Raw genomic sequence first — 121,896 nt, forward strand, 5'->3', positions numbered from 1 at the left:
ATGAACATTTAGGAGCTAAATCAGAAAGCAAAACCACAAAGGTAATAATCTCCGGATTACTATCTGAACCTTGAGCAAATTGTATACTGTAAATAAGATCAGAGTTGAGTGTGTGATTTATCATTTTTGTCATCCTTTGCTTGTTTCTAATTTTTTCCCAATCTCCTGGGAAAATCTTCACAACATTGTAAGTCTTTTCCTTCCATCCAATACCATTCTTAATTTCCTTAAGTTAGCCAAGAGTTGAGTGTGTAATTTAACGTTAATGTAGGAGAAATGGGTTTCGATTTATGGGGCACTGGCACAAGAACTGGGGAAGAGTGAGCTGATTCACTGTTTTTGGGTTTCACTTGAACCCTGTTGAAGCCAGTTTCCTGGTGAATTGAACAATTAAGGCTGTAGAGAGGTCTTCAAAGTAAAGAAAATGATGCAGCGGGTTCATGTTAATGAGAACAGAGAAGCTAATAGTGCAGATTAACAACTCAGATAGTAATAGCCAGAGTGTAAGAGGAGGGGACTGAGCAAACAAACATAAGCGTGCATCAGCAAAAAATTGTCATTTTTGTTAAACTATACATCGTAAAAAGGTTGAATTCTTTATTTGAATGCTTGGCTCATTCATAACGAGGAAGATAAATTGATGGCACAAATAAAAATAAATGGGTATGATATAATAGCCATAGTAGAGACATGGTTATAAGGTGACCAAATCTGGGAACTGAATATTCAAAGGTATTTGACATTTAGAAAAGATAGGAAGCAAGGAAAAGTAGGTAGGGTATCTCTGTTAATAAAGGATGAGATCAGTATAATAGTGAAAAATGAGCTTGACTCAGAAGATTAAGGTACAGAATTCATTTGGGTGGGGATAAGAGATAGTAAGGGAAAGAAATGTGAGTAGTTTATAGGCTCCCTATTAATAGCCACACAGTAGTACAGAGTATAAATCAGGAAATTATGGGAGCTTGTAAAGAAGGCTACTGAAATAATTGTGGGTGATTTTAACCTTCAGAGATTGGACAAATCGAATTGGCAAAGATAGCCTTGAGGATGAGTTCACAAAGTGTATCTGGGACTGTTTCTTATAAGAATACATTGAATCAGGAAGCTGGCTTTTTTTCTTTGTTCTTTCATGGGGTGTGGGCCTCACTGACAAGATTAGCATTTGTTGCCCACCCTGCATTGCTCTTGAACTGAATGGTTTGCCAGGCTATTTCAGAAGGCAGTTAAGAGTCAGCCACATTAGAGTCACATGTCACAGGTAAGGACAGCAGATTTCCTTCCCTAAAGGGCATTAGTGATCCAGATGGGTTTTTATTTCAGCTTTATATTCCAGATTTATTAATTGAATTTAAATTCCACCAGCTGCAATTTGAACCCTTGCCCCCATTAGCCAGGGCCTCTGGAATACTATTCCAGTAACATTAAGCCACCATTTCCCATAAAAAAATCATTGCCCAGTGTAGTACTTGAAAAAATGACATTGAGCTATTCAGGCTATTTTCAACATAGTTATGTGTAGTGAGACAGGATAAATAAATTATCTCATAGAAAATGGTCCATTAGACGAAAGTGATTATAACATGATAGAATTTCACATTCAGTTTGAGGGTGAGAAAATTGGATCTGAAACTAATGTCTTAAACTTAAATAAAGGCAATTACAAAAGTATGACGACTGAGTTGGCTGGGGCAGACTGGGAAAATAAGTTAAAAGGTGTAACAGTAGAAAAGAATTCTGGGCAGACATTAAGGAGACATTTCATAATTCCCAATAATGATATATTCCATTGAGAAAGAAAACTTCTATGAAAAGGATAACTCATCTGTGGCTAACTTAAGGAAATTAAGAATTGTATCAAATTGAAGGAAAAGGCATACAATTTTGTGAAGATTTTCCCAGGAAATTGGGAAAAAAATAGAAACAAACAAAGGATGATAAAAATAATAAAGAAGGAGAAATTAGGATTTGAGAGTAAACAAGCAAGAAATATGACAAGAGACGGCAAGAACTTCGACAAGTATATAGCTAAAGTAAATATTGGTCCCTTAAAGGATGTGACTGGAGAATTACTATAAGGAAAAAAGGAAAAAGCAGACTTTGAACAAATATTTTATAACTGTCTTCATGGGAAAAGACACTAAAAGCACCCCAAGAATAGTAGAAAATCAAGGGGCAAAAGGTAGGAAGGAACTTAAAGCAACCATTACCACTGGAGAAAAAGAGAAACTGAATGGGATTAAAGGCTAACCAGTTCTGTGTGCTGCGTAGCCTGTTGACTAGTTTGTTAAAAGAAGAGGATGCATTGTTTGTAATCTTCTAAAATTCTCTCAACTCTGGAAAAATTCCAATGACTTGGATAACCAGAAATGTAACTAGTAATCCAGAGGCACCTCCCTCCCCCCCTCCCCTCACTCCTGTTAATGCTCCAGGGACCCGGGTTCAAATACCACCATGGCAGATGGTGAAATTTGAATTCAATGAAAGTCTAATAATGACCATGTCATTTAAAAAAACAACCCTTCTGGTCCTTTGAGGGAAGTGGAAATCTGCCATCCTTACCTGGTCAACAGGTGACTCCAGATCCACAGAAATTAAATGCCCCCTGAAATAAGCACTCTGTTCAAGGGCAATTAGAGATGGGCAATAAATGCTGGCCCAGCCAGCAATGCCTACATCCAATGAATAAAAAAATTGTCACCAATTAAATACTTCTTTGAAGTGTATTTGCTGTTGCAATATAGAAGACAAAGCAGACATAGGGCCCCCCACACAATGCAAAAATGTCCAGAATCATTATTTTAATGTTAATTGAGCATCATATATTGGTTGGAACAGGAGGAGAACTCACTTGCCCAACTGAAAGTGAAGAGGGCATTTAACTTGAATGATTACAATGGATAGTCAGCACAGATGCTCATATTTGAAACTCTGGAGTAAACCATGATCAAGTACATGGTTGGCCCAGACTAGGGTCGAGTAAAGGATCAGGGTAGCTAATGGGGTTAAATCGAGGCTTCTCCTGATGCAATTTTTCAAAGCCATCTCAGCCTTTTGGATAAGATGAAGCATTAGATCAAGCCTGGGAGCGGGTGCAATGCCTCATTTTGTCGGCTTGGATCTTGTTTGTCCTTCTCATGGGGACCATGAATTGGATTCAATTTGAATTTGTTTTTTTTGGATAAAGAGTGGAGTTTCAATTCATAATCTTCTGATCTAGAGACAAAACGAATACCCATTGAGCCACGAGCATTAGTTTAAGGCTTGGCCTTCTGCATTTTGTACGATGGGATATCTTTGGGGATGCTACATTCAATAAAGAAGCATTCACACCAATAAACTAGTAGTGTAATGCTTAGGGGAGGGGGGTGAAATAATGTGTAAGTATGTTTCATTCCTTACGAGTGAAAGACTGAATGAAGTTAATCAAACAGAATAAATTCTAGTTTCAATGCATTTATTAGCTTCCAAAAGCAATACATTCAATTTGTGATATTACATTTGACATTGCACTAGCGTTCCTCAGTGTTTGATGTTTTGAACCTCTCTGACAGACAACCCTTCTTATCAAAGCTTGGTGGCTTGGGCTACCTGGCTGGAGATATCCAAGAGGCGCAGGTGGCAGATTTTTTTAACCTCCTGGATACTGATATGGAGCTCCTGTTCCGGGATGTTGCGGATCCTGCTGCTGAGCTGTTGGATTATGGTTTCCCTGTCATTCATCCTGACACAGATCACGAACGGGAAATTAAATCTGCTCTTGTAAGAAACATTTAATTCACTAAGCTGGGATCTCTGGCCTGGAGTGAGGCTGGTTAAGCCGGCACGGTTCTGCTCTCCCTGGGATTCTGGTGACAGGGTTCCTCGGAGTAGGTCTCTCCCTGCCAGGTCGGGGTGGCATCGCAGGATTCCCTCTTTCCCTTTACAAAGACAATGCAAATTTTAAATATGCCATATTTATGGAATTTGTCATAAACATTTTCATCTTACAACTCTTTTTGTTAACAAAATCAACACACATGTCACTGGACACTGATGATTGTTTTCCCTGCTATTTCTGAATTCTACGCAGTCACATTGAACCTTAACAATCAATCAAGGAACAAGACCTTACTGCAATCCATTTATGTGCTTTAGTGAAATGTAAAATGCAACCTTTTTTTAAATCTTCATTTTAAATAATCAATTTTTCATGGGATGTTGGCAAGGCCACCAATTACTGCCCATCCCTAATTGCCCTTGGATTGAGTAATTTGCTCGGCCATTTCAGAGCGCAGTTAAGGATGAATCATATTGCTGTGAGTCTGGAGTCATATGTAGGCCAGACCAGGTAAGAACAGCAGATTTCCTTCCCTGAAGGACATTCATGAACCAAATGGGGTTTTGATAACAATGATGGTCGTTACAGCTTTATAATCCCAGTTTTATGTATTTATTGAACACACATTTTGTATCCATGACCTCAGAACATTAGCCTGGCCCTCTGGATTACTAATCCAATGCTATTACTACAATGCCATTATTGCCTCTACATATATGCGTTCCCAATAGGTAACAACTTGCATTGACATAGCGCCTTTAATTTTTTAAATATTCCATGACATTTAACAGGATCAGTTATCAATAAAATTTTATCGCAAGCCATATAAAAGAGTCAGGATAATTGAACAGGAGCTTGTTCAAAGAAGTAGGATTTAGGAAGTGTCTTAATGGAGACCAGAGAGATAGAGAGGAGGTTCAGGAAGGATATTACCACCAGGTTGTGTGAGCACATGTCTGTGCACCCAAATTAAAGGGATCACACACTGAAAAATCTTGAGGCAAACAACTACATTTTAATGTGAACATTGGCTGTAGGTTTGAGAGCAGGGGGTGGGGTTACAGAGATAGGGAGTGAAAAGACCATAGAGGGATTTGAAAACAAGGAGAGCATTGGACTAGTCCAGGCTAGAGGTAATAAAGGAATGAGTGAGGATTTCAATGTAGATGAACTGAAGCAGAGGTGAAGACCTATGATGTTACACGAGTGAAAGTAAAAGGTTTTGGTGATGGAGATTAAGGGATCGGGTGCTCACATCAGAGTGAAATAGAATGCCAATGTTGTGAACAGTCTAGTTCAGCCTCAGCCAGTGGCCAGGGAGAGGAATGGAGTCAGTAACTCCTGAACGATGTTTGTGATGGGAACCAATTGGTTTCCCAATATTTAACTGGAGAAAATTTCTACTCATTCAACACTGATTGTCTAACAAGCAGCCTGGCAAATCAGAGGCAGTAGCAGGATTAAGAGATTAAACTACTAGGTACATGGGTTCTATGGAGTTATCTACCGAGTTCTCAAATATATTATACTTGCATGAGAAATTTGATAAAATGCACAATATCTAACAGTGCACACATCATATAGGTGAATGCTAAAAAAATCAGTAAATAGCAAGAGTAATTAGAATAACAAAGAGGTTTGCCTGTAAAGGGAGGCACGGTGGCACAGTGGTTATCACTACTGTCTCACAGCGCAAGGGACCCAAGTTTGATTCTGACCTTGAGTGACCATCTGTGTGGAGTTTGCACATTCTCCCTGTGTCTGCGTGGGGTTTCCTCTGGGAGCTCTGGTTTCCTCCCACCCTCCAAAGATATGCAGATTAGGCAGATTGGCCATGATAAATCACTCCTTAGTGTTCCAAAATGTGTAGATTAGAATAATTAGCCATGATAAATGTGTCGGTTCACAGGGATAGGGTGGGGGAGAGGGATAGGGCCTGGGTAAGATACTCTGTCAGAGAGATGGTGAAACTTCGATGGGCCGAGTGGTCTCCTTCCGTAAGGGTTCTATGTAAGGAAATATAACATTGAACAGCCTTAAATGTTTTCCCAACTCCAGGCTGCAATAATGGAAATTACTCAATAAGTGAAATTTTTATTGACACTCTATATGATCCAATAACACTCTTGCTATCCCAACTGCATGGCCCGCATTTGAAAACAATCTGATATACTGCTACAAGTTTAAATAAATGCACAGCCATAATGCGTGGCATAGTGGCACAGTGGTTAGCACTGCTGCCTCACAGCTCCGGGGACTTGGGTTTGATTCCCAGCTTGGGTCACTGTCTGTGCGGAGTTTGCACATTCTCCCTGTGTCTGCGTGGATTTCCTCCGGGTGCTCCAGTTTCCTCCCACGGTCCAAAGATATGCAGATGATTGGCAATGCTCAATTGTTCCTCAGTGCCTCTAATCTTAGAGGGGTTAGTGGGGTAAATATGTGGGGTGATGGGGATAGGCCCTGGGTGGGACTGTTGTTGGTGCAGACTCGATGGGCTGAATAGCCTCTTTCTGCACTGTTGGTTTCTACTTATTGGATCATTAGTTTGGTTTGTGAAATCAAAATAGGATGCATTCCCCATTGACTGACTAAAAATAAGTGACATTTCTGAGTGGAGCAGGACTGTGCATTAAGTTGATTCACAGGCGTTTAGTTTTCTTTTATTATGGAGCAGATATTTTGGTCTCCTGTGTGAACAAGGAACACAAGACAGCTTCCGACTGCAGCTGAGACATGAAATATAATCCTGCACTGCCACCTGGCGCTCGATCAGGGCTATAGCCTCACCTCGAGGGAAGGAGGGGCTTTCTCGATCTCAAGATCGCAGTGTCAGTTTGAATGGTGAATCAACAGAGGTTCCAGCTCGATAGCAGCAGTCACAGCAGGCAACAGCTTGAACTTCTGTCCCCAGACTGTCATTTAAAGGTCCAAGGGCTTGGCGAGGAGTTCCTGCATTCTCGGAAGACACAGCCTCAACTTGTATTTATATAGCGCCTTTAAGGAATTAAACTTCCTAAGACTTCACAGATGCATTGAAAATAAAATATGATACCAAGTCACACAAGGAGATATTAGAGCAGATGACCAAATGGTTAGTCAAAGAGGTAGGTGTTCAGAAGAGTCTTAAAGGAAGACAATGATATACAGAGTTGGAGAGGTTTAGTGAGGGTATACCAGAGTTTAGGGTCTTGGCAACTGAAGGCCACCATGGAGAAGCAATTAAAATTGGAATACCCAAAGTCCAGAAGTAGAGGTTCACAGATATCTCAGAGGGTCACAGGGCTGGAGCAGAGAGCTAGAGAAGGGCCCGTCCACAGAATGATTTGAGAGCAAGGATGAAATCAAGGCATCTCTGAATTGGGAGCTGGTGTAGGTCAGTGAGGAGAGGAGCAATGTGTGAATGGAATTTGCTGCAAGTTAGGACATGGGAAGCAGAGTTTTGTATCACCTCATGTTTACAGAGAGTAAAATAAGGGAGACTGGCTTGGAGTGCCTTAGAATAGTCAAGCCTGGACGTAACAAAGGCACGGATGAAGGAGTCTGCAGCCAAAGGGCTAAAACGGAGTCGGGCAATATTACAGAGATGAAAATAAACAGTAAGTGGTTGAAAGCTCATCTCAGATATGACATCAAGGTTGTGAACAGCCTAGTTCAGCCTCAGGCAGTTGCTATGGAGAGGAAGGGAGCCAGTAGTGAAGGAGTAGAGTTTGTGGTGGGGACCAAAGACAATGGCTTCAATCTCAATCTTAATTGGAAGAAATTTCCGTTCATCCAATATTGGATGTGGGACAAGCAGTCTGACAATTTAGAGGCAGTGAAGTGACCAGGAAGGTTGATAAGGGCAGGGCAGCAGTTTATATGGACTTCAGTAAGGCCTTTGGTAAAGTTTCATATGGTAGGCTGCTTTGGAAGTTTAGATCACATGGAATCCTGGGAGAGCTGGCAAATTGGATATACAATTGGTTTGATGGTAGGAAGCAGAGGGAAATGGTGGAAGGATGCTTGTCGGACTGGAGGCCTGTGACTAATGGTGTGCCTCAGGCGTCAGTGTTGGGCCCATTGCTGTTTGTTATCTATATCAATGATTTGGGTGGGAATGTACAAGGCATGATCAGTAAGTTTGCAGATGACACTAAAACAAGTGGTATTGTAGACAGTGAGGAAGGTTATCACAAATTGCAGCAGGGTGATGATCCGCTACGGAAGTGGGCCGGGAAATGGCAAATGGAGTTCAATGCAGATAAGTGTGAGGTGTTGCATTTTGGAAAGTCAAATCAAGTCGGACTTTCACGGTGAATGGTAGGACCTTAGGGAGTATCGTGGAACAGAGGGACCTTGGAGTTCGGATACACAGTTCTCTAAAGGTGGAGTCATAGGTAGATAGGGCAGTGAAGAAGGCTTTTGACATACTGGCCTTCATCAGTCAGGACACTGAGTATAGAAGTTGGGAAGTTATGTTGCAGTTGTACAGGACGTTGGTGAGGCCACACTTGGAGTATTGTGTTCAGTTTTGGTTGCCTTGTTATAGGAAAGATGTTATTAAATTGGAGAGAGTGCAGAAGAGATTTACAAGGATGTTGCCAGGACTCAAGGGACTGAGTTATAGGAAGAGATTGAATAGGCTGGGACTTTTTTCCTTGGAGTGCAGAAGACCGAGGGGTGATTTTATAGAGGTGTATAAGATCATGAGAGGCATGGTTAGGGTGAATGCAGTCTTCTTCCAGGGTTGGGGAATCGAGAACTAGAGGGCATAGGTTTAAGATAAGAGGCAAAGAATTAATGGGAACCTGAGGAGCAACCTTTTTACACAGAGGGTGGTACGTACTGCCAGAGGAAGTGGTTGAGGCAAAGACATTGACAACATTTAAAAGGCATTTGGACAGATACATGGATAGGAAAGGTTTAGTGGGATATGGGCCAAATGCAGGCAAATGAGTTTAGCTCAGATGGGCAGTTTGGTCGGCATGGACCAGTTTGGGCCGAAGGGCCTGTCTCCGTGCCGTAGATTCTATGATTCTATGAATAAGTCAAGACAGGTGCTAGATGCCGTTAATGTTCATGTGGACTGAAGTATTTACTGATGATGTTGCAAGGGGCAGCATGTAGATAGAAACAGGAGGGACCAAGATTAAATCCTTGGGGAACACCAGATGTAACTGTGCAGAAACAGGAACAGAAGCATTGATGGCAATTCTGTGGTTACAATGAGATAGATAAGAGTGGAACAGGTGAGTGCAGACCTGTCCAATTGGACAATGGGGGAGAGGCAATAAAGGAGCTTAATGCGGTCAACTAGGTCAAGGCTGCAGACAGGTCTTGAAGGATGAGGCAGACATTGTTCATCTTTGTCACAGTCACATAGGATGTTGTTTGTAACTTTGATTAGAGCTGTTCAGTACTGTGACAGGACAGGTACTCGATTGGAGGGATCTAAACATGGAGTTCTGGAAAAGATGGCCATGAATTTGAGTGATGAAGACATGTTCAAGCACTTTAGAGGTGAATGGGAGATTGGGGTTGGGCGGTAGTTTGCAACGATGGAAGGGGTCAAGGGTTGTTTATTGAGGAGGCATAATGGAAAGTTTGAAGGAGAAAGAGAGCCTTTAACAATATCGGCTAACAGGGAAACTAGAGAAGGAAGTTGACTGGTCAGTAGTTTATCGGTTATAGGGTCAAGAGTGCAGCTGGTTGGTCTCATGGACAAAATAAACTTGGAGATGGGATGAGAGGAGAAAAAAGAGGAACTTGTGAACAAGTTCAGGGCAAGGTCAGGAGGCTGACTTAGAGGAAAATTGACCCAGTGGTTTAAATAGAGTTATGTTATTTTATAAAATATACCAAAGGCATAACAAGCTCCCTGAAATTTTTGTGATTCCAGTTTGACAGTGCACTGTCAGTAGAGTACATTTACAATATAACTTCAGCACTGGGGCCTACGTAACAGTTTACATCTGAAATATGACTCATGAGAAATGTGCTGTGAGCTCCTGCAAGGGAGAAAACTCAGCAGTTCAGTTAGACATTATATAGAGTAGAACTGGAGTAGTCTGCATGATAATGTGCCTTTAGGGTTGCCTATTCACTTTTAAAACTTACTTGGAGTTGATGTATGTGTTTAAAATGTGTGGAATTTCCTGCAAGGGCTCTCAATGTTTTAAGTTTTCATTTAAAATGTTCACAGAGCTCTGTGCATGTAAATGAGCAGGTCTCTCCTGGGTAGGTACAACAGCTTACTTGTACATCATCATACTCCATGTTGCATCAAACTTAAGCAAGGAGAAATTGTTATCCTCATATTGTTCTCTGAAGTCTGATCTGGGTTAGCTTTGGAATAGCATTGATATCTGGAATGATAGTGGTAACTGCATGGGTGGTAACTGATAGGCCTGAAAATATAGAATTGTTAGCCTCTGATTGTTCAAAAATTTGATCTTGCAACCCTACATGAAGTAAAACTTTAACATTTTATTTTTGACTGTCATCTGAGCCCTATGATGCTTTCAAAGCCAATATTAGCTACGAGATGTAGCTTTATTGTTGAGTTGGATTGCAGTAAAGGAGTTGTTTATGTGCAGAAGATGTATAGAGATAAGTATGTATGATGTTGATCTTGGTCCCATTGCTCTCTTCAGTTTAGGTAACACAGGCATAATTGCAATGCAGATCAGAATGTAAACATAGAAAATAGAAGCAGGAGTAGCTATTTGGCCCATGAAGCCTACTCCACCATTCAGTATGGCCATGGCTGATCATCCAACTGAATACTCTGATCCCACCTTGGTCTCATATCCTTTGATACTTTTTGCTCCAAGAGCTATATCTAACTCCTTCTTGAAAACATGCAATGTTTTGGCCTCAATTGCTTTCTATGGTAGTGAATTCCACAGGCTTACCACTGTGAAGAAATTTCTCCTCATCTCAGTCCTAAAAGGTTTAAACCTTATCCTTAGACTATGACCCCAGATTCTGGGCTCCTCCACCGTTGGGAACATCCTACCTGTACCTCCCCTTTCAATCCTGTTAGAATTTTATAGGTTTCCATGAGATCCCACTTCACTCTTCTGAACTCCAGTGAATATGTTCCTAACCAACTCAATCTCTCCTTATACATCAGTCCCGTCATCCCAAGAATCAATCTGGTAAATCTTTGTTGCACTCTATCTATTGCAAGAACATCCTTCCTCAGATAAGGCGACCAAAACTGCACACAATGTTCCAGGTGTGGTCTCACCAAGGTCCTGTACAATTGGAACAGCCATCCCTGTTCCTATCCTCAAATCCTCTCGCTATGAAGGCCAACATACCGTTTGCCTTTTTTTACCACCTGCTGCATCTGCATGTTACCTTCAGCGACTGGGTGTAAGAGGAAACCCAGGACATGTTGCACATTCCCTTCTCTCAATTTATAGCCATCCAGATAATAATCTACCTTTCTGTTTTTGCTAGCAAAGTGGATAACCTCACATTTATTCACATTTTACTGCACCTGCCATGCATTTTCCCACTCACTGAACTTGTCCAAATCACACTGAAGCATCTCTGCATCCGCCCCACATCTCACCCTCCCACCCAAGCACATTGCAAGAGGGAGATATAAGTGGCAGGCACAGTTAACACACTATTAACTGACTTTACAATATTGTTTCCATGTGTCTGGAATATTCGAGATAACATTGACTGGTCTGTTCATGATCCTGTGTGCTTCATTTAAAAAAGAGCTGTTCTATTCAGAGTATTCTTTACTGGCAAGTCTGCTCAAGTTCCTTCTCCATTTTTCCAGCGTGCATAATTAGCATTCCTACTTGTTTAGATTCATTTGTGAATGACTGTGCTTCTCATCAGAAGTGATTTTCCCATCAGGAGTTTGCCTATTTTCTGATAATGAAGACAATTTCAGAAGTCCACTGAAAGTCTTGCGGGTATGCTTCTGTCCAATCAGAAAATCTAAGTGCCGGTGTCACCTTCTCCCGTGAACGAAACCGGTGCACCTCAGTTGTTCCTTCGCTGTTTCAGTGACCATCGCTGGTTTATCTCTTCTTAAATCAGTATAATCTGAATATAGTATTGACTAATAATAAGCAAGCACTACAATCCAAAAGGTATATAGTGCCACCTGGTGACTAACTACTGTATTTCAGATCAGGCATGCGTTTTTGCCGAAGAAACATTTTTAACAAAATTTATAAAATAGTTATCAATATGTCTATGTTTATTCATGATATTAAAATTCTGAACCCCTCTAATGATCACATTCTGTGGTCTGATTTGTCCAATAGATGTGGTCAGAAATAAAGCCTTGTTTTCTGCATTATTCTTAAAATGCAATTAAAATTAGGTTGATTGTTTCAAGAACAGTTGCAGCTATTTTCTCTGCAAGGTATTGCAATTTTAAATTATTTTGTATATTTTTAATGTCTTGGGAAGTGCTGAAGTATCGAGTGAGAGGAACCTGAGCAGAAATAATTCCCATTAGTTACCGTAGTTTTCCCGGAGCCGCTCCACACTTGGAGCCACTATAGGTGTTAAATATGCCTCAGGCCACTTCAGGCTCTGCTGCTGAACCGCAGTCTAGTGGCACTCAAGGTTTCATGCACAACCTTAGACCATTCTAGATCCTGCTCCTAGGCTTCCAGGCTTTTCTGCCTGGCTTCAGAATGTCCCACGCTCAGTTTCCTGGTCATAGTGAATTCGACATTCACTCCCTGGCCTTCGCCGCTCTATAAGGCAAAGATTAATCAGACTGATTTCAAAGTGATCATGTAATGCTGCTACTATCGATAGATCTTCACATTTTGGTGTTGGCTTTTAGCCTTTGTTAGATATTACAGCACAGAAACAGGCCATTGGGCCCATCAAGACCATGACAGCATCCATGCTGCACATGAGTCTCCTCTCATGAATCCTATCAATATATCCTTCCCTTCCTCACTCCCTCATGGATTTATCTAGCTTTCCCTTGAATTCATTTACACTACTCACCTCAACTGCATTTCCTGCTTCACATTTTAACCACTCTCAGACTACAGAAGTTCTCTTGAATTCACTGATAGACTTATTAGCGATGCTGTTATATTTCTGGGGCAGGATTTTGGATTTTCCAGCCACACTCGCCCCAAAACCGAAAATCTCACCCAAGGTCAACAGACCTTTACATGGACTGCCACCCCCCCCCCCCCCCCCGCCCCCCTCCGCTAAGATTCCCATGGTGGGTGGGACAGGAAAACTCTCCCCCCCTCCCTGGTCTCTGGTTCTAGTCTCTCCCATAAGTGGGAACATCTTGACTCTATGAAGAGGTGGTAGTTTAGTGATAATGTCACTAGACTAGCAGTTCATAGGCCCAGACAGCAGCCAGTGGAATTTAAAAATGTAATTAATAAATCTGGAATGAATAACTGGTATCACCAGTGGTGACAATAGAAACCAATGCTGTAAATTAGTGCCCTTTAGAGAAAGAAATCTGTTTGTCTACACACAACTCCAGGTCAAAGGCAATGTGGTTATAGAATCCCTACAGTGTAGGAAGCCATTCAGCCCATCAAGTCTGCACCAAGTCTCTGACAGAGCATCTTTTCCTATCCCTATAACTCTAGCTATTTTCCCCTCCAATCCCCCTAACCTACACACCTTGGGACACTAAGGGGCAATTTAGCATGGTCAATCCACCTAACCTACACAACTTTAGACTGTGGGAGGAAACTGGAGCACCCAGAGGAAACCCATGCAGACACAGGAAGAACATGCAGACTCCACACAAAGAGTGACCCAAGGCCGGAATTGAACCCAGCTCCCTGGTGCCTTGAGGCAGCAGTGCTAACCACTGTGCCGCCATGCTGCATAGCTGGGTACTGGTCTCCTTATTTAAGGAAGGATGTAAATGCATTGGAAGAGTTCAGAGAAGGTTTACTAGATTAATACCTGGAATGTCCACTTTTATTCTTTTGAAAGTTTTAGCCTAATGATTTGGTACAGCTGGGATACTTGTTAGGCCTTTTCTTTGGGCAATCACATGTGTCTGGAGTCACATTTAGTGCAGAATGTGTAAGAATAGTAGATTTTTTTCCCTAAGAGGACATTAATGAAGTAGTTGGGTTTTGACAGCAGTTCCAGATCTATAGGGTCGCCATGACTGCTACTAGCTTTTAAATTCATTTACCTAACTGAATTTAAATGTTCCAGCTGCCCTGATGGGATGGGAGCCGACAATGCATTGTAAAACTGGATCCCTGATTTCTGAATCGTTAGACTTCAATTCACTGGATTAAGTTCCAGTAATACGGCTTGTAGGAAGGGACTAAAGAAGGAAATTAGGAGAGCCAGAAGGGGTCATGAGAAGGCCATGACAGGTAGGATTAAGGAAAACCCTAAGGCGTTCTATAAATATGTGAAGAGTAAAAGGATGAGACGTGAAGGAATAGGGCCCATAAAAGGTGAAGGCAGGAAAATCAGTACGGAACCAGTAGAAATGGCAGAGGTGCTTAATGAGTATTTTGCCTCGGTTTTCACAGAGGAGAAGGACATGGGTGGATGTACTGTGGGCTTGCAGTGGACTGAAAAGATTGAGTATGTGGACTTTAACAAAGAGGTTGTGCTGGAATCTTTGAATGGCATCAAGATAGATAAGTCGCCGGGTCCGGATGGGATGTACCCCAGGTTACTGTGGGAGACGAGGGAAGAGATTGCAGAGCCTCTGGCGATGATCTTTGCGTCGTCGATGGAGACAAGAGAGGAGCCAGAGGATTGGAGGATTGCGGATGTGGTTCCTATTTTCAAGAAGGGGAATAGGGATAGCCCAGGAAATTACCGACCGGTGAGTCTAACCTCAGTGGTTGATAAGCTGATGGAGCAGATCCTGAGGGACAAGATTTATGAGCATTTGGAGAGGTTTAGTATGCTCAAGAATACTCAGCATGGCTTTGTCAAAGGCAGATCGTGCCTTACGAGCCTGGTGGAGTTCTTCTAAAATGTGACTAAACACATTGACGAAGGGAAAGCGGTAGATGTGGTTTATATGGATTTTAGCAAGGCGTTCGATAAGGTCCCCCATGCAAGGCTTCTAGAAAAAGTGAGAGGGCATGGGATCCAAGAGGCTGCTGCCCTGTGGATCCAGAACTGGCTTGCCCAAAGGAGGCAGAGAGTGTGTATAGATGGGTCTTTTTCTAAATGGAGGTCGGTCACCAGTGGTGTGCCCCAGGGATCTGTTCTGGGACCCTTGCTGTTTGTCTTTTTCATAACTGACCTGGATGAGGAAGTGACGGGATGGGTTGGTAAGTTTGCCGACGACACGAAGGTTGGTGGGGTTGTGGATAGTCTGGAGGGATGTCAGAAGTTACAGAGGGACATAGATAGGATGCAAGACTGGGCGGAGAAGTGGCAGATGGACTTCAACTCAGATAAATGCGTAGTGGTCCATTTTGGCAGGTCAAATGGGATGAAGGAGTACAATATTAAGGGAAAGACTCTTAGTACTGTGGAGGATCAGAAGGACCTTGGGGTCCGAGTCCATAGGACTCTAAAAACGGCCCCGCAGGTGGAGGAGGTGGTTAAGAAGGCATATGGTGTGCTGGCCTTTATCAATCGAGGGATTGAGTTTAGGAGTCCGGGGATAATGATGCAGCTATATAAGACCCTCGTCAGACCCCACTTGGAGTACTGTGCTCAGTTCTGGTCGCCTCATTACAGGAAGGATGTGGAAAAGATTGAAAGTGTGCAGAGGCGATTTACAGGGATGTTGCCTGGATTGAGTGGCATGCCTTATGAGGATAGGCTGAGGGAGCTCGGTCTTTTCTCCTTGGAGAGACGTAGGGTGAGAGGAGACCTAATAGAGGCATATAAGATGTTGAGAGGCATAGATCGGGTGGACTCTCAGAGGCTTTTTCCCAGGGTGGAAATGGCTGCTACGAGAGGACACAGGTTTAAGGTGCTGGGGGGTAGGTACAGGGGAAATGTTAGGGGGAAGTTTTTCACACAGAGGGTGGTGGGCGAGTGGAATCGGCTGCCGTCAGTGCTGGTGGAGGCAAACTCAATAGGGTCTTTTAAGAAACTCCTGGATGAGTACATGGGACTTAATAGGATAGAGGGTTATAGATAGGCCTAAAAGGTAGGGATAAGTTCGGCACAACTTGTGGGGCCGAAGGGCCTGTTTTGTGCTGTAGTTTTCTATGTTTTTATGTAATATTCAGAAGGAAAAAAGCAGTTTAGCACACTGGTGTTCAGCTGAAGATTTTGCACATTTCAACTAAGTCTAAGTTGACAATTACTTGTTGAAATTGAGTTTTCAAATGTATGTGAGTTTCCTTACCTGACCGAGGCAGGGAATCTATAAAATCCCCAATGCTTTTTTCCAAGGCGCTCAAATTTGAGAAGGGGTGATCTGTCCAGACTGCAGCTGCAATGAGGGGACATTTTTCAATCACATTCCCAAACACATCGACAAACTGTTCATAACTCATGGAGTTAACAGCTCGCATTTCCATGTCTGTTTTCCGGCTGTTGCAGAAAGCAGAATGTAAAGGTCGAGAGGCGAGTTCTTGGTGTTTATGCTTAGTGGCACTGAACGCAGGGTCAGTGCACCTGTCCGATAGCAACATACCAGGCTCACCCAGAGCCTGCAAACGTCAGACACAATGGACATAGAAACATAGAAACTAGAAGCAAGAATAGACCATTCGGCCCTTCAAGCTGCTCCGCCATTCATTTTGATCATGTCCGATCATCACATTCAATATCCTGATCCCCCCTTCCTCCCATATCCCTTGATCTCTTTAGCCCTTAGAACTATATCTAATTTCTTCTTGAAATCAGTCAATGTTTCGGCCTCAACTACATTCTGTGGTAATGAATTCAACACCATGAGAGGCAGGGTCCAAGCGATGGCCAAGTCACAGCAAGCCACAGTAGAGTCCCAGAGGGCCGTGGCTCAGTCACAGCAGGCCAGAGCTGAGGCCCCAACAGGCTTCTAGAGATTCTGCAGCCCATGGCTGAGAGACTCAAGAGCTTGCAGGAAACCCAGCGGAACAGTGCTGAGATGCAACAGGCTATGACAGCAGCCCTTGAGAACGTGGCCCAGTCACAGAGGGTCATGACTGCGGGGTTGCAGAGCATGGCCCAGTCTCAGAGGGCACTTGCTGCGGCCATTGACAGGTGGCCCCCAACTCAGGTGGCCATTGCAGAGGGCTGGACCACCATGGTTAGAACACAGGTTGTCTTCCAGGACTGGCAGGGCCAGGTGACGCCGGAGCTTCTGGAGCTCACTGCAGAAGCACCGCTGTCCCATGGAGTGACCCGGGGCCCATAGGAACTCCGAGAGAGGAGGAAGGGCTTGAGCCCATGCCGGGGCCTTCCAGCCAATGACTGCGGCTGTGGCTACACCTTCTGACTCCCCCCTTCCTGACACCGGGCATCTCAGGGGCAGCGAGATGAAAAGGGTGTCATGGATACATCTCTGATACCTGGAAACTGGCCAGGGCCCTCAAGGTTCAGGCCCTCCAGAGGACAATTGCCAAGGGCATCACAGGCCATGGTGTGCGATAGGCAGATGACCATCTCCACCTCCGATGTACATCCTGGGAGATACCAAGATGTAGTGGCAGGCCATGTAATGTTAAGAAGTTGTAGCTGCTCTAAGATGGCATGGGTGAAGGGCAACACAAGGTAGATTGAATGTTTAGGCACTTTAAAGTCTCACGTTCACATTTTTTTATATTATCACTTACGTTCGAAGTGCTATTATTGGCAACAATAAATATTATTTTACCCCACGCCTGTGCTAACATGTCTCTAATTAGCCCCTAACAAGAATGTACTTACCCCAAATGTTACTGGAGGGACCCGGCATGTTGATGTCAGTGGGGGAGGCCCCTCAACGCATTGCGACTGAGAAAATCAAGGTGCTCAAATAATTCACTGGCTACAGTGGGTGGTATGCATTGTCAGTGACTTACAGCATCTGCCATGGCATATCCAAAGCCCACAAGAGATTCTCTCCCCTCCCCACCCTACCTGCCCTGGAGTCCTGCATGGGGGTTTAGTGCTCCCTTACCCACCATCCAGATGTGGGCCCAGGTGCTAGCGTGCACGTGGAGCTCAGGTAGGAGTCAGACTAGTTTGCATCAGGGCATCATTATGATGGTGCTTAGTGAGTCGTCATCACCTTCCTGCCTGCCACAGAAACTCGCTAACACAGCATACCCAGGCCCAACACTCTGGTGTTACAATGTTGCAGGAGATTGTAGGACTCCAAGGGGTGGGAGAAAATGGAACCCATGTGTGGCACACAGGCCTTTAGTGACCAAAGCACGTGGTGATCAGGACCTCCCTCATTGCCCTTGCATGCCTCATTCTTGATTTGATTTACTATTGTCACATGTATTAGCATACAGTGGAAATCATTGTTGCGCTATACAGACAAAGCATACCGTTCATAGAGAAGGAAATGAGAGAGTGCAGAATGTAGTGTTACAGTCATAGCGAGGGTGTAGAGAAAGGTCAACTTAATGCAAGGTAAGTCCATTCAAAAGTCTGACAGCAGCAGAGAAGAAGCAGTTCTTGAGTCGGTTGGTACGTGACCTCAGACTTTTGTACCTTTTTCCTGACAGAAGAAGGTGGAAGAGAGAATGTCCGGGGTGCATGGGATCCTGAATTATGCTGGCTGCTTTTCCGAGGCAGCGGGAAGTGTAGACAGAGTCAATGGATGGGAGGCTGGTTTACGTGATGGATTGGGCTACATTCACGGCCTTTTGTAGTTTCTTGCGGTCTTGGGCCAAGCAGAAGCCATACCAAGATGTGATACAACCAGAAAGGATGCTTTCTATGGTGCATCTGTAAAAGTTGGTGAGAGTCGTAGCTGATATGCCAAATTTCCTTAGTCTTCTGAGAAAGTAGAGGCATTGGTGGCCTTTCTTAACTATAGTGTCGGCATGGGGGGACCAGGACAATTTGTTGGTGATCTGGATACCTAAAAACATGAAGCTCTTGACCCTTTCTACTTCATCCCCGTTGATGTAGACAGGGGCAGTTCCCCTCTACGCTTCCTGAAGTCGATGACAATCTCCTTCATTTTGTTGACATTGAGGGAGAGATTATTATCGCCGCACCAGTTCACCAGATTCTCCATCTCATTCCTGTACTCTGTCTCGTCATTCTTTGAGATCTGTCCCACTATGGTACTGTCATCAGCAAATTTGAAAATCAAATTGGAGGGGAATTTGGCCTCACGGTCATAGGTGTATAAGCAGTATAGTAGGGGCTGAGGACACAGCCTTGTGGGGCACTGGTGTTGAGGGTGATTGTGGAGAAGGTGTTGTTGCCTATCCTTACTGATTGTGGTCGGTGAGTTAGGAAGTTCAGGATCCAGTCGCAGAGGGAGGTGCCGAGGCCCAGGCCACGGAGTTTGGAGATGAGTTTCATGGGAATAATGGTGTTGAAGGGCTGAGCTGTAGTCAATAAATAGGAGTCTGACATAGGTGTCCTTGTTGTCTAGGTATTCCAGGGTTGAGTGCAGGGCCAGGGAGAAAGCGTCTGCTGCGGACCTGTTGCGGCGATAGGCAAACTGTAGTAGATCCAGGTAGTCCAGGAGGCTGGAATTGATTCATGCCACGACTAGCCTTTCAAAGCACTTCATAACGATGGATGTCAGAGCCACTGGACGATTGTCATTGAGGCACGCTGCTTGGTTTTTTTTAAGTACCGGGATGATGGTCGTCTTCTTAAATCAGATAGAGACCTCAGATTGTTGTAATCTGACCTTCGAGGAAGCTGCTCTAACATCTGCAATGGTGACCCCAGATATAGGTTCACCTGAGGCTTCCAGGGTGGAGGGCATGCTCTCGCTGACCACTTGCTCAAAATAGGCATAGAATGCATTGAGTTCATCAGGGAGGGGTGCGTTGGAGCCGACGATTTTACATGCCTTCATCTTGTAGCCTGTTATGTCTTGCAGACCTTGCCATAGTCAGCGGGGGTCTGTGTGGCTAGCCTGGGACTCTAGTTTGGTCCGGTACTGTCTTTTGGCATCTTTGATGGATCTCCTTAGCTCGTATCTAGCTTTCTTGTATAGATCAGGGTCACGTGACTTGAACGCCTCAAACTTGGACTTCAGCAAGCAGTGGATATCCCAGTTCAGCCATGGTTTCCGGTTGGGGAACATGCGGATTTGCTTCTTTGACACACAGTCTTCTGCACACTTACTAATGAAGTCAGTTACTGTAGTGGCGTACTCGCTCAGGCTGGTCGCAGAGTTTTTAAATACTGATCAGTCCACTGATTCCAAGCAGCCCCGTAGGAGAGCATCCGATTCCTCAGACCAACATTGCACAACTTGCTTTGATGGATTCTCTTACTTCAGTTTTTGCTTGTAAGCCAGGAGCAGGAGCACAGCCTTGTGGTCTGATTTGCCAAAGTGTGGGCGGGTGTTAGAGCTGTAGGCATGGTTGATATGTTTGAGGGCTGCCAGCCCTCCAGCACCTGGGTGGTGTTTCTCGTCATCCTCATCCTCATCCTCATTCTCCTCCTCCTCTTCCTCTTTCTCTTCCTCTTCCTCCTCCTCCTGCTGGGCGGCCTCTTCCCCAGCAACTGCTGGTCAGCCTCCACGTCCTTGTCCTTGAAAAGGTCTCCTCGCTGTTGCGCCAGGTTGTGTAGGGCACAGCACACCACCACAATGCAGGACAATATCAGGGGTTATATTAGAGGGCCCCGCCAGAGCGATCCAGGCACCTGAACCACATTTTGAGGAGCCCTATACACCTCTCCACTACTGAACGGGTGGCAACATGGGCCTCATCACATCGGGTCTCCGCATCAGTCTCAGGCCTCCGCACAGCCATCATCAGCCAAGTTCGAAGCAGGTACCTCATGTCCCCCATGAGCCATCCCTGCACCCTGGGTTCCTCCTCAAAGACCTCCGGGACATCAGAATCCCTTAATATGAAACTGTCATACACACTGCTGGGTATCTGGCGCAAACGTGCATGATATTCAGCTGATGATCACACAGCAATTGCCCATTTATTGAATGGAAGCCCTTTCTGTTCATGAATCTTCCTGGATTCTGGGGCAGCACGGTAGCACAGTGGTCAGCACTGCTGCTCCACAGCTCCAGGGACCTGGGTTCGATTCCCGGCTTGGGTCACTGTCTGTGTGGCGTTTGTACCTTCTCCCCGTGTCCGCGTGGGTTTCCTCTGGGTGCCCAGGTTTCCTCCCACAGTTTGAAAAACATGCTGGTTAGTTGCATTGACCCGAACAGGAGCCAGACTGTGGTGACTAGGGGAATTTCACAGTAATTTCATTGCAGTGTTAAAGTAAACCTTACTTGTGACTAATTAATAAACTTTATTCTTCACGAGGTCTTTGAGGGTGACATGGGTGCAGTCTATAGCCCCCTGCACATTTGGCATCTCAGCACTGGCTGCGAATCCTGCAGCCCGGGCTTCCTGCTGGGCCTGGTCCAGGTCAAGTTTAATATACTGGCCAGCCCTGACACACAGGGCATCCGTGAACTCCTTGACACAGTTGTGGATGGATAGTTGGGAAATACCCAAAAGTCTCCACTGGTGGTCTGGAAGGACACATTACCTACTCCCCACAGATCCTAGAATGGCAGCACAGCCCCTCTAATTCCCCCCCACCCCCACTCACAAACACACCCCCAGAATCCATGCAGCAGTGGCCAAAGACAGTGCTACTTGACAAGTCCTAAGGCTGCAGCGCTGCCACTTCCGAGAGTTTCCAGTCCATCCCCCATCAGCAACAGTGCTTGCTGCTGCCTGCACTAGGACCCAGAGTCAACGCTAAGACCCGAGGCCAACGCTCTGAGCGGGTTACTTGCTGAGAGTCTGAAGTCGGACGCCATGAACAGCAGCAACCCCCACCCCCACCCCTCCCCACACACTCACAGGCCCCCCTGACCCGAGACGCAACATGGTCACCACGAAACAACCCCCTCTGAGTAGCATGGAGCAGTTTGAACGCAGAGACTTACCTCCTCGCTCTCCCTCTCTGCTCCAGTGCCTGAATGCGACTTTTATACATGAGGTGTTTTCCTGTCCGATCTGGTTGCAGTGAATGAGGTGGTTGATGCAGGTGAGCTGGGACGATTGGGAGTGAAGCTCATTAATTATACTGTGATAAATGCAAAAAAATGCAAATTGATGTTTTGTGCATTTTGGGCGGGCTCCCGATCGGTCCGATTTTGTTTTATTGGTAAAATGGGAATGGGCTGGAAAATGGGCGCCATTCCCACTAGTCGCATCATGCCCAATTTTACGATGTCCTGCCGCAAAACTGGCGCGGTGAGGCCATAAAATTCCACCTGTTGTTTCAGATGAGAAGCTTTTGTTCTTTAAAACATTCTGTTACAGTCAGAAAAATGTGAGCTCCATGTATTAGAGAGTATTAGTGTGTTTGGGAATTATGCCTGAAAAATGCCCACCAATTGCTGCTGATAAATGGACAAATCATCCTTTCACAGACGTGTGTGCCTGGACATTTTAATGATCCCTTGCCTCTGACAGAGAAGAAAGTAAGTGTATTACTTTACAAACTCAATTTAAACCATTAATTCAAAACATTCATAAGATGGCATGAGGAGCTAGAGGACCCCCCCCCCCCCCCCCACCCTCCTTACAGGAGATGAGGCAGAGGGGACACGGTGGATGTTCAAAAGCTCAAACACTGAAATGCTCCTTCCAAGGCTGGAGCACTGGGGGAGAGGTTGTCAAAATCAGTGACGTGTGGCCAGTCAAGATAAGTGGCGTTCAGGACAGACTTTCTATTGTTGCACACATAGTGGAACTGCCCAAAAATCCGAAGTCCCATCCCCAAACATAACACTTCCCATTTTTGCAGGGACCGGAGTGGGGGAGGGGTACATGTCATACATGCGTGTTTTGAGGAAGCAGCTGGCCATTTAAACCAGCATCAGCCTCCACTCCAGTCAGATTTCGGTAGCCTGGGAGTGTTGATCCCAAAGTATGCAAAATAGCCAAATTGTCCATAATCAAACTGTACCCATAACACAGAGTGACACAATATGAGACTTAAATGCTAATAAACGCCGGGAGAAGTATGTGTTGTAACATATGTATAAATAAGGCATGATGAGCCCATATCTTTGGAGCAACAGTTCTACTTGTAGCTATTCCGACCAGTGGCCCTGTTTCTAACATGAGCACCACAGGCAACGTTCCAGACTTCCACATAGTTCTGCTCCCTATTCAAAGCACGTCCTGCGACACCTGGAATGCAAATGTGCCAAGGTAGTAGGCACAGGGGATGGTCAATATTACCTGGACAATACATATCCTCTCAAGTTGCAATATGTAACACTGCAGTGCGAATGAATGCCTTGCATCTAACACTCATTGTAATTTTGTAATTGTAACTTGTAACTTTTGTAACTTGTAATTTTGTTAATTATTGGAACAGCACGGTGGCACAGTGGTTAGCACTGCTGCCTCACGGCATTAGGGACCTGGGTTCAATTCCCGGCTTGAGTCACTGTCTGTGCGGAGTCTGCATGTTCTCCCCATGTCTGCGTGGATTTCCTCCGGGTGCTCTGGTTTCCTCCCACAGTCAAAAGATTTGCAGGTTAGGTGAATTGGCCATGTTAAGTTCTCCCTCAGTGTACCCGAGCAGGCGCTGGAGAGTGGCGACTAGGGGATTTTCATAGTAACTTCATTAAATGTTAATGTAAGCCTACTTGTGACTAATAAATAAACTTTAAACTTTTCATGCTGGACATGCACCTGCTGTCCATCATCTCCTTGTGGATTCCAGTCATTGATCCTCCCTTAAAGTCCAGCTTGGAGGGCAATGAAAGGTATAAGGAGCATCTCAGAGCTTGAACCTTTGAACTCTGGATTCTTAAGTGATAGAGCAGAGACAGAAGAAGACTTCTAAAGCATCACAAATCAGCCAACAACCTTGCTCCTGTTGATACCAGGTCAAGATGGACCTCAGCATGTCACCCTCATTATTGCAGGTGAGAACCACCTTCATAATGTTTCCATTCTTTTTGAGCTCTTTAGTGTACAAACACACAACCAGTTACATACATCATCATAGAAATCATAGAAACCCTACAGTACAGAAAGAGGCCATTCGGCCCATCGAGTCTGCACCGACCACAATCCCACCCAGGCCCTACCCCCATATCCCTACATATTTTACCCAATAATCCCTCTAATCTACGCATCCCAGGACACTAAGGGGCAATTTTAGCATGGCCAATCAACCTAACCCGCACATCTTTGGACTGTGGGAGGAAACGTTTAAGACTTATCTAGACAGCTATATGAACGGAGTGGGAATGGAGGGATACAAAAGAGTGGTCTAGTTTGGACCAGGGAGCGGCGCGGGCTAATTGTTCTTTGTTTCTCGTTTCAAGGCTTCATTCTATGATCATCTTGCTGGTGCCAGTACAGAGCGAGACTGCGGATAGTTGGGAACCTGTCTCGGGGGCAGGGAATTCAGATGGTGTTCGTAAAGCAGAAGTGGAAATGAATAGGGTTGGGAAGCATTTTCTGATCAGGGCCAGTGTGATCTCCTGGACTCGTTTCGATCGCCACAGGGGGTCGGAGAGGCATTTCCCAGATTTTTTTCCCCCATATTGGCCCTGGGTTTTCACTCTGGGTTTTCGCCTCTCCCTGGAGATCACATGGTCTGGAATGGGGGGGTGGGGGTGAGTTAATAGGTTGTGATGAACAAAGCATCGTAGCTGTGAGGGACAGCTCGGTGGATAGGATATTAGGATGTAGATAGGCTGGAAAATTGGGCGGGGATCCTGGATTCAGGATTCAATCCTGGACCGGGGAGCGGTGCGGGCTTGGAGGGCCGAAGGGCCTATTCCTGTGCTGTATTGTTCTTTGTTCTTTGAAACCGGAGCACCCAGAGGAAACCCACGCAGACACGAGGAGAATGTGCAAAGTCCACACAGACAGTGACCCAAGCCGGGAATCGAACCCAGGTCCCTGGAGCTGTGAAGCAGCAGTGCTAACCACTGTGCTACCGTGCCGTACATGTGCAAGTAAATGCAGTAACCATTTTCACAACATCAGCAATGATTACTGGTAATGCTTGGTGGAAAGAATGGTTTTGCACAAATGCTTGGTGCTATGTATGCTGTAGCTGTGACTCTGAGGTCGCATGCTGAGCTCTGCCACCACTGACAGCCACACGGGTTTCCTCGCACTTAATCACACTATTATGCCATGACAGCGTGCAGCTGTGAGGGACCTGCTCAAGGGTCAACAATGTGGGCACATTCTGATAGATGGGTGGCAAGAGGGCAAGTGGATGGGATAATGAGCATGGCGCTGTTCATCATTCATCAACCCACTGAGTCTTGGCAATTAACAACATGACTGCATAATATCTGCACTAGTTTGTGGTGGCTGTGTTTTGAGAATCCACTCCATGCTTTCAGTCGCTCAGTAAAGTACGCTTTGAATAGTCAGCAACAATGACAATTCTTCCGTGGGAAAGCCCATGATGGGCCATCCATTCCAGGATCTGCTCAGAAATGGACAACACTCAGGGCATTGGCACTCTCCTGATAAGGCAATGGTTTCTTCTCTGGGGTTTCGCCATTGGCGATGAACCTCTAAAATGGGCCTTTCTAAAGGTCTGCTTTTTATCTATACCTGAGTCACCCACTCTTAATCTAGTCTGCACCCTCAGGACCAGAAATCAGAAGTTTGGGCAGCCAGTTTTAAAAGTTGGTTCAGGGAGCCAGGAATTCTCGTGTCTCTGCACACTCAACCTGAGAGTGAAAATCTAAGCCTCGGTCCTTGCCATAGCACTAAAACTTCACTACACGCTGTTATTCTGGAGCAAAGGCTTCTTTTCCTATCCTCCCGCTCTCCATGTAGAAAGCACACAGGGCTAGGCAACACACAGAGTGGTATTTGGATGGAAGTTACTTGAGAGTGCAAGTTGTAGGCCTTTTTTGACAATATTTTGACTTCTCTGGTTGCTAGTTGTGAATTAAAACATGCAATTTAAGAGAGTTTGGGGAACATACAAAAAATGCCAAAGTTGTGTAAAATTGGTTTCCTTGTCCCTGCTACACTGCTGCCCTGTCCTTTGGGGAAGGAAATCTGCCATCTCTACCTGGTGTGGTTTACATGTGACTTCAGACCCACAGCAATATGGTTGAATTTTAATTGCCCTCTGAAATGGCCCAGCAAGCCACTAGGTTCAGGGGCCATTAGGGATGGGCAACAAATGCTGGCTATGCCAGTGACGCTCAAAATAATATTTTTTAAAAAGGGGGCACAAAAGACACTGAAACCAGAGGAAAACTGTCTTCAGGCCATTGTCTGTTTACTCCTGGTGGCTACCTCAGAGTGACATGTAATTCATCCATAGTCAGTCCATACCCCAGGGAAAGAAGGGAGAGAATTATGCGGATTCAGAACTTCAAAAAAATAGCAAGTTATTAGTTCAGTCTAATTGTTAATATGCACTGAAATTTGTTTCAGCAAAAGTGCAGAATGTACTTCTCTATATTCCTTCCTAACATACCTCTGTCCATCACACACAGGTGCTTCCTCAGAATAATAGCTTCTCGATTTAGCTGGTTACCAGAAACCTTAGTGAGTTCCTTCTTCGTGTTCTCACTTTCCTCCTCAGATTTCCTCATATGCTCATACAACCTTTTATGAGTCACTATGCAGCCACCACATCCTATTGCTGTAGTTCCTGACTGTCCTCTGCTATTTTAGTTGTCTGCTTCCAACCTGGTTGTATTTAGCAAATCATTCATCCAGGTCTGGTATCTCTAAATAACACTGCTTTCCCATTCTACAGGGCTATTCCTTCCCAGTGCCACAATCTACAAATACATCAAGGGCAAAAGAGTAACTGGGGAGAAAGTAGGGCCTCTTAAGGATCAACAAGGCCATCTGTGTGCAGATCCACAACAGATAGGTGAGATCCTAAATGAATATTTCTCATCAGTATTTACTGTTGAATAAGGCATGGATGTTAGGGAACTTGGGCAAATAAATTCAGCGCTGGAAGTCTTGAAGTACATTAAGGTAGATAAATCCCCGGGAGCTGATGAAGTGTATCCCAGGATGTTGTGAGAGGCTAGGGAGGAAATTGTGGGTCCCCTAGCAGAGATATTTGAATCATTGACAGTCACAGGCGAGGTGCCTGAAGATTGGAGGGTGGCAAATATTGTGTCTTTGTTTAAGAGAGGCTGCAGGGAAAAGCCTGGGAACCACAGGCTAGTGAGCCTAACGTCTGTAGTGGGTAAGTTGTTAGAAGGTATTGTGAGAGACAGGATCTACAGGCATTTAGAGAGGCAAGGACTGAATAGGGACACTCAGTATGGCTTTGTGAGTGGAAAATCGTGTCTCATGAATTTGATTGAGTTTTTTGAATGTTGAATGATTTGCAGTGCAGTCGACATTGTCTACATGGACTTCAGCAAGACCTTTGACAAGGTACTGCATGGTAGGTTGTTGCATAAGGTTAAATCTGATGGGATCCAGGGTGAAGTAGCCAATTGGATACAAAATTGGTTTAATGACAGAAGATCTGTCCTAAACGGACTGCAGTGGTTCAAGAAGGCAGTTCACCACCACCTTCTCAAGGGCAATTAAGAATGGGCAATAAATGTTGGCTTGGCCAGTGAAGATAATATCCCAGAATAAAAAATATATATATTAATTGGAATGATTTCCTGCTGGACACTGCCCAGAAATGGGAAAGCATTAGGACATATTTCTTCTGATACATTGCAATTCTTTGCTACATAGACTATTTTAGAATGCATTCAACGGCTGTATAGAGGGCTGGTTAGCTCAGTTAGCTAACATGTGGATCAGATTAATGCCAACAGCATAGGGTTTGATCCTATTTCCACTGAGGTAGATTTGGGACCTGCCTCCGTGGTCATTACCAAAAGGGTCCCTCCATGTACCTCAGAGAGGTCATAAACATAGGACTTCCTCCCTCACCCTCCCCTTGCATACCTGCTGGGATGCTACCAGGTTTTACCTGATAATCTTCCTCAAATCGCAGCAGCTCTTCCTGATGTCAGTAAAATGCCAGTGTGGGTGGAAGATGACCTTTAATAGCCCATGTAACAGCCACAATTGGCTGCCTGTTGGGTTACTGTGCACTGATGTGCCTATCACTGGTAATATGCTGTGGAGACAGGAAGACATCGGGCTCCCATCCCATCACTTTGCTGCCATTTTAATAGTCCTCTCACCATCCAGCCCATCTCCAATCAACTGGTAAAATACAGTCCATTGTATTTTAGTCTTCATTGATTTATACACAATCCCTCTCTCCGATGTATTATTTTAAACACGTGAATTGTGCATTCAATAATGCCAGGAAATATTCAATATCTTCCAATAAGCTTAAAACTCAAAGCATGTGATTTCTACATCTTGCAAGATCAAGATGTTGAATGCATAAGTAATGCAGAGAAATATTAGTCTTCCTGTTCCTTAACCTTCACTGTAATCTTCATTCAATCATGAAGGGTAAATGCATGGGGCTATGGGGATAGGGCCTGAGTGGGATTGTGGTCGGTGCAGACTTGATGGGCCGAATGGCCTCCTCCTGCACTGTAGGATTTCTATGATTCTATGATAATTACTGATGATGAAGATAATACAGCCCATCTTAATGCATCAATTCAGAAAGAACCCCAGCTTCCCCATATTAATATCTAATAGCTTTTCAGATGATTGCAGGATTTTTGCTTCCATTGCTCCCTCTTGTAAATTTGCTCCACAGTTTGGACATTCTTTGTGTGAAGAATTTTCTGATCAGACGTAGAATAACATTTTATTAATTTGAACCTACTTTCCACATGTTCAATTCCCTAATATAAAGTAATACTCCATGTATACTTTTTTCCCATACCTTTTACTTTCTTGTTCTATTATTTCTAAGGCATTTTCTTTCTAGATTAAAAAGCTCATATTTCTCCAGGCTTTGCTCATCACTCAAGCTTTCCCCATTGCCTTGTAAATCTTGTACTTCCTCCAGTATGCAAGTGTCATTCATTTTGATTGGAAGTGAGTGGGAATATTCCAGTTGTTGAGCTAGATTTTATGTGCCTCCATCAGGTATGTTTTCATCGGGGAGGGAGACTGCTCAACCCACCACCTTCCCATCCAGCCCCAAGCTTGTTTACCAGCCAATTGACCCTGATAATATGTTCCCCACACTTAACCATTGATAACGCCAGCAAGCCAGGGCCGGTAAGATTGAGAGAGCTGAGAAACCAGGCGCGAACACAGTTTTTCGCCTCTTTCACGAACTTAATGGCTCGCCACGCCGATCAACCAACGTGACGAGTCAGTTACATCACCCCGTATATGTGAAGGGCAAGATGAAAGGAAATAACCCTCAACTTATATTCAGTATCTTGATGGCAGGATTATCATATGAGGAGAGATTGTGTCAATTAGGCTTGTATTCACTAGAATGTCGAAGAATGAGAATCTCATTGAAACATAACAAATTCTGAAGGGGACTGACAGACTGGATGCATGGGTAATGTTTCCTCTGACTAGAGGGGTCTAGAACAAAGGGTTACAGTGTCAGGATATGGGGTATGCCATTTTAAAACTGAGATGAGGAGAAACATGTTCACTCAGAGGGTAGTGAACCTGTGGAATTCTCTCCCACTGAAGGCTGTGGAGGCCAAGTCACTGAATATATTTAAGAGGGAAATAGATAGATTTCTATGCACAAAAGTTGGTGCCGTTTACGCTGGCGGGATCTTACATTTCCAACGATGGCGCACCTCCGCCACGGGGTTCCCAGTGGTGAGGGATGCGTTCAACGGGAAACCCCATTGACAAAGGTGGGACCATAAGATCCTACCAGCAGCGAGTAGCACGCCGCCGGGAAATGTTCCATGGAGGGGGAAGGAAAATCCTGCCTGTTAACTTAAAGGTGTCAAGGGGTATGTGGAATCTGCGGGATTATTGTGTTAATATCAGTGTTATGATCATATTGAATCTTGAAGAGCCAAATGGCCTACTCCTGCTCCTATTTTCTATGCTTCTATGCCTTGGTACTTTGCTTACAATGGTAGATTTGCTGCCTGCTAGCATCAGTTTGATTTATTAGTGTGCAACTTACATAGCACACTTAGAATGCTTAACATGGAGACACTCAGACATAAAATCGCATCAGAGGCTGTAAATGCACTGACATAAATAAGCATAAAATGATGCATTTATATATGTGCTCATTAATGGTTCCTTAAAAGGTGTTTACTTTCTCCAAAGATTCTAAATAAAACAAATGCATTTTACAACAGTGGCAAGAGATTTGACATTTAACTTCAAATTTTATTCAATTGCAATAAAAAAGTAAGTACACTAGCAAAAATTGCAGCTTTCAGTATCATTTCATTAGTATAAATATTATCCACAACCGTGTAGGAAGATGAAAATACAAAGTCATAAAAAGTTATTTCTATGATATAACAGCAGTACACACATCATACTATAGCAGTCTAATAATTCTTGTAGCTATAATTTGTAAATAAGTATGCTTTGTACCTATCAACTAAGGAACAATTGATTAATTATTGCCCCACTGCACACTCAGTGACAACAGCATTAAATACTCCCATATAAGTGTGGCACAGATCAACTGCAATGTTAATCTCCCTCCATATAATTCCAACAATGCATTCCTTCTATCTCAGTGTCCATCCTATACCATGCATCATTCACAGCTAGAAGAGCAGGTAAGCCTCCTCTTCACAGCCACACAATAGCCTGCTGCTAGGATGTGCACGGAAGCAACATAGGTTTGGTCTCCCTCTTTCCTTCCCCTTTCTAAAGAAGAATATGTGTTTTACACATGGCATTATTCCCCCGTGAACTTGTTATGTAGTTCACTCAGTTAAAAATGAGGAAGTTAGCAGTAATGGAAACCAGGTAGAATGTTTTCCTAATCTGGATAAAGGACTGGTGGAACTAGGGTATCAGGGACATTAATTGAAATAAATTGTGCGCATGGAGTGGCAACATAATTCTGAAAAGGGTTTGAAGTATATGGTAAGAGAGAAGGTAGAATTTAGATCTATCGAAAAGGGGGAAACATTTTGAACTTGATAGTCTTTTGCTCTTTGTAAAACTCTGATTTTTTTAAATGTAAGAATCAGATGTATAAATCTATGTCCATCCATGCACCACTACTATGTTGCTCAGCAACAAGCTTTAATCCCAACCAAAGGGTAAAGGCAAGGTAAAGTTGCCATAGTTCCAGATGACCATAGATTGCAGAAAGTTGATATGCAGGTACAGCATGTAATAAAGAAGGCAAATGGGATAGAACATAGAACATAGAACATAGAACAGTACAGCACAGAACAGGCCCTTCGGCCCACGATGTTGTGCCGAGCTTTATCTGAAACCAAGATCAAGCTATCCCACTCCCTATCATCCTGGTGTGCTCCATGTGCCTATCCAATAACCGCTTAAATGTTTCTAAAGTGTCTGACTCCACTATCACTGCAGGCAGTCCATTCCACACCCCAACCACTCTCTGCGTAAAGAACCTACCTCTGATATCCGTCCTGTATCTCCCACCACGAACCCTATAGTTATGCCCCCTTGTAATAGCTCCATCCACCCGAGGAAATAGTCTTTGAACGTTCACTCTATCTATCCCCTTCATCATTTTATACACCTCTATTAAGTCTCCCCTCAGCCTCCTCCGCTCCAGAGAGAACAGCCCTAGCTCCCTCAACCTTTCCTCATATGACCTACCCTCCAAACCAGGCAGCATCCTGGTAAATCTCCTCTGCACTCCTTCCAGCGCTTCCACATCCTTCCTATAGTGAGGTGACCAGAACTGCACACAATATTCCAAATGTGGTCTCACCAAGGTCCTGTACAGTTGCAGCATAACCCCACGGCTCTTAAACTCAAACCCCCTGTTAATAAAAGCTAACACACTATAGGCCTTCTTCACAGCTCTATCCACTTGACTGGCAACCTTTAGAGATCTGTGGATATGGACCCCAAGATCTCTCTGTTCCTCCACAGTCTTCAGAACCCTACCTTTGACCCTGTAATCCACATTTAAATTTGTCCTACCAAAATGAATCACCTCACATTTATCAGGGTTAAACTCCATTTGCCATTTTTCAGCCCAGCTTTGCATCCTATCTATGTCTCTTTGCAGCCTACAACAGCCCTCCACCTCATCCACTACTCCACCAATCTTGGTGTCATCAGCAAATTTACTGATCCACCCTTCAGCCCCCTCCTCTAAGTCATTAATAAAAATCACAAAGAGCAGAGGACCAAGCACCGATCCCTGCGGCACACCGCTAGCAACCTGCCTCCAATCCGAAAATTTTCCATCAACCACCACCCTCTGTCTTCGGTCAGACAGCCAGTTACCTATCCAATCGGCCAACTTTCCCTCTATCCCACACCTCCTCACTATCATCATAAGATGTTAGCATTTATTGCAAAAGGACTGGAATATAAAAGTAGAGAAGTGTTGTTGCAATTGTATACAGTGCTGGTGAGACCACATCTGGAGTAGTGTGTCCAGTTTTGGTCTCCTTATTTGAGGAAGGATGTGGTGACATTGGAGGCAGTTCAGATAAGGTTCGCCAGATTGATTCCAGGGATAAAAGGGTTGACAGGTGAGGAGAGATTAAACAGTTTGAGCTTATACTAGCTGGAGTTTAGAAGGATGAGAGGGGATCTGATCGAGGTATATAAAATATTAAAAGGGATTGACAAAGTAAACGTAGACCAAATGTTTCCCCTTGTGAGGCAATCTAGGACAAGAGGTCACAGGTACGGGTTGCGAGATGGTAGATTTAAAACCGAGATGAGGGGGAACTACTGCTTGTTGAGGGTGGTGAATTTGTGGAACTTACTGCCCCATTGCGCTGTGGAGTCTGAATCATTAATATAGATATATTTCTGATTTTAAAAATGGTTTAAAGGGATCTGGGGAACAGGTGGAGAGGTGGATTTGAGACCAGGGAGAGATCAGCCATGATCTGATTGAATGGCGGAGCAGGCTCGAAGGGCTGAATTGCCCACTTTTACTCCTAATTTCTATGTTCCTACAACCCTTGCCCTGTTATAGTTTACCATTTCCATGTTTCTAAGTGCTTCAGAATTAGTAAATTAATGACCAGCTTGGTAAAATATTGGGCTATACAGATGATTCAAATAACCCAAACTCATTTCTGGTTGGTCCACTTCACGTTCAACCAAAAATGTTTTAATTGTGTCTACACTTATTTCTGTGCCACACTTTCACCATGTAACTGCATGCTGAATGAACATGAGTGATACATGCTACATACATGACTGGACTGGCTAAGTCCTTACATTGAAGTCATTGTCAAACCAGTAATATAAATACAATCTTAACCGATACAAAAATGTGGAAGCATAAATCCAAAAATTAAGAATATTGATAAATATAGCAATATTTGTTGCAGCAATGAAATATTTGTAACCAAGCATGTAATAGGCGCACTTCTGAGAAATACTATATGCTGGAGTCGATGCACTGATACAATGCTCATTTGAAAATATGAATAGCTTTGCCCAAATCACACAACCAGACTGAAAGTAGTTTTTGGAAGAGCAGCATAGTGATTATGTGTATTGGTGCCATGGAATGACATATTGCTGTTTCACCCACTTGATTTTCTACACAGTGCAATTCTTAAAGTAGTTGCATCATTAGAAAAAGGTTCTAAAGGTTCTGACTGAAAACCAGGCATTTCCTTACGAGAGAAATGGGTAAATACCTCTACGTCTCAAACTCATCTGATAGCAGAGGCCTGGTCACCTGCCTGACCTGTTAGCTCATCAATGGTAAATAGTGCCAGAAGGTATAAAAAGGTGAAAAGAGTTTAAAATTATATTTTGAGTAAATACCATCAAACTTAATTGAGCAACATGTTTTATCTTGATTTATCAAAGGCTTGAAACATCAGAATTGCGCCTTTCCCATCACTGTAGTATAATCTCAGAAAACTTGCAAAACAAGCAGCATGCTTTCTCAGGATCACACATTAAAGAGAGTTGTGTTACAACAACTCTGAATGTCATAGAAACCCTACAGTGCAGAAGGAGGCCATTCGGTCCATCGAGTCTGCACCGACCTCAATCCCACCCAGGCCCTATTCCCGTGACCCCACATATTTGCCCTGCTAATCCCCTGACACTAGGGTCAATTTACCATGGCCAATCAACCTAACCCACACCTCTTTGCAGTGTGGGAGGAAACCGGAGCACCCGGAGGAAACCCATGCAGACACAGGAAAAATGCGCAAACTCCATGCAAACAGTGACCCAAGCCAAAAATCGAACCCAGGTCCGTGGAGCTGTGAGGCAGCAGTTCTAATCACTGTGCCACCATGCCATCCATGTAATCACCTGAATGAACCTGCTGTCCCCACAGCTCAGCAGTCAAACTGTTTTTGTCTGAATGTTGTTTTTGATTGGTGATGAATATTTCAGCATGCAGATATGTCAAGTGAACTTTTAAGCTTACAGAAATATAGGGACAAGGGTAGTTTATTTAGCCCCTTCAAGCCAGTTCCCCCATTTAATGAGATCATGGCTGATCTGCGACAACTTTTGCCCTATATCCATTAATACCATTGGTTAACAAAAATCTATCAACCTCTAATTAAAATTTTATCTAGCATCAATTGCTATTTGTGAAAGAAATTTTCCAACTTCTTCCACAAAATGTTTCCTAATTTCATTCCAGAAAGGTTTAATTTTATTTGTTCCCTGATCCTAGAATCTCTGACAAGCTTCTATCTAACCTATATGTTTTCCTTAAAATGTTTAAAAATTGGATCAAATCACCCCTTAGCCTGCTAAATTCCAGGGAACATTACTGCCGTGTGTGTCATTTGTTCTTGTAATTTAACTCTTCCAGGTATCATTCTGGTAAACCTACACCGCACTCTTACCAAGGTATATTCTTCCAAATCTGTGTTGCCCAGAATTTACAGATAATCTAGCCATGGCTTTCTATAACTGAAGCATGACTCTTACTCCTGTATTCAAGTCCACTAAATATAAAAGGTCAGCATGCCATTCGCCTTTTTGATTATTGTCTGTAGCTGTTCGTGGCATTTTGATGATCTACATATCTGGACCCTAATGGCTCTTTGAAGTTCCACTGTTTCTAGAATGTCTCCATCTAGACTGTTCTGTACTTTTTAGGTTCAAAGTGATGACCTCACATTTGCCTAGATTGAAATGCATTTGCCAGTTTTTTTTAACCCATTTTCAATCATGCCATCAAAAGGAAAAGGCAAGCAGGTGAAAGCATCCTTTTCACAATATAGGGAGGGGAAATTTGAAGAGCTGGGCTCCTGGAGCGACACATTGACATGCTCTAGTGATTGGGTCGGATGGCACTGTGAGTGACTGAAATTTGTTGCCTAACTATCATCTGAGCTGTTGGAGAAGATGACTCCTTAAATTGAGCAGGTACAAAAATATTTTAGCATTTATAAAAATAGACACTCTATATGGTAAAGTGAGAAATGTTTAAGTTACTTTTCTTATAACAAATGCGGCAATAACATAAGACCATGAGAGAACATTGTCTCTTTGCTTAAAAAGGGCTGCAGGGAAAAGCCTGGGAACTACAGGCCAGTGAGCTTCACATCTGTGGTGGGTAAGTTGTTGGAAGGCATTTTGAGAGACAGGATCTACAGGCATACAGGCAAGGACTGATTAGGGACAGGCAGCATGGCTTTGTGAGTGGAAAATCATGTCTCACAAATTTGATTGAGTTTTTTGCAGGGGTAACCAAAAACGTAGATGAGGGCAGTGCAGTTGATGTTGTCTACATGGACTTTAGCAAGGCCTTTGACAAGATACTGCATGGTAGGTTGTTGCATGAGGTTAAGTTTCACGGGATCCAGGGTGAGTAGCTAAATGGATACAAAATTGGCTTGATGACAGAAGCCAGAGGGTGGTTGTAGAGGGTTGGTTTTCAAACTGGAGACCTGTGACCAGTGGTGTGCCTCAGGGATCGGTGCTGGGTCCACTGTTATTTGTCATTTATATTAATGATTTGGATGAGAATATAGGAGGCATGGTTAGTAAGTTTGCAGATGACACCAAGATTGGTGGTATAGTGGACAGTGAAGAAAGCTATCTTGGATTGCAATGGGATTTTGATCAATTGGGCCAGTGGGCTGACAAATGGCAGATGGAGTTTAATTTAGATCAATGCGAGGTGATGCATTTTGGTAGATTGAACCAGGGCAGGACTTACTTAGTTAATGGCAGGGCGTTGGGGAGAGTTACAGAACAAAAGGATCTAGGGGTACAGGTTCATAGCTCTTTGAAAGTGGAGTTACAGGTGGACAGGGTGGTGAAGAAGGCATTCAGCATACTTGGTTTCATTGGACAGAACATTGAATACAGGAGTTAGGACGTCTTGTTGAAGTTGTACAAGACATTGGTAAGGCCATAGTTGGAATACTGTGTACAGTTCTGGTCACCCTATTATAGAAAGGATATTATTAAACTAGAAAGAGTGCAGAAGAGATTTACTAGGATGCTACCGGGACTTGATGTTTTGAGTTATAAGGACAGGCTGGATAGACTGGGACTTTTTTCTCTGGAGCATAGATGGCTGAGAGGTGATCTTATAAAGGTCTATAAAATAATGAGAGGCATAGATCAGCTAGATAGTCAATACCTTTTCCCAAAAGTAGGGGAGTCTAAAACTAGAGGGCATGGGTTTAAGGTGAGAGGGGAGAGAAACAAAAGGGTCCAGAGGGGCAATTTTTTCACACAGAGGGTGGTGAGTGTCTGGAACAAGTTGCCAGAGGTAGTAGTAGAGGCAGCTACAGTTTTGTCTTTTAAAAAGCGTTGAATCAGTTACATGGGTAAGATGGGTATAGAGGGATATGGGCCAAATGCAGGCAATTGGGACTAGCTTAGGGATTTTAAAAAAAGGGTGGCATGGACAAGTTGGGCCGAAGGACCTGTTTCCATGCTGTAAACCTCTATGACTCTATGGCTCTATGACTCTATGACATGGGTGGCATGGCGGCACAGTGGTTCGCACTGCTGCCTCACAGCACCAGGGACCTGGGTTCAATTCTGGCCCTGGGTCACTGTCCATGTGGAATTTGCATATTCTCTCCATGTCTGCGTGGATTTCCTCCGGGTGCTCCGGTTTCCTCCCACAGTCCAAAGACGTGCGGATTAGGTGCATTGGCCATGCTAAATTGCCCCTGAGTGTCCCGGAAGGTGTAGATTAGAGGGATTAATGGGGTAAATATGTGCGGTTGCGAGGATGGGACCTGTTGGGATTGGTGTCAGTGCAGACTCGATGGGCCAAATGACCTCCTTCTGCACTGTAGGGATTCTATGCTTCTATGACTCTAAAACATTTTACCAAATCCACTCCACAGAACATGCACTAACATCTCAATTTTGCACACTATCCAATCTATTTAATCAGAGGAAAGACAATGAATAATAGTTCAATGCTGCATAGTGATAGTCATCCTCATGTTTAAATCAATCCCCAGCCTTGTAAACTTCTCCGTCCATAAATTCTTTTTAGAATTCTGCATTCCTCTCATTCTCACCTCTTGAGTATCTCCCACTCCCCTTTCCCCACCATTGGCATCCACGCCTTCAGCCATCTGGGACATAAATTTTGAAATTTCTTTCTAAACCTCTTCATCTTTCTGCCTATCTTACCTCTTTCAAAACATTCCTTAAACCTATCTCTTTGAGCAGGCTTGTGGTTACCTTTCCTCACGCCTCCTTTGGCTTTCTGGAAACATTTTGTCAGACTATGGGCCAAATTCTCCGAGCTCACTCGCAGCCGGGATTCTCCCGTCCCGCTGCAGTGAACGGAGTATTGGCTGAGCACCAAATTCTCCATCCTCGCTGGCAGCAGCGGCAGGGCATGAATGGCCGGAGAATTCTAGGTAATGTCGCATGAAGCACCCTGGAACTTTTTACTGCACTGAAAGGGGTAGTAAATGAAAGTTGTTGCAACAGTAATTCAAGCAAAAGCTCCTAAAACTAATCTTAAATCCCACATTCTAAATCTTAAGAACAATGATAATATTTCTATGTAATGTGCAAATTTTTATAGTGATATTTGTCTGTGATTTAGGAACAATGATTCACATAGCATTTCATTATCTCTTTATCTGTATCTAAACATCCCTTAACCCCATCTTTAACCATGTATACATCCAGTTCTTCTTCTTCAGGTGTTATCCGCCTTAGATGAGACCAGTTTCACTTTTGTTTTATTCGTTCATGGGATCTGCACATCACTGGCAAAGCCAGAATTTATTACCCATTCCTGATTACCCTTGAGAAAGTGATGGTGAACCATCTTCCTGAAAACTGAATACTTTGCAAGGCCATTACAGAGGGCAGTTGAGAGTCAACCACATTACCGTGGATCCGGAGTCACATATAGACCAGACCAGGTAAGGATGACAGATTTCCTTCCCTAAAGGACATTAGTGAATCAGATGGGTTTTATGACAATCCAGTAGTCACATAACTATGTACTCAGATTGGGAAATTCCCCCTTTTTCTCAATTGTTGCTTGAGACTTGTCAATTCATACATTGCCCACTAACTCTATACTCACAATGCAAATTAAACATGCTGTTTGCGTCTGCATCCATTTTACAAAACAGGCTCATTATCTCTCCCTTTTTCATTATAATTTTCAACACCTTTGAGCTGTTAACTTTCATAGTGAAGCAAATAGCTTGGTTTCTATAGTTTTTAATCTACAATTTTTGAATACTCTGTATAATACAAAGGGGAAAATGTAAGTGGCAGCCCAGCTTTTCAGCAACAACTGAACTACAACAGAAGAAAAATCAAATTGTTTCAATTAATTGCAACCCTTTTTTTATGTTAGCAGCTTAGACACTCATTGATTAGCTTAGTGGTGAAAAGAAAACATTCAGGGTCTAATGAAACCACCTATGTCCTGATGGTCAATACAGCAGAAAGGTTACATTTGCACATCTTCATCTTTAGAATACTTTCCCCCATGATGAATTGGCAGAATGGATGCTGGCACGCTCCTAAGAACAGATACGTAGATTTTTATAGTTTGAATTGTATTTGCACACCTTTAAGTTATGATAAAGCTAAATAAAAACAAAAGAAACAATGAATTAGTGGAAAAGTGTATTTTCAAGGATCTGTCATCTGTAGGAATGAATCTCACAGTGAAGATTTTTATAAAACTACAAGATGATAATATTTCACAGCTTCTAATTATTTTTAATTGTTGCTCTTGCAGAACTGTAGAACAGAACAAATAATAGCAGGATGAGGTATCCGCCATGAAGTTGCAGCAGTGGCTTGGTTAGTAGCCCTCTTGCCTCTGAGGTAGAAATTTATAAGTTCAAGTCACACTCCAGCGACTTGAGACCAGAATCCAGGTGGACAGTCCCCATGCTGCACTGAGAAAGTGCTGCACTGTTTGCCTTCTTTCAAATGAGATGTTGAATCTGCTTCCTCAGGTGGACACAAAGAATCATATGGCACTAATTCAAAGAGCAGGAGAATTATGCCCAATGTCCTGGCCAATAATTACCCTTCAACCAACATTACAAAAAGCAGATTATCATAGAATCCTGCAGTGCAGAAGGAGGCTATTCGGCCCATCAAGTCTGCACTGACCACAATCCCACCCAGGCCTTATCCCCATAGCCCCATGCATTTACCTGAGCTAATCCACCCTACCCGCACATTCTTGGACTGTGGGAGGAAACCGGAGTGCCTGGAGAAAACCCACGCAGACACGGGTAGAATGTGCAAACTCCACACAGACAGTGACCCAAGCTGAGAATTGAACCCGGGTCCCTGGCACTGTGAGGCTGCAGTGCTAACCACTGTGCCACCGTGCCGCCGGACATTTTCGCAATATTGTTTGTGGGAGTTTGGTGTGCATAAAGTGGACGCTGTAGAAATGACCAGTTCAAACTGAATGAATCAAGTGAGGTAATGATAAATTCATTCGGAAGATAATGATGGCAATTTAATAAAAGTAAGTTCCTGAATCAGGAGCCAACATTGTCAGGTTTGACCTGAGTCAGTTATGGGCGGGATTTTATGGTCTCGCTCGTCCTGAAACCGTAAAATCCCATCCGAGGTCAACGGACCTTTCCACGGTCCACCCCTATTGTTTCGGGGGGAGGGTGGGGGGGGCTCCTCTTTCTGCCTGTGCTAATAGACATAGAAGATCCCATAGCATCACTTGAAAAATTGCAGGTGAGTTCTCCTGGTGTCCTTGTTAATATTTATCCCTTAACCAATATAACTAAAAAACAAATTACTGATGATTTATCTTATTTACTTCATGTGGGATATTGCACAAATTGGTTGCCATATTTGGTTATATAACAATAGGGACTATATACAGCAAGATACTTGTTGGCTGTGAAGTGCTTTTAGATGTCTCAAGAATGTAAAGAAAGTTGTATAGATAAGTTCTTCCATTTCTAGGCAAAAGCTTTCATATCAATTACTGTAATTATGCTACCAGTTCTTCCTATAAAACTATGTTGACTTACAGCTACTTCAGCATCTGAAAGCTGCTTTTCAAAAATAGAACCTAAGTCTGAAAATGCGAGTCTTTTTCCTGGATCAAGAGCCCAGCAGGATTGTATCACACTGTATCTATGGAAAGATAGAAACGCATGTTAGGAGGTAAGAACAGTTATGGGTTGCACAGAAATAACAGAATTGTAATGAATGTTTTTAAGAATATATTCAAAAGTTCCTGATGCTTGTTTGAAAATGATTGTATGCTGCTGCCTGAGTGATACCTAAGGAAGAGCAAATGGTAGAATCTAAAGTGTTAACAGCAGACATTACAATGCAATATTTCTTCACTTCAGAGTTTTTGTTTTACATTTCATAGATTATTTCTGCAACTTATACTAGACCCCGACCAAGGGGACGGGCTGATAGTCCAATCATAGGCTTCTGCCACAGCAGCCGGTAATCAGACACTACAGTCACTTGGATAGCTCAACCTTCTAAATGTCCTTCTCAAAGTAAGAACAAGCTTCCATTTTGCACCACCCTATGAGATTGACAACATGCCAGAATCATAATATGAATCCATTTCCGCCTACCAATCCATGGGACATCATACAGTGTGCCATAGAATAGTAGAATCATAGAATTCTACAGTGTAGAAGGAGGTCACTCAGACCATCGAGTCTGCACCGATCACAATCCCACCGAGGCCCTATATCTGTAACCCCATATATTTACCCTGTTAATCCCCTGACACTAAGGGGCAATTTAGCATGGCCAATCAACCTAACCCGCACATCTTTGGACTGTGAGAGGAAACTGGAGAATCTGGAGGAAACCCAAACAGGGAGAATGTGCAAACTCCACGCAGACAATGAACTAAGGCCAGATTCGAACCTGGGTCTCCGGCATTGTGAGGCAGCAGTGCTAACCACTGTGCCACCGTGCTGCCAGATGACTTTATTCAATTTTTTTTTCTTCAGAAGGTAACTCCAAAAGTATATCAACAGAATAAAACTGGCTCAAGGGTCAATCTCAGCTTTCTTTCCTTTCCCTTTTGTTTTAAATTCTTGTGTAAAATTGAAAATCAGGAAACTTACATTTCTTCAGTAGCATAAAATGGCTGATCCATCTTAAATCCATTCTGAATAAGCTTGTAGAAGTTTGTATCTACTTGAATTCCAGGATATGGATTGACACCTGAGTGGTATTGAAAATGTGATATTAGGCATTGCAATAGAGTAGAATTCATGGGACAATATTTGAATTATCATGAAAACTGAACCATTACCGAGTGAAAATATTTCCCATAATAAGATTCCATATGACCAGACATCACTACGAGTTGTGTAACTGCCTTCAAACAAGCTCTCAGGTGCCATCCACTTGACAGGCAGTCGCGCCTAAATTTTATTGGGAAACAAAAGTTAATAATTAAAATGTGTAACTTACAACTAGGCCACTCTAATTTGCTTCTTCTCAGTCTAATGAGAGAGGCACTATATTGATTGTTTTCTGTGGCTGCAAATGGGAAGCACGCCAAAGTCGATGGCCTGGATTTTCTCTGTCGAGTTGACTTGGAAGCATTTTAGAAATGATGGGGTGGGTCCCGATTCCAGGATTCCTGACCCCATTCCCAGGTTTTCTGATTTTCAGGAATGCCTTTAAAGGTTGCAGGCTAGTTCTTGCCAAAAGCCCATATCTGACACTCCCAACCTGGTCAGCTTCATTGCAGAGAAGAGGCACATGCTACATCTCCATAATTGTCATGAAATCAGGCAAGAGTTTTAAAGAGTCAATGTTCACATCTCCTGTGGGGCCGTGAGTCACAGCTGTTTGAAAATCTGGCCCAACTCCATGAAAATTACAGCCCCTCACAGGAGTCATGAACCCTAGTCTGCAGGAGAGGTCCCTTCAAAAGGCAAGTTAAAAAGGTCCTCCTCATACCCTCTATGCCAAGTTACAACCCCCAGCTACCCCCATGTCAAGCTCTGCCCTTCCATACATACCCCAATTCCCCTCATGCCACCTATGCCAAGCTAGGGCAACTCCATGCCCATTGATGCACAATACACTTTCTAGGACCAATGAACCCTATGGTGTATAGTGGTATGTGTTAAATGAAGTTGAAAAAACATAATTAATAGGTTATTTTCTCCTCTGTTGGAAAAGGAATCTGCAGTACGAGCTAACAAAAGTGACAATCATCAAGGCCCTTTAAAGTATCAAAAACCACAAACCCTTGCAACCACCTAATTGGTGTAACCAAACACTGTGAAATTGTCAGAAGAAATCACAGAGCCTCAGTTGTCAATCAAAAAATGTTTGCTCTGGGGAGCAGGTGTATTAGTATTCTAATAGCTGTCTGGCCTCTCAGCCAAGCGTGCATAATGAGCAAAGCTGCTACTCCATTGTACACGGGAAGACAATTGTGGCAATAGTGCGGGGTGGGGGTGTGGTGGAGGGGTAAGAATTCTATATTCAGGGTAATAGCAGTTACACTTGCAGCACAACTGGGAGTCCTTAATGCCTCCTTGGTGTTAAGATGAAGATGAACATGGAAATTATACAAAATCTTCTGTTTTCTTCGAGAAAGAGCAGCTCCAAGAAATGGACATAGAGGGCCCGATTTTACCATTTTCATTCTAAGTGCTGAATCTGGGCAATTCGGATCTGACTTGGAAAACTGTTCCCAGGTGCCCCCATACGCACTTAGCCTGAAAAAAAAATCGCGACTCTGAATCATGCTGTGAGCGGGGTTTATCATGCCCGAAACACTGCGCATGCGCAGTGAAAAAAAAATTGAAAATGCGCCCCTGTCACATCGCTCCCGGGCCGCAAAAAGTAGATAAAATGGCCCGTGAGCGAAAAGCGGGAGCGATGGCCCCAACAGATATTGCCCCACCCCCACAACATAACTGTCCCCCTTATCCACCCCCTGCTACCCAGACTGATCACAACCCCCTGCCCCCTTTCTCCCCGTCGCTGATCGCCCACAGAGTGGCAGCAGAACCCCCCTGTCCCTGCCCCCTCACCTCCCTACCAGAAATCCATCTGGCCTGCTTCCCTCCTCCCTCACCCTCCCCCTCCCAACCAGAGAGGGATCGAGCTTCCCCCCCTCCACCAGAGAATTCCTGGGCCTCCCCCCTCAACAGAGATACATCTGACCTGTCTCCCTCCACCCCCCCCCCCCGCACCACCCCCAGAGAACGATCGGGCCGCCCTCCTCCTCCCTCCTGCCAGAGAGCGATCAGGCCTCCCTCCACCCCTCCCCTCCCATCAGAGAATGATCAGGCCTCCCTCCTCCCTCCAACCCCCCCCTGCCCCCACCAGAGATACATCTGACCCGTCTCCCTCCCCCCCACCAGAGAATGATCGGGCCTCCCTCCCCCCGTGCCCCCCCCCCCCCCCCCCCAACCACAGATCTGAGTCAAAGAGCCATTGGAAGTTCTGAACTGACCTTTTCAGAAGCTGGAGCGCCCGAAACAGACCTTTGCCGAGTTTGTCTGTTTCGCGCCGAATCTGGACGGGCGAACGCGATGGTAAAGGGGGAAATGCTGGTAAAGTTGGGCGGGCAGCCCATTAATTCAATTTAAATGTATGCAAATGCATTTAAATCGCTGTTGCACCTGTGCGGATCGCGGCCATTTTCGGGTCTTGGTAAAGTGGGCATCTGTGCGGATGCAGGCACTAATCGTCTCATGCCCGACTTTACCAAGTTTTTGCGCCCGAAAACGGGCAATGGTAAAATCGGGCCCAGAGTATTTTCGAGGTAATATAGAAAGAATTGAAGGTGTTAGGCACTAAACTGCAAAACTAGACTTTCAGGAAGTAATAACAGTGGAGCTTCTTATAATCCTGGCCAAAATTTCTCCCGAAGTCAACACTGTCAAAAAATATAGTTGGTCACTCATCATAACACTGCTTATGCAGTCTTGTGTGCAATATAGTTGCTGTATTTTCCTGCGTAGTAACAAACAGTGCACTTCAATGTAATTAATAATTGTTTGAAGCATCTCTGAGTGATATACTATACTATATAATTGCAAGTCTTGTTTTCTTCCTAAACAAGCAAAGATAGTCTAGTTGTGTTTTGGATCACACAGCCATTCTGTTAAATTACATGGAGTTATTTTTCATGTCCCTAGGAACTCAGAATATAATGTAAAGAGCAGAAAAGGCTAAAGGACTATTTTAAAGGAAGTATGGACTGAATTAACAGCAAAGCTTGTGATCTGAAAGTACACACTTTCATTTTATGCGTTTATTCAGGAAGTGCTTCAGCATTTTACCAGAGAGAAACTCTAACAGAAAATCAAATAGCCCCCAGATCCAGGCATAAGATGCTTCAAATTATCTCTTACAAACAGGTGGTGTCTGGGAGAAGCAAGTTAAGATGTACCTCAGCTTGAACTTAAAAAGGTCAAAAAGGGCTCTATAAGCTCAATAATACTCAGAATTCTCAAGTGGGATCTTTCCACTTTGTTATAACTATTTTATAGATTGCTGTGTGCTATCTACCATTCCATGACTAAGAGGATGAGTGGCGATTTATTTTCAGGAGGCCATGGCCAAAGCAAATAGAATCTTGGGCTGAAGTTCCTGTTAAAACGAGGAGCACAATAACAGGGCTATATCAGACTCTGGTAAACCACCTCTAGAACACCCACCCACCTGACGAAGGAACAGCCAGTTCCGAAAGCTAGTGGCTTTTGCTACAAATAAACCTGTTGGACTTTAACCTGGTGTTGTGAGACTTCTTACTGTGTAACCACCCCTAGAGCAGAGAAGGACAGCAAAGCTTATTCCTGGACTGAGAATGTTAACCTATGAAAATAAACTTAACACCATGGCTTTGTACTTTCTGGAGAGATGGAGACTTAGAGGAGACTTGGTTCAAGTTTTCAGGATCATTAAAAAGTATCAGAATCCTCTGCCTTGGAAAAGCAGCCAGCATAATTAAGGACCCCATGCACCCCCGTCCAGATTCGGCGCATAACAGACATGCTCGGCAAAGGTCTGTTTCGGGCGCTTCCAGTTCTGAAGAGGTCAGTTCAGAGCTTCCAACTGACTCAAGAACAGCTTCTTCCCTGCTGCCTTCAGACCTTTGAATGGACCTACCATATATCAAATTGATCTTTCTCTGCACCCTAGCTATGACTGTAATACTACATTTTGCAGCCTCTCCTTTCCTTCTTCCCTATGTATTCTATGAATGGTATGCTTTATCTGTATAGCACGCAAGAAACAATACTTTTCACTCTGCTAATTTATGTGATGATAATAAATCAAGTCAAGCCAAGTCAAGTCAAAACATATCAAATCAAATCAAATCAAATCATGAAAAATGGTAGGGTGTAGAACATGGTGAAGTATGCTAAAAATAGAGGCCATGCATGAAATCTGGGGAAGGGGCAGCTAAAATCGGGATACCTGGAAGTTTTAGCTCATCTAGAGGATGCTGGACCAGTAAAGCACAATTCCAGAGGACTAAGTAATGACACAATCCTTACAGTCTTTCATAAAGATGTTAAGGGGATATAAAACAAGATCATCACATCATACCACCAAGAACTGTGAAAGATTTCTAGATAATACTTGTGGGTCTAAGGCCCCCTGAGACATTCCTGACAGAGAGAAATGCTTGTCAAAGATATTCCATTTTAGCTGTCTATGCTTTGGTCTTTCCTCAGGGATGGGATTAATTGTGCATGGAATAAAGTCTGCTGGTGGACAGGAGAGAGGATGCATGGGTCTCATGATTTTTCTTCATTCTGGATACCTGAACGTATAAACACAAACATCTTTCACTACTGCCCTGTCATTGGTCGTCAGATACTTGGGAGAACCAAGGAATGAAAGAACTGCCATTTTTGTTCCTATGGGGAAAAATTGTACCTCTGTTTAAACCTTCCTTCATATATCCTGGCAAAAATCTGGAATTCCCCATATGTTAAACTGTCAATACATGTTTGCATCACACTTCTGTATTGGTAAACCAAACTGAAAGTAATACGTTAACAGAATCAGAACTACTCACTATTTCTCTCAGTATTACATACATCAAACCAGTTACTGCAGGGAATGTATTGCACTTTCCTGAACATTGTTCATCAGTTTCATAACCCAGGGATTCCTAAGACTTTCTGGAAGTACAGGGTGTTTTCATGTCTGCAAGTTGATTTACCAAATTCATCTTTATAAACTCAAACTCTCTATTGATAAAATTGAATACCATGTGATTTAGAAAAAGGTTTGCGAAGTATATAAGAATAACTAAATTGGTATCTTTCTTATTACACCATAAATGACAGAATGTAGAATGTTAAAAATGGAAACTGAATTATATCCATCTAGGCCATTCTCTAACCCTACCTTTCAACTTGAGAAGTCTTCTCTTCCTGTGTCCACATCAGGTCAAGTAGTTATTTAAAATTTTTAAGGCTTTCTATTTTTCACCTATTACCAGTTGTTATGCTTTTGTGACATTTAATAAGATTGTGCCTAAAGTGCACAATTTTATCCAACACTCAGATAATACTTTCTCCTCACATTCGTAATAATTGCCACTATAATGCCTGTTATTCTGTCCTCCCACCACTAGTGGCAATCTCACAGTTTACTAAGGTTTATGTGCCATTTTGTTTTCTCACAAGATCTTTCAGGAAAATTGATTTAAAATTTTAATTTAATAGAATTTCTTTTAAGGTTCCAATTCTAAGCCACATATTAACTGTTTTTGCTACTTTGGGCAACATTCTCCCATCTAGAGACTAAGTCCTGTGGCAGGGCCGGGAACACGGAGTGTTTTCTGCTGCAGAGGCCGGAGAGAAAATACACCAAACCTCCCAGCCCCAAGCTCATTAATTATACAAATGGATGTTTTGCGCCATAGTCTGTGGCGCGGCAGGCCTGATGGTTCACAGTCCCCACCATCTTATCTGGGCACCATCTTAAAAATGTGCCCAACATCACTGACCCACGATTGAAGAAAAAAGGTGGACCTCCTGAAACTGAAGATAGATCTCCGGGAGCAATCTCAGATAGGAAGAAATTAGATGGATCTCCAGGAACATTTTGAGGCTGGGAGATGGACCCCCTCCAGGACACTGAATCTGGAAGGTCCATCTGCAGATGCTCCCTCACCCCACTGCTGTGGTGTTCCAGGATCCAGGGTTGATGTTGGCCGCCATCCTGAACTCTGGAGTCAGACCCAGGCATTCTTCAGGTGAGTCCCAACATCTGCCAGGTGTATTTTGTACCGGTGTGTTTTCTTGCTGATGCCATGGAGAATCGGATGATTGGTCCGACATTTATCTGTATTCCATTTGTGGGATGCAAATGAGTTTCAGGTGGGCCTCCAGCGGGTTGCCCGATCCGCCATGGTGGTTCCAGCAGAAGATCCCGTTGTAAATTCATGTCAGCATAAAACCAATTTTTGGGCCTCCCACCAAATTCTACAGTCCAAATCCCTCTTCCCCTCTCCCCCCCCACTCCCCCCCCCTCCCCCCCCCCCCCCCCACCAACCATTGAACCCGCTGATGGAGGCTTGCAGAATTTTACTATTTTTTGACTAAGTGTCAACTCAGGCGGGAACGGCGGGGTGTAGACCATTGGCTGTAGACCACTGTAGACCATGGGATCAAAGGTTAGTGCACCCTTTTTAAAGATAGAAATAGAATAAAGGAAACCCCTCACCGTGGAACACCCCACTGCCCGCCACCCACCGCCATGGAATCCCCCTTCCCCCAACAAGAATCCCACAATCCCATGGACATGGATCCCACCGCCCCCTCCACCTGGCATCCCCCCATGGAATCACCGCCCCACCACCAACCCCCCCCCCCCCGGCACATCCACAGTGCCAGGGCACTGCCTAGCCAGGACCCTCTCCTACCAGTGGGCTGTACTGGGTATGCGCCCCTGACAGGTTCTGTTGGCCAAGTGCATATCCTGGAGGATCTGTCATAATTCATATCGGCGTGCGCTCACACTGATGTGAATGGACAGTCCAACGCGGGGGGGATTATTTACATAGAAGATAGGAGCAGGAAGAGGCCATTCGGCCCTTCGAGCCTGCTCCGCCATTCATCACGATCATGGCTGATTGTCCAACGTAATAGCCTAATCCTGCTTTTCCCCATAACCTTTGATCCCATTTGCCCCAAGTGCTATATCTAGCCGCCTCTTGAACACATTCAATGTTTTGACATCAACAACTTCCTGTGGTAATGAATTCCACAGGTTCAACACTCTTTGGGTGAAGAAATGTCTCCTCATCTCCGTCCTAAATGGTCTACCTTGTGTCTCTAGCTGCGGGATTAGTTCATCCACTTTATTGCGTAATGTTCCACGCATTAAGGCACAGAGCCTTTAAGCTTGTCTTTTTAACATTGTTTGTCTCACTCCCAATATTTTTCTCGATAGCCCTGTTTGAATTTTGTCCTTGATTTGTCTATCACTTTTCTTATTACCTTTTCTACCTTTTATTTTTGTCCTTGCTCCCTCATTCTCTGAGTCCTTACATTGGTTCCCATCCCCCTGGCATATTAGTTTAACCCTCCAGGGGGGATGGGATCTGCATATTCAAACAGTTTGAAATTGAGATCCCAACTACAAGTTGGAATTTCCATTACATCATTGATGGAGGCAGGGAACAATCGAAGGGAAACCCCACTGACGTAAAAGCTGTTTTGGAAAGCCCACTCGATTCTCTGCCTCCTCTGCCTGCTGAGAGATCCCTGCCTGTCAAAACTGGGGGCAGAAAAATCCCCCCTTTGTCTTTTGGTTATTTAGGCACTGCTTCCCTTATGCCTTCTGTCATAATGGTCCAGCTAGGCCTCGCGTGTCTTGCTCCTGGATCCCGTGCTCACTTCTGCCCAATCAGCTGCCCAAACCTCATTACTGGACCAAGGTTATTGACATCATGAATTGTTCAAATAATAATTTTGTCACATGCTACCCTAGCGCCACTTCAACACCCTACTTCTTCACTCACACCAGGCACTTGCATTTGTTAGGGACAATTTAGGACCAGATAGAAGGCAACTTTGGGGAAGAAATAAGAAGTGATACCAAGGCTAGAGAGATTTAGTGGGAGATCTGGAGAGAGATAAAAAGGCAGGACATTTTCAAAGAGAGAGAAAGAGAAATATGGGACGGGGGGGGGGCAAGGTTGGGGTGTAGGAAGATGGGAGAGCAATATACAGAGGGGGAGATGAAGAAACAAACAGTAACATATGAGTGTTGAAACATTATGGGAGAGACCAATTAGTGAATCACAGAGACGAGGCATTCAGCCCATTGAGTCGACACAGCATCCCACCCAGGCCCTATCCCTGTAACCCTATGTATTTACCCTGCTAATCCCCCTATCCTACACATCTTGAGATACTAAGGGGCAATTTAACATGGCCAATCAGCCTAACCTGCATATCTTTGGACTGTGGGAGGATACCGGAGCACCCACGGAAACCCACACAGACACGGGGAGAACATGTAAACTCCACACAGACAGTCACCCAAGGCTGGATACGAACCCAAGTCCCTGGCCTGTGAGGTAGCAGTGCTAACCACCGTGCCACCCTCTGTCATGCATTTCCAGAAGCTTTAGCTTTTATTTCAGATTACCAACATTTATGCACAGTTTTAAGAAAATGTTAAACAAAAGACATTTATTTGTTGTGGATATATCCAGTCGTCTTACCGGTCAATTGCCGGGCAAATCAGAAAGGCCAAAAAATTCGAACTTCAGTTGTGCTGAGTTCGCTATTCTTAGCGGAGTCAGTGAGAGTGTTTAAATGTTACTATTGGGTCAGCGAGTGGATAATTAGAATTCCGACTTCTGATTACTATCCAGCAACTGCTAATAGAAGGGAATGTGGATCATTTTAACATTTGCCGATTGTTTAGAATGGTCAGTAACAGATTGGTCAATTTTCTCCCAATTTTCTTTTACACTGTCATAAAACAGGAAGGGAAATTGCAAGTTTTGATTCAATTTGGTTTGATTTATTATTGTCACATGTATTAGTGCACAGTGAAAAATATTGTTTCTTGTGTGCTATACAGACAAAGCATATTGTTCATAGAATACATAGGGGAACAGAAAAGGAGAGGGTACAAAATGTAGTGTTATAGTCATAGCTAGGGTGTAGAGAAAGCGCCAAATATGCAAGAGATTGAAATGGAGCATTGTTAGAGTGTTTAAGAGAGTACAGTTTTAAAAGCATAGAACGGGAGTAAAAAATAGAATTATGGGGTATGCTGGGGACAGCTCACAAGAAGTCACCATGCTCTGGCGCTGTCTTAAAAAAGATTCTGACTGTCAACCCTATCTATGCCTCTACCTATGCAAGTGTTGTATAGTGGATGGCTGATCTGCTATCATCCACACTGTCACTGAAGGTTAAAATTATACACAGTATATGTGGATAAATCCATAAGGAGATGACAGAAGGAACATGTACTGGGACTTACATTGCCTCTGACGACATAGTTAGAATCTTGCATGATGTCCCGGGCCAATCCAAAGTCACATATTTTTGCTACTTTCCCATGTGTCACTAGCACATTCCTTGCTGCCAGATCTCTGTGAATACACTAGCAAAGATCAATGATTAACTTACATCGGTGATCTAAAGATATAATTTTAAATATTTGACCCATAGATTTTTTTTAAGTAAGCTTACACTTCGTGAAGTGAGGAATTCCATCCCTTTGGCAACTTGATATGAAAAACTGAGAAGATCCTCAAATGTAAGAACGTGTAAATCTTCATCTTCATATCTCCTGGTATTCTGATAGTTAACTTCTATAGAAAGGTGCAAAAATGACTGAGTAATCACAGGTATCTGGCATTCACAGAATCTCTTATATGTTCTGCTGTAGATAATAACCTGTACTTTTATTGGAATCTTTATATTGTAAGTGTTAATTGCCACAGCTATTTGTATTGGAAAACAGGCAAAGTTGGAGTACTACTCAGTATTAGATTACTGGCTTTTTGCCATATATTTGAACTGGAGTTAGGTGATTAAGTTTGCAAATGTGTTTTAAAAAAATGAGTACCCACAAAAGAAATATTAATCTTTTGAAATGTTCTCAATGTTAGTGTAAATTTTCTGGGGCAAATTAAAAAATTCCACTTGTGTCTCTATACTCAGGAAGTAACCTGTCTATGTCACTGTTTTACACCAAGTATTCTTTAGGTATTCTCTGTACCATTTTTAGGAGCTTGCCTCACATATTAGTGCATCTTCCTACAGCACAGCCATGGAAGAAGAAGCCTGTTATACTCTCTGGTTGGTTGTAATTCGATATATACTGCATATAGTTATAACATCAGATATACACATCCAGCAATAGTGGTCTCTCCCTCCTGAACTGCATGATACGCCAGAATGAATTAGTTATATTTGCAGCACACTAACCTTGCCTGTGCTTTTTTCCCTTTGTACTTAAGTAACCAAAAGATCAGTTACTATAGAATTTGCAATCACATTTGCTCTATTTTTCAATATTTATTCTTACAGTAACAAAGAATCTGTGGCGACATGGTGGCACAGTGGTCAGCACTGCTGCCTCACAGCACCAGTGACTCGAGTTCAATTCCAGCTTTGGGTGACTGTCTGTGTGGAGTCTGCATGTTCTCCCCATGACTGTGTGGATTTCCGTCGGGTGCTCCGGTCTCCTCCCACACTCCAAAGATGTGCGGGGTAGATTGATTGGCCATGCTAAATCTGTTAGTGTCGGGGGATTAGCAGGGTAAATACATGGAGTTATGCGGATAGGGCCTAGGTGGGATTGTTGTTGGTGCAGACTCGATGGGCCGAATGATCTCTTTCTGTACTGTAATGATTCTATAATTGGTCTGTTTCCTGCATGTAAAACCTCTTACCTGTCTTCAATGGGCATTTTAGTTCATTCTCGCAGAATGGTAAATCACAATCACACCTTTGTGATAATGTTCCAGCATCAGATTCTCTATTCATTGGAACATAAGACTCATTCTGCAGAAAAGTTCTAGCTTTATAGCTGTGCAAAAGAGAGAACAAAGATACTAATATTCCTACTTTAAAAGCTTTTTCTTATAAAAATAAATATTTACATATTTATATCATGTAACAGACTAGACATTTATTGTTGCTTATAATTAATTTTCACAATTGAGCAGTAAATCTGAAAGTAAGGATGATCTTGTATGTCTCTGATTTAAATGTTCTGTTTCATTGACTGGCTAAGGCAAAACGTAGCTGAGTTGTACAGAAATGGCAATAAATGTGACACTATAATTGGCTTCTGGGCATAGAGGAGAAAATAAGTCAGGGTTCCCGGTCCTGATTGTCATTCAGAAAATCTTGCTGGAAATCTATGTGGATAGATATCATGAGAGAACATGATCAGCTGACTGTTACATCTCTGTGGTGTAATTGCCCGCTGATACCCACTGTGTGGGCTCATGTATGAATAATTGGCGTTGGTTAAGGCTCAACAGGGAGACTGGTATAATAACTTACTATAGAGTGAATGCACCCAGGAAAGAAAAGGAGAGGAGAGAAAATTGGTGGAAAATAAAAGGAGCAGACCGATAACACCAGGTTTCTGTCCGTTTTGTACTTTGTATGTATCTGCTAGGATAGATGACAAGTCAGCAACATCATGATGGCTTCCATGGCATTTTCCAGGGATTCCATCCAATGGATGTCTGTCCTGATGTCCATCAATGGAATACTGCAACCAGCAGACATCATGCCAAAAGATCACTGGGCGTTTCCACTGTTACAGGCCTGCAAAACCTACAGCAGTGCACAACTGACCTCTCCAATTTGCTGTGAGCATCAGAAAGCAGCTGGAACTCTTTGGTCCCGCACACTCCGCCACCTCTGCCAAGGAGAACAGAGGATTTGGCGCTCAGCCAAACCTCCATTCACAGCAGCGGGACCGGAGAATCCCAGCTGCAGGCAAGGTCGGAGAATATGGGTGGGTTCAATTAAGTTCAAGTTAGGTCTGTGCAAAATGCATACTATCCAGTTTATGCTGGAGCAAGGTGGATACGGAAAGCAGCTTCCATATGTCCAGAGTGAGGAGATATTTTGGAAAAAATAACTTTTTTGGCATGGATTATGCAATTTGTTTGTAATAACAAAGGTGAAATCATTCTTTCAGATTCACTAATTATAGAAGGATATTCTTTTCATGGCCATAATTATTCCTTTTCATCGTAATTGCTAAATATATTGCAAAACCTTTGTGAATCACAATTGAATGATTTTCAGCAAACACGAAGTATATCTGAAACATAAGCCCTGAATTTATATAATAGCCAGAATCCTCCAACCTTGTCTGCGGCTGGGATTCTCCCAATGCAGTTTCCGTGTATGAAGCTTTGGCTGAGCGTCAAATGCTCCATTCTTGCTGGCAGCGGGGTCAGGGCAAATGAGATTGTAGAATCTCGCCCAATATGTTTCATGTTCTGAGGGTATGTCAAAGTGCTTTTCAACAACATGCTGTAGGCAATTGCAACAGCCTATTTACACACAGCAAAATCCTACAAATAAAGATGAGATGAATAACCACTGAATCTGATAAAAGCAAATTACTGCGGTTGCTGGAATCTGAAATCAAAATAGAAAATGCTGGAAAATCTCAGCAAGTCTGACAGCATCTGTGGAGGGAGAATAGAGCTAACGTTTTGAGTCCACAGATGCTGTCAAACCTGCTGGGATTTTTCAGCATTTTCTGCTGTTGAACCAGTCAATCCATCCTTGAGGTATTAGCTGAGGGATAATTGTAGGCACAATGCTGTATTGCAAAAGGACTTTTTACATTCCTCTGAACAGACAGATGCCGGAAACCTCCGACCTCTTCCGCGGCTGGGATTCTTTAGTGCCGCTGCAGTGAATGGAGTTTTAGCTGAGCACCAAATTCTCCATTCTCGCTGGCAGCAGGGGCGGGGTGAACGAGATTGGAGATTCCCACCCGTAAAAATAACATCACTGATAATGCAGCACCTTCTCAGGCTGAAATGTCGTGCCAATGTGAAAATGAAAGTTGAACCTTTGATCTTCTGCCTTAAGAAAGGGTTAACACTGAACCATGTAACACTTAGAAAATATTAGTGAGTAAGAATCCAAGACAAATTTGAATCAATTAGATCTGGTTTGTATAATGGTGAATTTGGAAATTGTAATATGAAACATTTTGATTATTACATGCTTATATTTGTTGATAACAAACATAATAGAAATCATAAGGAGACTGGAAAATAATAATACTGACCAATAATAAAGTGGTAAAAGTATATTTTACCTGCATTGTTCATCATTGTAAAGATTATGATAGAAGCTAAAGTTGTTGTGTGCAAAGACATCAGTCAATGTCTTATGAAATTTCTCCCGATTATTTCTTAAGTAATTAAGAAGATCTCCATAGCAACAATATTCAAAGATTAAGTATACTGGACCTAAAATAGCACATAATTAAAACTTTGAATAAGCAAATGTCAATAGCATGATTTAGATATGCAGATATGTAAACAAAGGTTTAGGGCATAGTTCCTTACCAGAAATAGTACAAGCTCCTAAAAGGTTCACAATATTTTCATGGCGCCCCATGTGAATCATCATTTTCAGTTCAGACATTAAGGCATCTTTTTCGGAAGGTTCATATTTTTCTTTTAAGTGGATAATAAAAGATACTTATGAGTCCATGTTGATTTCATTTAAATTATAATTCAAGACATGGTTTGACATTGTTAACTTCTTGAAATATTTGAGCAGCCAGTTTAAGTTTTAGAATTCATTCTTGGGATATGGGTGTTGCTGGCAAGACCAGTTTGTATTTGCCATCCCTAGTTTCCAGAGAAAGCAATGAGAACTGGATAGTGCCCTGGACCAGTTAAGAGTCACTCATAGTGGCATGGCATTGAAGTTGCATATAGACCAGACCAGATAGGGATGGCAGTTTCCTTCCTCTGAAGGACATTAAAAGGCCATTTGGATTTTTAGAATAATCCTATAGCTTCCTGGTTACTTTTAGTGGAATAGCTTTTTATTTGCACATTTTTGAAACGGACTTCAAATTCTCAAACTGCAATGATGGCATTTGAATTTGATAATGTCCATCAGAATTTTAACTCACATCTGGATTTTTGTAAAAATTGTACTACTTAACAAACTTCCAAAATTAATAAACATTACATTCTACCTTTCTTACTATTAAACCTGTACATTTAACTCTTACTATACCTTTAAAGGGATAAAGAATAGGACACATTTGAAATTATTGTTTCTAGTTGTCTTTAATCTTACCCCCATATTTCCCTGAGCACCTCAGTAGTCTTTGCTTTCTCTCTTCAGTCCCCCCCAAAGTAATTTGAATAAAATACATAGAAATTACATTGCACAATGTCCATTCTATGACCACTACACAGATACCAGGTGCCAAAATAATGGACATCATGCATGCACAGTTCTGCTTAGTAGTGCAATCACAACATAGTGGGTAAAGCATACAAAAAGGTCTCCTTTACCCATACCTGAAGGTGTTAGGCATTAGCATACAATAGTTCAATAGCAGGGGCACCCTAGACCTCACTGAGATTGGACAGTCTAGGCAGTTAAGTTAAATTTCCAAGAGGATTATTTAGTTCTGGGAATAAAGCATGGAAATCTTTAAGAAAGAAGATTTGACATCAGACAGCAATTCTGTCAATGAATGTACTTTCTCAGGTAGTTTATAAGTGACACTAATGAATCAAAATGACTCCTTTAGAATATTTGTTATCATATTCTTCTGAAAGTCCTGTGAGTTCTTTACGAAAGTAATTAATCTGTTTATTTAAAGTGAGTTAAGATCCAGTGTGCTTGAGTAAATGTTGTAATTTTGTAGAATCCTACAGTGCAGAAGGCGGCCATTCGGCCCATTGAGTCTACACTGACCACAATCTCACCCAGGCCCTATCCCCATAACCCCATGCATTTACCCTGGCTAGTCCCCCTGACACTCAGGGGGTAATTTAGCATGGCCAATCCACCTAACCCGCACATCTTTGGACTGTGGGAGGAAGCCGGAGTACCCGGAGGAAATCCACGCAGACACCGGGAGAATGATATCCTCTTCCAAGCTACCAACTGGGACGTGCTCAGATGGCTGTGGTGTTGGCATGTTTCATATTGATCGAATTTGATCCTTGCTGCTTTGAGGGCATGCTGTTTGCTCCATGTATACCTTACCATTTTTGGTTCAAAAAATAATTTAAAAACTTGCAACCAGCAAAATTCTATAGGAATGGTCACTGTGAGTTGTAGTTAAGCTAATAAATAAGAACTAAAATACAGGGGGTGAATTTGCATGAAAACTGGAGTAAATCACACTGGTTTTTTCAGCGGGTGTTTCAAAATAAATCTTCCACACGCTCTGCACTGCTGAGTGCACTAGTGTGATTCACTCCAGAAATCAGTGAACAGGGCCCATTCGCACCCAAGAGGCCGGCAGCATAGCGCTGAACAGGCCACTGTGCATACGCCAATCTGTCAATGCTGAGATCGGCACATGCATAATGGCCCCTGCCTCCAGGCCTCCCGATTGCTGGCCAGCTCGATCGTTAGCCAGCCCTGCGATCCCCGCATCGCTGGCCCTCTCACACCTCCCCCCCCCGCCCCCCCCCCCCCCACCCCCCACCCCCCCACCCCCCCACCCCCCCCCCCCCCCCCCCTCCACGGCCTGATCGCTGGCCCCCCAAACATGTCTGGGCAAGCCTCAACATCCCCCTTCCGGCCCACCTCGATCTCCCCCGCCCCGCAGTGCTGACCCCACCCCCCCTGCAGCCCTGACCCCACTAGCAGGCTGTCCTTCCACCCCAATGGCTAGCCCTGATCACTGGCTTCCCTCCCTCCCCCACTGATCCCGACTGCAGAGTGGAGCAGGACCCCGCACTCCCACCGATCATCCCCCAGAGGCCCCGCCCCCAGTAGGCCCTACCCCCTTGGCACTTCCCTACATCTGGTGCACCCTGGGCAATGGCACTTTGCCCCTTGGACAGTGCAGGGGGGCCCAGCTGGCACTGGCAAAATGGCAATGCCCAAACGGCACCCCCCAAGCGTCCGACCCTCTGGGGGGCCTCAATTGCCCTCCCTTCACTCCAGTAGGGTTGAGCCACCAGCTCCCCTTTAGTGGGGAGCTACAGTAAACCCTGCTGGAGTGAAATACTCCTGGGGGGGGGGGGGGGCGAGGGAGAGGCTTGTGGGCCCAGAGATTGCAGCTCAGTGCCCAGTAATGATATTTAAATCATATTAAAACCAGGGTTTGAATATATAATGCAGCTCCGTGCCAATTCCTGGCGCAGAAATGACGGTGCCGGAAATCTGGCGATGGGAGATGTGTTCAGGCCCGGATGTCCAGCGCGAATTGCCAAATCGGCCAGCGCTACAGTCTCCCAGCCCGCTGTGCTAAATCATTAGTGAAGTGGGCTGGGAGAATTGCCCCCACAATCTTTAATAAATTGATACCCTTTATAATAATTTAAATTGAATACATAATTTCATTAATATATTTAATTCATATTTGAATGATTACCCACGTGTGAGTCAATATTTGTACAACATTGAACATAAACCTTCTACATAGATCAGTGTGGTATAAGTTGCACATACCCTTCAGCATCTTCACAGCTACTTGGACAGCCACATCTGCTTTACTGATTCCATACGCTGTAGCTTCCATTACTTTCCCAAAGGCACCAGAGCCAAGTACATTCCCTGCAGTGTACAAACAATGAACTAAGAATAATACCAAATTTGTCTACAATTTATACATATACTGACCAAGGTTATCAAATAAGGAATTTGATCTTATTGCAAATTAAAAAGCAAATGATAAAAAAGGGATTGTATCAATGTCAGTTACATAAATACCCAAAATGTCATTGCTCTTTTTCTCTTTATAGCTGATAATTGCTGTATATTTCCAGCATTTTGTGTTTTTATTTTCAGTAATGCAGTCTTCAGCTTTAAAGATACACGATTTTTCAAAGAAAAATTAGTATTTGTGAACTATTGGGAAAGGGCACAGTAGGAAGTCTCACAACACCAGGTTAAAGTCCAATAGATTTATTTGGTATCATGAGCTTTCGGAGTGCTGCTCTTTCATCAGGTGAAACTCACTTGATGAAGGAGCAGCGTTCCAAAAAGCTCGTGATATCAATTAAACCTGTTGGACTTTGACCTGGTGTTGTGAGACTTCTTACCGTGTCCACCCCAATCCAATGCCAGCATCTTCACACTATTGGGAAAACTCACTGGTCTTCTTTCTCTTAGAAACCATTTTCAGATTAAGAATTATCAAATACAGACTCGCATCACTCAAACTCATGTCATCAAATCTTACTCAATCTGTTGTGCAGTTTTCAATGAAAGAAAACGTTAGTCCTTGATCTTTAATCCTGTTTCATTATTTAGAATACAAGAGAAAGCACTGAATTCTCAAGTGATAATGTCAGTGTTATCGAATTATAATATTTTGAAATATAAGATACGTTTTTAAAATTTTTAAATTTTTTACTTCCTTTAAAATATCACACAATTAATTGTGTATCTTTAACCACATTGGATATAAAAAGTTACTCTGGATCTGAGTAGCCTGTCTTATTTTGTCACTTTAGGCTCATTCAGGCTATTTATTGGAAATACTTAATTTAAGAATTGAATTTATTTTGGAATAGATTACCTACCCAGTTCCAAGTTTTCCCGAGGAAATTCCCATTTTATGTCATAATCAATGTGGGTGAAATCAACATAAATGTAGTCGTTCTCAGATGATCCAACGACTTGTATCATGTGGAGCTGTCTTTCATAGCCAGGTTGCTTAAATGAAGAGCGGAATGGGATTGTACATTAATTAACGTGAACATTTCTTATGTGCCAATAAATTCTATGCATCATATTGAAAACTAATGTACTGAGGAGAAAATGTTTGATTATAGAATCAGAAAAATATCAGTTGGGAAACTAAGCCACTGCTGGGTCCATATTGGAGCTATCTAGTCTAACCCCATTTCTCATTTTACAACGACCTCTGAAAATAACTAATATTTTAGTTAGAATAACATAGCTTTCTACTTCCTTCTCTTTCTTGTTTGCTGTGGCCCACGCTCAACTGTATGCAACAGAAAGAAGAGATGAACTGTTCTCTGCTGATGGAATTGTGAAGCAGATACTTGCAAATATATGAGAGCAAAGAGGTGATGACTGTTCTTGCTGACTCCCCTTTGCCCATTGTGAAGCAACATGTAACCTCCAATCAATACTTATCTCCAGTAACACAACTGAGATTTTATGAGGGTATCATAGAATCATAGAATCCCCAGTGCAGAAGGAGGCCATTCAGCCCATCAAGTCTGCACCTACCACAATCCCACCGAGGCCCTGTTCCCGTAACCCCTCATATTTACCCTGTTAATCCTCCTGACACTAAGGTCATGGCCAATCCAAGTAACCTGCACATCTTTCGGACAACAAAGAGTAAACTCAGATCCCAGTCTCTCACTGCAAATCTCTGTGCTACTGTATTGCTGCAAAACAGATAAGCTATTGCTAAATATTAACATGTCATTATGCACAGAGTGCATTTATTCTCCTACTGGGTGTTTCATAGCGCTATGGGGTTTCCGTCACCCTGAGGTATTGGTTGGGCCCTCTGGGGAAGTGCTGAGTGGAATATAGAAAGGAAGATGAGGAAGGTGAAGAACACTTAACTACTTTCAAACATTCCTGGTAGCTGGTTACAAAATGATACTAACAGAAGTTTTATCACTGGAAATTTTTCTGCCAGGAAGACTGGTAAAATGTGTTCCATTCAATATAAACTGAGTTTGATCCATGAAATGGAAGAACACTTACAAATTGATTTTACCATTCTCAAAAACTATTATGAATGTTGGTGGTAACTAGACAGCATGTACTAGAAGATGGAGCCATATCTTGAAGGCTGTTTAAGGTTCTTCATTATAGGAACAATGTTATAAGTCAAGAAAATGCAATGCAGGATGACAGAACTAATAATTGACTAAAATCACAAGGCAAGGTAAGACAATGGGGCTGTATTCTGCACCTGAGAGTTTGAGAGAGAATTTGTTAGGTATGTTGAGAATGATAAAAGGAATAGATAAATTAATTACTGATAAATTATTTCTATTGGTATATAGACTCAAAAGTGTTATTCTAAAGTTTATTTATTAGTCACAAGTAAGGCTACATTAACATTGCAATGAAGTTACTGTGAAATTCCCGTTGTCACCACATTCTGGTGCCTGTTCAGGTCAATGCACCTAACCAGCACGTCTTTCAGACTGTGGGAGGAAACAAGAGCACCCAGAGGAAACCCACGCAGACAATGTGCATCCTCCACACAGACAGTGACCCAAACCAGGAATTGAACCTGGGATCCTGGCATTGTGAGGCAGCAGTGTTAACCACTGTGCCACCATGCTGCTCACTTCAAAATGGAGTGGATGAACACACTCTGTTCTGCTCCAATTTTATCTTTATTCTTTCACAGAATCATAGCGGGCGGCGTTGGACCATGCAAAGGCTCGTTGATCTCAGGCGAGAATTTCTGGCCTTGGGGCGAGCACGGCCGGAAAATCCCACCCATACAATCATTGAATCTCTACAGTACCGATGAGGCCATAGGATGTAGGCATTGCAAGCTAGGCCAGAGTTTATTGCCCATCTCTAATTGCTCTTGAGAAGATGACAGTGAGCTGCCTCCTTGAATTGTTACAGTCCCTAAGGTGTAGATACACCTACACTGCTGTTAGGAAGGGAGTTCCAGGATTTTGGCCAAGCAACAGTGAAAAAAATGGAAATTAGGGGAGTCAAATGAGCTAACATTGTCCGTTTTACACTAGCAGCCAAAATGAAAATTGCCCCTTTATATCTTCCCAAACCTACTTTGCACAAGGGCAGGCTAGGAAAACTGCAACTGCATTTCCCCTTCAACAAGCACCTTACTCTATTTTGCATGCAGTACATTGCGCAGTTACAAACATTACGGCTGTGTTTGTTACAACAGCTAAGGTACTGGAATTTCAAAGATCACTGGGTGTGATTAAAGTTAAAGTAATGCTAAAGTAATAGTACAAAAAACAGTAAGAAATATATAGAAATATCACAGCAAAATACTTTCTGGAAGTCTAAAAATGCAGTAATGTTTCATCATTAAAAAGTTGCTTTCAAAAACAGACTTGAAAAGTTAATTTAAAACATATTTCCTTTTCCCAGTTTATGTATCAAAATCATAAATCATTTAATGTTAACTGAAACACACGCTGCATATCTCACACAAACCCCCAAAACAGTTCAGCAACTAGATTAAAGCCATTTGTCTGTGATCTACGTAACCACTGTAGAGGGTGGGCAGGAAAATACCTTGCAGCATGAACACATAATTTAGTCATAATGTGTACAGTATTCATAAGGAAAGGTGCTTATTTACCCTTTGATACTTGTAGAATATGAAAACTATTAACAGCAATGTAACTGGAACAAAGATTCCAATGGTTATGTAGAAAATAAACTGCTGGAATGGTGTGCCTGGAATAATAAAAAAGTATTATATATCTGTGAAAATAACACAATGCAATACCACCCTTGTGCAACCATATACATTCTAACATAGAAAACTCACCCTTATATCAAAATTAGTTCAGAATATTACCACTAATATAGCTTCAAGAATTATATAACCTTGACATTACCTTGCTCTGGAAGATAGGTTCTCTTGCAGGCTGAGCCTACTCCATTTTCCGCACAACACTCTATTGAAAGCCCACCCCTCATGTTGGTTGTATCCAGTGCACTCATTACACTTTTGGACCCAAATTCTTTTCCATCCGACTCCTCAGTTTGAATGCCCTCAGTTACATTTTTGCCTTCAACGCAGCTTCAGTGCAACAAAAAGAAAGAACACATTAAAAGTCTGTGTTTCTGAATCTCACATGTGCCAACTTCACACTATTGTTTGAGTTAAATGGGCAGATGTCATCCAATTAATGTCTATTCTTGAAAACTCCCCTTATTATTTCTTTTGTGCAGCACTTTGTCCAATGCCTTGAGAATGTCCATAAAATTAGCTAATATTATAAAATTGTGCTGCAGAGGTAATCTTGGGTTATATTTGCAATAATTTGCTTTAACCATAGATTAAAAACAGCAATAGTATCAAAATACTTTTCACGATTGTGCAATGATACAGAAAAATTCCATAATATTTGACCAAAACTTGCTTACAATACAGAAGCGTATCAGTATATTTCATCAGGTTTTTATTGATACATCTTGAAAGTGGATTTATCACTAAATGTAAATGTTATTAATAAGATAGCCCAGCTCTCCACTAGGGAGTAACCTGACCTTAAGTCACTGAAGATGACTTGAAAAACTAGACTGAACCATTTACTTCTTTCATTGGCGTGCGCCAGATGGCTTATTAATAAATTACATATTTTTTGATATGACAAAACTTTAAAGCATGCCTATTAGTACCTGTCCAACTAAAAAAATGTGCAAGCCAGTGCAATTGGCAGAAACTTGCAATGTCACCATTGGGACCATTGGTCATTTTTGTATGTGGGGCCTACTCCTGGTGAGCTGAATCTTGAGCCAGCGTAAAAGATCACAGATACTTGCGAGCAAGTAGTTTTGGAGGCAAATCATTCATGTGTGGCATGGTGGCACAGTGGTTAGCACTGCTGCCCCACAGCACCAGGGATCTGGGCTCAATTCCTGGCTTCGGTCACTGTCTGTGTGGAGTCTGCACGTTCTCCCTACGTCTGCACGGGTTTCCTCCGGTTGCTCCGGTTTCCTCCCACAGTCCAAAAGATGTACTAGTTAGGTGCATTGGTCATGCTAAATTCTCCCTCAGTGTACCCTAACAGGCTTTGGAGTGTGGCAACTGGGGGATTTTCACAGTAACTTCATTACAGTGTTAATGTAAGCCTACTTGTGACACTAATATATTTTTTTAATGTTTTAACTTCCCCAATCCTTTGTGCTGGTTCACCCATTCCAACCCAAGTGGCACCATTATCACTGGAGAGGAGTGGAATTCTACCCCATGACCCACAAACATATGATTTGGTCTGGACTTTGAATCTACACTTATGGAAAGAAATTATGTATGGTATGGGTCGAGCAATGACAGGCAAAGACCGTCTTGTCCAATCCCCACAGCAGTGATGTCGTGCGTCACAATATATTAAAATATATATATGCCCCACCCTATGTGAAACCATGTGATCTCCTGAGAGAGGCAAAAGACAAAAAATAAGTTGAATTTGAGAAAAATATCTCTGAAATTCCTCTCCAGGCCAAATGTATGCTTTTCAAAAATGACGATGTGTGGTAAAACTCAATGGTTTAATGGGTAGATTCATAAGATAAAAGTAATCAACCATTAAGAGCAGAGATCCAGATACACAACCCAGTTTAGAATAACTATACCCATTATTGAAACTGTTAAGAAAATTATGTCAGGAGATAGAATGAGGGTAAAATTCAACTTTGCATGGCTGCAAAATAGGTGTCAGTGAGTTGGCCCAGCAATTTTACTTTAGATGACGAGGAAAGTGAAAATGGGTGAGATGTGTAATAGATGGCTGATCAATTGCCATCCAGCACCCCTGATCTGAAATTGAATTTTGCCCCTAATATGATTAAGGGCTAGTTAGGTCCCTGGATACAGTTTACAGGTTAGTTTGCTGATCAGTGTGAGGAAGGAATGCTAAGTGGGTGCTTTCCATTTGATGGCTATCTAATTTACATGTATTATATACACTAGGGATGGGGTTAAGATTGTGTCTGCATTTGTGCTCCCAGAATCTGTGATTGTGACTGTGCAGGTCAGATACAAGGCGCTTTAATTACTGTGGACAGTTAATATGGAGTAAGTAGGCCCCAAACTATTTTCTTCATAATCAATGGGGGAAATGCTCACTGTTATTTTAATAGGGGCATCTTGTTGCTTGTTTGTTTTACTTACGATTTTCCATTGCATTTCTTCCAAGTCACTGTGGCTGATGGATGGCTTGTGGACTTGCACAAAATTTGATCTTTTCTCATTGATAGCTCTAGAGATGGTTTTTCTGTGGAAAGTACAGTTTGCAAATTTAGTAGATAGTCCCATGTGAGGCCATATTAAAAAGTAATCAGCTTCATCTAAACTACTATAGTAATAAAAAACATCAATCCCCCAGATATAATTCATGTTTTATATATTTCTACTTGCTGATTCCAAATATGGTTGTTTCTTGCATGGCAATGTATGAACAGATTGTTCAGAAGTAAATAGCATAAAACAAGGCTTGATAAGTGCAAAGTTAGGGCGGCATGGCGTCACAGTGCCAGTGACCCAGGTTCGATTCCCGGCTTGGGTCGCTGTCTGTGTGGAGTTTGCACGTTCTCCCCGTGTTTGCGTGGGTTTCCTCCGGGTGCTCCGGTTTCCTCCCACGGTCCGAAAGACATGCTGGTTAGTGCATTGGCCATGCTAAATTCTCCCTCAGTGTACCCGAACAGGTGCCTGAGTGTGGCGACTAGGGGATTTTCACAGTAACTTCATGCAGTGTTAATGTAAGCCTACTTGTGACACTAATAAATAGACTTTACTTTTAAACTTTATTTGCCTGGAAATTTGGGTATGCCTGAAAATGGTTAGTCACCTGTCCAGCAGGTCACAGGAACCACATTAAGTTGTTGTTTTCAGTTCACATTAATGATTCGGGGTACAGGGGTGAGTCGGAACCCAGACTGACCAATTTCACACAAATAGGCTCTTACAAGCTGAGGACTCTTACTTAAATATGACAGCAAAAGTTTTAAGTGATTCTAGCACTCAACCTGGTGGTGGCAGTGCAAGTTGTTTGGAGGACGGTGAATGAAAGGAAGAAGGATTAGTGGAGAAGGGCTGAGCAGCAACCAAGCAAAGAGGGAAGCGATAGTGCAGGTTGTCCAGGTGCCTTTTAAATATCGTGCCCTGACCTTCGACCACAAGAGGTAATGGCGTGGACAGCAACTGCCTGCCTCCCACCCCCACCGTGAGCTTTGCCGTGCTCCGCTAGAGAACTGCTGAGTATTTTCACCATTTTCCCTTTCATTTCAGTTTTCCAGCATCTGCAGTATTTTGCTTTAATATTTCCCATTGTCTAGTCTGGTGGTTAATGATACTGTGGCGCACTGAGCCATACAGATAACCCTCAGTCAGTGCTGAGCTCGCTAATCTCAGTCAGTGCAAGATTGCAGCACGACAAATGTGTTTCCACTCCTGATTGATATCTCGTAATTCCAGTTGAAGACTGCACATGTCTGAACATTGAATAAGAAGAGGATTGAGTTCGTCGGCAATGAACTCAATGATAGTATAACCTGTTCACTCACATTTGAAAAATGGCTATTTGGCCAAAGTACTTCTTTTAGAAATCTTTTTAATTCGTTCGTGGGACATGGGCGTCGCTGGCTGGCCAGCATTTATTGCCCTTACCTAGTTGACCTTGAGAAGGTGGTGGTGAGCTGCGTTCTTGAAACACTGATACAACTGAATAGCTTGCTAGGCTATTTTAGGGGACAGTTGAGAGTCAACCACATTGCTGTGGCTCTGGAGTTACATGTAAGCCAGGCCACAAAAAGATGGCAGATTTCCTTCCCTAAATGGCATTAGTGAACCAGATGGGGTTTTTTCCAACAATCGACAATAGTTTCATGGTCATCAGTAGATTCTTAATTCCAGATTTTTTTATTGAATTCAAATTCATCCACTATGGTGGGATTTGAACCCGGGTCCTCAGAACATTAGCTGAGTTTCTAGATTAATAGTCCAGTTATAATAGCATGAGGCCATCGCCTCCCCTATTAGGCTAAATGTGGCTCTGGTGAAGAGGCCCGAGAACCAGCAGCACAGAGCGAAGAACCAATGAATTTGCCTGCAGGAAAATTGGAGATCCAGCATCTCATGGTCTTTACACGTATCACAATTGCAGGGAAGCAGCTCAGAGTGCCACTTGTGTAGACAAATTAGATACCATTGCACCGTTTGTAATGACCATTTTGAAATGTCTGTAACATTTCTTTGACTGTACTGAAATATTTCAATAGTACAACATGATGTATGTAAAGAACCTGAATATTATTGCACTTTATGCGATGGCTATTTTGAAATGTTTATAATGTTTTTTCAGATATCTTACCAATAAAGCATATTTTTGCAAAAAGAAGCATCTCCGGGACTTTTGGCTGAAGTGAAGAAGCAGAAAATGAGAAAACACGCCCGTGAGAAAAAGCAGAATGAGAGACTTAAGTTGGCATGAAAGAAGGAGAAACATCAGGAAGGAGCAGGCCAAGTTGGAGATGGTTTGGATGGGTGGACAACATCAGAAACTGGATGGAGGGAAGAATGATGTAGCATGCAGAATTGCAATGAACAGCCTATGATCCTTTGTGGACTATAGTTTATTATGGATGGGCAATAGCTCACCAAAGGTTAACATATTCAAAAGGTGAGGAAAACTCTCAAAAGAATCAACAGAATAGTGTCTCAATATTGTCAATTGTTAAAGGGCTGGCATAAACTTTGAGTATACATTCTACACCAATGAGACTGATAGATTTGGTTGTGTCAAATTCTGTATTCAGTATTCCAAAGTTCATTGTCTTCTTGAGCCTTTGGCATTCTAATTCCACACTGTATCATTTTCATGAGATTTGAGTAAGAAACTGCACCATCTTTCTTCTCAAAGTAGAAAGTAAATTCAAATGAAATGTGCTCCTGGAATTTTGATAACAAAGTTTATGTACTTAACTCAATAACTTGGACTTACTCTTTATATATAAAGTAAAAAATCTCTGAAATTCTGCCTCCTCATTTTCTGCAAATAATTCATAGATTCCTGGCTCATAATCATTACCACAAAATGATGCAGAATAACTAGGAAGCAGTAGAAAGAATGAAAATTAGAATATTATGTAATATACAAAAAGCATATCCATAGCAAGGAAAAAATCTGCAATTAAGACATTTAAAGCAAATTAGACATGTAGTTACGCACTGAATACAATTCATAGATGCTAACTGAGTGTGGGCTTCTTTAATCTTACAAAAAGCATTACAAAAGCTTTCCTCCGTGTCACTCATGCAAGTCCGAGAATCAACTCTAAGACCTGAATTTTCACAGAGGCAGAAGGGTGCTGTACCTTAGCCAAAATGGAACCCTGATTTGCGAAACCCTCTCCTGAGGGGTAGCACCCACTACTTCAACCAGAAGGGGTTGGGGGCAGGTAATGGGTTAGGTTGTACTTCACATATCCGTGGTTCACAGGGGCAGCTGCATATGTAAAAATGCAGCTGCCTTCAAACAGGTCCAATTTCCGTTAATTGCGATTTCCAAAAAATGACTTGTGCATTTTAGGCATTTGAGAAAAAGTTCTGTTATTTGGACAGGTAAAATACCCTTCTGGAAAGCTAAAGTGCCCTTTGGGAGAGATCAGATACCCCTTTGGGATTGTTAAGAGTAGACATGAATGTGCATAAAAGATGGATAAGGTCTGTGGAACTGTTAAACTGTCAAATTATTTAAACCCTTAAACACTAAATATTTTTGGAAAAAAATCCATACTGCAGTTCAAAGCAAAAATGGTGATTGCTATTTCACTATTTGTTGAAAAGGTGATTAGTGCAGCTTGAGCTTCCACAATCTATTGTTATCACAATGGAGGACCTGTACACTCACAGTTTGATTGACCTCCAAGTAGTTCTCAGGGAATCAGCTGTCTTTAATGTGGGGCTATGAATACAAATGTGTTTTCAATAGGAATTAAGCACTTGAATTATATGTCTGTTTTATAAGGAATAATGTACTTGAAGGAATGTAATTGTTATCAATAAGAATGTTTTCTATAACATAGTGAAATCTACAATAGCATATCCATGGTGGATACTGTGTTAATTTACATGGAAGGTATTAGGGCAACAAATGGTGAATGGGGGGCATGGGTTGGCATAAGTTGGCATAGGGGCTATAAATGACCATGGAGGATGGGTAGAGGGGCAACAGTTGGCATGGAGGATGAGAGGCCATGGGGAGTGGATAGAGAGGCAAAGATATGTATGAAAGTTAAGACTAGCCATGGGGGTGGATAGAGGGGTATAGGTTGGCATGAGTTGGCATAGGTAGGATATAAGGAATGTATGGGCAATAAGGGGGTGAGAGTTAAAGGGCTGATTGTTGTTTTGTTGCATTTATTGCAACTGGGACAATATCACAGACCACTGAGGCATGCATTTTAAATAGCCTGCACCCAACCGCCCTTGTGACTGCTTCCGAATATTTCCGGGGGGGTGGGGGAGTGGGGGGCGGGCGTGGCGGGTCTGACTCCTGTTCGCAACTGCCTCTCCCAGAATGAAAGTCCAAAAATTCGGAGCACTTTCACCTGAGTCAGGTTCACAGAGTTGGGAATTTTCCCAAAAATTGGGAGCAAAAATTTGATTTTATTTTTTGTGCGCTACTATTTTCTCCTCTTATTTTGTCCTCAGACTCCATAAATCGTACCCCTTAACATGGAAGATACTGACTTGCTTATGATTCCCTATGGCATACACCACAATGAGGCAAATAACTGATCTGCCACCAGGTTTCTATCAATGCCATTAGGTAACCAAAGACTTAATGACAATGACCTCAGGGGACTCACTCCCTCTCACAAAGCATCTGACTTTCACTGTATACCATTCCTTGATAGTGTAATTGAGTATCCTGAACCACTGACATCAACCTGTGTTCAAGAGTACCTCAGTGCAGTGTATCTGACATTCTGCATGAGTTTGCACATTCTCCCCGTGTATGCGTGGGTTTCCTTTGGGTGCTCCAGTTTCCTCCCACAGTCCAAAGATTTACAGGTTAGTTGGATTGGCCATGTTAAATTGCCCCTTAGTGTCCCAGGATGTGTAATTTAGGGGGATTAACAGGGTAAGTACGTGGGGTCACGGGGATAGGGCCTGGGTTGGATGCTCTGCTGGAGAGTCGATGCAGACTCGATGGGCCAAATGGCCTCCTTGCACACTGCAGGGATTCTATGATATTTCATTCAATTCCAGCTCTTTAAATGTGAACCTTTAAATTAGTCATTGTTTTCCATGTTAACGTTATGTATTCCTGTTTATGCAACTAAGGAGTGGTTAAAAATAGCAAAAACTAACTTCAGAGATCTTGGGTGTATTTTTAATAGCCAGTAAATTTCCACTATTGTTTCATCTGTCTACAGTAGTTGCATGGCCTGGGTAATTTGGCTGGGCCTCAATAAAATGTTACTGCTAAACTGCCCCCTGCAGGCAGCTGCTGGTCTCCAGAATATCAGTCAACCAATAGCTGCTTGCCACCACTCAGGAAAGTATGGGGAGAGAGAGGCGGGGTAGCATGGTTAATTGGAGCATTTCCTTAATCAAAGGAAAAAAGATCAAACCCTGCTTAAAAAAAACAGCCTTTGTGAGTGAAGAATTTCTTTATTTCGCAAGATGTAGATTCGCTGGCAAAGCCAGCATTTGTTGTCCATCCTTAACTGCCTTGAGAAGGTGGTTGGTGTGTCACTTGCTCGTGCAGAGTGGCTTGGTGAGGGGGGGAACATTCCACAGAGTCAATCACGTTACTGTGGGACTGGAGTCACAGAATAAGGACAGCAGATTTCCTTCCCGAAAGGACATCAGTGAACCAAAAGAATTTTTGACAACAATTGATGATAATTTCATGGTCACCATTACTGAAACTAGTTTTCAATTCCAGCTTATTAATTAACTACTTAAACCAGCTGCCATGGTGGGATTTGAACATGTGTCCCAAAAGTATTAGTGAGGGTCTTTGGATTACTATCCTGGTGACAATACCACTACACCACAGCTTACTCCCAATCAGAACAATGGGGTAGGGTTCTCCGGCCGCACTCGCCTGAAAACCGGAGATTCCCGCCTGACTTCAATGGACCTTTACATGGTCCACCCTCTGCCCGCTAGAATTCCAGTGGGGGGGCAGGCTGGGAGAATTCTGGGCAAGATCTCTAAATATTGGATTGATGTTGAGCACAAATACTTGCTTACAATGAATATTGGTGATACCCATCAAAAGAGTAGGAAGGTTCTTTCAGCATTGTTTACAGCTCACTTCGCAGAACGTATTTTGAAAGTTAAAACTGTGCGATAGACAGCAGGAAACCATCTCAATTATTCTTCCCCAGTATGTGACACAAGAGTTTGAGTTCAGTGGCAGAACATGACATAGAACATGGTCATAAACTTCTCTTGACGTGTTCTCTTTTGCAAATGGTATTACATTTTGTGAACTATCCAGTAAATTCAATTCAAAAACCTGTACCTGTTTTCGGATAATTCTTTAAGTGAACAGGCAAAAGCTTTTTGGGAAAAATACCACTGGCATCTTACAAGTGGGAATGCCTTCAGTTTAGCTTCAAAGCAAAAGTTCTCTGCTTCACCAATGGTAATGGTGTTTGGAGTTGTTGAATTTATAAATCCTTTCTCTGTAAGAAAAAGTAGAGTATTGTTTTACTGTGATATTTTGTTTGATTCCCATATATTATGTCTCCGCATTTATCGCCTTATACAAACTGCCTTAAATGTAATTTGTCCTTACCTAATTAAAATATCAAAATATGTACCATGCTACTTAGAGAAGAATATTTTGCCCAAGCCTGGATTATTAAATTTGCTTTGAGGAAATTGTTTAAATGTTCCCATTCCTGATCGTATCCAGCAGCCATCACTGTGCAGCAGTTGAGGATAGTACTCTAATTTCTTATGTTCTAAGCAAATCATGGAACAAGGCAAAGCCACTTGGTCCATCAAGTTGCTTCCTCTATATATCTGTGTCAGCTTGGATCAGTGGCAGCAGCCTCTGATCAGTCAGAAATGTATGAGTTTAAGCACAAGTCCAGCCACTGGAACATGTAATTTCGGCTGATATATCGCTGCAGAACTCAAAGTGTCACTCCCATTTGCTTGCTCAGGTGAAAGGAAGAGATCCGATGAAAGTATTTGAATAAGAGCAGGCTAGGTTATCCTGTCAAATACTAATCCCATAGCCAATATTACTAAAACAGATTGGCTAATCAGTGATCGCTTTACTGTTTGTGGGATCTTGCTGTGTACTAATTATTTGCCTACAAAACAGGAGTGACAACATTTCAAACGATAATTCGTTCGCTATGAAGCAATTTGGGATATCCTCTGACTGGAAAAATTCTGTGGAAATGTAATTTCTTTAACAGTGTTTAATCTACAGAGATTATGCTCTGCCAATTTACTTTTCAATATTCCTGATCACCTAAAGGAAATCAAAGAAATAACAATATTCCTACGACCGAGTTACCTGGCACTGATTCAATTGTCGAAGGGCTGCAGAGGGGTACAAGGCTGCAATTTACCACTACTGCCCGCTGTTCGTGTGTGCTGGCACGGTGCAGCCTCCTGGCAGTTTCCATGGAGGCTGCAGAGGGAGTGAAGGGAGGCCGATGTTTCCCTAACTCGATGGCTGAAACCTCCCCCCCGACCTACTCCTGCTGAAATTGCCATTGGGCCACAGGCCATCCTGCGGAGCCACCTCCTTTACAATACAATTGGGCCACTTTTTTGGGGGCCATTATCCCAAAAAGGTTCTAAGTGCTGATTTCGCAGGAAAGCTGGTGTAACTCACGGTTGTTTTTTCAGTGGGAGTTCAGACTCGAATCTCCCACATTCTGTGCAATGCAGGGGTCACAATCATGAATATGATTAAAGCTCGGGGGGTGGGGCCTATTCACGCCAGAGTCTGACAGCTCCAGGCCTCTGCGCATGCACGGTAGCCCCAATCTGTCAGTCTGCACTTTGCTAGCCAGCTCGATGGCTGGCCAGCCCGGAGCAGTGCTGCCCCTCCCCTCCCCCCTCATGGCCTGATCATGGCCCCCACGAGCATGCATTCCCGGGCTAGCCCTGATGCCCCCCACCCCCGTCCCGGAGCGCCCCGATCTCCAGCACCCACCCCCCCCCCCCACCCCAGCAGTGACAATCTGCCCCCCCGGCAGATTTCCTCCCCAGGGGAGGCAGACCCCCCCCCCCCAGCAGACACCCCCATCCACCTGGAAGACCCACTCCCAGGAGACTACCCCTATGGGAGGCAGATCTCCCAGCAGACCACCTCCCCCCAGCCCGCCCCAATCACTGGCCTCCCTCCGGTCCCGAGCGTTCCCATTGCGGAGTGGCAGCAGGACACCCCACCCCCGCCGATTGTCCCTAAGCTCCACCCCCTCGGCCCCACCTCCTGGGCCCACCCCGTTGGCACCGTCCCATGCCTGGTGGGCAGTGCCAAGGTTCCCCCTGGGCATGGGCACTTTGCCCCTTGGGCAGGGCCAGGGGGCACAGACTGACACTGCCAGAGTGCCCATGCCCAGGGGCACCACCCCTGCCACCTGACCCCCTGGAGGACCCCGATTGCCCCCCTTTGCTCCAGTGGGGTCTCCTGCTAGTTCCCTGAAAGTTGGGAGCTTGTCTGAACCCCGCCAGAGTGAAATTGCACGGACGCGGTGGGAGATGCTATTGGGCCCGAGAATTCAGGTCCTGACATTGATAATGACATTTAAATTATATTAAAATAAGTTACCTGCTGTTCCCACCTGTTTCCAGCGTGGTCCCGACCATGCCGGATATCCGGCGCTCAGAGATGCGCGCGTGTTGGGAATGCGCGTGCGAATCCCATGAATCGGCCCACACGTGATTCTCCCAGTCCGACGCGCTAAACAATTAACGTGTCAGAGTGGGAGAATCGCCCACTTTATTTTTAAAGTTTGAAAACTCCTTCTATGCGGTTATTGGATAGGCACATGGAGCACACCAGGGTGATAGGGAGTGGGATAGCTTGATCTGGGTTTCAGATAAAGCTCGGCACAACATCGTGGGCCGAAGGGCCTGTTCTGTGCTGTACTGTTCTATGTTCTATGTTCTATCACCCTCTTGTTCTCCTATCCACATATGCAGCTCCCACCTTGAGAAAGGAGGTGGGGAGGAGTGGGGGGTGGGGGGGTGTGGGTTGGGGTGGTCTCTATCTCTCAGTGCTGGAGGGTCTCCTATTTGCCCTCCTGCTTGCAAATCACTTCATGCATTTCCTCCTCACAGTGGAATGAGGACCCAGGAATGAAAAGTCAGTTCACTGCTGCAGAATAATCATCAAGGTGCGGTATCAGAGGATGCCTGACCCCAAAGAAATATACTCCAGTATTCAAATCCCTTCTCAGGCAGGAAGCACGATATTCGGAGAAAAAAATCAATTTAAATTAGCAATCCAGTGGAGGCTAAATGAGGGTGAGAGGTTTCAAACTGTAAGAGAGTTTAACCATGGAATTAGGGCTATTGATTTGATTTTACGCTTTTGTGAGATGCACCTGGAACAGTGAGCTGAATTTCTATTTAAGATTGTGTAGTCAACACAACTTACTTCACACCCCATTTTGCAGGGTACGAAATCTTGAATGAAAATTTGGTTCATGTGCAGGGGAATGTCAAATTGGGTGCAATTTTAAAGACTGGACAATACTAGGCAGGCAAGGCAAGAATTGAAAATACAATTACCAAAAACCTTGGACCCATTGTTCTATTAGGGAGATTAATCAGGTACACATTTAATTCTGTGTTAGCATCAAACACATGGGAAAAATCATCTTTATGACCCAAAATAATAGAATGTTCAATTGTTGAAGCATAAACTTACCAAACACTGTTAATTTGACTGTCTTGTTTGAATGGCATGTAGAAACACATGTGTATGATCCACTGTCTACCAAACGTACTGACCTAATAAACAGAAACTTAATCCTCGTAAACCTGTTTTGATGAATGCTCGATTGGTCAGCTGGCAAGACCTGTATAAATGTAGAAACAACAAAAATTGTGCTGAAGCGTATTAAGTAAAACTTAATGATGCACTTGGGTAATTGGCAATTTCAAGTCAGTGCCATACCTCTGTAGTATTTCCTGCCTTTGTGTTATTAACCCAGCTTATTCTGAATTTATACATTTCATATGTTGCAACACATCTTATCAGAAATGGATCACCAACTTTCAGATAAACATTCATGACTGAGCTTTCTTTGTCTGATTCGACATCAAGATCTACAAGCAAAAGGGAAAAAATGATGTAAAATGGCATGGAGTGTACTGAATTGCAATAGACTACACTATACACAATACTAAATAAATGAATTAATTTCAGCTTCAACAAGGAAAATTTTTTTTTCTGATTAATTTTGAGAGAGAAATGTTTGGATTGAAGAAAGTATCCTTTTTGGCGGCTGTTTGGATGTCCATAAGATCAGTCTCTTTGCAATGGTTAATACAGTTTTTGACTGGTGATTACAGTTGTACCAGTATGAAGTTATAGGAGGCAGCTACTGCTGACCCTGATGAGAGTAGCTGCACTGCGGAGGAGTGACATGCTTGAAATTTCAAAAGGAACAGCTGAGGTGATCTCAAGGAAGGAAGCAGCGGTGTGTCCTTTGAGAGAGAAGTGGAGGCTGTATCAGTAAAGAGAAGTGGTGGCAAGATTTGCAGAACAGCAGAGGTGATATTATTGAGGGAGGTAATTGTGGTCTCAGAGAAGGAAGTGATGGGAAAGTAGTAGGTGATACAGGGAAAAGACATATACAAGACAAACAGGAACCCTTATCTAATTATTAGAGGTTATTTTGGACATTTTGCAGTAATTGTGAGCTGAACAGTAATGTAACTATTTGAACAAAATTAGAGTAGGTTATGTTATACTTTGCACTAAATTATCCATACAAGACGGTAATCTCTTCTATGACCAGAAAAAATAGTTTTGAGGATGAAAATCTTCGTGTGTAACAGTGTTATGTTGACTCACTAACAATGTGAGCCACATTCATTTCTTTATAATTGAGTGGTGATTTGATTTTTTAAAATGAATATTGGGTAAAATAAAGGCTTTGCATGGACCCCTGTACTTGAAATTAACTCTTCCAAATCTAATTATTGTTTCAGTAATGCGATGTGACTGAAGCCCAACTGCTTCTTTGTTTTAATGTACATTCCTAGAAATACAAGTTTTATTTATATAAAAAGTGAAAAGGTGTTTCTTTTTCTTTTTAAGTACTGGTTTCTTCACCTGTGTTTTGAGAGTTTTGGACTTAAAGGTGAAGAGATTCTCGGAGTACTATTTGTAGTGAAACCATGGATTTTCCCTGTGGGCTTCTGAACCCTGTTGTCAGTGTGGGTTCATGGCCTGCACCCGATGGGAAACAGTCACATGCGATTTTCCAAGGGGAGGCCAATTATCGGTCGGAGTCTTAAACCACAAAAGGAGACTTTTTTTGTCTCTGGAAAATCTAACTGATCCTGTCTTACATTGATTACCTCAGCCCTAGCAAGCTTTGGGGCTTTCAGAGGGCTTTAAAGGGACTCTTGGGCTCAGATTTGTACCACAGCAGAGAAACTGTGCATTGTGTCAAAATTCCTAGAAATGGCTGAAAATTCTAAATACTGTCCCCGAACACAGCACTTCCTATTTCTATGGGAGTGGGATTGAATTGGGCCAGGGTTCATGCATGCACAGTTTACGAAGGCAGCTGGCCATTTAAATCACCAGCTGTTCCATTGATCTGGGATTTTGGTTGGCCAGGAGTGTTCAACCCAAAGTTTGCGCATTAGATCAGGTAAGGAGAGGTCTGAACTTGGAAGGTTTGTTTGGATACCCCTTTGGAGAGGTAAAGTACCTCTTGGTGTAGGGTCCTGGGACATCTTTAAGAGAAGCAAAAAACCTTACTGAAGAGTAAGGCACCCCTTGGGAGAGGTAAGGCACCCTTTGGGATCTTTAAGAGTAAACATGATGGGGTGGGGGGGAAATGGTCATAAACCCTTTGAAACTGTCAAGCTTTCAAAGAATTATCAACCTGTCAAAGAACTGTCAAAGTTGTCAAACTGTCAATGCCATCAAAGCTGGCAAAAAACTGTCAAAGCTATCAAATTGTTAAGGAGCTGTCAAACCTGTTAAATTGTCCAGAAATGTCAACCCTGTCAAAGCTGTCAAGGAACTCTCAAAGGTGAAGTGACATGGAGGGGTGGGGGCATGGGTTGGCATGCCATGACACTAAGTTAGCATAGGATCTATAAAGGGACATGGAGATGTGGAGGCATAGGGGATATGAGAGGTTTAGAGGATATGAGGAATTATTAGAGTATAAAAGGTTATTTATTAGTGTCACAAGTAGGCTTACGTTAACACTTCAATGAAGTTACTGTGAAAATGCCCTAGTCGACACACTCTGGCACCTGTTTGGGTACACTGAGGGAGAATTTAACATGGCCAATGCACCTAACCAAATAGAGCAGCATGCACTGTCATAGGAGGTCTGAGGGGATATGGGGGTGTAGGTGGGAGGAACGAAGTGACATAGATTAGTGTAGATAGGGTCTGGAGAGTGTGTGGGGATGTGAGGGGTGAGGGCTGGATGGCTATTTTTTGTTTTGATCTTCATAAAAATAACTTAAAACAAAGTGCCAGAGCACAGAGGCAGGCTGTGCACCCAGCCTGCCTCCACACTCTTTCTGGGGATGGCGGGCCCAAGTCCTAACCTAGCGTTGGGAATTCTGTCTCTCTGCGCCCGACCTCGGAGTGAAAATCTAGGCCTTAATAGACATGAATTCTAATGAGGCATTCTCATAACATAAAGGGTGGAATTTTCAGGATGTCACAGGAAGTCACCCTGACAAATCCTTTGATGTGGAGGTGGGGGTAGAAGATTTGACCAGGTCCCTCTCTTCTCACCCCTGTCAGGAAGTAAAAGGCCAGAATATATGGGATGGTATTCCAGCATAACTGGATTCCATTCCAACTTCCAGGTTCACCGGTACAGAAATTAGGCTCTCTGGGCATCTCCAGTCCAAAAAATATGACAGACGCAGTCAGAATATTTTTTAAAAAGCAAAACGTAGTCAGTTCACTACAATTCTATCATGTTTTATGACATTGTCTGAATTCCTGCATGGAATTATCCATTTAAAATCACTCTTTAGTATCTGTTACTGATGTTGGCCTCGATCCAACTCAGCCATTCAACAGATCATGGTTCACCTTCTAGCTTCGTGCCATTTTCCTGCTTTGTCCCCATATCTGTTGATATCTACATAATCTAGAGTTGTAATTACCTTGAGTATAAAGACTTGAACACTCTGATCCAAGAATATTACTGGCACAGCAAAGCTCATTACAGTAAATGCATTTCATTCCAGAAAGCTTCCTCTTCATTCCAACGATTTCAGTGGGTTTAGCATGATTCACAAAGCTGTAATCTCAAAATATATTGTTACTGCAGCAAACTATCAAATACTCACATTTTTTGCAGCATTTTATAAAATATATAAGACTAGAAAAATATCAAATTGTTACAGTTATGTTGCAGCATTTTGCCTTTTGAAATTTCCCTGAAAAGTTCATTGAACTGCCAGATTTCTAGAACTATTTTCCACCTACCCATAGCAATTGAATCATGTCATAAAGATTTTCTGTCTGACCCTGAGAACCAACATGGTTAAGTTTCAGTCAGGAGAGGTCCATTCAACTAGGAGGAGTGAAAAGGAATGTGGAGAGATAGGGAGTGTATATACTCAGAGGAATAGACTTTGTTCTCTGCAGTGACAACAGGGTGTTCTGGAGGTTGTGTTGTCTGCTTGGTGCCAGGGTTAAAGACATATCCATGCAGCTGAAGAGAAGTTTAGAGTGAAATGGGGAGAATCCAGTTGTTGTGATCCACGCATTAACCAATAACATAGGTAGAACTAGAAATGGTGTTCTGTGGAGAGATTTCAAGGAGTTAGGGCCCAAACTAAAATCTAGAACAGGCATCATGGGTCAAGTAGATTTGAATAGGGTCAAGTAGATTTGAAAATGAATTGCATGACTCAAAACATAATAACCATAATGTTGATAGAAAAGGGAAAAAATAGAATTAAAGTAAATTAGCCAGAAATATAAAAACAGATTGCATGAACTTTTTACAAGTATATAAAAGGGAGGAAAATAACTCAAGTAAATGTTGGTCCCTTAGAAACAGAGACAGAGAAATTATCATTAGAAATGAAGAAACGGCAGATACGTTGAACAGGTATTTTGTGCCTGTCCTCAGAGTAGAAAATATAAGTTAAATACCAGAAATAGAAGGATGAGAAATAAGGGTGATTATATTGTGGGAATGAGAGAATAGATGGAAATACACCCCACAGCATTTGATTAAAACAAATGGAAAAATTATACAAACATTGTATTGCATCAGCTATTTGATTGCTTAATGATTCCATTTTGCAGTCTGATCGGCTATGATGAAATTTGATATATTTAAATAAATATATGATATCTAGATTTATATATATTTTATAAACTTCACAGAGCCAAACAATAAAAGCAAAGCAATTCTAATACAGTTGCTAGCCGAGTAATTAAGAAACAAAGAACTAATCACACCCTCTTGAATTAGAGGGCCCTATTTTAATTCTGCTCAGGTGGATGCATTTCGAGTGGGTTAATACTTCACCCAATGTATCCATGAACTGAACAGCAGGGTGCAAGATCTCTGTCTGCATCATGATCCTGCGACATGGTGACTTCATATATGTTTGAGAGAATGCCACATGCAGAAGCCAAGTACTTGGGAAAGAGGAAGTCAAAACAGTGTTCAACCTATCCTAACTCAGCCACTTACTTCCCCAGAATGAATCGAGGCAGAAAGTAAGTCCATCATCTTAAAGCTAAGAAATAACACGGAGATCAAATGAAGGTGACCATAAGTAAAACCATGAAATGGGAAGCATACCTTGTATCATTAGATAGCCAAGTGAACACAGGAGCAGGGTAACTTTCTACTGCACATTCCAATGTGGTCACATTTCCCTCTTTCTTCAAAGTCATTGTTGGTTTCCTGGGCTTTGCTGCCGAATGGAATTCCGAAATATTACAATATTGGAAGAATTCACTTGAACAGCAGAGATATGTAACATTGAACAGCTCGCATTAATGAAGTAAACCTGCAGTCACTCGAACAATAGTTTGTGAGAGTGCCTAGTTCACTTAAATTCAAAAGTGATTTACTCTGAGCAGTTTAAAGACTTTCTATTAATTCTTAATAATCTTAAATAGTTCTACTTTGCAGTTTTCTGGAATCTAATTCCATTGAAAGCCTGATGTCAAACTTGGTTCGCTCATTTCAAAGCTGAAAGAATTTGCATTTATTTAAAGTTGTTCATTTCCTCAGGATGTATCAATGCTAATGATGTAACTATTGTTAGGTAGGCATTTGCCACAATCAATTTGCCATAGCAAGGTATCACAAATAGCCAAACTATATAAATGGTCAGTTAATCTGTTTTTGCTGATGTTGATTGATGGATATATATTGACAAGAGCAGCAGAGCTCATAGCTCTTGTTTGGATACTGACCTTTCACCTTTTACCGAAGCACCTTAAGCTTTGGTTTAACATCCCACCTAAAGGAAGTGCCTCTGAAAATGTAGGAGGACTCCCTCGTACTGCACTGAAGTCTCAGAGTAGTTTACAAGTTTGAGTCCTGAAGTGGGATTTCAACCCACAACCTCTTTGTACAGACATGTTAGTGTATGTGCCAGTTTGATAATATATTCTCTTCACTAATGTTCCCCCAGTCAGGAAATAATCTGAGAAGTGGAACACTGTAGATTTGGTATGTGGATGCACAGATGCCAGTGGCTTCTCATGTACTGAAAGTTATGACTAATTTTCAGTACTTACCTCTAACGAAAATTGGAAAGCTAATTGTATAGTTAGTGTTTTCGCTTTCAATTATGAAGATATTTATTCCAGAATGCCTTTCTGTGATCCAAGAAATTGTGAAAGTAATGACTTGACTGTGAAAAATGAATAAGAATCAGGTTATCAAGATATAAACATGATCATTTCATATTCATAATGTAACTTGTGGTATTGTTCTTTATGGCTGCATTATTATTCTTCAGTGTATTTCCATTCCCCTCATTGGACTCAGATGAATTCAGAAAATGAGTAACATTGATTGAAAAAGCGCAATAGGCAATACAATTGCAAATGTGGTTGACCAAGCTAGTTTGCCTTTCAAACTTCAAGAAGGGAAGTGAAGGAACCACATACCAAATGAATATGAGCCACCTGAGGAAGCAGCAGTGCTCCGAAAGCTCGTGATTCCAAATAAACCTGTTGGACTTTAATCTGCTGTTGTGAGACTTCTTACTGGGAATAATATTATTATTGAAGGAAATAGGGCGGCACGCTGGCGTAATGGTTAGCACTGCTAGCTCCAGGGACCTGGGTTCAATTCCCGGCTTGGGTCACTGTCTATGTGGAGTTTGCTCATTCTCCCCATGTCTGCATGGGTTTCCTCCGGGTACTCCGGTTTCCTCCCATAGTCCAAAGATATACGGGTTAGATGTATTGGCCATGCTAAATTGCCCCTTAATATCTAGGGATGTGTAGGTTAGAGGGGTTAGCAGGGTAAATATGTGGGGTTTCGGGGATAAGGTCCAGGTGGGATTGTTGTCAGTGCAGACTTGATGGGCCGAATGACCTCTTTCTGCACTATAGGGTTTCTATGATTTCCGTGAAAAGATTTTCCATGTGAGATAAGATATATAACAAGCTAAAAGATATTGTAGCTTTTCCAAACTACACAAGCTTACATAAGTTAAATCATTTCTGTTTTAGGGAATCTTTTTACATGTTATTGCATTTTGCATCAAATTTTAATGATTTTGGAGCAATTAGAAAATTTCTGAAGAATTTCCGTCAAGTATTTGGATTACTTGTTACTTAGCAGAATGAAAGCTACTACCAAAGATTTAGTCAAAGTAACATTTCACTTTTGCACTCCCTTCTAGAGCATTGTATGCTTGGAGAATGTGTCTGGAGATTGGGCTCAGAGTTTTCAATTTACATCTGCTTTTCTTTCCATTGAAATGAATGGGTGGAAAATTGGGAAGGTTGCTTAGTGGTGCATTATCATCCTGTCCAATATTCCAATTTGAATACTTTAGGGAAGGGGCTGGTTTGCATCTGGAGTACAATATTGGGAAATTAACTTAGTAACCTAAATAAACCTAATTAACCTGTGCTGTAACTTTCTTTGTTCTTTGTTCTTTAAAACAAAATATCTGGCCCAATTAGATATTGTAGTTACTACGAAAATCTTCTGAGGCTGTGTTTTCAAAATGTTGGACAGACTGGATGTAGGGATGATATTTCTTCTGACTAGAGAGTCTAGAACAAGGGGTCACAGTCTCAGGATACAGGATAGGCCATTTAGGGCTGAGATGAGAAGAAATCTCTTCAAAGAGAGGGTGGTGAACCTGTGGAATTCTCTCCCACAGAAGGCTGTGGAAGTCAAATCACTGAATATATTTAAGAAGGAAATCGATAGATTTCTAGACTCTGAAGGCATCAAAGATTATGGGAAGAGTGTGGGACTATGGCATTGAGGTAGAGGATGAGCCATGATCATATTGAATGGTGGAGCAAGCATAGAAGGCCAAATGACCTACTCCTGCTCCTATTTTATATATGACTGAATATGTCAAATTATGTTTTCTTTTCTTTCTAATATAGAATATTGTAGGCAATGTAAGAATTATAATGAGTCTCAAATTCTAATATTTTATATATATTTACACGGGGAACTAAATTGGTGGCCTTAATTACCATTACAGTTTACTTAAATATGTAAATCAAAAGAGGAATATTGTAGGGGATGTGTACCTGATTGCAGGTAGGAAGAGATAATAAAATTAGAGAGCTGGGGGAGAGGCTGTGTGACTTGGCTTTGTTCCAAGGATTGTTTCAGAACTTCAGTGCAGTGGTAATCAGGAAGGTGGGCGTAAAATCAAGTAGGGAGCTATGGGCAATGCCAAGGCAGTGGGGCATATGGGGCCTGTGAGTGGTGTCGGCAATGGGCCTGGGAATGGTCAGGGGGGGGCAGCGATGGGGTCAGAGAGCTGGCATTGTGGAAGTCCCCTGGGTGCCCCCTGGGCATTGGCACTTTGCCCCTTGGGCAGTTCCATAGGCACAGAATGGCATCACTAGGGTGCCAATGCCCTAGGGGCAACCCCCCAGGCCACTCCAACCTCTGGCTCCCCACTTTCGGGGAACTAGAGTCCAGACCCCTCTGGAGTGAAGGGGGACAATCGGGGTCTCTGATTGTCCCCCTTCACTCCAGAGGGCTCTGGCCGCTAGTTCCCCGAAAGTGGGGAGCTATAGTAATCGCCGTTGGAGTGAACCATTCCGGTGGGGCGGAGATGTTAGTGGGCCCAGAAACCTCAGTCCAAAATGACCATGTTAATGGTCTTTGTGCCTCCCCGAAGATTTCCGGTGTGCAGCAGATGCCATCCGAAAAGCTGGGAGACGCTAGCACGAACGTGCGCGCGAACACTGCGAATCAGCCGACGTGAAAATCTCCCAACCCGTTGCGTTAAAAATTGCGCAGCGGGATGGGAGAATCACGGTTCAAATTTTCGCCCTTCAAAAACCAGGAAATCCTGCCTCAAGGAACTGTTGACCATTCGGGTGGCAGTTCACTGGTTTCAGCATCACCAAGTGGGAATGGTGACCACCTCTGAGACTACAAGCACTCCCCAGTGGAGGTCATCGCTGGAACCGAACGCCAAGTTAAATTGGGAGTGGGGCAGTTTCGCTGGGGTCAGACTGACAGGCAAAGGTGAGGGATCTGAAGGGTGTGCAGAGCCAACGGGAACATCCCCCTTTGTCAACATCAACCCAGGCAATCAAGCCACCAAACCACCCACTTGGCAAGGGCCTCCACTGCTATGGGTAAAATAGTAGATAAGGTTCTTACATGGCCATTAATTGGTTATTTATGGGCTTCAATAGGCCCAAGAGGAGGTGAGTCATCAGCCGCTGGTGTGAAGGCCACGCGCTAGGTTTTACAATGCATCCCCTCACCTTCAAACCCGCTAGTAGCAAGCATAAAACCTAACCCATGGTGCTTTTAAAACCATGACCTGCTTTTGAACACAAATAGGCAACTTCAGTTCGGTTCAGATCACAGATCAGGAATATCACTTCATAGTTTTTAATGTACTTGTTGTAAAAAATAAAATTACCTGTGCTCAGTGCAATAATTCACATTGCACTGAGTTCTGCTCTTAAAGTTCCAGTGGCAGGATATATTCCCAGAAATATTCAGGATCACGTTCAGTGTTATAGAGTTCAAAAGATTAACTTCCACTTTGCTGACATTAACCTGAAATTCTAAGTCATATTTTACATCAATTGTGTAGAAAAGAAAAAAAATGGCAAAATCTGGAAATCTGATATTTTATTTAGTTAAAATCCCTAGTTAAAGAAACATGTTTATGTGTTATAGAAATACAAATAGTTTAACATGGTAATAAAAATAAATGACTATGGAGCACAAGTAATTTAATTCATACCACTGGCTTCGTACATCAATAATTGTCTTCTTTCCGAAGTGTTGGTGTTCAAACAGAATTGCCTTTGATTTTCATCTGTGGCAAATGTCTATAAAATTAAGATCTGAAATTAAATGCCCCATATATATTTTGTATCCACTTTTATAGTTATCGTGCATAAATATAATTATTTATGCATGAATGCTTTCAGCAATATGGGTCCGAATTTTCCAACCATTCACACCAACGGGATCCTCTGGTCCCGCTGCAGTGATCAGAGATTTGGCTGAGGGTCAAATTCTCCGTCCTCGCTTGTAGCGGCAGCGGGGCGTGAATGGCCGGAATATTCAGCCCCTTTCCGTTAGCTCCTGTCTTCAAAATGTTGCCTCACATTGAGATAAAGTTTAAAAGAGAAGCTGTGGTGCATATCCTTATACATTTTTCTATCTGTTGGTCCATATCATGAGTGTTAGCAATCTTGCTCCTCTAAGGAGGGCATCACAGACAGAATTATTTATTTATTTACTTATTATTTATTTATTCCAGCCATGAAGTCCAATCAATAAACTGGACTTCCCATTAGTGTATTGTAACAAAAGAGGACAAAAATGTATTTAAGAAATAAAAGTATATTCCAATGGGATGCTCCAATATGGATGATTGTGGATGGGTAGAATGGTTTTCCTCATCCTTAATATCTTCGGATGTAGAACATGTGGCTTCAATTTAATGATGTGCAATATCATTTATTCAATCTCTCTACATGCAGATCTTTATTAGTACTTATCCTGAGATGATATGAACATACAAGAATTACAGACAGGAAAAGAACTATCTGGTCCTCAAGCCTTTCTACACTCACAATGCCTATAACATCATGATGAGACACTTCCTATCCATAACACTCCCCTGAAGTCATACAATTTCCTGGGAGAGGCAATAAAGGAAAATAAATCTCTGGAAAAATTCACTTTGATGCTCTCAGGCAATCAATGCTAGTCCAGAAGATTACATTGGCAATGCTTATGTCAACTGTTAATGTCTTCCACATAGTACGTTCTTTGTCACAGCCAAAAACCAGTCCAACTCCTTGTTGAAGGGACTCACTACACTCTGGGAAAATAAGAATGGCCAACATTTCACCTGTCCCTACTTTTTAATAATGTAAATACATGTCTCTGGTCCTCCCCAATCTGTCAATGTGCAATAATCTATCATTCAGCATTCAATCCAGTCCTGGCATCATTTTATATACTTTTGATAGAGGTTCCTCGAAGTCTACACTCCTCTAAAGTGAACAGAGCCAGCTCTTTAAGCCTAGTAGAGCAACCCACACAATTTCCTGAATAAGCGTTCCATTCAAAAAGTTAAAGAAAATGAAATTATTTCACCCAGGGTCTTGGCTGCAACCTTTGCCTGGAGTAAATGGATTCCACTTCCATCCTTTACTAAATGGGTACCTCTGGTCTTATCAGATGACTGTTGTCCCTTTGCCAGGTCCCTCCAAGGGCCAATAACACAGGGACTCAGGTATGTAGAACTGTATGTCACCATTAGAACAGTATCTGGGCAATTTGAAGATCTTTTGACAGATTCACGCCAGTCATTGCAGGAGTGCACAGGAAGAACCACAGATCTTATGGGCGAAAACTAATTTTGTTTTAGAGAGGAACAGCTATGAACATGTGCATTGGCAACCTTCACTATTGTTTCAAACATGAAGTTAAAAAGATTTGTTTCATCCGTTGAAAAAAATCACTAGTCAGCAGAATCAGTTTTCAAATGAACAACATCATTTAATTCTAAAGCTTAAGAGTACACGCAGCCAACCTGATAGTTCATTCCTCAATGCATTGCCTTCTATGATACCGAGGAAGATAAACCTGGAAGGTCCTGAAATTGATTACTGATTGGAGAAACTTGCTGATATTAACTGAAGCAATAGGTGAGATGCTGTACTTGGCCTCTATGCCCTCGGCTGGAGAGTCAATAACTCATGAATGTTTCCATTCTGATTGATGTCCATTGATCCATACTACACAGTACCCATTTTGAACACAAGAATGGAGTCCACTGTGATGCCCCAGTTATTTATCCACTGATTGACAACCAATCTGTAGGTTTGCACATGAAGAATTGCGTTTTTATGGAGTTATACAGTACATCAATCGTCATGAAAGAACTTCAGGCGTGGGAAGAGAAAATAATTATTTTCTAACAAAGAAAAACAAATGAAATTGCCGACTAGAACAAATGATAACCAACCTTGTTAAATATGGGTGATGATTCCAGATGATCCAATTTGGTAAGATAGATCAAAAAATATCCAGTTTGAGAAGATCCCTTGTTTTCTGCTTGTTCAGAAACCTCAGGGAAAGCAGCATTTGTGACTGTCGAAAATACAAATTGTTCTTTAGTGTACTCCTCTACATATATTCAGTGGAAGGTTCCCCCCACTATGATCACAATTAAACAGAGTAGCAGTTACATTTTTAAATTCTATTTTGGGATATTACTTCAGTTAACCAGTTAGCAAAGCCGATATGAGATATGGGAGGAATCATGGTATTTTACTGCTTCTACAATTTGAAAATGACAAATTGAACATTATAGAGTGAATATTCCTTCACTTTCTTTCCTGTAGAATACACACAAAGGCTGCGTTTCTCCCAAAAACGTTCTAAGTGTCAAATTTGTGGGAAAACTGGTGTAAATCATGATTGTTTTTTCAGTGGGAGTTCAGACTCGAATCTCCCACACTCTGTGCACTGCAGAGATCACAATCAGGAATACCATTAAAAGCTCAGGGGGTGGGGCCTATACACACCAGAGTCTGACAGTTCCGCATGCGCAGTGGCCCCGAACTGTCAGCCTGCAGTTTACTGGCCAACTCGATTGCTGGCCAGTCGGGGACCCTCGCAGTGCTGCCTCTTCACCCACCTCCCCACGGCCCGATCGCAGCCACCACGATCATTCCGGGGCCAGGCCCTATCCCGTCCTGGAACATCCCGATCACCAGTCCCCCTCATCAGTGATGATACCATCGCCACCCCCCCCCACCCACCCGGCCTGCCCCAAGGCTGACGCCCCCCCTCCCCCCCACCGCACCCAGGCTGTCCCGATCGTTGGCCTCTCTCCAGCTCTGACCGATCCCCATGCAGAGTGGCAGTGGGACCTCTCAACCCCGCGGATCGCCCCCTAAGCCCCGTCCCCAGCTGGCCCCGCCCCTATGCCTGGTGGGCAGTGCCAAGGTGCCCCCTGAGCATGGGCACTCTGCCCCTTGGGCAATGGGGCCACCACCTCCCCACCGTCCGACCCCTTGGGGGGGCCCTGATTGCCCTCCCCTTCATTCCAGCGGATTCATCCCGTTAGTTGCCTGAAAGTGGGGAGCTAGTCTGTACCCCACTGAAGTGAAATACCACTGGCCAGGTGGGAGATGCTAGCGGGCCCGAAGAATTCAGTCCCGGGCCCGCTAATTACATTTAAATTGTATTTTAAAGTCTATTTAAGTATTAGCCCCGCCTCCCACGCAGACGCCACCAAAAATCCGGGCCTGGAAGGTGCAATCACAGCGCGAACGCTCATGGGAATCCCCCCCCACTCCCCCATGAATCGGCCGACATGCGATTCTCCCGGCCTGCCGCACTAAAGTTAGCGCGGCGGGATGAGAGAATCGCCCCCAAGTATGTGGGCCATTATAGGGCTGTAGAATTATGGGTCACACAGTGGCACAACGGCTAGCACTGCTGCCTCATAGCGCCAGGAACCTGGGTTCGATTCCTGGCTTGGGTCACTGTCTGTGCAAAGTCTGCACGTTCTCCCCATGTCTGCGTGGGTTTCGTCCGGATGCTCTGGTTTCTTCCCACAATCCGAAAGATGTGCTGGTTAGGTGCATTGGCCATGCTAATTTCTCCCTCAGGGGATTTTCATAGTAACTTTATTGCAGTGTTAATGTAAGCCTACTTGTGACACTAATAAATAAACTTTAAAGCTAGAAAAGGAGGTTTTGGTAAGTCTAGAATATTCTCATATGGGACAGATGAATTAAGTCTAAGTAAATAAGTCCAGAATTTTCAGCAACATTAGCTAAAAATGAAGGTGTCTTTCCCTCATTCTAGGAGATGGAGATGCAAAGCATGAAGATGGGCTGGATATCAGTAAACGGTAGTTCATCCATTGACAAGTGTGGGTTACAATTCTGGTAGTGGATGAAGAGACATAGTCCCCAAAGGCAATAAAGGATTAGAATCTACTGCAGTTTGATTTGTTTCATCTGCACCATTGGTACTGCTTGGTTCAATGATGCCAACCAGCAACAGGACTGGATTGTGCTTGGGGGATCCTGGTGAAAATGGTTTCCTGTTGAGAAGACCAATTTCAGGCTGAATTTAAAAATCCCTGCACACATTGAATGGTTCCTTGCAAGTGGAAAATTTACTCTAGGATGGTGAGTAACATGGTGAACTGGATGCCATTATTAACCCAGATCTTTATTCAATACCAAGCAAGTTTGAGTCTTAGTTGGAATGTCAGTGGAATGCTGATGACAAAGATTCTTTAGCAAGGTGCAAGAAAATTGGATGCTGACCCACAGAAAGAGAAATTAGGAAATTTGGTTGACCAAAGCTGGGTCAAATTGGTGGGTTTTAAGGAAGATGTGAATTGAGGAGAGGGAACTTCCAAGTTTAGAGACGAATTCCTGAGAATGAGACATTGCTGCTGAGGGTATGATCATCAATGGTGGGGCACTTGGAAGTTGGATGCACAAGAGGCTGAAATCAGAAAGGCAGAATCTAGAGGGGATTCCAGGAGATTGGTGCAGAGATAGGGAAGGTCAAGGCCAAGAAAAGATTTAAACATAAGGGCAAGGATTCAAAATTTATAAACAGGGAGTTAAAGAGCCATTTCAGGCGTTGTCATAGGTGGACAGGAATTGGAGTTGAATAGTGAAGCTTTGAATGAACAGGAGTTTTGGAAGCTGCAGAACTGAAGTCCGGCCATGACAGCAATGGTGGGGCCACTGCATGTTACCAGGGGAACTCATACTCAATGAGCCCCACAGGGAGATCAATCAGTGATTCCCCATGGACCTCATGGAGGGTAACACATTGTCAAACAATTAGCTTCAGTAATTTGTTGCCTGCATGCCAGTTGTGGGCATCTTTGAACTTTTCCTGATTTTCGATAAATGCATCGTGCATCCTTGGGAGTATCAACGAGTGATGACTAGGAAGGGCTGTCCACACTTGTCTGCTGAATAGTTATTGCGCATTTGCACCACAGTCAGATGAAGTTTGCAAGTTTGGTGTTCGTATACGTATTCATTTTTAGACCCTGCCATGTAGCCTGTTGGCTGATACCTGCATTGCAGATTTAGGTGGAGGGCTTCTCCCACTGTTAGTATACAGTTTCCAGTGCTGCTGCTTGTAGTTTGTGGCCTTCGTCATTGTCTTGATAAGATGATGGTTGATGATCAAGGACACAACACTGCATGCCTTGGCCTGCAGTCACTGCACTTGTGATGTCCATTATATAAAGTATCTGGAATGACCAGGATAGGATGCTGTTACGACATTTAAGTGCAACGGATCCCAAGGATGGAATCTCAAAGCCATTGTATGAGAATTTGGTATTGGCTGTTTAAGCTATCACCTGCCATTTCTGTGGGTACATACATTCTACTGTGAAGTAAAATGATGTTTGCACCTGCACTGATCCCAGTTTTGCATATATTTAATCCGGTCCTGCATCTGTGTCATATAATCTGGATGGTAGCAAAGGCTTCTGATGGTACCACTGTGCCAAATCATTCTTTGATGTCCACCATGTTGAACGTCTGTTCACTTTGTATACTGATATTCTGGTCATCCTCTTCATCTGACTGTCCTCCTCAAAAATCCATGATGCAAATACAGTCCCATATTATAGATAATAGCATACTGAGATTTATATAATCTTTGCTTGCATTATAGTTGGTTGACTTCAGCAGAAGAATTGATTATTATCAATGCAATTCTAAATGGAATTTTAATAACCAGGAGAATAGTAAATGGATCTCAAGGTTAGAGTTAGGAAACAGTTATTATCCAATTTCATTTATTTCAGGAAATGTTGATGGGCAGCCCAAATTAATAGCAATGCTTTTGCATTATTAGCAATTATTCAGATGCACAAAGTCAACAAAAAGTGGTGTCCGGGCACAGCTACAAACTGCTACTGAAAAGCATTGAGTCTAAAATTAAGAAATAGATACAAAAATACCTTACCCTGCCTTGCAGGAAGCAATAATGAGAGAACTTGGATCTGGGTGAGTAGATGATCTGGTTGGAATGTCGCTTGCAATGAATGCAGTCAACTGAGACAACTTAAGCCGTTGCTTGGCTGGGTGTTATCTGGAACCATTTAGAAAGGACTTATAAACCCAGAATCTACTTTGTGTAGTTACTAAACTCTGATATTAAAGAGATAAGTTGGTTTGCACCCATTTTCAGGTGAAAGATGCAGATGCTGCATGCACCAACATAGGCTGGTTTATGGGCCTCATTTTAATATTTTGAGTGAGTTACCAGAGGCAACGTGCCTCTCTGGTTGTCTCACCAGCAGAGAGAGCCAGCAGGAACCTGTGGAAATAGGAACCAGGTAAGGTACATATATTTTCAAAGCTTATTTTTTTGGGGTAGAGTCTCCAACAGTCGCTATAAGAAGACAATCAATCACTTACAACAAATGAATTAATAGGCTGGGTCCTCAAACAGACATTAAGCTCCTTATTCAATATATTCAAGAGGTCTAAAGTAATGCCTCTTTTAAGTAGTTGCCAGCTCTGTCACTACAACGTATGCATCAAAATGGCATCCAGTCGGTCATGTCAAGACTTTGGCTGGATTGAGTGATAATTTAAACTGCACCTCGTTCAAGCAGATGATTGATAAAACAAGGCAATCTTCAAACGATCTCCAGGCTAATATTCTTATTCAGTTTTTCAGCTTGTGGCTGGATTGCTTTTGGCAAAAAAAGGAAGCTCATTCTTTGAGTTTTGCTGTGGTGTAATGAAACAATATTTAATACATCTAATTTTGAGTTCATGGTTTGGACTGTATAAAGTTGGGCCACTGTTGGTATGGGAGATTGACCCCCAAACTGGAATTTTGTGCCCTTACTTCCTGCCTGGAAAATATACTGGGATATACACAGAGAGTTCTGGGAAGTTGAGTAAACCCCCCCAGTAAGAATGGCTAATGATAACAGTATATCATTACTGATATAATGATATACTGTTATAACAACAGTATATATGTTTATATACTTTAACAACAGTATATATGTTAACATAGAGTATCAAATTAAAGTTAAAATTCAGCTTCATACTATTCAATGACCGTTTGATCCCATAGTGGAAGTCACTTGCAGGCACACCAATCTACGACTACAAGACTTTTACATTCGAACAGCTACAAGAAAGAATAAAGCAACCTTTAAACAATCTCCAGGCTAATATTCTTATAAAGTTTTTCAGCTTGCGGCTGCATTGCTTTTGGCTCTCCCCAACTACGAGAGGCTTCCTGAGGTGAGCAAATATTGCATCACGTCATTATTATGAATAAAGGTTTCTATTATTCATATTAACAAACAATGCTGTTTTGTTGCTGTGCCTTGCAAGACACTCACTAAAGGGTTACAGCTATCCTGATACGTGGATGAGAAAAACTAAAGACCAAAGATCAGTGGGAGGTGTTCAAAAAAGAATTTAACATGATGCATAACTAGTTTATACCCTCAAGGGCAAGAACTCAAGTTGCCAAAAAAAACAGCCATAGATGAATAAACTTAGACAACCTAAAACTAAAAGAAAAAGCATATGTTATATTGTTAAATTATTCATAAAAAGTTGGCAACTAATTGTTATGTGAAAAGTATCATGGGGTGCCGCATCCATGTGCTAACTAACAATGTAGCAGTCTACCTGCCACATGGAGAGCAGCAGGAGATACACTTATTTTTTATTCGTGGGACCTGGACGTCACTGGCCTGCCAGCATTTATTGCCCATCCCTAGTTGCCTTTGAGAAGGTGGTGGTGAGCTGCCTTCTTGAAACACTGCAGTTCACATGCTGTGGGTTGACCCACAATGCCGTTGGGGAGTGAATTCCAGGATTTTGACCCAGCGACTGCGAAGGAATGGCGATATATTTCCAAGTCAGGATGGTGAGTGGCTTGGAGGGAAACTTGTAGGTGGTGGTGTTCCCATGATTGTGGTCGGTGCAGACTCGATGGGCCGAATGGCCTCCTTCTGCACTGTAGGGTTTCTATGATTTCTATGATTCTATGATGTATCTGCTGCCCTTGTCCTTTTATATGGAAGTGGTTGTGAGTTTGGAAGGTGCTGTCTAAGGATCTTCAGTGAATTGCTGCAGTGCATCTTGTCGATGGTACATACTGCTGCTACTGAGTGTTGATGTTGGAGGGATTGAATGTCTGTAGATGTGGTGCCAATCAAGTGGGCTGCTTTGTCCTGGATGGTGTCAAACTTCTTGAGTGTTGTTGGAGCTGCACCCATCCAGGAAAGTGGGGCATATTCCATCACACTCCTGACCAATGCCTTATAGTTGGCGCACAGGCTTTGGGGAGTCAGGAGGGGAGTTACTTGTTGCAGTATTCCTAGCCTCTGACCTGCTCTTGTAGCTACTGTGTTTATTTGGTGAGTCCAGTTGAGGTTCTGGTCAATGGTAACCTCAAGGATGCTGACAGTGGGGCATTCAGTGATGGTAACACCACTGAATGTCAAGGGATGGTGGATAGAATGTCTCTTATTGGTGATGGTCATCACCTGGCATTTATGTGACACAAATGTCACTTGCCACTTGTCAGCCCAAGTCTGGATATTGTCCAGTTTTTGTCGCATTTGAACATGGACTGCTTCAGTATCTGAGGAGTCGGTGAATGGTGCTGAACATTGTGTAATCATCAGTGAACATCCCCACTTCTGGCCTTATGACGGAGGGAAATTCATTGATGAAGCAGCTAAGAGCCTAGGACACTACCCTGAGAGACTCCTGCAGAGATGTCCTTGATGAAGCTCCAGCATTTGAGTGAAATCTTACTAAAAGATGGCAGAGTGTTGTTTCCGGTGAGAAAAACTGAATATTTCACGCTGAGGACACTGGTGTGTTTTGAGACTGAATCTTGCGTCTCATTAGCGATAATTTTAAGCCCATGAGTTTCACGCTGTTCCACTGGCATATTCCCTCTGATTCACCCATCCCATAACAACTTAATTGCTGCATGTACTGGGGAACCCCATATAAACAACTCCCCAGCTTTCCCCAGCATAACCTCGGAAGCCCAAATTAAAAGGAATGGTATTTATTGTTAAACACAAAATTAAGCCACTGCTCTGTGACACACGTACACAAGTCCCAACTGGAACAACAGTTCTCACACAAGTCCCAAGCGAGACCTTTCCTGATGTCTGCCTTATAAAGGGCTCAGGTGATGAGTTCCACATGGACAGGCCATTGTCTGTTACTAAGGGAACTCGTATTCAATGAGACCCACAGGAAGGTTGATTAATAATTTTCCATGGAACTCATGGGGGTTATCACACTATCCTATTCCAGCACTGGAAGAAATCACATTAGCACTGGCAGAGACAAAGGTTTTCAGCAAACTCAAAGCCAGAAACGGTTACTGGAATGTGAAGCTTGACAAGGAATCTTCATTGTTGACAACATTTAGCACACCTTTGGATGGTACAAATTCCTGCATCTACCTTTTTCCCTCAACTTCTTTCTGTAGTAGTGAATTCCATAGGTTTAACATTCTCTGGATGAAGAAATTTCCCCTCAATCTCAGTCCTAAATATTTACTCCATATCCTTAGATTATGACCTCTGGTTCTGGACACCTCCAGCATCGGGAATATCCTGCACGACCTTCTCTAGTCCTGTTAGAATTTTATATGTTTCTATAAGATCCCCCCTCATTCTGCTGAAATCAAGAGCACATAATCCTACCCGACTCAATCTCTCCTCATACATCAGTCCCGCCATTCCAGGAATCAGTCTGGAAAACCTTCGCTGCACTCCCCCTATAGCAAGAACACCCTTCCTCAGTTAAGGAGACCAAAACTGCCAGGTGTGGCCTCATCAAGGCCCCGTATAATTGGAGCAAGAAATTCCTGCTCCTGCTCTCGAATCCTCTTGCTATGAAGACCAACATACCATTTGTTTTCTTTAACATCTGCTGCAACTGCATGCTTACCTTCAGCAACTGGTGTACATGGACACCCAGTTCTCATTGCACATTCTCCCCTCTCAGTTCATAGCCATTCAGATAATAATCTGGCTTCCTGTTTTTGCTACCAAAGTGGATAACCTCACATTTATGCACATCATACTGCATCTGCCATGCATTTTCCCACTCACTCAGCTTGTCTAAATCACACTGAATCATCTCTGCATCCTCCACACAGCTCACCCTCCCACCCAGCTTTGTTTCATCTGCAAATTTGGAGATATTACATTTAGTTTCCTCATCTCAAATTATTAACATATATTTTAAAGTCATATTTGACTTACACGGAGCTGGAAAAGAGAAAAGGTCATTAGCAACATACCCAACATCACTAATCAGCGAGATAACATCACCTACAAGCAGTGCAACATTAATGTCACCAGGAATTGGCACAATGTTGGCAACATCAAGCATGACTCTTACAGCACCAGGAGCAACAAGCACAGCAGCAGCTCTGCAGTGTACCAACTCACCACTGAGTGATAAATGCCAAATCCTCAGGACGGGGGCACAACATCCTAACACTAAGTCATCCAATGAATAATATTTTTCTAGATTACACGCTCTTAAAGTGCTCAGTTTATCTGCAAAATTCAATTGTTGATTTCCTTTAGTTTAGAAAAAATGTTAATCATTGAAACAGTTTTTTGACATAGAGGCATTGTATGCTTTTTGAAAGAAGAAGGGATATTATATGATTATATTATTCATGAGGAGCTAGGAACTAACCGTCACGTGAATATATATCCCACAATATCACATTCACTGTCACATTTGCAGCCATGTGCTGAATAACAGTGGGCCAGAACTCCTAAGGAGTTACAATCACTGCTGGATTTTTACTTACCTTAGTCGTGAGCTTCACATCCCTCGCCCAACCTTCCAGCTCGGTTCTGCTGAGGAATGAGCAGTATACTGTCCCCTGGGACTCTTCAATGGAGGGCTGCAGCATCAGGAAAAGTGAAGCCACAAACACTTTTTCTGGCACTAACTGGATTGGAAGGACTGGGGGGGGGGGGGGGGGGGGGGAGGGGTGGCGGTGCGGGGTAGTCAGATAATGGGTGGTCAGGTTGACAAGTAGTCAGGGGGGGAATAGGTGGATAGTTGGAAAGGATGGAGGGAAGTTGGGTTTTGGGGGTGGGGCAATGGTTCTGAGCATGTGGGGGATAGTCACCGGGTAGGCAGTCGTCAGGGAGCCGGAGGGTAGATGGGATTGGTCAGGAGGATAGTTGGAAAGATGAGGAATAGTCAGGGGGTGGTCAGGGGGCTGGGGGGACTGGTCAGGGAGTCGATGGAATAATTAGGGTTGTAGTCAGGAGGTCCAGTCAGGGATTGGGGGAGGCCAGTAGAATAGTTACCCAGGAAATAGAAGTGGTTTTAATTATTCTAACCTTTCCTGGATATCTATTCTGCAAACAGAGTCAGAACCATCTAAAGTCTCTGATTTACACCGGAGTACCGGGTGGTTCCCAGTGCAGGATTATTGCCCATCAGAATTTTAAACTTCCTGGGCAATCCCCCGGCAGTCCTTACATGTGGACCTCCCAGGGATCCCCAGTGCATCTTCTGGAATACCTCCAGAATACAACCCCCTGGAGATAAGAAGTTAGAGACTATTGTATCAGTCTACCAGTCAAAATGCAGTTAAATATGCGCTTGAAGTGCCATATCTTACAGGGCTACAGACTAAGAGCTGATGGTAGGATTAGGGTGGAAGATGTTTTGCTGGCCGCATAGACACAATGGGCCAAATGGCCTCCTGTGTAATCAATCTTTCTTTGTTTTGTATGGAATACCAATCATGTAGTCTGCTTCAATCTGAATAGGATTGAGCTTCTTGAAGATTGTTGGAGTTGCACTCATCCACACGAATGGAGAGTATTCTATCACACTCCTGACCTGTGTCATGTAGATAGTGGAAAGAATTCGAGGAGTCAGAAGGTGAGTTACCTACTACAGAATACCTAATCTCTAAGCTGCTATTGTAGCTACAGTGTTTATGTGTTACAGTGTTAAATATTTGATCATTAGTAACCCTCAGGATGTTGTTGGTGGGGCATTCAATGATGGTAATCCATTGAATGTCAAGCGGAGGCGGCTATTATCTGGTAATTCAGTGGCACAAATGTTACATGCCGTTTTTTCAGCCCAAACCTGAGTCTTGTTGCATGCGGGCACAAACTGCGCCACAATCTGAGGGATTTTGAATAGAACTAAATATTGTGTAATCATCAGTGAAAACCCCACTTCTGGCCCTATGATGAGAAAGATCATTGATGACACAAATGAGTTAGTTGGACCAAGGAATTTCCCTAATAAATTCTCACAATGATGTAACATATTACATCAATAGCACAGAATAAATCTTGATTTTTCTTTATTTTTAATTCACATGGATGGCTTTTATCGAGCAGTTGAAGTAGAAAAGTGGCGAGTTCTGAGATGGGGTTGAAAGATAACACTTCGGTTTCCCTACAGACAATATTTGGTATGTTCTTACATGAACTTTCATAGCAAAACCAAAGCTAGTCAATGGCAGACTGTCCATTATTACAAGTAGCTTTACATCACAAAGTTCTGAACTATTTAAGCACACTATTGCTCTCTTCCTCTTTGTTATCATCTTCCTCACACTTCCTCATGGTGGCACAGTGGTTAGCACTGCTACCCCACAGCACCAGGACCTGGGTTCAATTCCCAGCTTGGGCCACTGTCTGAGTGGAGTTTGCATGTTCTCCCTGTGTCTGTGTGGGTTTCCTCCGGGTGCTCTAGTTTCCTCCCACTGTCTGAAAGATGTGCTGATTAGGTACATTAACCTGAATAAGCGCCAGACTGTGGTGACTAGGGGAATTTCACAGTAACATCATTGCAATGTTAACATAAGCCTTACTTGTGACTAATAAATAAATTTTAATTTTAACATTCCCATGGAGCTCCTTTCCTTGTTGTATGCCTCTTTTCTGTCTGATGGCAAAGTTGTGCAGCAAATATGTGGGATTTTGGAGACTTGGGCTGGATTATATGTCAGATCCCTGTGAAATTCCCCTGTTGAAATATTCCAAACAATGTAGGGGACGATTCTCGCGTATGGGCGTGGGTGGGATTTGAGGATGCGTTCCCGCCACACCCGTATCTCCCAGCCCCGGCTTTCTAACACCGTCAGATCTGCGCTGGAAACCAGCAAGAAAACCAGGTAAATTATTTGCATCTATTTTTAATGTTATTTCAATGCTATTAGCAGGCCTGGGTCTGAATTCTCCAGGCCCGCTAGCCCTTCCCCCCGCCCCCCCCTCCTCGCCTCGCCTCCCCCCGCTCCCCCCCCCCCCCCCCCTCCACAAGGATATTTCCTCCAGCAGGATTTACAGTACATCCCCACTTTAAAGGATCTATCGGGACGACTGCTGGAGTGAAAGGGGGGGGCAATTGGGGCTCCCCAGGGGGTCGGGCGGTGGAGGGGGGGGCAATGGTGGTCCCTGGGCATGGACACCCTGGCAGGGCCAGCCTGTGCCCCAGCACTGCCCAAGGGACAAATGCCCATGCCCATGGGGCATCTTGGCATTGCCCATCAGGCATGGGGCATTGCAAAGGGGGCAGGACCTAATAGGGGCGGGGCTAAGGGGCAAATAGTGGCGGTGGGGGATCCCACTGTTCCTTTGCATGGGGATCAAAGGAGGCTGGAGGGAGGCCAACAATTGGGGTGGGCTGGAGTGGGTCTGCCTAGGGGGGTGGCATGGTCGGGACTGTTGGGGGGATTAATCTTTTTTGTGGGGGCTGGAAATTGGGGCGGGCTGGGGGGAAGTCTGTGGCCCTTCGCCACATCTACAGGGTCTGCCAGGGTGGGTGGGTGGGGGTTTGGCACTATGGGTGTGGTGGGGGAGGGGGCTGAAGACTGGGGCGGGCCAGGACAGGGGTCGGGTTGGGGCCAGGAATGGTCAGGGAGGCCGCAATTGGGCCGTGGGGGGGTTGGGAGGGCAGCACTGTGGGGGTCCCGGGCTGGCCAGCAATCGAGCTGACCAGCAAATTGCAGGCTGACAGTTCAAGGTCACTGTGCATGCGCAGAAGCCTGCAGGTTGCAGCCTCTCCAGCAGGAATAGGCCCCTAAAATTTAATGATTATCCCACTGGTGGCCCCTGCCTTGCACAGAGTGTGGGAGATTCTAGTCTGAACTCCCACTGTAAAAGCCAGCATGAATTACTCCAGTTTTACCCCAAATTCAACACTTAGAATTTTTTTGGGGAGAATCGCCCCGGAATCTTTGCTTTAAAACCCTATACTGTGCTCAACAGCTACTCCAAAGGTGGCAATGGCCTCATTGTATTTGTCATCTGTTTTTGTGCCAGTGAAGCGAGACTTCTAATTCAGGGTCAAGAGCCGTGGCTGCTGAACATTGCCTCGGTCTCACAACAGCCATTTATTCAGGCTCTTGACACCTCAATTAAAGCTTGTATTATGGATTTCTGAAGAATAAAATCAAGATGGTACCATTTTGGATGAAGGGCATTTACATGTAGGATCACAGTAGAATCCAGAAGCCATCTCAACTAGCATGCATTTTTCTCATCTGCGCATTATCATTGATGTGTACAGCTCATAAGAACATAAGAACTAGGAGCAGGAGTAGGCCATCTGGCCCCTCGAGCCTGCTCCGCCATTCAATAAGATCATAGCTGATCTTTTTGTGGACTCAGCTCCACTTACCCGCCCGCTCACCATAACCCTTAATTCCTTTACTGTTCAAAAATTTATCTATCCTTGCCTTAAAAACATTCAATGACGTAGCCTCAACCACTTCACTGGGCAGGGAATTCCACAGATTCACAACCCTTTGTGTGAAGAAGTTCCTCCTCAACTCAGTCCTAAATCTGCTTCCCCTTATTTTGAGGCTATGCCCCCTAGTTCTAGTCTCACCCACCAGTGGAAACAACTTCCCTGCTTCTATCTTATCTATTCCCTTCATAATCTTATATATTTCTATAAGATCTCCCCTCATTCTTCTGAATTCCAGTGAGTATAGCCCCAGTCTACTCAGTCTCTCTTCATAAGCCTCATGTGTTTCATTTATTCTGTCCACGCCTCCTGGCAAGTCTGCCAGTGATAAAAAATCTGTTTCCTCTACATTTAATATTGCATTTCCACTGAAAAACTGATAAAGGTATTTCTTCTGGAAAATATCACCATTGATGAACTACAGATTGGTTTATTGAGAAGGTGTCACCTATGGTGGCCTGCAGTGAGCTTGCTGCATAAAAGCTTGATGCTGTTGTGACATCATGACAGCCCTGGGAAGACCCATCCCACTTCTTGAGTCTGTAAGTCATCCTGTAGCAGTGAGCATAGTGCAGTCATTGCTTTTGCAGTGAAGCAAAGGCAGAAAATACAGCCCCCTTCAAAGTACCCATCTAGTAGCAGCGACAAACTATGATGGTTCCTTAGGCATTGATTCAGTGAAATACTGCCTGGGATATTGCTGACACTCCATCTACAACTATGCAGCACCATGAAACAGTTCTATCTCTTCGGTTTTATTAGCTGAAAATTGAAATGCAGCTGTAGCTGGAAATATTCCAGGAAAGGCTTGTTTTGTGAACTGAAAGCATGTAACAAAATTCAAAGGTAGATAGCGAATATGGTGTGCAAAACAAATTCCCACTGGCAAAAAAAATTAGCATATTTACGATAACTTCAACAATGGTGACTTTGCTTCAAGATTGAGACCAAAATGAGCCAAATTTATTGAACACAAATGCATCCATTTTATACAAAGCATATGCTGGGGTTTGATCCTTACCCAGAAATATTTGTTTTGCATACCTGTGATTCCGTCTTCTTTCTGCCCCAAAAATTTCACCTTGCATAATTTGACACACTACAAAGTGAAGAATTAAGGACATGCATTTCGGTTTACAACCTATGCGTATCAGCAACATAGCTCTGTTCCATCAGATGCACCTCCAAAAAATGGGGCAACATATGTTCAGGTAAGGTTGAATTTTCTTTTCATTTAAACACATTTTAATAAAGAAGTCATGCAACAATTGTAAGTTTGGATTTGGTTTTCAGTGCCTTTCCACCTTCAGACAATATTATTTCTTCTGAACTGCAGCTCCTAGTCCCTGGTCATTGACTGCATTATTGGTTCTAGCTGAAGAGGACCTCATTACTATAACCTAGCTGAAAATGAGTACATGACTACATGCTTATGCATAGTTCTGTGCCAGCAGTTTATATTTAATTGTTTAGAGAATGCGGGTAGATGTGCCTGCACTCTCTACTCATTTATATTTCAATTCCCCCAATGGCGAGTTAATGATAGATTGGTCCTCCCACTGGCTGTTGGCTTGAATGTCATTTTCATCTCATGAATGCTCATTAAAACTGTTGGCTGCCAGCATCCCATCAGGCCTTCCAATCTTGTGTCACGCCAACATAAAATTACTTCAATCTAAAACTGGATTGATAATGAATGGCGTGCACAAAGCCATCTTCAGTTTGCAAGAGAATTTGAGGTGAGTGCAACAACCTTTCTGCCATAGTGCTGCACTGCTGATGCACTGTACACCACTCTGCCAGGGCAGACTGGTTCCTGCCCTCCATCTCCATGCCAAACTGGTCTTTATGGATAGCATCATGTTGCTGGACCCACGGACCCTCCTGTATTACCGACTCAGATGAGTCCAGTACCTGGGGTTGGTGAGTACAGGAGTCTCATTCCCCCTGGTGCCACACACCAGTGCCTATCTGGACAGCACTGTGATGCAGAACTCAAGCAGCCATCATAACAAAGTTCGGGAGTTCAACTGAAGGTGGAGTGCAAGATGAGGTGGGGGGAGTCCTGACCTGACAAAGACAAGGTGGGGGGCAGGGGCGCAATATGGAAGGGGGTACTGTGCAAGGTGGTAGGGGAAGAGTGAGGGCTAACGATGACAAGCAGAGGGGAAAGGAAGTGGGTTAAGAAGATGAACAATGGGAAACATTGGGAAACAATGGGAAACAGAGGGAAGGCCGGAAGGAGGGACGATTGTCTCAAACAAGGCTACATGAAAAGCTCACAGACAGACGGGGGGGGGGGGGGGGGGGGGGGGCAAGAGGGGGGTGCTCAAAGGGATATCACATCGTTTACTGGAAGGGGATGGGCGAAAACTCCAGATGCAGCAGGTAGAAGTCCAAGTGGAGCATGAGCACCTCGCAGGCTTGGGGAGAAGTTGGTTGAATCAATGAGCAGACTTCTTCTTTAGTCTGCTAACCTTTTCCCTCTGCATTGCTGACATCCTGCATGGTCCGGTGAAGAGAGTTGGGCTGTGCTAGGTTGGGTTTAAGTATGGCACAGGGACCTCAAACCCTCCAGCTGATGGACAAGTCAGCTATCGGCCTGCCATGAGATTTGGAGGGGGATCTTGCTTGTGCATAATTAATGAGGTTCCAAGCACAGAATCTGACATGGGAGCCCGCCATTCTGGGAAAGAGGCCATCAAAGCCACTCGCCCCCACACTTAGTCGCAAATATTGAGATTTCTCATAGAATCCTTACAATGCAGAAGGAGGCCATTTGGCACATCACGTCTGCACCCGACTCTCTGACAGAACATCTTACCGAGCCCTATCCCCATACAACCCCACATATTTAACCCATTAATTCCCTGAGCCTATACATCTTAGGACACTAAGGGGCAATTTAGCATGGCTAATCAACCCAACCTGCACATCTTTGAACTGTGGGAGGAAACTGCAGCACCCGAAGGAAACATATGTAGCCATGGGGAGAATGTGCAAACTCCACACAGACACTTACCCAAAGCTGGAATTGCACCTTGGTCCTAGGCATTGTGAGGCAGCAGTGCTAAACACTGTGCCATCATGCCACCCATTGGCCGGTATTTTACGACCTCGCTCAGGTGAGGCTCGTAAAATCCCACCCGAGGCCAATGGAGAATTCCGTTCTGTGAGCCGCGTCCGCCCCGGGCGGACATGGCGGTAGAATTCTGAGCATTGTTTCTAGAGAACTCTCAATGCTTGCCTCTGGAGTCAGATTAGAGTCCAATTCTACATTATACTACATGTTAGCACCATTAAACCACTTTACAATCATCACACAGCTTTGACTGCACACTGGCTACTTGTAACAGCATTACTGTACTCTTCAAATCAGTTGGCACCTTAAGACTTACATCCAAAGATAAAAATTACTCTTGGCTAAATGATGTCTTTAATTGTAAATTCAGTTCTAACTTGGTTTGCACTGCTTTAAGACATACTAGAATTGCAGCTATAGGTAGCAATCAATTATTTGCTCCTAATGTAGGAGGAGACTTTCTGGGTGGGCACCAAACAGATGCAATATTAATAATGTTCCCACAGTACCCACCCAGAAAGTCAGGAAGGAAGCGTGAACCATTTTCACTTGCATATGTATACAATAGGAAATTGTGTTCCCACCTCTGATTAACTTCTCCATAAAACTCCTGTTTGTATCTTTTTATGCGGCACGGTGGCACAGTGGTTAGCACTGCAGCCTCACAGTGCCAGGGATCTGGATTCGATTCCCAGTTTGGGTCACTGTCCGTGCAGAGTTTGCCTGCATGGGTTTTCTCCGGGTGTGCCGGTTTCCTCCCACAGTCTGAAAGATGTGCTGGTTAGGTGGATTGGCCATGCTAAATTCTCCCTCAGTGTACCCGAACAGGCGCCGGAGTGGGGCGACCAGGGGATTTTCTCAGTAACTTCATTGCAGTGTTAATGTAAGCCTACGTGTGACTAATAAATAAATAAACTTAAAATAAACTTAGGGATTCCGGTTCAGTTCTGGCCCTAGATGACTGTCTGTGTGAAGTTCTCCCCGTGACTACGTGGGTTTCCTCCGGGTGCTCCAGTTTCTTCCCAAAATTCAAAGATATGCAGGTTAGGTGTATTGGCTATGCTAAATTGCCCCTCAATTCCAAAGATGTATAGATTAGGTGGATTAGCTAAGCTATATCTGAATTGGCAAATGCTGTATGCTAACACTGGATGCCTGAAATGGGAGGTTTGATACAACAATACTAACATCCCTCATCTTGAAGAACAAAAAGGGAGGAAGTCTGGGGAGAACATCCCCTCTGAAACAGATATCCCTAACTGTCCATGTGGAGCCAAGCATGAATTTGAATTTCAGATGATGCCACATTTGCTTGACCACTTGAGAGTGGGTTGCCTTGGAGAGTGTTTGGATTGGGCAATACTCAGTGTTTACACCTGTGAACATGGCAATGAGTACTGTGTAAAATTTCTCTAGAAACAGGATTTCTCTACAGATCAGCTGTAATTATTCTTTGCACAGGAACACAAATACCCCTTATTTAAAGCATTCTTTCCTCCTGCAACACCGCAACCTTGGATTGAAAACTGTTATTACTTATTTGGGAGGGGTCTGGTCTGTGGGAAGGGTTCAATCCCATTTGCCCACACAGATGTAATACTACAGGTTTTTAAAAAGTAATTCCTGCTGATTGAATTTTAACAATTCAATCCCAGGGAAAAGTAAAGTTTATTTATTAGTCACAAGTAGTCTTACATTAACACTGAAATGAAGTTACTGTGGAAAAGTTATCACAGTCTAAGATTAATGCAGCTGACATTTCCAGGCAGCTTTACGATCTGCTGGTAAAGGTTCTAAGCTTAAGTTACATGCTGAAAATTTGGAATATACTGTGCAGATGAATAAATGAGTAACCATTAATACAAAAACCCCCCAAAAAATCCATTAAAATAAAGACAGATTTTATGGATAAACAAAATTGTGTTGTGGGCGATGAATCAGTTTAGATTTTTACATTTTCCAGATTTGGAATTTGTTTGTTAATGATCATATTGTAATGTCTTTAATCTTATGTTCATGCCATGATCATTTGTGCAAGGAGACCTTAACCGTTTATGATCCAGAATGTAATTTTAGGTACTCAGTGTTTAGGTAAATAAGAGCACAAGCCAAACATCAAACTGAAAATCCTTGCAATTCTATTCAGGCTTACTGAAATGTACCAAATAATGCCATGTTATTCTCCTTGTCTCCGAAAGGAAGCTCCTGTTAAACAAAGCCATTGATACTAAATTCTCATCTTTGTGTTCAAATCCCTCTGTGGCCTCACTTCCCTCTATCCCTGAAACCTCCTCCAGCCTTACAAATCTCCAAGGATCTGTTTTTCCGATTCTGGCCTCTTGAGCAGCCTCCAATTCCTGCGTCCCATCATTGTTGGCCATGCTTTCAGCTGTCCAGACTAAAAGCTCAGGAAGTCCATCCCTAAACTTTGCTGATACTCCCAGGTTGCTCTCCTCCTTTAAGGTATTTCTTAAAAACCTACTTCTTTGATCAGGTTTTTGGTCACCTACCCAGATCTCCCTTTTTAGCACAGTGTACTTTTTTCTGATAATGCTCTTGTGAGGTGCCCTGGAATTTTCTTCTATTAAAGGTGCTACATAAATGAAACTTGTTACTGTTGAGTAAACCAACATGATTTATCTACCACAGACCAGGTGATGAGCAGTATTCAGTACAAAACACTGAGGTAGCTTGGAACTTTCATTTCCCACTTTGTCCCTGCAATGACTCATTCTAAATCTGGACATAGGAGCATTCAAACATGATGCGTGGGTCCTATACCAGTAGCTGCACTACATGGGCACCCAATATGAGAAAATTCTTTGCTACTCCATGAGGAGGAGTTGAAGACCAGTATAGCAGAATGATGAAACGGTCCAGGGTTTCTTTGTACAACTATTTAGATGGTTGACCAATAATCCAAATGGAAATGTAATTTGAATTCAGCATTGTGGGCCCACATGTAGGACAGGATGGCATGTGTGCCTGCTTCTGCAGAGCGCTGAAAACCCTTGCAATTCTGTGCAGACTTACTGGAATGCACCAAATGCTGCAAAATTCAAACTGTGCATGCTTACTGGAAGGTAATAGATGCTGCCATGTGCGAGGTTAAAGGTAGATACCTTGGATTTACCAGCACTGCATAGAAAAGTCAAGTTTACCCTTACTGAGTCTCCTGAGCTTCGGCAACATTGGTGTGTGATCCTTGAATCATAGAAATTACAGTATATAAGGAAGACAGTCAGCTCATTGTGGCTTTCAGAAAGTTATGGAATTTTGAGAACTTGTATTATGTTCACCTAAATGTTCTCTGTTCTAATAAAATCAATCGTTCAGGTCAACAGCAGGTCATTAATCGGAAATGTTAATCTTACATTTCACTTTCCATTCTCCTGCTGCGTGCTGCAAGCATTTTTGGTTTATATTCCAACATTTTGAGTGCATACCATAACTTCCATTTTTGGACCTATTCTAATTGGGTCTTCCATGCTTCTAATGGTCTTCCTATAATGGAGCAACCAGAAGAGCACGCAATGCTCCAACTGTGGCCAAACCAGTTCCTTGTACAAATTCAATCTCATTTCCTTCCTTTTATTTAGAAAACCTGAAATTCTATTTCTCGTTTTTAGCAGTCCTACAGCCAGTCCAGCATTAAAGATCCATGTATTGACAAACTGAAATCTTTCTCTTCCTTAACTCTGTCAAAATATGCCTTTCACTACTCTTTTTCCCAAAATATACTGCTTCATATTTCTCTGAACTGAATAGTGATGGAAGCAGAGTCGATAATAACATTCAAAAGGACATCAGGAATATACTTTTTTTAAAAATTGTATATTTATTTAAAAAATTAAAATTGGAGCAAAAATAGGTCTTTTGGCTCCTCAAGTTTGTTCTCACTATTTAATGAAGTCATGGCTGATCTGACAGTGGCCTGAACTTCATTAATCTGCCTGCCCTCCATAACCCTTGACTCCCTTATATATCAAAAATCTAGAACTCATTATGCTGCTTGATTGAGAGCCCAGGCTTTTAAAAGGATTATCTCAGCAGGAGATTCTGTTTTGACAAATGTCTCAATGTTTATTTGCACAAGAAGTATGAAGTGTTTGAAGCCTCTGCTACTGAGCCTTTAATATTCTGTTTGATTGACAGATTTATAGGGTTGTAGGAACTACAGTTCTTTCCCCAATGAAGATTTATGAATGGTTGCTTTATTTCAGAGCAGGTCCACCATTGCCGAAATTATTTTTATCAATGGCAAAGTGATGGAAGCGATCATCAACACTGCCATCAAGCTGCACTTACTCAGTTTGGATTCCGCCAGAGTCACTCAGCTCCTAACCTCATTGTGTCTCAGTTCAAACATGGACAAAAGAACTGAACTCCAGAGGTGAAGTGAGATAGGCAATGATCATTTCCAACAAGAGAAAATCTAACCATCACCGCTTGACATTCAATCGCATTACCATCACTGAATCATTCACTATCAACCTCCTGGGGGGTTATCATTGTAAGAAGTCTCACAACACCAGGTTAAAATTGTGGAGATGCCGGCGTTGGACTGGGGTAAACATAATAAGAAGTCTCACAACACCAGGTTAATGTGTTGTGAGACTTCTTACTGTGTTTACCCCAGTCCAATGCCGGCATCTCCACAACTTTAACCTGGTGTTGTGAGACTTCTTACTGTGTTTACCCCAGTCCAGCGCTGGCATCTCCACATCAGGGTTATCATTGACCAGAGACTGAACTGTACTAGCCATATAAACACTATGTCTACAAGAGCAGGTCAGAGACTAGAAATCATGTGGCGGGATTCTGATTTAGAGGCGTTCAGTCATAATCCCACAGATGGTAGCTTTGCACCATTGGCTCCTCAGCCAAGCACATATATCAAATGTCTGAACCTGTGGTTCCTCTCATACTTAGGATTACTATTGCAACAACGCTTTTTTATAATCAGTAGGGTAAAACTAATCTGTCTTACGACGGTCTAATCCCAGCTCACATTCCCTATTAGTGGGTGAATAATCCAAAGTTTGGTGAACTGTGTTCACAATGATAGGAAGGGCTGACATCAAAGGATCAAAAAGCGACATCGCTATGAACGCTTGGCCGACACAAGCCAGTTATCCCTGTGGTAACTTTTCTGACACCTCCCGTTTAAAACCCAAAAGGCCATAAGGATCGTGAGGCCTCGCTTTCACGGCCTGTATTCGTACTGAAAATCATCTTGACTCCAAAGCGTGTCCACCATCTATAAAGCACAAGTCAGGAGTGTGACAGAATATATCCACTTGCCTGGTGAGTGCAGCTCCAAAAATACTCACCAAGTTTGACACCATCCAGGCAAAACATCCTACCCAATTGGTATCCCAACCACAAACATTCATTCCCTCCTCCAGCAATACATAGCAGCAGCAGCAGTGCAACAGCTCTGATGAAGTATCATCCTGACTCGAAACGTTGGCTCTATTCTATCTCCACAGATGCCATCTGACCTGTTGAGATTTTCCAGCATTTACTGTTTTTGTAACAACAGCAGCAGGGTGTATCATCTACAAGAAGCAGTGATGGAACTTACCAAGGCTCCTTATGCAGCACTGTCTAAACTCTTGACAACCACTATCTAAAAGGTCCAGTGCAGTAGACACACGGGAACACAACCACCTGGAAGTTCCCCTCCAGATTACTCACCATCCTCACTTGGAAATATATTGCCATTCCTTTTGCTGGGTCAAAATTCTGGAACTCCCTCCTCTTAACAATACTGGAGGTGTGCCTACACCACATTGACTGCAACACTTCAAGAAGACAGCTCACCACCACCTTCTCAAGGGTAATTAGGAATGGGCAATAAATGTTTGTTTAGCTAGCGATGCCCACATTCCTTGAATGGGTAAAAACAAATCTGAAATCCAAAACACAATTTGCCTTGAAGCTTTCAGACAAGAGATACCATATGACTCATTTACTCTGTACATTATGTATACAGGTGAATGGGCATAGAAGGAGCATGAATTGGAATGGAGGATATGAGGGGTTGTGGGATGGGTAGGGGCATGAATTGGCATGTGGGTGAAAGATGAAAAGGATGTAAGGGATGAGGGCCAGAGGGCATAACAGCCTTTAATACAACTGGGATGAAGTCTCAGAGGAGCCACGTTGGCCTTTTAACCAGTCTGCCTTGGCACTTGGCTGCCCACATGGCCACCTACACTTGGTTGACAGACCTACCTTTATCCTGCACTGGACCCAAACCCATCCCAACCCCCAGAGCAAAGATCACAACAGGGGAATTTGTATTGAGGTGGGTCTAGTGAATTGGGTAATTTCCTGACTTGAGCTACCTACCTTGGTAGTGAAAATCCAGTCCTCAGATTTGCTTTCCAATCTATCTTTGAATGATCAAAAATTGGCTACAATACGCCCTATGCCTTCATTCAAGTCATTGATAAAGATCGTAAACACATGAGGCCGCAGCACTAATTCCATGGGATCCCACTAGTTATATTTTGCCAACCTGAAAGTGACCCATTTATTCTGACTCTCTGTTTCGTGCTAGTTGGTCAATCCTCTCTCCACGCTAGCACATCACCCAATACCATGAACTCTTATCTACATGGCACCTCTTTTACATGGCACCATCAGTGATTCTGCTTGTCAGAGAAGTTTCGCAAGGTAAACAGTGCAGACGAACAACTAGACTTCTCGCCTTAAACGTCGGGTATGATCAGTATGATTCATGTCAACTAGGGTTGGAGACTTCCCACACTAAAGGTCGGGTGCGGCAGCAATGTTTGTGGCAGTTTGAGTCATATCCCCTCTTGAACAGGGGTATAACATTTGCCAAACACACGTTGGCACATATTTTTCTATGGTTAGTGTCTGTGTTGCCTCTCCCTTCAGTGTTCTGGGATGCTTTTTAGTAACTTTTAAATATAAATCCCATTAATTTTTGAACAATTTCTTTCTGAATATTTATCGTCATTTCATGTCTTTCTCAAGTACTCCAAAGTACAACCTTCAACATTTTCTTTGAAAAGTGAGGTGACATAATTTGAAGTTTTCTTCATGGGTGCACTGATTCAGACAATGCTATGCCAGGAATTGTTGCATTATGCATGCTGGGAATTGTAATTATGCTGACAGTTGCCACTAATGTCTGGAGAGACTTAGGTGAAGAAATTGCTTCACGCCAGGCTGCAGACAAAAACTGGGTGCAGACAATAATAATGCAAACATAAAATGATGGAAATAGGCAGCAGGTAAGGCAGTATTGCAGAGAGAGAAAGAGTTCACTGTTCAGGCTGATGACCTTTCACACAGGTAGGACGAAGAAAGTTCCAATATTGTGTTACAAACATTAAGAATATAAATGCATTCAAAACAGTTCAGAGAAGGTTTACTCAACCGATACATGGGATAGGGGAATTATCTTTTGAGGAATGATTGGACAATCTGGGCCTGTTTTCATTGGAGTTCAGCAGAATGAGAGGTGATCTTAAACATGTACGATCCTGAGGAGGCTTGACAGTGTGAATGCTGAAAGGATGATTCCCCGTGTGGAAGAGAGTAAAACGAGAGAACATCATTTAAAAACAAGGGATCCCCCATTCAGGACAAAGATGAAAAGATTATTTTTTCTCTCTCAAAGGGTCATAAGTCTTTGGATCACGTTTCCCCAGAGAGTGGTAGAGGTAATGTCACTGAATATTTTTATGGCAGAGACGGATAGATTATTGACTAATAAGGGAGTCTAACAAGGGAGTCTAACATAATTGGGGATAGGCAGAAAATGGAGTTGAGGCCACAATCTGATCAGCCATGATCTTATTGAATGGTGAAGTAAGCTTAAGGGGCCAAATGGTTTGCTTCTGATTGTGCAAGATTATTATAGAAAAGCCCTACAACATGAAATCTTGTACCATCCTTTCAGCAATCAACAAGAAATTTGAATTTCAGTTTTTTGAAGTTATTGGCCTCTATGGAGATTGAATCTCAGCTCTCATTTCAATGATATGGATGAGCTGCAATCACAAGTTGGCATTGGATTTCTGCCCACTGTCATTGCAGGCAGTTGTCCTTCGAGAGATGGGTCCTGGGAGTGAGGAGGTAATCAGGTCAAGGGAAACAATCATGAGGAAAAGGGGTGATTGGAAGAAGCAGGGGAGGAATATTGAGAAAGGGGATGTGGCCAGGAAGGACTGGCCAATTGTGAGAGGAGGAAATCATTGCATGAGAGGTAGGGTGATCAGGAGGGGACAGAGCAGAAACCAGCAATAGTCCTCAGCACTGTAGTGTACATCAGGTAAGTATATTTAAACAAACTTATCTTATTGGTGGTGGCTTCCATTGACGATTTTAAAGAACATTGGTTAGAATCATAGAAACATAGCACAGGAGGGGGTTAATCAACCCATCATACCTGTGCTGGCTCTTTGTAAGAGTAGTCTTGCTTAGTTCCGCATCCTGATATTTGTAAGTTCCTCATTCTCAAGAATCTATCCCTTTTAAAATGATTTATGGAGTCAACTTCCACTACCTTTTCAGGTACAATATTCCAGATCCTGCCAACTCCCTCCCAAGTGAAAATACTTCTCATCTTGCCTTTCAATCTTTTGCCCAAGGTCTTAAAACAAAGATGTGTAGTTATTGACTCACTCATCAGAGGGAATAGTTTTCATCTATTTGCTTTATTGAAACCCCTTATTACTTTGAAAACCTCTATTAGGTCTTTACCTCCTCTCTTGCAAGGAGGAGTGCTAATTTTTGCAATCTCTCCTTATAACTGAAATCCCATATCCTTGGTAACATCCTGGGAAAGTTGCTCTGTACCCTTTGGCCTTTTGGCCTTTATATCTTTTCTGGTTTCTGATGCCTAAGATTATACACACAGCCCCAGCTGAGGCCTGACCAATCATTTACAAAATTCTAGCATGATCATTTTGATCACTGTTTTCCTGAATGCAGCCTGTGTTCAAGACAGACCAATTTTGCCAAGAGGGACTGAAACAAGAGTCAGGTCCTTTATTTGCATTTGTTGTTTCAGGTTCCGACATTGGATATCTCTTTTGCTGCCTTTACTGCTATGGTAGGCAGAATGTTTCCAATGCAGAATGTGTGCTTGCACACCACTAGCTATATTGAATGCTTTGGCCTGCACTTTATACAAGTAAAATGGATACAGTGCTTCTCGGAAAGGTACAGGTCTTTGATAGAACTTGTTGTTAAGCATACATCTGATGTAATGTAATTTTGTTTTTGTAAAGTTGGTTTCCTTTATATTTTCATGATGTTGAAGATGTAATTTTTGGCACTGTGGCTCAGCTGGATGGAGTTTATGTCACTGGAACATCCAAAAGAATAATTTGAACAATTTGATTAGTTGCTTTGCATTAAAGACATTGCAGACTGACCATTTTCAGTTGATAGCTTTTTGCAATTTTAAGGTTGGTGGTTTTAATTTTTGCTTGCTGCTTGGCTGGTGAAGTTGATGTGTCAAGCTGAATTATGATGTTCCAAATGTAGCACTTAAGCAGATAATGAATAGGAATAAGAGTAGAACATAAAGCCCTTCAAACTTTCTCCATTATTCAATATGGTAATATCTGAACCTCTACCTCAACTACACATTCTTAAATTATTCCACAGCCCTGTTGATTTCTGCCATGAATATGGTTAACAATTGGATAACCATGGCCCCTTGAGTAAACAATTCCAAAAATTCACAATTCTTTGACAAAAGATTTTTTTCCTCTTCCAAGGCCTAAATGTTGAACTCTTATTCGGAAACTGTATTCATAGAGTCATAGAGTCATAGAGGTTTACAGCATGGAAACAGGCCCTTCAGCCCAACTTGTCCATGCCGCCCTTTTTTTTAAACTCCTAAGCTAATCCCAATTGCCCGCATTTGCCCGCATTCCCTAGTTCTGGATTCCCCAGCCAGGGGAAATATCTTTCCAACATCTGTCAACCTTCTTAAGAATTTTATATATTTCAATGAATTCACCTCTCATACTTCTAAACTTGAGATAAGATAGGTCTTTTCTACTCAATCTCTCCTCATAGGACAATCCTGTCATCCCAGGAATCATTGTAGTAAACCTAAATTTCACTCCTTTTAAGATAAGTCCTTAAGTTGGCATCCTTTCATCCATGTACGAAGATGGGCATGCAAAAAATCTATTGGAGTGTGATAGATTCGTATGGTCATTCATTTGGTCAGGAGATCAAAACGCTATAAGTTTTCCAGGTATTTTAATTGTCGTAAGACTTCCTTATTCTTATGTTCCAATCCCTTTGTGATAAAGGCTAACGTTGTCATTTGCTTTTCTCATTGTTTACTGAACCTGCATGTTAACTTTCTGTGATTTGTGTTATGTGGCATGATGTGCAAAAAGCATGGAAGCTGTGAAGTTTATGCATGATGATAGGTAGTGTCAGAATCAGGTGACAAACATATTTTTGGCCCAATACCTCTTGGAGGCTGCAATGGGGAAAAGACCATCGCACAACTCCTTCTGGAATATGACTTTGCAAAGAAGGTTTGGAAAGAGATGCAGTGAATTTTGTTAAGGTTCATCCTGAGCAGCTCAGAGATGCAGGACTCTATACTTTATTCCTAGGGATGCACATTGAGATAAACATCAAATAAAGTTTATTTATTAGTCACAAATAAGGCTTACATTAACACTGCAATGAAGTTACTGTGAACTTCCCCTAGTCACCACAGTCTGGCACCTGTTTGGGTCAATGCACCTAACCAGCACGTCTTTCAGACTGTGGAAGGAAACTGGAGCACCTGGAGGAAACCCAGCAGACACGGGGAGAACGTACAAACTCCACACAGTGACCCAAGCCGGGAATCAAACCTGGGTCCCTGGCGCTGTGAAGCAGCAGCACTAACCACTGTGCCACCGTGCTGCCCCAAATGCTGCTAGAGGACCATCAACTTAGCGAAAGATAATCTTAATTCTGCACAAAACTGATTTATCTTCCGGTGCAAAGAGCTGGAGACTGGTATTTCCAAAGTCCAGGACTATATGCTGTGAGGGGCACACTAAAACTTGGGACTACCACCACCAGAGCTCAATGAGGAAAGGACACTGTCTAAGGAACACCTGCCATAATATACTGAGGGGCTGTGTAAGATCACTTGGGTATCTTATGGAATGCGTAAATGTCACCTGCAATCGCAATTGTATTGAGACACTTCAGAGTGCCACCTGCTATGCGAAAATAACATGAACCTTATTGCACTTTCAGTAAGGTTCCATTTGAACTATTGTGGAAGATCATTTTACATTTTTCTGTTGAATAAAGTATATTTTTGGAAAGATTAACATTGGCCCAGTACCCTGAGTACATTCTCAAGCTGTGTTTTGGAGGATGGTGGCTTGTTAATACCATGTTCCCATTATATGCATGAAGAGGCTTTCTGTCAAATTATGCGGGCTCCCGGGGCCAAAGGTGCGTTTTTGTTTCGTTTTCTTAGCAGCGTGTCCAGGATAAGACTATCGTCGTGTTCTGTGAAGTCAAATGTTGCTTGTACTTGGTTTAGAGGTTGGCAGATATTTACGTTTGTGGGACGGTACCGAGATCGCGATTTCAGGGTTCGTTTCCCTTCAGAATGAAGGATTAAAATACTGCAATTAGTTAGCAAAAGGGGAAATGTTGGGTGTGTGTGTGTGTGGCGGGGGTGGAGGGGGACACATTTTTTTTTGTTTTATTGTTTTCCGGATCATTGCACGGGCAAGGGACATTTTAAGAACGAGAGGAAAAAATGTGTCATTTGTACTTTCGAGCTTGTTTATGTCTTTCCTCTTCTGACACACGTGTTTCAATTGCAGATAAAGAGGTTGAAGAGCAGAGCGCTCAGACAGACAATTTGCTGATCTTAAAACGCTCAAAATCACACGTGCAGACTGGATTTCACACTCTGTGAAATCTCTACAGATTTGAGGTTACTGTCACCATACAGAATTCGCATCGACCTTCGAATCCTGTGCACAACTACTAGTTTTGGTCGCCTTGTCTGTTCATTGACTGAAGCGGCAACTCTCTGCCTTCACCTGAGTCCCAGATGTTCGGGAGCAACTCTGGATCCAAGATCAGACCCGCTGCAGATTTCAGGTCCAAAACCAACAGAGGGTTTATTGGCAATATTGTTCCGGAAATAAATTTTAGATGTAATATGTAAATTTATACAGAAGTGAAAACATGAGCCTACAAGTAACCGAACTGGTGTCTGCAGGGCTGCATGCAAACTTCACATTCCGTGGAAAACAAGCTGTGTGGCTGGTGTCCAAACTTCAAGCCACTTGACATAGCTGACATCTACTCAATCATGTAAATAAAACGCCCATGTCAATGAGAATTCCCAGTTATGCTCACAAAGCAGCAAGGTGAAGATTTAATTTCGTTGCAAACGATCATTATTTTGACTTGCCCTCATCCTAACAAAACAAATATTAAATCCAATGGCTGGTCCTTTGTATAAACTTGCTTATCTGTTGTTGGGAATAGAACTCGTACGTGCCTTCCATCCCTCACTTGGACACATGACTCCAATCTTGTACTAGCTGCGTGGGATTCTTTTTTTCTATTTTCTGAAATGTTCCACTGATTATAAACTGGGAGACGCGTGCTCAGAAATCTATTGGATATGCGAGCTACGTGACGAGTATAAAACCAGGCAAGTATTTGAGATGTGCTTCCAAATACAAGTCCACCTCGTGAACATTAAATTGACCAGAAGATGTTTTTTTTTTGGGGGGGGGGGACATTTTATCATATTTTGTTTTGGTTATGATTCTGTTAACTGGCCTTTCTCGATATAAATGTATGAAAAAAATGACCCGAGAAGTCATAACAGGTGGCTGAGATGCAACGAAAATGTTGTTTTGAATAAAGTGTCACCGATATTGTTTCATGGTAAGAGACCCGTCTCCATCCATACACGTGGGTTCAGTGCGTGAGTGGCTCTGGTTTATAATTCAGATAGATTACAAATGAAACACATGAACCTATTCATGCTATGAAGTGTCTACATGTTTACCACACCTCTTCTCGCAATTTGAATGAATATACAATTGACATTCAAACTAGTTAGCAGTACAAACTGAAATACATTTATCAACGATTAAGATAGCGCAACTGTAAGTCACATCTCTTCATGCGGTTACTCACAACACATTGGGTCTTCCAAAGCCCACCGTTAAATACAGATATCAGATGTATATACGTACTCAGGACCAGAATAAAGAGCTTGTTTGCTGTCTCAACCACGAATTCCAGCATTGTGCTTTTACACTTTATAAACGTTACCAAAAACAGGATATGAAAAGATACTCCACAACTGTACTGTAACAAGTAATTAAGCTGAAAGTGACTGCGGGGCTTTATTTAACCTGTTTATACGTCACTCAACAGGAACCAATACAAAGAACTTAGCCCGTCCTCTTGCATTAACACAATGCTCATTTATTAATCTGCAGTGAGAAAATATTAGCAAAAATCTTAGGTTTTTTTGTATTTTGCTATTTGGCATCTATCATATTTTCTAAATTTGACTAACTTATCCAGCGAAAATGAATATTTTTAAATTGCAAAACATAGCGAATTTTCTGCCAACTTTTCATCATGATTTAAACTGATAAATTAAAGATTTAATAGTTTATTTGATTTCGTGGTTCATGCCCAAACATTGTTTATCCATTTTGTGTTGCAGCATTTCAATCTATATTAAACGGTAACTACTCGGATTGAAAAATACTATTTTTTGTAACTCATCATTGGCCAGGCGAGCATTTACAGCCCATCACTAACTGTCCTGAGAAGATGATGATGTCTTCACCCTGAATCCATGGCAGTGATTTAATGCAGCTGCTAGGTCAGCTTAAAGAGCAACTAAGAGCCCTGGTCACATAGAGTCACATATGGGCCAGATTAGGTAAGAAGGTTCAGCACGGTAACACAGAGGTTAGCACTGCTGTCTCACAGCGCTAGGGACTCGGGTTCGATTCCCAGCTTGGCTCACTGTGCAGTCTGCACGTTCTGCATGGGTTTCCTCCCACAATCCTAATTTGCTGGTTAGGTACATTGGCCATGCTGAATTCTTCCTCAGTGTACCCGAACAGGCGTCCGAGTGTGGCGACTAGGGGATTTTCACAGTAACTTAATTGTAGTGTTAATGTAAGTCTACTTGTGACTAATAAACGTTTTACTTTTTTTAAGGAGCATTAATTAGGTTTTTATGACGATTGGTTACATTTACTGATGCTTGCTTTTTATTTTTGTCAATTGAATCCAAACTGCTCTGATGTATTTGTACGCAGTTTCAGTGGATTGTGCCAACCCAGCCACAAAACCATTATCGGGCCATCATGATGTATAAGAAACGCACTGAAAGCAAATGATCCAAATAAACTGGGTTCAAAGTACATCAGGTTAACTGAGGAAGTTTCATCAATGAAAGTGGTTTCAGGGTGCCAGAAAGGTGGTAAGCGAAGTTGCTCAAATGGAATTCTGGCTAATACTAGAGGAGGTCACAAAGTTAATCTCATGCCATTTAAGCTGTTATAGTGAATGCCGAATTTGTACTGGACTTGCATCTTTCATCTGCCTTTGAAAGCAAGTTTCTTTACTTTAAAGTTTAGGTAAATATTTTGAACTTGCATTTTCAACTGCTTCATGTTAATAAACAGCTGAGTGCCCAATGGGAGCATAACAGATGTTAAAATTTGATGCAGCACTTCAAGCAAATGGATCTTTGCACATACTAAAAAATTAACAACCAAAAAACAAAGTTGAATTGGCAGTACGAGTCAAAGCTTTGCACGCATCTAAATAGACACCAGTGTCAAGTAGGTACATACAGTATTATGAGTGTAACTATGCAAGAGGTTAGATCAGGGGTCTGTCACCGTAATGACAAGAGGAGCCATTTGAAAGAAAAGTCTAAACATAATGTTGCAATGTTGTTCATTAATAAAACTGAAATCAAAACAAGCCGCATTTATGAATTACTATGCCATTTTACTGATGCTCGTAAAGGTACATGTATTAATATCAGTGAAAGAGGACATTTGGTTAAGAACATTTGAAAGAGGTTACTAATTGTATGATACTTTCTCAGAAGTACAATGTTAATAAACGTTTAAATCATCCAGACAGACCATTTAATTAGCATTAACTCCTTTCTTAAATTAAAATAAGCTATTTCTTTAAAACAATGTAGAGTTTTTCAGCACTGGGAGAGGCCCTTCGGCCCTTTGTGGTGGCACGGTAGCACAGTGGTTAGCACTGCTGCCTCACAGCTCCAGGGACCTGGGTTCGATTCCCGGCTTGGGTCATTGTCTGTGTGAAGTTTGCACATTCTCCTCGTGTCTGTGTGGGTTTCCACCGGGTGCTCCGGTTTCCTCCCACAGTCCAAAGATGTGCGGGTTAGGTTGATTGGCTATGCCCTTAGTGTCCTGAGATGCGTAGGTTAGAGGGATTACTGGATAAAATATGTAGGGGTATGGGGATAGGGCCTGAGTGGGATTGTGGTCGGTGCAGACTCGATGGGCCGAATGGCCTCTTTCTGTGCCTGTAGGGTTTCTATGATTCTGTGTCCGCGCCGGCCTATTATTGATGGATTTCTTCGGGGAGATATTCGGTATCTGGTCAGTATGCGGTTGTTTCCATTTTCAAGCAGGACTGTAAACTTTCATCATGCAATTAGCTTCTCAATTTGCATTTTATGAAATTAATATTTAAACATACAGTTCACAATGAGCTGAATTTATTATCCTCAGTCTGCTGGCTTGTAATACCAATCGTCATTTTCACTCTTCTGTCTCCCACAGCCTTCGCAGATAAAGGCATGTCTTTACATTCTTTAATCATTATTTTAAAATATTTTAAAATCACTGTACAGCCGCTCTGAGACTTTGCGAACCATTCTGTTACATATTCACCATCGGTGAACAGTATTCCTAGTTTCACAATCTCTCGAGCTGCTACAAAACTAGCAGTAGTTTTCATGATTTGGTCACTTAGTGAACTTGTCCTAGATGTATCTGCCTTGCTCCTGAATTCCCGCACTGTTTTTTATCAGGCTCCTTCAGCTGGATAATTTCCGGCGGAGGCACTGTGCTTTTTAGTGAAATGCCTCTCAGGATTTGATTTCTTGGTGTTGGCGAATTTCTCATTGTGATTGAGAGGCATGGGGAGGCCAGCCAGGCTTGGGATGAATGCGAATGAATCAGTCCATTCATCTTGAAATTCTCAATTTTCCTCTTCGATTCTTCCCTTCTTTGCAGCCATTTCCAAGGCAGCCTCAGAATAAGTTTGTCACTTCAATTCAATGCTTATGTGCTTGCTTGCACACGACGCACGTGCTCAGCAACACAGCTTCAGTGCCACAGGGCCAGAGTGAGTGCACCCTTTCATTCATTCATGTGCCTGCCTGCATGTACCAGCACCAAGAGTTCTCACGCTGCATTGTTGTCGATGCACCCAATGGCAGAACTCTCGCTTATTAATGCAAGCCAATCAGATTCAGAATATCCTGACCAATCGGGGAGAGCTTTTCGAACGGGCCAATCAGGGTGAGTTCCATGTTTTATTGACGAATGTGATCCACGTGATTGGATGACAGTCAATAATGTTGGGTGCCATTTCTGCCGGTGAAGCATTCAACAAAGGGTTTGTTTAGATTCTCTGAAAACTCATTCAGTCAATGTTTGAAGGGTGCATTCATTTGGAGGCTGCTGAGCCGTGCATTCGGTTAAACAAAGAATATATACAAATTGTAAAGTTGAGCTTGAAAAAGACACAACAGGTCAGATTCCTATTAAAAGCATGCAGTCTTTTGTTGATTGTTTTTTTAAAAAGCAGGTGGATGGATTAAGAGCAGGATTGACGACTACAGGAATAATGCTACAACATTTCGATTATATATACATCTCTTTACATAAGCAACTAGGATCTGAATCAACCTATCGGGGGTGATTTTGAGCCCACGCTCTCCGTCTGTGGGAATGACAGCGCGTGTTCAAAGTCCGGCGAGACTCGAAAAGCCCAATTCATGCCAGTGAATTTCCGAGTTCCGATCTGCCAGCCCCCTCGCCGGCGGAATAGCGTGAAACACGCTGCAGGACCCCAGGAAGCTAATTTTAATACATTAGCATGTCATTAGCAAACACTCTCTCTGGGACTTAACCCCCTCACCAGATATTCAGCGTGGGCCGGTTGATGTCACTTGGCCACGGTTTACAATAGGTTCACCTAGACATGAAGCTATCGTGGGGGGGTCTCCCCAGGGGCACAAAAGTGAGTATAGCCCTGGGGTAGAAGGACATGGCCTGACAATGCCCCCTGGCACTGCCCCTTGGTACAGGTTGGCACCATGCCCAGGCCAATCTGGCAGTGCCAACCAGGCAGTGTCAAGGGGTGGGCCCCAGTGGGAGCTTCATAGTGGTGGGAAGAGAAGTGCCAACTCCATTCCAGGGCGGGGTCAATAGCCCTGAGACCTCCATGGTGGGCTCTGGGAAGGTTTATTCCTGTTATAATCAGGGTGCCCTTTAAAGATGCGCAGTGCATTCGGGCTTTGCAGGCTGGCGTGTTAAGGCCCCGCTCCCCCTGCATGATGGCATGAAACACACCCCCTTTTTAGGCAGAACATCGTGAGACCTAGAGAGAAAACCAGCCTGTTTCTCTGGAGACAAACACGCTCGTTTTCTCACCGGAAACAACACTTTGGCACTTTCTGGTATGATTCCTCCCATTATTTTAGTTCCTATTAACCACTGTAAATTTGGTGTTAGAATTCCCAATTGGTGGTCCAAAGATTGAATTCTAAACAGAATTCCTGTTTGCACTTGCAACTGTGGTAACAAGCAGAAATTATGTTTATTTTCACCTTCAGCAGCTGATTTGGACATAAACATGCCAGTCATGGTTCTAAGTCAGAAGGCTGTGGGTTCAAGTACCACTCCAGGGCTGTCGACATAAAATCTATACACTTCAGTGTAAGACCAAAGGGCGCTCTGCACTGTCAGAGAAGCTTTCTTTCGGTACTAGGCCGAGACCCCATTTACCATCTCAGTTAAAAGATCACATTGGATTTTTCTAATAAAAGCAAAGGAGCTCTCTTAGATGTCCTAGCCGATACGTAAAGATAAAGTCACCATAGTCCTGAATGACCATAGACTGCTCTTCCCTTTGAAGGTGGGAGCTGACCTGTGGTGATTTAACCTGAGGATCATCACACTTAAGGCAAGGCCTTCATAAATAACATCACCTGGTACAGGAATTAAACCCACACTATACATCACTAATCAGTTGTTCAGCCAACTGAGCTAAACCAACACAATTGTGACTATACTTCAGAAGTACTTAATTGGATGTGAATTTCTTTGGGACTTTCTGAAGTGATGAAAGTCACATGAAATTAGACGGGTAAATTGGAGGGAGGCATTCTTGGGGAAAAGTACCGAAGGAAAGTGGAGGATTTTCAAGGAATGTTTGTCTGGAGCTCTGCATGACAACGTTCCGATGAGACAGGGGGGTGTTGGTAGGGTACGGGAACCGTGGTGCACGAAGGTTGTGATGAACCTGGTGAATAAGAAAAGAGAGGCGTACAGAAGGTTCAGAGAGCTAGGAGGTGTTAAGGATTTAGAGGAGTATACGGGATGTAGGAAGGAGCTTAAGAAGGAAATTAGGAGAGCGAGAAGGGGTCATGAGAAGGCCTTGGCGGGTAAGATTAAGGAGAATCCCAAGGCTTTCTACAAATATGTCAAGAGTAAAAGGATGAGATGTGAAGGCATAGGACCCTTAAAAGGTGAAGGGGGAAAAGTTTGTGCGGAACCGTTAGAAATGGCGGAGCTGCTTAATGAATACTTTACCTCGGTATTCACGGTGGAAAGGGATCTGGGTGGTTGTACTGCTGGTTTGCGGTGGACAGAAAGGATCGAGCATGTGGACATAAAGAAAGAGGATGTGTTGGAACTATTGAATGGCATCAAGGTTGGTAAGTCGCCGGGACCGGATGGGATGTACCCCAGGTTACTGTGGGAGGCGAGGGAGGAGATTGTGGAGCCTTTGGCGATGATCTTTGCATCGTCGATGGAGACAGGAGAGGTTCCGGAGGATTGGAGGATTGCAGATGTGGTCCCTATATTCAAGAAAGGGAACAGGGACAGCCCGGGAAATTACCGACCGGTGAGTCTAACCTCAGTGGTTGGTAAGTTGATGGAGAGGATCCTGAGAGACAGGATTTATGATCATCTAGAGAAGTTTAGTATGATCAAAAGTAGTCAGCACGGCTTTGTCAAGGGCAGGTCGTGCCTTACGAGCCTGGTTGAGTTCTTTGAAAATGTGACCAAACACATTGACGAAGGAAGAGCGGTGGATGTGGTCTATATGGACTTCAGCAAGGCGTTCGATAAGGTCCCCCATGCAAGACTTCTTGAGAAAGTGAGAGGGCATGGGATCCAAGGGGCTGTTGCCTTGTGGATCCAGAACTGGCTTGCCTGCAGAAGGCAGAGAGTGGCTGTGGAGGGGTCTTTCTCTGCATGGAGGTCAGTGACCAGTGGAGTGCCCCAGGGATCTGTTCTGGGACCCTTGCTGTTTGTCATTTTCATAAATGACCTGGATGAGGAAGTGGAGGGATGGGTTGGTAAGTTTGCTGACGACACCAAGGTAGGTGGTGTTGTGGATAGTTTGGAGGGATGTCAGAAGTTGCAGCGAGACATAGATAGAATGCAAGACTGGGCGGAGAAGTGGCAGATGGACTTCAACCCGGATAAGTGTGTAGTGATCCATTTTGGCAGATCCAATGGGATGAAGCAGCAGTATAATATGAAGGGTACCATTCTTA

At 42.9% G+C, this 121,896-nt stretch overlaps 2 protein-coding genes across 2 annotated transcripts; both read right to left on the reverse strand.

The window, feature by feature from the left end:
• Nucleotides 1-3,458: 3,458 nt before the first annotated feature.
• urad (ureidoimidazoline (2-oxo-4-hydroxy-4-carboxy-5-) decarboxylase) lies at nucleotides 3,459-16,301 on the reverse strand. Its single transcript, XM_078222850.1, has 2 exons — nucleotides 16,119-16,301; nucleotides 3,459-3,920 (listed from the first exon to the last, which is right to left on the reverse strand). The coding sequence occupies exons 1-2, from the start codon at nucleotides 16,291-16,293 to the stop codon at nucleotides 3,568-3,570; spliced, it is 528 nt and encodes a 175-aa protein (XP_078078976.1). The 5' UTR covers nucleotides 16,294-16,301; the 3' UTR covers nucleotides 3,459-3,567.
• Nucleotides 16,302-36,961: 20,660 nt separating this feature from the next.
• On the reverse strand, nucleotides 36,962-115,394 carry LOC144500077 (receptor-type tyrosine-protein kinase FLT3-like). Its single transcript, XM_078222851.1, has 25 exons — nucleotides 115,280-115,394; nucleotides 86,152-86,276; nucleotides 83,908-83,995; nucleotides 83,578-83,717; nucleotides 80,225-80,340; nucleotides 79,275-79,389; nucleotides 77,614-77,750; nucleotides 74,411-74,562; nucleotides 74,162-74,312; nucleotides 70,781-70,943; nucleotides 67,241-67,347; nucleotides 64,414-64,516; nucleotides 62,132-62,316; nucleotides 61,870-61,967; nucleotides 59,105-59,237; nucleotides 58,029-58,133; nucleotides 54,938-55,048; nucleotides 54,685-54,838; nucleotides 52,274-52,410; nucleotides 51,066-51,187; nucleotides 50,854-50,976; nucleotides 41,666-41,777; nucleotides 41,475-41,574; nucleotides 40,404-40,509; nucleotides 36,962-38,972 (listed from the first exon to the last, which is right to left on the reverse strand). Exons 6-25 carry the CDS (start codon nucleotides 79,367-79,369, stop codon nucleotides 38,907-38,909), a joined length of 2,460 nt encoding a protein of 819 aa, XP_078078977.1. The 5' UTR covers nucleotides 79,370-79,389; nucleotides 80,225-80,340; nucleotides 83,578-83,717; nucleotides 83,908-83,995; nucleotides 86,152-86,276; nucleotides 115,280-115,394; the 3' UTR covers nucleotides 36,962-38,906.
• Nucleotides 115,395-121,896: the final 6,502 nt, after the last annotated feature.

The sequence above is a fragment of the Mustelus asterias genome, chromosome 10, assembly GCF_964213995.1.
Source record: "Mustelus asterias chromosome 10, sMusAst1.hap1.1, whole genome shotgun sequence".
NCBI classification, from domain to species: Eukaryota; Metazoa; Chordata; class Chondrichthyes; order Carcharhiniformes; family Triakidae; genus Mustelus; species Mustelus asterias.

Excerpts from the sequence above, each read along its gene's own strand:
- urad (XM_078222850.1), bottom strand. The coding sequence starts at position 16,293 with ATGGAAATGCGAGCTGTTAACTCCATGAGTTATGAACAGTTTGTCGAT. Across the intron at positions 3,921-16,118 it reads AGATTCCCTGCCTCGGTCAG|GGAAAGAGGGAATCCTGCGA; the intron begins GTAAGGAAACTC and ends GTCTTTGTAAAG.
- LOC144500077 (XM_078222851.1), bottom strand. The coding sequence starts at position 79,369 with ATGACTTTGAAGAAAGAGGGAAATGTGACCACATTGGAATGTGCAGTA. Across the intron at positions 74,313-74,410 it reads AGGCAGGAAATACTACAGAG|GTCTTGCCAGCTGACCAATC; the intron begins GTATGGCACTGA and ends ACATTTATACAG. Across the intron at positions 61,968-62,131 it reads AACCTATCTTCCAGAGCAAG|GCACACCATTCCAGCAGTTT; the intron begins GTAATGTCAAGG and ends TTATTATTCCAG.